The sequence below is a fragment of the Meles meles genome, chromosome 12 (genome assembly GCF_922984935.1).
Source record: "Meles meles chromosome 12, mMelMel3.1 paternal haplotype, whole genome shotgun sequence".
Lineage (NCBI taxonomy): Eukaryota > Metazoa > Chordata > Mammalia > Carnivora > Mustelidae > Meles > Meles meles.
Window position 1 is genome coordinate 92042512 of NC_060077.1, and position 140917 is coordinate 92183428.

Below are 140917 nucleotides of genomic sequence, written 5' to 3' on the forward strand. Positions count from 1 at the left end.
CGACTTCTCTCCAGTACATTGGAGTGAAGAGAAGATCAGGCCAGCATGCATGTCTTCTAGCCTCTGGATTTTTTCTCGACAATGCCTATGAAGAGCTATGCCACAAAAACAAGCAAGAAAGTATTGGCACACTGTAGTCTAAATCCATATTTGGAAAAGAAAATTACTCTAAAGAATCACAATCTGCAGAAATGAGACACTGACCACAATAATTACAACCTTTGCATTATTATGCAGAGTTTAGCCTCCCTGGAGCCAGAGCCATAGAGTTGCAAACATTTCTTTCCCAGAAGAGGGTCTCTACCCATAAGGAGTGGCTTCCCAGAAGAAACAGACATTCGGCTTTAAAGACCAGTTCAAACTCCTATCAAGATATTGCAGGAATTTTAGAATTTTAATTACAATTCTCTCTTCAATAAAGGTATATACATATAACCTGATAGCTGGTCTCCCCCAGGGGCATCACCTTTTATTACTGTTGTTCAGTGAGGAAGAGAGTCAGGTGTTGGGCTGGAACATGAGCTGGGAATTGTGGGTTCTGCTTCACCTCCCCTGAGGAGTTAGAACGTAAATTCATCCTCTGAATGCACGGGGGTGCCTATTGATGTCTAAGGCCAGCTCTTAACGCCTCTATCTTCTGCTCTTTTCTAACCACAATGGCCCCTGGAAAGTGCTTATTCAACTTAGTTCTCACATCACTGTAATTCTGCTGAGTTTTGAGACTCTGGTCTCCATAGAGAATTCATGGCCAAGATGGGTTCCTCTTTGATCACATCAAAATTGTCCTCAGGGAACACTGTACAGGTCCCTGCCTTGTGACCTAACAAAGGAGCAATTGATAGAACTAAGTGAAGAAATTATGGAGTTGGTAGTTTAAATTCCTGTAAGTCCTTAAAGACACCAATCCTAGGCAATGTAGTAGCGTTTAAAGGGAAGAAAAGGAGCTGTTTGGTTTTTGTTTTCCCGTCATCCAGAGTGCTGTCCTTGGAAAGCGGAAATGGGATAGAACAGGGGCCATAAAGTGGGTTAAGAAGTCATGTGGTAGCCTGCAGCAACTTTAATGGAGACCAGCTTGAGGGCACTTTTTATTCTCTGTTGAAGGTTATTTCTTCTTCGGGATCTTAAAATCCATGAAGTCTACCCACATTCCTTAACTGGAAATTTCTAGCCACATCCGTCCCACATCTGAGAAGATCACATGTGCTTCTGTGGACATCTTGAGACGCTCTGTTCAAACCCTCACATTTTATTTCACTTCTCCATCAGGCTCTGGTTTTGGATTCCAAAAGTCCTGACTCAACCACAGCCCTAATGAGAGAAGATGTCATACATTCTCAAGTATCCCTACGGAGTATTGGGAACCTCCATGTCCCATGAGGCTGCCAAGCCAGGGCAACAGCTCAGCTTCTCCATGAGTGACTGTCTGTCCTTAGGCCACTGGCCCTGCTCCTGTCACATTAAGACAGAGCAGTTGGCAACTGCCTATAGTTGTCAGGGCCCAGCCATTGTCACAGGGGGCTTCTACAATAAGGTCATGCTCTGAATGTCCCTGTCCACACATCACAGTGCAGACTTCTTCATTGTAGTCTGCGTTTGTAGCCCAGAGGCTTCTCCTGGCCTGTTGAGCAGCCCAGACCTGTTCCCTGGGTGGACCCGGCAGCTTGCATTGGCACAAGGTAAGACGTGGGCGCCAGCACAGTGTCTTCTAAGATGATTATACAGAAGAAATTCAGGAAAGAATGTGTTTTTAAGAAAGCAGTGGTGGAAAGTCCTGGAGAGGCATGTCCTGGAGGCTGTTCCCTCAGCCCCTGACAGCAGAGGCATCCACCGCAGATGCTGGTGGTGTTGAGGGGAGAGAGCCCAGCCGGGGGCTTCCTGACCGTCAGCTCCTGGGGCGACAGTGCTTCGAGAGTCAGGTTTCCTGTGCCCCAGCCCCAGGAGAACGCAGCCTCTTCCGCAGGGGTGTGCACTTGCGGAAAACAGCTTTACCTCACAGCACACATAGCAGAGCCCATGAGCAGGTGCGGACAGGGGTGCTCAAGGAGGGTAGGGGACGAGTGTCCCTTCTGGGCTGGTTGGGGAGGACCTGAGGCACAGGCTGAGGAAGGGTGTCGGAAGCTTACGGGTCTGTCTGGGCACACACAGCCCCTGGCGGACCCGAGTGGGGCTGGTGAGGAGACGCTGTGAGAGGGAAGGTGTGAAGGCAGGTTGGGGTCCAATGAGAGGCCCTAACGGGGCTCCAGACTTTACTCAAGGCTGACTCGTGGGCCCTTAGCAACTTTGTGAAGGAAAGGACAAGGGGAGAAGGAAGACACATACCTCAGTCCCTCCTCCCCCACAGGGAGCCTCTTGGAGCCACCCAAACCTTGCTCCCCACTCTCCCGTACTCATTCATTCAACAGAGAACTGATCGAGGGCCTTCTGTGTACAAGGTGCTCCCAACACGGGTTCCTCGGGGTCAAATCTCAGGTGCGAATGAAGCTGAGGTGCCATCCAGAGCCTCAGAGAGGAAATCATCAAAGAAATAATTCAAGAAAACTTCTGAAAGTACAAGACATGAGTTTCCTGACTAGAAGGACCCACTGAGCACCCAACAGGATGACTGAAATTTTGCAACATTTAAAGCACAAAATAAAACAAAAAATCCTACAAATGTCCAGAGAGAAAAAAATAGTGACATACACACCAACAGGAATAAAAAAGGTGTCACATCCCAGCCATGGAAACCAGAAGGTAATGAAATCAATTCACTAGTATTCTGAAGGAAAATTAAATTTCTGATTTAGGAGTCTACGTACAGCCAAACTGTCAACCACGTTTCAGAGAGATCAAGATATTTTAGACATGCAAGGTCTAAATTCCCATGCTGCTTTCTAGGAAAGCTACAAGGAAGTGTGCTTCCCCCAAACAAGAAAGTGGAAGATGGAGAACACGGGAAGTAAGGGACCCAGGACAGAATGGCAATGAGGAGAGCCTGGAGCATCCCAGCAAAGGGGGTCCCCAGGTGTGTTCTGATGGCCTGCCGGCACCCATCAACCCAGACAGAGCAGACAGGTCTCAGACCTGCTCAGAGAGTGAAATCAGTGCCTCCACGCGTCTTGAGAGGAGATTTGGACAGATGCAGAACATTCTGAGGCTGAATTCATAATAAAAACATGGAAACCAAGTAAGCAAAAAAAAAAAAAAGATGATTATTAAGCAAGGAAAAGAGAACTTTGCACAGCAAATTGCTCTTGGTTCATCGATGAATAAATATTCTTTAGTCAAAATACGTAAATATAACACACTGACCTACACAATGTCACGATAGTCTGGTATTGGGGAGGGAGGGGCCTGCTCACGTGCCCTGTTAAATCCCAGGGCGCCTTGTGCTCGCCTCTAGATCAACGTGGGGCTCCAGCCCCGACTGGCAGAAAATGAGGGGCAGATCCCAACGCCACGAGAACGCACAGGAAAAAAAAAATGCTTCAAGTCTCTAACACACACCATATTCTCTTGTTAGACTTAGAAAACATTTGCCCAGTTCCAGATCTCCGGGCTTATTCTCAAGAAACATCTCTGCTCACATCTATTATAAGAGTTCCCAGGGAGAGCGTGGTTGAGTACTTAGGATTCCAATTTACATATGATGGTCTCGTGTTTCCCAACTTGGAATACCACAGTTAATGTGTCAACATTCAAAACGCAGCACTCAAGGTATCTGCTAATGTTTAATTTAATCTTGCATTTCTCTGGCACCTGGAGAAATTAAGAACCTGGGAAAATAATGATTAGCAAGTGTTTGTGACTTAGATCACCCTGCAGTTGCAAAAAGCACTTTTAAGTGTTTTTAAGGTGTTTATTTCTCAACACCTCTCCGTGAGCAGGTGGCTCCTTTCCAGACAAGTTAAGCGAGTTTGGAGTATGTGACGGAGAGCGGAATTCTCGTGACCTTCCGTCCAGGTTCATCCCTGTGTGTAAAATCAGGGCGGGGGGGGCGCTTCCTCAGCACAAAACTGGGTTATAACCCGGCATCAAGTGGTTACATTCTGCGGCTGCCCACGCCACTAGCAACAGAAGAAGGACGCCCTTCACCCCGGTGGACTTGCACAGGCAGAATGCACAAATCTCTTGTGTTGTTTTCCTCCGACACGGTAAATCGCATCTTCCTCATACTTGGACATCTCATTCCAGAACATTCAGACAGTATTGTGTAGACGGTTGTATCCTTTCAAATGACACGGAGTGTCGTGCGCCGGAGCCGTGACCCTTTCTCCTCGGTTGTGCAGTCAGAGGAGCTGCTGCTCTGAGGGCTGCCCTGGCCGGTCCCCAGAAGAGCACAACGTAAGCGACGGTGTTTCTCAGTCTCTTCTATTTTAAAAAGGGGAGGTAATACTTAAAGTAAAAGGAATGCGTTGCTAATTGTGGGATCGGATGTATCCACATGGGTGGGGAGAGGCAGGAAGAAGGATCCTGCTCTTGAAACCCCCACATCAGCCCTGGGAGGTGGCCCTGAAGATGATACCAGCCCCTGCAGGCCAGACCCCATGGCTGTCCTGTGGGGACTTGTCTGCTGGGGTGGGGACCCCCAGATGCCACGGGACTGGGGCAGGACCAGGGCGCTGGCAGCCTCTGGGCCAGCCGTGCGTTTCTCAGGTAACCTCAGGCAGCTGTGGAGGCACCCAAGGCTGGCTTCTGTCCTCACTCGCTGCTGTCATCGGCTCCAGGTGCGAACCACGGGGTGCATGGCGTTCCCCACGCCCACCCCCGTATCCCTGTTCACCGTGTTTAAAGTGATTGAGCAGAATCATTTTGTGGGGGAGGGAAGGGGGGAACCTTTTAAAGTAAAAAAGAGGGACTAGAACCACTTTGGATTTTGTTTTTAAAGAAAATTCCCAAGCTTTAAAACTGTCACCTTTCAGACAGAATAGTGTCCACATACATCATTTTGAGAATCTCCAGCTCCCTAAGCAACATGTTCTTTTTTTTTTTTTTTGCTTCCTAATCTTAAAATTCCCATTTCCTAAACAACCAGTGGGCTTATCTTGTGTTTCCAGCCACAGAGTTATGTAAAGTTTATTATTTTTCAAGGGAATAGAGAGAACGATCAAGGAAACCAGCCTAAAAGAAGAAAAAGCCAGCAGACTGCAGCAATGATTTGAAGTTCGAGCACATTTCCATGCCTAAAATCACCCAGTTCCAGACTGCTCACCCTGCCCCGGAGCCTCCTCATTCCGTTCCCGCAGCTGTACTCGGGGAGCAGAGTCAGAAGAATCGGGCTCCTCGGGGACCAGCCCTTCTCGGCCCTTTTCTCTGTAAGCTCTGGAGCTCTCTCATGCAATCCACAAGCATAAAAATCAGGTGGAAGTTGATCATAGAGAAATCAAGATTAAAAAACAAGCCAGAGGGAGGGATGTGGGCTCCCGTTCTGTAAGGGGAAAGTCAATGGCTAGGAGAACTTTTTATCGGACTTAGTCAGTCAAGGCCTGACCAGTCATCTAGCCACTGGCTGTAATGCCTGTGTTGGATTTGGGGGTGGGAGGGGCAGAAGTTAGAAGAAGCAACACAGGGCTTGCCTCCAGGGTCTCCTTAGTGCACAGGGAGGGGTGAGAGTGTGATGGCCCCATGGTCCTAACTCCCAGAAACTATGGTATGTTTCCTTATATGGCATAGTCTGCAAACATGACTGAGTTAAGAATCTTGGGTGGGAACGTTATCTTGGAATAATCAGTGGGTCCCCAAGCAAGGTCCTTCTAGTGGGAAGAGGGAGGCGGGAGAGTGAGAGTGACGATGGGGCAAAGGGGAGGGAAATAGAGATTTGAAGATGGCACGTTTCTGGCTTAAGAAAGAGGAAGGAGCCATGAGCCAAGGAATTGAGTGGCCTCTAGAAGCTGAAGAAAGCAAGGAAATGGGTTCTCCCCCAGAGCCCCTGGGGGAACACATTCCTGCCGGCACCTTGATTGTAGCCCACTGGACCCATGTCAGTCTTCTCCACAACTGTAAGATAGTTAATCTGGGTCGTCTTAAGCGTGTAAGAGTGTGTGGTTATTTGCTGCAGCAGAAAGAGAAGGAATCAGAGAGACAATGTGAAACGGTCAGAGTCGCCCCCACCCAGGCTCCTACCGGGACACCAGCCCGAATCCCCCACAACCAGCCCCTGACCAGGACAGTCTGACACCCTCATCCCCAGCCCCCGACTGGGACACCAGCCCGAGTTCCCCACACCCTCACTCTTATCAGCGCCTGGGCACGATGATCTCTCCCGACCTGTAGCAGGCGTATCATGAACCTGGGCTCCCGTTTGCGATGTGAGCAGCCCTGCCTGAGGGTTTTCTCCACCCCGAGGTGTGCAGTGGCCCCTTCACTCCCGTTGTGGACCACACATCTTTAGGGACTCCGAAGGTCTTGAGCTAGTCTGAATAGATTGAATATTGTGGAAATCCTAGTACAGGTTCTCGGTCCCTGCCCCTCTGGGGACATGGGATGTGAGAAACAGCCCCTCCAGTGGAGAACTCACTTAGAATTGTTCCGGGGCGGGGGGTGGGGAGGGGCGCCTGGGTGGCTCAGTCAGTCAAGTGTTCAACTCTTGGTTTCGGCTCAGGTCACGATCCCGTGGGTGGCGAGGTCGGTCCCTGCACTGGGCCACTCACTCACCGAGAGGCTGCTTGAGATTCTCTTTTCCTCTGCCGCTGCCTCTCTCCCCGTGCTCTCTTTCTCTCTCTCTCAAATAAATAAATATTTTTTTAAAAAAGAATTGTCTGTCCAGCTAGGCAAATTGGGTGTGTAATTCACCTGCATGGAGGCGACCGACTCAGGACAGAAAGATTTACGTACAAGAGACACTTTCCAATAATACTATGAACAAGGCAGTGGACAAGCCCTATGTTAAGCATTTGGAACAGAAAAAGTTGATTTAAAGCCATTCACTGAATGAGCCAAAAATAATTGCCCAAGAGGCTTGGGATAAAGCCAATGAAAGCACAGAGCAAAGCCCACAAAAACACATGAAGCCTAGACATACATTAGCTTCAAAATTTGTAGCTTATAGGCCAATTGAAGTTGGTCCTTCTATCCTGCACCCCATTTAGAAAGACACCAGAAAGGAGATGATATACAGCCCCCCGAGTGCGGGTCAAGAGGAGTGAAGAACTTGCGGTGGCTGGGGGCATAACTGGTACAGCCCATTCTTTCCGTGACGAAGACACAGCAGACTTACTGACTGTGAAGGCTACAGTCGCGAGTGTGGCCCAAGAAAGGGGAGCAGGTGGACTGAGTAGAAGTCTGCCATCTGAAGGCTTTGCCAGGCAATGGGGATACACCGATGCCTGTGGGGTTCTGCACACTGATGGGCCCCACCCTGTGAGCGGGGAGGGGAGAGGAAGTGATGTGGCTACAAAGATAGAAGGAAGTAACTGTCATCTCAAATATGGGAGAATGACTCGAGGCCCGAGGAGACGTTCTTGGTGAGCAAGTGGTGTCTTGTCTTACCCAGCAGATGCCTAGGCTAGAGGGTGCAGGTTGAAACTTTGAGGGTGGGTTGGGGAAGAGAAGGGTTGGTTACAGTTAGGAGATTTGGAGGGAGTGCGGAAGAAGAGGGATGAAACTGCTGCTGTAGGGAAAGAATCTTGGAGAAAGAAGAAGTGTTTTAACGGGGATTTTAGGAATTTATGTGATTTGCAATATAACATCCTTCTCCGGCGGTCAGTGAAATGAACGTTATTTATCTGTGCTTCTGGAACTTGTGGGAGAATTTGGGTGCAAGGATATGCAAGTGTACCACTTAACATTCAATTGGGGCTGCTTATAACGGAAATATTCAAAATAATAGTGACTTAAATGACATGTGTATGTATTTCCCTCTCATGTGAAGGAAGTCCACAAGCAGCCCCAGGCTGGATCGTGGTGGTCCATGACAGGTCCCTGATGACAAGGTCCAGGGACCTTGAAGTTCTCTGCTTCATTATCCAAGCGGTGGCTTCCATACTCAAGAACACCTTATTACCCAAGATAGTTGCTGGAGCTCCAGTTGTCACATCAGCTTTGCAGGCAGCTAGAACCAGGATGGTGGGAAGGGCCAAAAAAGTGCACCAACTCTTTTAATAAAACTAGAATTTTGTTAGTAAGGAAGAAGAGAGTGGCCGCTGCAGACCAGCGGAGCAGTCTCTGATGTGCTTATTCAGAACCGAAGGCAGGAGTGGAGTGAAAGCAAGAATCGCTGTGAGTTACCAACCTAACAAAGCTGTAGGGAGGAGATACAGAAAGGTCTATGAGCCATAGGGGCAGGAGGGGCGGATTCTGGCCGGGCAAGTGCTGAGGGGGTTCGCAGGGTCTCCCATGGGAATTGAGTCTTAAGGCATAAACAAAAGTCTGCTGGTGAAAGGGGGGAAAACAGGACAACTACACTGTTCAGACTCACACCCCCCAGCCTGCGATTCCTCTCGGGCACATTACTAGAAGGGGAGACCCATTGCCACAGCGCACCAGCCCCCCAGCAGGGCTGCAGAAGTGACCAGCAGCCTCTCCACTCAGCTCTGCCGGGTCCGGAGCCCTCGCTGCCTGCACCCCATCCTCTCCCCACCTCCATCACTGCTGCTGCTCTTCTGAAAAGGGGTAACTTCCACTTTTCATTCCCAGCTGCATCTGGAAATTCTGCCCCTAAGGGGAACCAGCCTTCTCAGTGGAGGTGACGGACCCTGGCTACCAAAGGACTCTCGCTTCCAAAAATTAGGCTCTATGTGCAGGAAATAAATCTTTGTTTTTTCTTTTGTTTTTGAGACTTGGGGCTGTATTTTCTGTTTTGTTTGGCCTGAGGCACAGCAGCATTATCTCTGCCTCTGATTCAGATGTAGTGCAGTGTCCCAAGCCCAGCTGGAAGGCAAGCGTCCCCGGAGAAGTCCATCTAGGGAACTGAGAAGCCTGTCTACTCTAAATGGCGTGATGGAAAAATAGTGCATCTCTGCTTTCTGGTCTGCAATTCTTTTATTATAGTAAAACACACGACATAAAATTTACCTTTTGAACCAGAGTGTACAATTAGTTGGCAATATACTCAGAGCGTTGTACATCACCGCTACCTAGTTCCAAAACTTTTTCATCACCCCCAAATAAAAGCCCTGTCCGTTCAGCAGTCACTCTCCATCTCCCTCTCCCCCTGCTCCCGCCACTGATGGGCTTGCTGTCCCCCTGGATTGCCGGCTCTGGACACGTCCCATAAGAGGCATCTTTATGACACGCAGCCTTTGGTATCTGGCTTCTTTGTCGTCACACGTTCCAAAGATCATCCGCGTGGTAGCGTGTGCCCGTGCCCGTTCCCTCTGATGGCCGAGTGACGCCGCATGGTGTGGGAGCCATCCTGGTCTATCGTTCACCTGCTGATGGACCTTTTCGTTGTTTCTGCCTCATGGCAATTGTGAATCCCACTGCTATGAGTATCTGTGGGCAAGTACTGGAACACGTGTATAAGTTCTTTTCAGTGTGTACCCCGGAGCGGAGTTGCCGGGGCATCTGGTCACTCTGTCTAACACGTTGAGGAGCTGCCAAACCATTTTCCACAGCAGCTGCACGTCTGCATGCCCACCAGCGCCATGTGAGCCCGACCGGGGTTTCCAGATCCCCGCCAACACTTGCTGGTTTCCACTGTGTTCCATGACGGCCATCCAAGTGGCTGTAGAGTGGGGTCTCACCGCCTGGCTTTGTATTTTAAGGAGGCTTCATGCCCAACGTGGGGCTCAAACTCACGCCTCTGAGACTGAGTCACACACTCCGCGGGCCGAACCGGCCGGGCACCCCTCACTGTGGTTTTGACATGCGCGTCCTCAGGGTCAGGGATGTCTGGCCTCGCCTGAGCTTGTTGGCCATTTGTATCAGCAATTTTTAAACGTTGCTGTGTCCTCACATTCAAAAGTCAGCTGGAGAGGAATCGAATTTGTGCCTCTTTTTCTTTTCTCTATTTTTTTCCTAAAAGGTAGGAAGTTAAGTCCACTCATGTTGAGGACTTTTTCTCGCATCAAATACATATTTATTGTAACCATGAAGGGATGGTCAGAGAATGATCTCCACCGTGAAACAGTCAATTTTGCAACAACCCCGGACACGTTATTACACAGACAATTGACTGCCCGTTTCCCCACTTTCCAGAAAATGAGTGGAAAGGCTTGCTTCTACCCGCATGTTTTCCAGCCTCATTCTATGTAGGACCTTCCCCTCCCAGAGAGCAACCAGAAGACCCACAAACCTGTAGTTAGCAGGCATGGACGTTGTCAGTCTCATTCTCGAAATGCCACCATCGTTTACCCTGTAGGGGCTTCTAGCCATCCATGCGTGTTGTCTGTTTTCCAAGGCAGGCAATAAATCCACAGCTTTGTCTTAAATAATAGCGGAGCAAATCAAGAAGATAAATAGACCACTTGGGTTTAAAATGCACAGACGTCTACTCGTGGTGAAGGCCAAGAGTGAAAACCGAGACCAGGCAATGGAGAGAGGGCAGAGACAGCCCTGAGCCCCAGGGTACCGACCCCTCCTCATTGCTACGTGAGTGTTATAAACAGGACATTCTCTTTTGCTATCTAGGACTGCTTTGTTTTCCTTCGAACGGTATGGAAGGGATACCAGTAACAAGAGTGTTCTTGCACCATGAAGACCAAGAACTTTCTACGTTGGGATCAAATACCATCTGCACGCTCCTGCTCAGAACCTGGTACAGCCCCGAGAAGGCCAGGCCCCGAGCAGAACACGTGCAGCGGCTCAGACCATGCTCAGACTGGGCGCCAGACTGCAAGGGAAGGAGCCGGCTTGGAAGTGGGTCTTCCTGCCTCACAGGAGGGCAGTGCCTGCTGTGGCCTTTCCAGACCGTGATGCCCACAGTCTGTGAGCATAGAAAAATGTCTGGTTTTCATGCCACTGCGCTCAAGGAACTTTTTTACACAGCAGTAGCAACTTTCTCTCTCTCTCTCCCTCTCTCTCTCCTTGCACAGTAAGGTTCTCCATGAAATCTTCTGCAATTCATTCTTCACATTCGAAATTAAATTTAATTAAAATTCCCATTATTTTCAGGAACAAAACCACCCCCTCAGAATGTGTTCATTCCTCACTGCCTCCCATTTTCCACATTATTTTAATCCCGCCTTGTTTTTAAGTTTCCCCAAATTTGTGCTTTTTAACAAATTGTCCTATTGTCTTGCAGGAGTCCCATTCCCTTCTTGCTGGATACACCCTGTAGTAATTATTTCAGAAAGGGCTTAGCCTGGCAAATATCTCAGACTGAACGTGTTATTTCACTGTTGTTCCTGACCGATAAGGCAGCTGAGGACAGAACTCCAAGCTGACAATTATTTTCTCTCAACATTACTTACTGGCATTTATTATTACTGAAGAGAAATGTGTTTTTAGTCGAATTGTCATCCCTTTGTAAGGGATGTTACTTCTCTCTGAAGCTGGTCTTCATTTTTAATATCCCACTGTTTCATCATGGTGAGTCTAAAACCGGAGTTGTTTTTGTTTTTCCTGCGGGGACGTTGTGGGCTTCTTCACCCTGAACACTTTTCTTCCCTAACTCTAAAAACTCCCAGCCTTTGTTTCTTCAAATTCACCTTCCCCGTTCTGTGCACTCTCTCCTCCTGAAGGAGCCCCTCCACGCATCCTGTAGGCGCGCGCTGCAGGTCTTCATTACGTCTGTCATTCATTAGGTCTGTGTCTCTGTCCCGTCTTCCCTATCTGGCTGTGTGTGCTGGAAGGGGACTTCCCCAGCACGTTCTCCCATTCAGCAGCGCTCTCTTCAGTGGCATCTAACTTACCGTGCTGCCGTCTACTGAGCTCTCTTTAGACTAACCTCACTTCCTATCCCAGAAGTTTTACTCATTCCTTCCTGGGTCTTCCTGTGCTCATTCGTTGCCTCCTCGGTTTTGAGATTTCAGGCATATGTGCCTGGATGTCTCTTCCAGACCGTTCTTTCCCGGTGCTTCCGGGGAGGTGCTTTGTCCTCCCTGCTACAGCCATTTGCTCTCATGCAGCACCGTGTTTCTTTGCATGATGCGTGCTCCTTGGCAGTGAGGTCAACGTCAGCACGAACTGCTTCCACACGCAGTCCCTGCACCTGCCCTGGGCTGTGGGGACACCCTGCAGGGCTCCCTGGATTTCACCATTGCTGGACCAGGTTCACAGGTGAATGTCTCAGCTCAGGGTTGCCACAGCTCGCAGGTGGTGTGGTTCAGACCCTGCCCCCCAAGTGTCCCAGACCTCTGCTGACTGTTTCTACCTATGACCCAGAGGGAGAGGTATGCTTGTGAGCCATATCCCCAGGCAGACGGGCAGCATTATCTTACCCCCACTCATAGGTGAGATGGCCTTTCCTGGCTCCCCATGAATGTCAAATTCCAACTCTGTGTTGAGTGGGGGTGGGCAGGGGAGAGAGGGCGCCTGTGCCTCATCTTCCTTCCTGCCTGCAGGCGAGGCAGAGTTCTGAAAGCCTGTCTGGCCACTGAGTTTCCACTCTGGTTCTCAGCTGCAGCTTTGAGTTCCCTTCTCTTTGGCCCTGGAGAATTGTTAGCCTAGATCTGTGTTTCCTACTATGTTATTGTGTCCAGCATTTTTCTGTGTTTGGAGCAGCGTCATCCTGTGATTGGGGGGCGGGGGCTGGTCCTCCCACATCAGCTCCCCCCGCCGTGTCACCTGACCAGGAGTCTGAGGGCCCGGGGCAGAGCTGGAATTTTCAATTGACAAAATAACCAAGTCCGGCTGTCCAAGGGCCAGCAGTCTGCCCTTCAAGCCAGGAAGCTGCAGCGCTCTGCTGGCTGGGGGGGTGGGGGGGGCAGCCTCGGTGCCTCCCTTGGATCTCAGGCTCCAACTCCATGCCAGCACCCCCCCACCCCCCACCCCCGCCCACCGACGCTCCAGCACTAGGTGGCTGCTCCTTGCCTTGCCGCGCAGACATCTCTGCAATTCTCATGGCTTCTGGAAGGAGGGGTATCTCTAAGTCTCACTTAAAAATGCAGAGCCTTGTACCCAGTGACCTTAGGTCACTTGCCCAGGGTCACTCACTGGAAAATGGCAAAGCTGCGAATTCTGCCTGGGGTCCACCTGGGATCAACGTCCCTGTTTCAGGCCACCAGAGCGTTCTGGCCCCTCTAGAATGGCAGCTCAACGATGCAGTGAAAGTGGAAGGAGAATTATTCTGCATGGCCTCGGGGGTAAAATAAGATATACGGGTAGAAGCTAAAGAGAAACTGATTTGGATTCATCTGAGAAATTTCTGTACAACTTAGAACAGGCTACCAGGCCCCGTTGCCAGGACGGAGTTCCCAGGCACCTGAAAAGCCCAGGTGTTGAGAGAGCTGGAGGGCAGGGAACCCGCCCGAGGGAACTCCAGCAATTCGCTGATCTCAGCGGTTAGACTGAAGGCTTTAGGTCCTTTCCGACCCCTGCATTCTGGGACACTGGGGCTCCAGCGAAAGCTCCTTTCCCGTCTTTTCAGAGCCGGCCATTCACTGGACTACAATGGCTTGTTTGATCTCGTCAATGACCCAAATAGCTCTCAGCGGGTGGCCCGTCCCTGTGCTGGGTATCTGGTTCCAGAGCCGCTACACTGGGTGTGTCTTCTCTCCCCCACCCCGAGGACGAGGACGCTGCAGGCCCCCCAAGCAAGAACAAAAGAGCTCTCTGGCAGGGGGAGGAGGCGGTCCCCAGCCTGTCCCCTGTGACGGTCTCATGGCCTCACTGGAGAGCAGAGGGGAGCAGAACAGAGAAGGAAGGAGGAAGAGGAAGGAGGAGGAAGAAGAAGGGAGAGAGGGGTTGGGTAGACGGTGCGGGGTGGGGGGCAGAAGCAGGGAGAGACAAAGTCTTTCGAAATGTTTTCCAGCAATTGACTTTCGTTGTCTCCCGCCTTCCGCACTGCAGAAGGGAGCTCCGTATGCTCACGCTGACTCAGCGGCTCAGGCCACAGGATGGACGCCCACCCCTTCCCCAATCCAAGGAGACGGATGAGCTCCCTGCTCGGGGGTCCACAAGGCAGGTTGTGAGTCGCCAGGGTGACGGGGCAAAGCCGCGAATGTCCGTGCGGCTCCTTAGTGCGTAGGGATCCGGCAGCCCCTTGCAGCTTCAGCCATCCGCAGCTCTCTGCTCCATGGGTCTGTGTCACACGGGAGCCTACGGCTGAGCCCAGGGGACAGCCCCCCACCACTCCCGTCACCCTGTGCTGGCCGATGCCTCCACAGCTCTCCCTGTGGTGCCTTCGCCCAGACAGCCCTCCTTTCCAGGAAGCCCAGGGTCTGTCCCCACCCCACCCACGCAGGGGCCCCGACACTGCCCTCTCTAGAGCCCCCAGCTTTGTAGCCCAAGACATGGGCCCCGCCCCGTCCCGGGGTGGGGGGGGGGCAGCAAGTGAAGAACAAGTAAAAAGCTGTAGCAGCCACCAACAGGTAACAAAGAGCCCAAAAAGGCCTCTTTTGCTGGTTATCTGTAAAAGGAGAGAAAAAATGTGGAATGACTAATAAAGACCCATTGCTGCTGCTGTTGTCTGTCATCCCCTCCCCACCCCTGCCCGGGGCACAGCTGGAAAGCACCTGCCTGCATTCAGCCTACAAGCTTTCCGAGGAGCTGCTGGAGATCCTAGAGGCCGCCCAGCCTCCCAGCGCGCAGACCAGTGTCGGATCGGGAAGGGACACCTGCTGTGTGGGGACAGCGGTAAAAGAAGGAGCGGTTTCTGTTTCAGGAAGGAGACCCGCACGGGAGTGAAGCTGCGAGGATGAGCGTTTTCAAGAGGCTGTCACTGCTGCCTGAATGTTCGTGTCCCCTCCAAATTCATAACCTGAAGCCTAATCCCTAAGGCGATGGCATTAGGGGTTGGGGCTCCTGGTGAGAGCTCTGTGTCCTCTCACAGTGTCCCGGACAGCGTGGGGTGCCCCCACCTTCTCAGGGGACTTGGCTATGCGGATGGTCAGGACGTCACAGGTTTGTTCCCTCCACGCCCCTCAGACAGACACAGTCATGGGAACCGGTCACGACGTGCTCCAGACCAAGCCGTGTGTGTGCAGGGGTGACACGTGTTTGTCAGCCCAAGCCCCGCGGGCCACCTGACAGCTGGAACCGAGGGAGGTGATGCAGAGGGGCTCAGCTGTCCTCGCGTGTTTTCTCAGTCCCGTCACTGGCCCCGCAGCCTGGCTTCTCTTTGACCCCTCGGCCTGGCCTCTACTTTCCCGATTTCTGCCGTTGGACAATGACCGGACCCCAGAGCGTCTCTCCGCTGTTGCCATTGGTGTCCTGCCCCAGGGCCACTCTCTGAAATGTCCGCACAGGGAAGAATCCAGGCTGCAGTGGCTTGTCTGGCTTCTCCTCCCGCCCCCCGAGCGGCAGCTCCCTGGGCCAGCCCTGAACCTCCACCCAGAGCGGCCCAGCAGCAAGAGGAGGCGCCCCGGCCCAGCTCCCCAGTTTCAGAGCCGGCCACAGTCGGGGGCATATGTGGCATGGTGACAGGGTGCACGGACGGTCCTGGTGTGGCCGCGCTGCGTGGAGACCACCGCCGTCCGTGTCACCGGACACGAGCAGGAGGGGCCGCTGCTAACCAGCCAAGTCAGGTCCTGGTCGCCGGCAGCTTCCAGCCCCGTGGGGCCTCCCCTCGGCGCCATCTCTGTGCTGGTCTGGAAAACACGGTTCCGGGGAGACCCCCAGCATCACGGGAGCCACAACGTCCACGCCGGGCTCTGTGCAGGCCTGCGGTGCGGACGGCCTCGAGTCCTGGGGGCCCGGGCTGCGGAGCCAGCTCTGTGTTGAGCACCTCTGGGGTGGGGACAGCATCTGATCCCGGTGGGGAGGCTGAGGCTCGGCGGCAGGGGTGACGGGATCCGAAGCCACCTGGCTGGGTGCCTTCAGGCCCCAGCGCTGTCGGGGAGCATGAAGCTCTTTTACGTGGGTGGTTCAGGGTCGGCCACCGTGCCGTGAGCGGCCTCGTCCGTGCCGTGAGCGGCCTCGTCCGTGCCGTGAGCGGCCTCGTCCGTGCCGTGAGGGGCCTCGTCCGTGCCGTGAGCGGCCTCGTCCGTGCCGTGAGGGGCCTCACCTGCACCGTGCGCCTCTCACGTGGACCCCAGTGCATGGCCCAGACCCCAGGCCGGCGCGCGTGACGGTTCTCCGTGGAATGGGGGGCGAATCTCTCTGAGAGCAGCTGGAGGAGCCGGGATTGGGCCCACGAGGGCCGGGGGCTGTCCAGGGCCCAGCCACACGCTTTCCTTCCCAACACAGACTCGAGTGGCCCCTTGCGATCCCGCCCGCTCCCCAGAGGCCCCCGCCCGCCCTCACTAGGGCTCTCCCCTTGGCCTCGTGCCGGTCCCGCAGCCTGTCTTCCCTTTGGAAGCTCGCAGAGGAAGAACACGTTCCCACACACCCACGGAGGGGCTGCGGACGCCCTATTTTTAAGTCGGTTCCAAGCCTCAGCAGCTCAGAGAAGTCTTTCATCTAAAGTGACTTTATTTGGTGTCCAAGACAAAAATATTGTTCACTTATTGCTTTAACGGGAAAAAAAAGTCTCTTTTTTTTTTTTAAGTTAGTTAAGGTCAAAAACTTTCTGTTCATAATCTTGAGGTATTTTAAAAAAACTTTGCCTTCCTTTCAACCTCACCAACAGGGCCTGGTCGAAAGGCTCTCGGTGATTTGTAATCTGCCGGTCTCCCTCTCGAGCTCCCCCGTTCTCTGTGCGATCTCGCTTTGCAGAAGAAAGCGGCTTCCCAGAGCCGCGTGGCTTCAGCCGCAAAGGACAAAACACCGAGCGAAAATCCAGCCTTTCCAGGGCCGGCTTCCGGGGACAGGCAGGAAGGGACGTTCCTAGCAGACGCTGGCTGCGTGTCCCATGCACACCAGCCTCGTGGCCACACGGGGTGGGGCAGAGAAGGTCAGCACACTCGCCCTTCCCTCCGACAGCTCCGGGCACAAGCAGGCAACACCGGCCCCCGCGCTTTTGTGCCCTTCCCTTCCGCCTGCCCACGCTGGGCTTGGCGTCCTCAGACCCCGTGGCCTCTGCGTGCGCTCCCGGTCCTGTCGCGGGCTCTGCAGCTCACCTCCCGTCGCACAAAACGCTCACCGCTCGGGGCAGCTGACTTCGGTGACGCTCGGCAGGTGAGCGACCTTGTTGGATGCCTGCGTTGTTGGTCCGTTTAGACTGGCGGCGGGGGGCCGGCGGGTGACCCCCTCAGATGTCCACGTCCCGACTCCTGGAACCCGTGAGCACTTCCTGATGTGACAGAAGGGACTTCGCAGGTGGGAGAGACGGAGGACCCTGAGGTGGAGAGAGGACCCTGGCGGGCAGCAAAGGTGTCTTTCCTTAGGAGGGAGGCAGAGGGCGACGGGCCTGGGGACGAGGAGGAGGCGGGTGGCGAGGTGGGCAGAGGTGCGTGTGGGGAGGCCACGGCCGAGGCGCGCGGCCACCAGGAGCCGGAGGAGGTGAGGAAGGGCTTCTCGCCAGGAGCCTCAGGAGGCCCCAGCCCTGCCAACTCCTGGACGCCAGCCCAGTGAGGCTCTTGCCAGGCGCCTGGCCTCCAGAAAAGGAAGGAAATCAAGGCGTGTTGTAAGCCTCGGCTGGTGGTGCTTGGGGCCCAGGAGGCAGCGGACCAAGCAGGTGGGGCCGGGGATATGTCGGCTCCCTGAATGCGGGTGCTCGCACCCGGAATCTGCAGGTGGCGGGCCGCGAGAGAGCCCCTCACCCACGCCGGCAGACCTGCCTCAGTTTACCTCATGATGTCGGCTGCAGCCTCTGAAGAACATCAACGTCCCTTTAAACTGAAGGGTTTGTCTGTGTCTAAGGCGTCCTACTCGGTTGTTTTCTATACCGGCCCTGGCAAGCCACCCGACAGATCATCAGAACCACATGGGGAAGGCTTGTTTTTTTAAAAAGCAGATTGCGGAGGGACCCCGAGATCTGCCCCGGAAGGTGTGGGGCGGAGCTTGCCCACGTGCTGTCCTGGGGGGCTCGCGCTCAGCCAGCCCAGGTCTGCGCACCCCTCTGCGCCCCGCTGCCGTCGCGAGGCCCGCCTCTGCTTTGAAGGCGAACTGTGTGTCTGCTGCTTTCCGAGACTGGATAATGTAAGATAACATAAGTAAACTCGCTGTTTACTCCCAAACGCCCACATTTCTAAGACTCACGGCATCTGTGTTGAGTTGGGCTCAGCTAGGCGAGCTGATTCCTCTGGATAGAGGATCGCGCGATCAGCTCCCAAGGCAGAAGGTGATCACAGCCAGGGAAGCCGACTCAACTCAAATTCCCTCCTCTCTAGGTTGAGTCTGGCTCGTTCACCTGGCAGGTGTTTACTGAGCACCTGGGATGTGCCAGGCACTGGGAATACAGGAGAGAAGTACAGACACAAAGCCCTGATCGTCGAATCTACACTTGGGGGGTCATCCCGTCACCCACCAGTCTGAAAGGCTCCCTCGGGGTGGGGAACTCGAATCCACCCTCTCCTCTGGTCATTTCCAGCACATCCTGACTCTGACCCTCTTCTTTGCATTCCCTGCAAGCTGCCCTCTTCTGACAGGAACAGGGGCTCGGACGGTTTCTGGGGCAGAGAAACTGGTCTGTGGGTACTCATTATACACCTGTGCAAACCCGCAGAAGGGACCCTAACGCAAGTTACAGACCTTGACGATGGCGACGGGAGTGTCAGTCCCTCTGTTGTAAGAGAAGCACCGTCGGGGTTGGGGGTGGGTAGTGGGGCAGGCTGTGCCCTTGGGGGGCCGGGAGTCTACGGAAACTCTGGACTTTGTTCACAGTATTGCTGTGAACCTAAAACCGCTCCAAAGAATAGTCTTTGCTTTCTTCTTCTTTTTCTTTACTGGCTTGGCTTGGTGCAGAGCTGGGAGGATTCCCTTCAACCCACACGAGCTGTAGACGCTCACACTGACTTCTGCGACAACGGGGATTCTAAAGCAGGAAGATGGTGAGATCATGGGTGGGTGTCAGGAAGGTGGCTGCATGGGGCTTCCTGGAGCCAGCGTGGGTCTGTTTGGAAGCAGCCCCTCCTGCCTCACTGCTCCCGCGTCGTCTGCCGGAGCCCACAGGCGGGGCCCGCAGAGTTCCTTCGCAGACCTGCGGGAAGGACGGTCCGCCCTCTCTTACCAGTAAGCTTTGCCCTCACCGATTCCAGGCTGCCTCCTCCTGGGAGTGGAGGGAGCAGCTCACCAGCCCAGCAGCCCCTCCCATGAGGCGGGAATTTACAGAGAAGTCTTCGGGGTGAGCCCACCGCAGTGGCCGACCCGCCGCAGCAGCGTTCCAGCAGGCGTCCCGACGGGGCCTCCCAGCGCGGGGAGCCTCTCCGTGACGTGAGCTTGTCCTCAGACATCCATCTGCACGCTTGTCATTTACTCGTTTAGCTTTTGTTCCCAACCGGTTTCTTTGTTCAGCCCCCGATGAGCCTTCTTTATTGGTTCCGTGGATTTCTTGCAAGGACCCAGAAGGCTTGCTGTCAATTTCGGTTTCCAAAGCTGGTAGCAATTGAGAAAAGTGCTTTCTTCGGATCAATACTTCCTCCCGTCTTGACTTTGAGCTATTAATCATTCCTTGGTGTATGATTTCAGTGAGAGAAAAAACAGAAGCCAATGGAACTACCAGCCGGTTTTCTCTGACAGAGAAGCCACCGATGCTCCAAAGAAACAGAGAGACTCTAGCTCGTTGCGTTCCCATTGCCCCCTGAGCTTATGGCTTCCACAGAAGTCAGGTCCGTTCTCCGAGAATCCCTTCACTGGCTCATTCTGCCAGTGACACGTGAATAACTCGCTTTCCTCTCTGGGATTTCACGTGGGGGGGTTTTCTGGCCTTCAACAACTGACCCAGCATTATGTTATTTGTGACCATTAATTAACTGTTGGGGTCCCCTCCTAGTCGACAAAAGAATGGTTCCACTCTTTTTTTTCTTTTAAGATTTTATTTATGTATTTGAGGTGGGGAGGAGCAGAGGGAGAGGGAGAAAGAGTCTCAAGCAGACCCTGTGCCGGGCACGGAGCCCAACACGGGGCTCGATCTCATGACCCCAAGATCAAGACCTGAGCCAGAATCAAGAGTCAGATGCTCAACCGCCTGAGCCACCCAGGGCCCCAGGGTGGTTCCCTTCTTTGTGTGAAATTCAGTTCATCCGCCAGGGGCTGCCCTGCCCCCCCCCTCCAGCTGCTGCTCCGTTGGGCCCCCACCCCCGTCAGGATCCTCCCTCGAACTCCCGTCCCAGCCGAGGGGACAGCAGGCAGTCCTCTGCCGGGCCTGTTTCCCGCCTTTCTGCCCCGGCCCCGCACTTTCCACACCACCACCCCGTGAGAGTGGAGCAGAGTCCCCCAAGGTTTCAGAACAACCACGAAAGGGAGCTGCCAGGCAGCAAGTGAGGTTTGTCAACAGCGCGAGATAGCACAGCCACAGTGAGCCCGAGGGGAAGAGATGCCCCGGAACCGCGAGACGGTCCCTGCTCCCGTCACAAAGCTGCTGGGCAGCAGGATGGCTTCCCACCCCAGTGGTTGGTGCCCGTCCCCCTGCTGGAGTTTGCCTCCCAAATATGCCCTGAGGATGCTCGAGAGCAGACCAGGTGGAGGTGCCCCCCCCAGCGGCCCCATCGGCGCCCCCAGACATCAGGCCGGTACCGGCATCCACACGTTCGCACACACTCCTACGCCAGCCATGAAGGGGAGCCGTGGTCAGAGCCCATGGAGGGACACAAACTGTTCCCTAAGAACCGTGTACAAAGTCACGATGCCTAGAAGCTGTAAGCGCCTCACGGCCCCGTGGCACCAAGGACCTGCTCCGCCTCAACCGCCCCCAAAAGTCTCCAGGTTCTCCTCCTCCGGCCGCCGAGATCAAGAGTGGGACCTCTTCTGAGACATCTCCCTCCTGAGCACGGCCGCCTTGACCTCACAGGGAAAGCTTCAAAACGGTGCTCACAAAGGTCTAGGAGGCTGAGACGTCCTCCTCAGCAGGAGGGTGGGGTGGGGGAAGCGATGGGGGGAGCGACGGGTTGGGGGGAAGTGGGAGAATGTGATTTGCCCTTTCAATTCCGCACAAAAAATCTGCATTTTCAAAGGAAACTCCCCTGATGGGCAGAGGGGTCAGGGCGGTCTCCACGCCTGTTCCCCTGACTCTTGACCGTCTCATTCCCAGCAGCGGATGTTTTGGCTGATGGGCTCCACCGGTGCGGGGTGTGGCTATGCAGACCCGGCACCCCACTGTGACTGCTCCCCCCCAACTTCCTGGGCTAGACTGTGTCACTGATACTCACAATACCCCCACGGATGTCGTTTTCCGAAAATGGTACCATCTCAATATTGTCTTCTCAAACTGCGCAAGCCATTTCTTTTTAGGGAAATAGTATCATTCGCAGATAGATCGGGATAGGTGATGACTGCCTCCGTGGATGGATAAATGAATAGCAAAGACCACAGCTTCCTTCTCCAAACCAAACACATCCCAGCTGTTTCCATACAGCGAGCACCTACACCTCCTGGTTTGTGAGTTTGTTAGTTAGAAACGAGCCTCCTGTTTTAATCTCCAGACTCAGCTGTTCAATCAAGCTGCATTGACAACTCGGCCAGGGATCTCGGGCCTGGATGTTCCAAGGAAAACCGGCATTAGAATTTATTATGAGCCCACATGGACCCTGGGAGTCCGTAGCAGGAACAGCTGTCTTCGGACGCCCTTGCCGATGGACCTGAAAATTAGTTGCACCGTTGACCTCCAGTAGAAAATTCTTCACCCACCCTACCATGAACTTTCCAAGTGACCATATGGTGCTTCCTGTCCTCCCATGAGCTCCTCCCACTATGGTCCCCCCTGTGGGGAGGTTTCAGTCCCAGGAAGCTGGAGAACAGAGTCGTGAAGATGGATCCAAGAACAAAGGTACGGCCAAGACGCAGATGTGCGTATGTACATTTCCAGCAAAGTCCCGCACACCCGCCCATGCTGGACCAGAACATGTATGCTTAGTCATAACCTCTCCTCCGGCCAAAAAAGACTGAGCATCTATCACCACCGCCTTTGGTCAGGCGTGAGTTAATGCATTTCTCACGTATCCTCACGCAGAAAAATCAAACACCAAACCAAACCAAAGCAAAGTATCAAAGACCCCAAAGATACTTCTGCTGAATTACCATCATGAATTTTCCAAGCCCGCTTTCTTTCCTGCTTTTTTCTGTGCTGTTTTTTTTTTTCTAATTGTATCTTTTTGAAAGTCTTAAGAAAAGGCTTCACGACTTCAATGCCCTTGATCATGACATTCTAATGACAGCCAGAAACTTGCCCCATCTTTGTGGAGAGAGAGAGGGATTTACTTCTACTTATATTTAGATATATAACTTACTTATTTAAAAAAATAAAATAGGAGATTAAATACTTCGGAAAGCTAGAAAACATAAAAAAGAAGCCTTATCAAGAGTAAAGTCAAATTTCACCTAGTCAACATACTGGAATAAAGAGTGCCTTGAATTTTAAAGCATTTCAAGGATGAGCAGTGGGTTCACCCAGTTGACTCTGGAACAGTGCAGGGGTTAGGGATGCCAACATCCCGTACAGCTGAAAAATCTGTGTTTTACTTTTGTCCCCTCTGAGACTTCGCTACTAATAGCCTGCTGTTGACCAGAAGCCTCCCCAAGGACACGGCGTTGATGGACACGTATTTTGTACGTCATCTGAGTCACATACTGTATTCTTACAATACGCTAAAGAAAGCGTTATTAAAATAGCACAAGGAAAAGATAATACATTTACAGTACTGTCTGTATTTATAGAAAACATCCACATATAAGGAGACCCATGACGTCCAAACCTGCATTGCTCAAGGGTCCACTCTACGACAATTTTCTCTCCAGATGGCCAGCCTGTCACAGAAGCTGTGTCCATGCGGGGTCATGATTATAAGCACAGCAAGTTTCAGAAAACATGAACTGAAGCCCCTTCCTTGAAAACAAAGCAAGGCACCGCTGATGTCATCTGAAGATAGGTAGCACACATTTTGAACGTGAGAGCAGAATTGCTTTGCTTCCCAACTCACTGAACTGTACCAAGGACCTGAGCAAAAATAACCTTGATTTTTATAGACTTGTATTTTTTTCCCAAGGCCTTGGCCCATAATCTTATTAAATTTAACAGTTCAAAATAAGCTTCCCTGGGAAACTGGAAACTGACTGTTGGAAAACTTGGAAAACTCTACTTTTAAAATACATCGTCATTTGTTTTCAATGGCCGAAATGATCATTAGGAAAAACCAGAATCGTGCAATGTAGCAGAAGATAGCTTGTGAGCCTGGTGGTGGGTGTTGGGGACGGCCCGGATTGCTTTGCGCAGTGGGTGTGGTGCATAAACAATGAATTCTGGAACTCTGAAAGGAAATAAAATAAAATGAAAGAAAAAGATGGTCCGTGAAGTAGATATCCATCCCCCCCCCCACCCTTGCAGGGCTAGTCACCGTCAGGAGCTTTGTGTACGTGCTTTCAGTTTTAGATACATATCTTTGTGTATGTATGTGTACGTAACACACACACCAACAGATGTCGGGTTTTTTTCCCCCTTTAACAAAAATTGAATTGTATTCTAGGAGACTAGAACTTAACTGTGTCCACCAGGAAAAACAATTGGTAATTAAGTAACACAACAGGGGCATCAGCGAGGTTGGGATAGTAGCTGTATTGCAGTAGATGCGTGGAGATTATGGACATATGGTTATCTTCAACCGCACAATGTTACATGCCCATTATGCTTTAATGTTTAGAAATGAAAACAAATCAAATTGTAGTAGACCGTGTGTTCAGCAGCTTGCTGTTTTCACTGAAGGACTATCAAGGACCTCTCTCAAGGGTGGTGGAGCACAAGACCCTGAGGTGCAGGGGGTGAGCCCCTGGGACTCTGGCCACAGAGGGAACCGAGCAGTGGGGGTGGGGAGACCAGAGTCATCACTGCGGATGCAGATCTGAGGATGCCCTTAGCAGAGATGCTTCTGGAAGTGACTATGCCTTGAACGACGGAGAAAACCCCCCACCCCGGGTCGGAGCCCGGGATTGCAGGCTGCTCCTGATCCCAGGAGAACCAACCGAGCAAGGTGCAGACTCTTGGCTTTAGCAGACTGGATTGTAAATACTCCGAAATGACCAGATTACTCTGCTTTGTAAGCTGTGTGTCGTTACACTATCAAAGAAGATAACTTGAGGCGGGGCGCCTGGGTGGCTCAGTGGGTTAAAGCCTCTGCCTCCGGCTCAGGTCATGATCTCAGGGTCCTGGAATCGAGTCCCCAAATCAGGCTCTCTGCTTAGCAGGGAGCCTGCTTCCCCCTCTCTCTCTGCCTCTATGCCTACTTGTGATCTCAGTCTGTCAAATAAATAAATAAAATCTTTAAAAAACATAAAGAAGATAATTTGGCCGTTTTTCATCCATGAATCTGCATGAATTACTTTATTACGGAAAGCAGAACATTGTGATATTTGGATTTCCCAGCTACAAAACGTTTTTAGTGAAGAGGCTGCATTTGTAACCCGCTCCTGCTTCCCCAGTAAGCAACTGTGAGCAGTAAGAACTGTGAGCAGTTCTTACGACTCAGGTGAACCATGCCTCGGGTCTCTATAAATAGCTTTGCCTCTTTGCCCTTTCACTGCTCCCTATAGTAACTGAAGCCTCGTGTTCTAAATGAGTGTGGTGCCCCTCGCTAAAGAGTCGGAGGGTATCGATTTTTTCTTGTGAAGAAGGTCTCTCCTCCAGAATTAGACAGACCCTCATCTGCACTGGAGGTCCCCTTCTCCATTTCTGTGACACACTTCCAAACAGAGCCTGGGGGGGCGGGGGAGGCATCATTGCAGGAAGGGGGCCTCCAGCATGCTCCTCTGTTCCCCCCACAACTATTTCCCGGCCAAGTTCTCCTGTTCCAATCACTGGTCTAGGAACATCTCCAAAAACCAGCTTGGAAGGTCTCAGCAGGATGAACCAGCACCCCAAATGATGTCACCCCCTTCTCTCTGTGCACTCACAGCACTCGGGGCAGGTCCAAGCTTCCTCCCAGACCCTGAATCTGGGACCCCTGGCCCTGTGCTTTGTCCCACACTGTGAGCTTTGGGGCCACAGCTGCATCATACTGGCCCGATGCCCAGATCCTGAGGTGAAGGGGCGGCGTCCTGTCTCCGGTGCTCCGATCCTAGCCAAGGCGGGGGGGGGGGGGGGACGCTGAGGACTCAGGCAGTGAGATGGGCCATGGGCGGCGGGGGCCACCGCAGCAGGAGAGCTGGCGGCCTTCAGAGCAGGGGGAAGGCATCCAGGGCCCCGGCCACTGCAGGAGGGGACGTGAACGACGTCACTTGACACGGTCTCTGCAGTCGCCGCAGTGCCTGGTTTCTTCCGGCCAACATAGGCAGGAGAGCCCGTCTCACATGACAGGGTCCTCCGTCTCTGAGGGACGCTGGGCAGCGCCTCCCTGCCCCCGTGCTCGGGGCACATCCGGAGCCCATCCTCCCCTTGCTGGCTTGTGAGAAGCTGCCCCATCCACTCAGGCGCAGCCGCTGCTGGACACGGCCACGGGCTCCCAGCGCTGGCGGCCAGATGGCCCCTGGGGGGCAGCAGGGGGAGTCCGGGCGAGCTACCGGCCTCTCTCCGCCGCAGCACCCCCGCGGCTCTGGTCACGTGCGTGCGGGCAATCCCTCTGGACTCCAGTGGCTCAGTGGCGCAGTCCACGCCGTGTCCGCTGAACGCCTGACCCTGCTGCGCTCTGGCCGAGTCCACACTGCTCCACTCTGCTCTCCTCCCGTCCAGGAACCGCGCATCAACACCCAGTCCGATTCATGGCAGACAAAAAAGGCAAATTCCTTCCTTCCTCTTTCTCTATCTGTTTTCAGGGAGACATCCTGGTGCTGTGCACATGTGTGTGCGTGTGAGTGCGCGTGTGCCTGTGTGTGTGTGTGTGCACGCTTGCACACAGGTGCACAGAGCAGGTCCCTGAACTGCCCTCTGCCCTCTGTTTTTGACAGGCACTCATGGCTGGGATGTCAGAAGTCCTTCTAGAACTTTCTGAGATAGCTGACAGATGTCTAGTTGCTCACGATGGTGCTATGTTCTCATATAGCAGAAGCTTCTCTCCGGAAAGAGAACTGCCTTACCCACCTCGGGGAATACGCTCTGTCCTCCTCAATTCCTTGGGCTGTCTCTTCCAAGACGATAGAAAGATCACACTGAGCTCAGCCTTCCAGACTCTCCAGCCCTGCCACCAGCTGCTCCTCTCCTGCCCGCCCCATCATGAACCCCAGGACCCTCCCCAAACACTGACTGCCCCCCCCCCCCCCCGCACTGGCCAAGCTCACACACCCTGGGCCCACAGGGGAATCAGACTTCAGCTCCGACCTGTGATCCCAAACGCGATGCAGTGACTCGCAGTCACGCTGGAGACAAACAGTGGTGCGTCCACACAGGGGAGAACTCTGGTGCCGTAAAAATTCAGAGAATCCTGACACGCTCCAACATGGATGAACCTCGGGGCCAAGACGCTGAGTGAAATGCGCCGGACACACAAAGACAGGAGTGTGGGAGTCCGCTTGGGTGAGGTCTGCAGCGTGGGCAGATCCACGGAGACGGGAAGCCACACTGGTCGCCAGAGGCTGGGGGGGCGGTCGGTGGGTACACAGAGTCCATCTGGGATGATACCAAAGGTCTGGAGGTGGAGCATGCGATGCCCATACAACACGGCGAGTGGGCACCAGGCCACGGAACTGTCCACTTACAGCGGTAAATCTTGGGCGCATTGTACTGCGAGGGGAGAAACGTGGATCGCAGTGACTTTACTCTTCAAGTACAAGTTCCGTTTCTTCTGCTCTTCGCCGCCTCTTTTTTCTCAACCCTCACCGGAGAGATCAGCCGCACTGTAGGAACCGCGTGGGCGTGAGGCGTGGTCCACGGCACAGGGGCCTGCAAACCCAGGGCTGAGCAGCACAGCAAGTCAGAATTGCTTTTAAAAGCCTCATAGTTTGCCTTCGTCAAATGAAAGCCTACGCATGAGCGCAGTGAGACAAGATGCTCCCAGGAAAGGAGACCCTGGAACCATCGGAGTCTCAGAACCTTCAGCGGCTGCAGGTGGTGGCCTTGGCCTTCCGTGAGAAACACCCGGGCTTGAGGGATTCCCTGTCCCCCGAGGCGGCCGCACCCGCCCCAGCCCCCACACAGAGAGGGTCCCGGCTTGGCCCGGGCCCGGGAGAGACTGCAGCCGGGGGGAGGCCCCCATCACACGCAGCTTGGAGCAGGCGGGGCCCCGGGTGCCCCGGTGTCTCAGCCCGATGCTTCCAGAGAAAACAGCAACATTTAAAACGTGGCCAGAGAAGTTAAGCAAGGGTTTGTGTGGTGAGAAGCATCGGCCACAGCACTAACCCGGAGCCTTTTATCCTCACCAGCCAGGCAACGCCTCCAGAGCGCCCCAGGCTGCCCCATCAGAGGCTCAGACCCGAGGCCACTGAAAAGCCAGAGGGAAACACCGACATCCTGAGAAGCATGAGGGCTGAGGTGGGCTCAGGAGAGTAAGGGGAGGAGCAGAGGACACGCGGGCAACCCCCTCCAGCACGGAGAACGGTCCCCCAGTTTACTGTGTTCTCAACTGTGACCGCGGGAGTGTCCCAGGATGCTGCTTGTCCCAGACCGGAGATCTCTTTCAGGGTCCCTGCAGCTCTGGCACCGAAGGTGGAGTGCGAGACAGTCAACCTGGTGTTCCCCGGATCACACCAGCTTCGGCCATTCTCCTTGGACTCAGACCGAGGGAGCAAGAGCCGTCCGAGGGCCACTGTCCAAACACAGGGGGACAGCGCGGCGCCCTCTCTGCGAAGCCAGGCAGCTGGAGGCTCGGGCAGAAATGCCGCAGGGCCCCTTCAGGAATTTGGTAACCAGGGGCTGGGGACAGTTGACATGAAGTCACAGCAGGCATAGAAGCTGTCAGACCTCAAGTGGGGCCTCCATGTCTACCATGCAAATGTGACTGGTCGGCAAGCCATTATTTATTTAAAGATGAGCTTCTGTATAAGAACTAACCGAATGCCCTGCAGGTCAGGGGACTGTCCTTGAGGAACGACCGGTGGTCCCTGTCAAACTCCAGCCCGAGTCCCCTGGGCCACCTGATAACGGCCTCCACAGTTATAGTCAGAGAATGAAGGGCGTCACCAGATCTGGGGAGCAGCTGTCCTCAAACTTTCGGGGTGCGCCAGAAATCTTGGGGACGGGGGCAGCCTTGGACTCAGAGACCCTGATTGTAGACCTCAGAATGTGCATTTTGAAGGAGGCTCCAGAGGATTCTGAAGCAGGTGTCGTGGACAGCTCAGGGGAAAACACCGTTGCCAGGTTCTCGGGGTCAAGCGATCTTGTTCAGGCAGAGTCACCTGGACGCCAAGGTTGGAACGTCACATCCAACCCCTCTAGCCTTTGTTTCCAAGACCCTGCTTTGTGGGGACCTGAGCGTTCTTCCCTTAGGACTGGGTCTAGGGCCAACTCGCCACAGTAGTTACAGCCTAGGCTGCTTGTGTAGAAGTCATAATCATAATCATAATATTAATTGTGAACAGCACAAGGTTCAGGGTTTCAGTGCACGTTCTATGGGCCAGGCACACGGCTCTTGACACAAGAGACAAGGTTCCTTCAGCTTTTGGATGGAAAAGATGAGAGAAAATCTGCCTTTGGGGAGTTACAATAAGTCGAGGTGCCTTCGATGCCTGTCAGGGAATGCCTCCCTGCGCTCTGCGCTGGTCCGCCCCACCCAGGGCCGGGCCTCAGACCCTGCCAGCCCCCCCTCTGCTCTGTCCTCAGTTTTAGGGGGCTCCCTTGGGCAGCGTGGGCCACTACAGGGCTGATTCAAATGGCTAATGTGGATTAAAAATCATACATTTCAGAGGGAAACTTTTGATCTGTGCGTGAACCCTGCCAAGTTCCAGACTCTTCTAGCCTATTTATCTCATCCAGCTCCCTCGAGAACATTTATGTTCTGTTTTGCAAGACAGGAGACGGAGGCAGACAGTGATTGTCTCCTGAAGTTACACAACTTGCTAGCATGAGAAGCGGAGCCCTTACCCCGGGCTCTGGCTCCAGGCTCAGGAGCCTTCCTTAGGCACAGCTGACTTCAACTCAAAAGCCCGTCAGTCAGCTTGTCCCCACACCAGCAGTAAAAGGAGGCCGGGCTAGAGAGAAGATAGTTTAAGGGGGAAACGGTGAGAAAATTCACTGCTCGCAGAAACCTACGCAGGTGACAAGCTGCTTCAGAACAACGTAAAGGGGAACACTGGGATTCTGTTTCTCACGGTGCTTTTCTCCAGAAAATTCTCTAAATGTGTTTTGCTTCATTGTTACCCAGAGCTGTGCTGACCAAACACCTTGTCCTTGCCAAGGCAGTTGTAATTGCCAGTGCGCGTCAGTGTGCGTATTTCTTTCCACAAAACGACTCGGTAAATGCTACAATTGTGTACTTCTCATGGTGATCAGTTCTAAACACCGGAACTGCTCATTTGTCCCGAGTCTTGCTGGAGAGCGACAGCGCATGTTGGCCTCTCCCGTTTCTATTACAGGAAAAGAGGGGACCGAGAAATCAGGGTGAGCCTGAGCCCCAAATTCCCCAGTGGGCTTGTTAACCACAGCCAAGAGCTGCCGTCTCCCGGGTCCCTGCATGCAGCCCCGGCTGAAATGCACTTCAGGAAGGACTAACCCACTCAGGACGCTGAGAGCAAGGAGACCCGTGGGGGGAAGGAGCGTGAGGCCAGAGGGGAGCTTCCCACCAGGCGGGGGCCGGGGGCTGGCTGGCTGGCATGTGCTGTCTTCTTGGGGGACCAAGCAGGTGGGATGGAGCCTTTCCCTCATGCAAGCCCTCCTGTCGGGCTCGGTTGACTGCAAGCGGCTTGCGCTTTTCTTCCTGGCCAGTGATGGGGACCACAAATGAGTTGCTGCCCCCCTGCTCAGGAGGCACCCTGGGAGCCCGGGGTTCAGTGGGAGGCAGCGACCCCCCTCCCCCAGCATCCATGGCTCTGCCCAGCTCGTGGCCCGGAGGCCGGCCGGCCTGCAGCACCCAGAACAGCTTTCAGCAGGAGGAGCAAGAGCTGAAAGTCCCCTGGGTCCGCTCGGGCTGCGACGACAAAACGCCCCAGACTGGGTGTCTTATGAACCACACATGCTTCTGGGGGTCAGCGTCCAAAATCAAGGGGACAGCACATCCGGTTCCTGGTGGGAGCTCTGGTCGCGGTTCACAGACGGCTGCCTTCTCACTGTGTCGTCACTGTGCAGAGAGAGGTGCAGGGCAGACAGGACGAGGGCAGGGCGGGGCCAGAGCCAGGCCCTCTGCTATCTCTTCTGAGAAGGCCACTAGGCCCAGGACTGGAGCTCCACCCTCAGGACCTAATCGTCTCCCACAGGCCCCGCCTCCCAGCACCAGCACCCCGGGAATTCGGTGTCCGCATCAGCACTCCAGGGGGACTCCAGCAGGCCCCAGCGAAGCTCTCGACCAGCATCCGCACAGGTGATGTGCGTCAGCGTCCGCGCGCGCTGGAGGAAAGGACAGCTCGCTCCCTGGGCCCACTGAGGGTCTGGGTCCCCTGGATGTGAGGCGGGGCCGAGGTCCCCTTGAACCCTGGGTTAGGATCAACCCTGTGTGGCCAGGACCTAGGGACTGTCGTCCCAGACCATTAGACAAAAAGGGGGAGGAGCCTTTGCCCGAGGAAGGAGACAGGGAGAAGCTGGGTGTGAGAAGCAGGAGACCTTATGTCCCTCTGCCCACCCCCTCACCCCTGATGCCAGCCTTGGGGCCGCACGTGGCTGAAAATAACGAGGGGTTACAGAGCTCTGGAGGCGTGTCCACACACACCCCAGACAGGGACTCCCACTTCAATGCATTCACAGAGGGAAATTGAGGCAGAGGAAGGTGAACTACCTGCGCTGGCACCTGCAGGCGTGGAAAGGGGCGCAGGCCGGCCCAGAGCACCTGGAGAGGAAGCAGACGGAAGGGCAAGCATGATCCACAGCTCGGGGACGTCTCCTGAAACAGGAAGCAAAGCTCCCGGATCCCCCGATCATGTCAGGGGCTCCACTCAAAGTCCACTCAAAGTGGGGACCTCAGCAACAGCCTCTGCTCAGGGTTCACATCTTCTCGGGGATTTCTCCTGAAGCTTCGCCGCAGAACGAAGTACATCCCGCTGGCAAAACACCCGCGGAGGGTCGGGGCCCACGTCAGGATCAGACTTCTGCACACGTTCCAGAGTCCAAAAGCCGGGACAACTTATCCCTGTTACCGCCCAGAGTAGCCTTTGTCTGCCCATGGCGGGGTGCCCATGCGGTAAGAGGAACAACTCCTTTACATGGTCCTTGGTTTCTGAAAATTCCAGCCAAACTTCCCCCCAACCAGCTGTTCTAAGAACAGCTTACAAGTTTAAAAGTTAAAAAAAAAAAAAAAAAGCTGCTCTTCTGATAATTTAACATTCGGCATTCATCCGGGGCAGCTGGGCGGGCTGGTGTTGAGCATGGTGCGGAGGCAGGCCTGGAGGACTTCTCGGAGGTGGCACATCTGTAAACTGCTGGCTACTTCCTCCCTGTGAGGAGAGGAGAACTGGGATGGTTTAGAAATATGTGTGGCCGGGGTGCCTGAGCGGCTCAGTGGGTTAAAGCCTGTGCCTTCGGCTCAGGTCATGATCCCAGGGTCCTGGGATCGAGCCCCTCATCTGGCTTTCTGCTCAGCGGGGAGCCTGCTTCCTCCTCTCTCTCTCTCTGCCTACTTGTGATCTCTGCCTACTTGTGATCTCTGTCAAATAAATAAATAAAATCTTACCAAAAAAATAAAAAAAGAAATGTGTGTAGCCATGTGACATTAAGAGGCCATCCAACGCCTTCCTGACTGGTTTCTACCATGTAGTCAGGAGCCCCTACAACTTCTGGGCTGTTACAGTGTGTCTCAACGGTAACCCAGCAGGCATAGAGTCTGGAATCATTTCATCACAAGAAATTTGAAGCATGATTATTACCGAGACACGGGCTGAAAACGGACTTGTGATGTGTGACTGGAGGTCAATGAAGTACCCCGTGCACTAATTTGGGTAAAAACGAAGAGGTAAAAACACCCGCACCTGCTGGGCGTCCTCCTCTGAGGACACAGCTCGAGGCAGTCTTCTGCACTTGCTCGGTCAGGTCGCAGGAGACGATCCCACGTGCCACGGTAAACGTACTAAATACCGACATGGCAGTGTTTGTTGATTGTGTTATAGAAAAGTGTGATTTTGTAAGGGTGTGAAAGTGTTTAAAACACAGAAACCAAACCACCAGGTATTTTCGGAGTCTGCCGTTTCATGGAATTCTCCAGGTGGGCTGGGAAAGGGGCTCTCGTGTGCGTGCACATGTGCACATGCGTGTGTGTGTGTGTGTGAGAGAGAGAGAGAGAGAGAGAGAGAAGGGTGGTCAAACACAGGGAAAATGGATAAAACTGCTCCTTTTCAGCAATAAGAACACCACTGAGTGGGTAATTACATGTTGCATCATCTCCATGATAAACAAGAACATTTGTTTCCATTTTGGTCTAAATGAAAAGGAACATTTTCCCTCTCCGGAGCCAGCTTTGCTGCCCGGTCGGAAGGCTCAGAGCCAAGGCTACTGAAGGCTGCAATCCCAGGGTCAGCCCGCCAGAGACCTCTTTGCTGTCACGTTGCAAAAGCCAACTGTTTTGGGACACAGACTGCAGAGCCCCTGCCCCTCCCTCCGTCGCTCGCCCTTCATTTCACACCAGATTTCATGGAAACCTCGCTCCAGACAGAAGCTGACCAACAGGTTCGCAGGGCTCCAAGGAACTCTCCCTCTGCAGAAAAAGCCCTGGAGACACGGGAGTCCCCGCTCAGTGGACAGAAGCCGATTCTCTTCCTGTAGAATCTACTGGTCCAAGGGCAGAGCATCAGACTAGTTTTAATGTACCTTCTGCCACAATAGCGACTGCCCTGGATTTTTCTTCCCGCCAAAGACTACAGATGCAGAGCGAGTCATTCACACACAACTAGAGGGCCCTTGGGAAACTCTGCCCATGGTGACAGTGAGGGCAGGACGGCAGGTGACATGAGCCCTGAAACAGGAGTGCTAGGGAGTCACAGAACCCAGAGCTTTCCGGGCCGTCGACTTTCTCTCCCCGGAGACGTTCCCTGTGAGCCCAGGGAGGGCCCGGGGTGGGTTCTGGAGAAATGCGTCCAAATGAACACAGGCACGCAATTCCCCTTTGTCCACCCAGGGAAGGGACTGGGCGAGGAAAAGAGAAATCGTTTGGAATTTGTCAGTCTGTGATTTTTTCCAACTTCACATCACTTTGTCTTCTCCGAGTTGTAAGCCATCAACAATTTCCTTCTCATCTCCTCGCATCTTTCTTGATTTACCTTTGGGGGACCAGCTGGTGACCTGTGGTGCACCTGCTACCCTCCCCCCCAGGTGTGGAATAGGACTGAGCTCCCTCCCGGCAGAGCTTGGCTGGCTCGCCTGGCTTCACCCGCCTGCCCGGGCAAGGACCGCGAGGAGCTTCCCGGGGCCTCCACTGTCTGCATTTCAGGGACAGGAAGGAGCTAGCCTCTGACTCCGCCCGAAGCCAACGCCTGACCTTCCTGACCTTCGCACTCGCGCTGCTTCAGCTTCTCTGGGGACAGAGGGCCGATGCGCTGAGGTGAGCATTAAAGCGCTCCCTAAAACACAATCCATAAAATCAATGCGTCTCTCAAAACGAAAACCGCTATCTGCTGTCCTTACCCACCCTCTCGTGACAAATGACTCTTCCTCAAGATGCAACTTTTGGTTTTTATTCTATGTAATTCCAGATTCCAAATTCCAGCTCGGCCGGTTGTCCCAGAAGGCACGCCAGGAAACCCCCGTCCCCTACCCCAGAGCCTCGCACACTCCCCTGCTTGCACTCACACGGCAAGCACACAGGGACAACTCACACTCGCGTGCACGCTCACGCACACTCGTGCGAGTGCACCTGCACCAACACCTACACTTGCTCGTGGGCACACACACGTGCACGTTTTGGAAGGCGGTGACGCGGGCAGGGAGGTGAGCTGGAGCTCCCAATGTCACGGCCGAGCACCAGCACCTTCCGCACAGTAACGGCCAGTCGGGTCCGCGCTGCCCCCTGAGGACAGGCTCCAAACGGAACGCTCTGTGCCCGCCTCCCTCGTGTCATCTTCAAAGGGGTGACGGTCCGAGGCAGGGTGGTAGCCCCACAAGATGGAACAAGGCCAGGCTGGGAGGAAGAGGCGCCCTCACGGCGGCCGGCGGGGAGTCCGCGGACGAGCAGGGGTGCACCTGCCCGGCCGGCGCCGGCCTAGAGGAAGGTTCCTCCTTCCAACAACCTGCTGGAGGGAACCCGCCCGAAGCTACCGCCGCCGCTACTCCTCTGCGTCCTGCAGTTCCCTCTGCGTGGCTCGGAGGAGGTGCCGAAGCTTCCAGAACACGTCGGAGGCTGCTCTCGGGGGGCTGCGTGCAGTGCTCCGGGGGTCCGCGCATTCCTGCACCGCCTCCCGCAGCTGCCGCTGCAGTGGGAAGGACAGGGCCGAGCTGCCGGGGCTCGAGGAGAACCAGTGGCGGAAGATCTTGTCACAGATGACCTGAGGGACGGCAGACGGGGCGGTCAGGGCAGGGCCGCGAGCCCCACGCCCCCCACCGTGCCTGCAGGGAGGCCTCTCCCCGCGGGGGCAGGGGGTGTCTGGTCCCAAAGCTGCCGTCCCTTCCAGCAGCAGGACAGGAGTCCCGCGTCCAGGCCTGAGCACACGGGGAGGGCGCGGGTCACCGAATACACCTCCCGAGAGAGCAGAAAGTGCTGATGACCCGCTGCTGCTTGAGGAGCGGCCCCTCAGCTGAGTCACCACGACCCTGAGGACTTGCTCGGCCGTAGGTGGGCAGCGCAACCGGCAATGCCCACCGGACAGGGCTGTCCCGAGGGCCCAGGGACATGTCGTCGGCAACCAGGATTGCACGTTGAGACGCGTGGAGAAAAGACTGTCCTGGAAGGGACTTTGAGCCCTTTTTTTTCAGGAGCAGAAGTGAAGAAGTCAGCCACCATCTCACAGCCGAGAGTTGTAACAGGACCCGAACTGCCCCTGAATCCGCAGATCTCCTGAAATCCTTCCCATCAACACGCGGCGGGTTCCCACGGCTTTCCCAGGTCCCCCATGCCGGGCGGCCCCTCCCAGGGGCGCATAATTAATGGGCTTTATTTTTCTGTGTCACACTGTCTTGGACTCACTGAACAGAGGCCTCTGTGTTGTAAAGCTACTTTTCACAGAAGACAAGCAACTAACTTCTGCTTCCCACTCCCTGCAAGCGCAAAGATTCTTTTTAAAAACAAATTACTGTACAATATATCATTGGTTTTGATTTAGTGTTCCATGATTTGTGGTAGGGCGACTAAAGTAATACAATTTTAAAAAAAAGGAAAAAATACATAAATAAATAATAAAAACAAATTACCTTAGTTCTGTTTTAATTGCTAATCCATACGCAAAAATGTTCAGTGTCCCCGAGGACAGACCATATGTAGGTCCTAGGTCCCCATGCTGCTCCCAGCTCTGGGAGCCGGTCCCTTCCTTGAATACCCTTCTAGACAGAGTACGCGCACAGAAGCCTAAGCACGCCTCTCCCTTCCCTTCCACTTTGCACAAAAGCTGTCTACTACACAATTCCTCAGCTTCTGTTCCCATTTAATCGAACCCCAGGGAGAGGCATGGAAATGTCAGTTCTTACGGGGATTTCCTGTTCGCTTTCATGGCTGCACCTCAAACGTGTGGGAAGATCATAAATTATTTAACTAGTTCCCTACTGGTGGAAATTGAGGCTGTTTACTAACTTTTGCTATTATGAACAATGCTGCAAGAAATATCTTCCTTGTATGTGATTTTCACTTTGCCTATGCGGATAAATTTCTAGAAATAGAATGCCTGGGCCTAGGGGTATGTGCATTTTTTCTTTTAGTAGATATTGCCCAATCAACCCCGTGCAAGTTGTACTGAGATACGCTCTCAGAGTGACGTATGATGAGAAAAGTTGTCTTCCCCATGGCCCAGCCAACACATGTGTTATCTTTCATTTTTGCCAACTGATGGGTGAAAATGGTTTAATTTGCATCGTTCCTAGCCGTCGGGTGAAAGCTATTTGTGTTTCCTTTCCAGTGAATGGTCAAGTTGATGTCCTTCGCTCACATTTGCATCAGATTGTTGGCCGCCTTCATATTAATTTGCAGACACTCTTTATATTGTAAGGACATCCCCTCTGGCTGGCGTTGGCTGGCTTTCTGGAGAGTGGACTCTAAGAGGGAAGTTTGCAGGCAGGGATTTATTGAGGTGTGTTCCTGGGAACCATGCCTCTATGGACTTGGGGGAGAAGGAAATCTTCCGGTGTTCCTTACTGAGCAGGACACTGGGCTTTGCGTAGGCCCCTGCTCCCACCGACCAGTCCCTGAACGCTGCCGCTGGCACGTGGAGTAGCCACAGCAAAGAAGGTCCACTGGGGAAGGAAATCCTGGGGACACTCTCTGAGCCCCGACCGCAGCTGGTACATGAGGACCCCCCCAGTCCTCTTCTCTCCTGATCTGTACCAGCAATTGCAAACGTTTTACCCATTTTCTCATTTAACTTTTAAATTTTGCTTGTATTTGGAGGGATTTTGTTTTGTTTTGTTTCCGCTATATGGATTTTTTCAAGAGAGCGAAATCTGTCGGGAGTTCTTCCTGCAACCTCTGAGCTGTGTTCCGTACTCAGAAAGGCCTTCCTTACTCTCGGATGGTATTTTAAATTCCCCCAGTTCTTCTCTGGTTCCTTTAGGATCCTAGTTTTTGTGAGTTGATAACTGAACCCTCTGGAATTCGGTTCAGTCAGGGGTGAACTAGGAGCTACCCAGCTGACCTATGTCATTCCTGCATAACCCAGCCACCTTCTGCTGGCCCGACAGATACCTGTCCTTATGTCGAGCTCGGAAATTTTAGAAAATTCTATTCCTTTGCTCTGTCAGTCGGGGCAGGGATTTTTTTTTTTTTTTTCTTTTTGAGTAAAGTTTTAAGTTTGAAAAGGACTACGTTAGGAGGACATGGGGAGCCCAGCAAAGGAGTCTGCTGGCCGCTTCATCCAGGAGACCCCGATGGGGTCATTTGGCTGACAACACTGCCTCCTGCCGTCCCTGTTCTCACTGGGCATATCGAGCCCAGGTAGCATGGAAGGGGTGACCTGGGCCATGTGAGCGGGGTGGCCCGCACAGAGGGCAGCGGCCGCCCCCGAGAACAACGTCCCCCAGCCCCCGCGGGGGCGGCCGCCTACCTGCAGGTTGCTGTTGACTCTTTCCGCTCCACACTTGTTGACGCGCAAATCACACTTGGAAAAACAGTCGAAGAAATTGCAGTCTTCGTCTCCCGTGCAGTTCTGCTCGAGAATTTCCCGCATTTTAGGTTCAAAAAAGGCCATGTCCACGTCGATGGCCACCACCTGCAACCAACACAGCACATGGCCGTCAGGGGACACCGAGGCTCAGCACCGCAGGGGCCGGGGCACCCCCGCTCCCCATTGGCAGTGCAGATGCCTTTGGGCTGTGGGAGGGCAGAACGCTGCCTGCTGGAAAGGGGAGCCCGGGCCGTGCTGGGGGCGCCAGCTTTTGTCACACAACCATCTGGCATTGACCATATTGCAAAGCTTTGGCTGCAAAAAAGGACATTTGCGGTCCTGGTGAAACCCTAGGATTTGGAACTATAACTGGAAGAATCGTTTTTCAACCTCAAACACTTTTTCAGCTTTAAAAGTAGGATCTCGGAGGGGTGCCTGGATGGGATGGCTCAGTCAGTTGAGGGTGTGATGCTTGGTCAGGCCGTGATCTCGGGGTCCTGGGATCCAGCCCCGGATCTGGCTCAGCACTCACTGCAGAGTCTGCTTGAGGACTCTCTCTCCCCTCCCCCGTGCTAGCTCTCTCTCTCTCTCTCAAATGAATAAATAAAACTTTAAAAAAAAATAGAATCTCCGAAATGTCTTAAAAATAAATTTATCTGGGGCACCTGGGTGGCTCAGTGGGTTAAGCCGCTGCCTTCGGCTCAGGTCATGATCTCGGGGTCCTGGGATCGAGCCCCGCATCAGGCTCTCTGCTCAGCAGGGAGCCTGCTTCCCTCTCTCTCTCTCTCTGCCTGCCTCTCTGTCTACTTGTGATCTCTGTCTGTCAAATAAATAAATAAAATCTTTAAAAAAAATTTAAAAAAATAAATTAATCCCCTCCCCATTGCTGCATCACTTTGGTCTCTGACCTTCAAGGTTCGGCATCATAAAAGCTGTGAGACCCAGAGAATTTATCTTCATGAGTGTCAACAATGAAGAAACCGCCCTCCTGGGGCAGATCCTTGCGTGTGAAGGCAACAGTGGGTGGGCAGGACCTGTGCCGTCTACTTGTGGCCTATCTGTGACCTGAATCGACCGGCTTCCCACTGACTGCAGGGATGGAAACTTGGCTGCAAATGGCAGCATCAACCTTCTCGCATTAGGGCTGATGCACACGGACCCGGGTCCAACAGCATCAAATACGAAATGCCAAAATGCCACTGTCAGCAGGAGCCCACGATCAACCCCCTGGAATTCCAGATTTCTCTTCTTGGCTTCAAAGCAAATAGGCTTCCACACCAGAAAAAGAAGAATGTCTACATTATGCAGATTCGCCTCCACCACCTGAATGTAAAAAACAAAACAACAACAAAAAGATCTCAAACTTGATAAAACCTGGATTCTGCCCAAATCAAGCAGTTCATAGCTTCTAGGTATTAAAAGACCTTTCAGAAGACTTGATGAATTTGATGGCGTCTGTGGTGTCTCACAAGCCTTCGCAGGCCATCCTCCGAGCACCTTCCTTCTGCCTTTGGTAGCATCTCAGCAAGGCCTCACTGGCTGGGGTCCATTTGCTCCGCAACTCAGCTGCGTTAGAAGCTACATTCCCCAGTTTGGGTTTTTGTGGTTCACTCAGGAGCGATGCCAGAGGCAGTAAACTTCCTTGGGGGATGGGTCAGTAAAACCAAAGAGGAAAATAATTTCTTTCAAATTATATGGAGGATAATGAACATGAAGAACAGGAAACTTTTCCCTACTTAAGAGCTTTGCCTAATGACTAATTCAGGCACAGCAAACAGAAATTACACTTTTAATCAATTTTCCCTATCTCGTTATTTAGCCAAAAGAAATAGCTAATTTCACTATTTACCGTAGCTAATACACTAAAAATATATTGAGCTGTGCCCATGAATCTATTGTCCTTATAATTTATTATCAGGACCACAGGGCCTCCCTCCTTTCTGTACTTTCTGGCAACCTCCCCAGCCTCCCCCGGGCCCGTACACACACTTTCCTCTCCTTGCGACTTCTCGCTCCCATTCCTGATTGTTCCCTTCTCGTCTCCCAGGGAGAGCCAGATTTATTTTTTAATTTTTAGCGTACAGTGCAGAATGGATTACAGCTATTGTAAGCATAACTCCACACACCTAAAATAAGAACAGCAGCCAAGACAACAGAAAGAACTGCCTACGGCTTCTTTGATCATATCAGGAGAATCCTAACGTTCTCCCTGCACGAAATGACATAACTCGCACCTTCATCAAACTCATCCCACCTCAAACTAGAAAGGGGTGATGAGAATTGTTTCATTCCCCGCTGAACAGTGTAACTCTCACGTAGGACACGTACAGGATTGAAAGGAGCACGTGCTAGCCATGTTTTGGGGGCACGAAGCGGTGGTGTTTCCCAGTTTTCCTTTGCAACCACAGATGAATTCTCAGGACCTGTAAGTGGGGCCCAGAGATAGGGAGTGACTGCAAGTCACCACGTCCCACCCCCAGAGTGCCGGACTCAGCCGGTCTTGGGGGCAGGTAGAAAATCTGCATTTCTAACAAGTTCTCCGTTGATGCTGACCCTGCCGGATTTCACTTAATGTTGTGAAATCATTGGGCAAGTTAACTTCTTGAAATTCGTTGTCTGCAAGGAGGTCAATAATGCCGGGGTTAGCCAAGGGGGACCCTCTGTCCTCCCTCCCCATCTGCCCCTGAGAAGAGGAGATGAGCTCAGGCAGAGGCAAGGGCCTCTTTTTTATTTTTTTTATTAGAGGTACAGTCCACAGTACAGTGGACCTCTAGAGTATGCCCCAGTACAGTCCACAGGGCCCAGTCTGGGGCTAGGTCAAAAAGTGCAGCCATTATTTCATTGAACAAATATGTCGTGCCTATCTGCACAAGATGCTGGAAGGCACAACTCTAGTGCAGTGCACAAGCCAGCAACATGCCATGTTTCCCTTTCCCCCAGCTCCTACAGCTTTTCCTGGGAACCCAGCCCAGACAGCTTCACAATTCCCTCAAATGTTACTGCCCCTGTGGATTTCCACTCACTGACACTCCGTAATACTCACGGGGTGAAGAAACCGGTGTCAGATGAGCATGGGTCCCGGAACTGCTAGAGCCAGTGGTGTGAACAGACACGCCACACCCCCTTTCCCAGGGCCTTGGGGTCCCCGGGTTCCCAGGACTTCTCTGAGAAAAAGAACAGTGGTCCTTCATGTTCTTTACATAAACTTACTGCCCATGAATTAGGGAAGCTTGGCCAGGATTTTACCTCCAAAAAATATGCTGGCAGAGTCCTGGGGTATCCCTCCCCTTCACAGCTTGGACCATGTTTAGAGGTCTCGTGGAGCTCGGGATACTGCACATGGAGCTGTATCCGCCTCCAGAGTGCAGACCCTCCAGGAACCTCCCAGAACCTTCTGGAACGTCTCAGGTCTTCCCCATCCACACTTGGAGCCACCCCCGGCTTATCAATCCCTCTGGGGCTGCCAGGGACCAGGAAGGCATTAGGACAAGGCAGTTTGGGCCAGTTGCCACAATTCTCTTTACGGTGACAAAGGCTTGACTGGGGAAGGAGGTGACCCAGGGGGCAAATTTATTTTTCTAGATTTCAGGCTGTTTTAAGAAGGCATTCCTATGCCACCTGCTGTGAAAGTCCTTGGCTGGAAATAAGAGAGCCCTCTTTTTTTATCCCTTTCGGTTTTTAACCGGGATGAAGAGCACCATTCTTCCGGGACCCCGCACCCTCAGCGGCCAGCCCTCTGCTGTGGCTGAAGTCAGCTTGGCCTCACTTGCCAGCATCGCAGTTATGAGCTACCTTGTCGCAGTTGGGAGGGGAGGACCAGGACACAGCCTGCTCCCACTGCCCACCGCGCACCCACATCTACTTCTTCTCGAGCAGTCCTGGCATTTGTCACAGCACAGGGGAAGGACACCTGTGTTTGGGCCCCCGGGTCACCCCAACAACAACGCAACACTCGGGTTTAGCCTAGGCAGGGTGAAGCGGGAGGGGGTTATCGTGCAATGAAACACGGAAGTCCCTCTGGCTGCTTTCCCAGCACGTTTAATTCCTTGCACACCTGCGTTGCCCAGAGTGGGAGACTGACTTCACCGACCCTCCGTAGAGCAGCCCGTCCGAGCCACACACTTCCACAGGGCAGGTCCTTCCCCATGCAGAAGGCACCAGAACTCCAGCTGTCCCTCTAGAAGTCTCACCAGGGGAAGGGAAACTAGAACCTGTCCAGGAGGAGTGTATCAGGAAAAGCCTGCCACAATCCTAGAGCATCGACCAGCAAAGACCCCAGAGGCCACCTTTCTCTGTCCTCCTCTGGAGCTCCGCATCCCCTGAAGACTGCTTTCTGCCTCAGCAAGAGCTGGCTTTCAAATTAGGTCCTTGGAGAAACCAGGAGAGCCATGAGGGAGGACGAAGCTGCTGTGGGTGCCTTCGTTATCATTCCCAGTCCCAGGAGGGGCCGGGCGCCTGTGTTCCCCAAAGTCTCTCGCTCACACCCCAAACGAGGTGCCCTGGCAGGTCTGGTTTGTCCAGGCCGCAAGCTTGCCTAAGGTTGCAGGGGCCCCCCCAGGTTTCAGAAACCTGCTCCTAGACGCTCCGGCCCCCGCACGATACCCACGCCCTCCCCGTGCCACTCACCGTGTAGTCGCTCCTGATGGCGAAGTTTTCGGGCTTGACGTCGCACAGGTGGAGGCGGTGAGAAAAGTCGCCCTCGAAATGGCTCACCATGTCCAGGAAGCTGAGCGCCATGTCACTGACGGCCTTGGCCTGGCCCCGGCTGCCCCGGGGCCCCCCCGCCACCCCATCGAGGGGGAAGAGGGCCCGGTGGCGGGGGCTGCCGGCTGCCAGGTACTCCACGGCGTAGAAGTGGCCGCAGGAGCCCAGCACGGGCAGGGCGTGCCGGCTCAGGTCCTGCAGCAGGCTGAAGAGGACGAACTCCTCCTGCTGCAGCAGTGACCACAGGCTGGCCAGCTGGCCCCGCCACCGCGGACCGCGCCCGCCCGGCCACAGGGTCCCCAGGCTGCCGCCGGGCAGTTCCAGGCCCAGGGCGTTCTTGACCTCGCCGGCCACCAGCAGCAGCAGCTCAGCCTCCGGGAAGTCCCGGGCGCCCTCGTCGGCGGCGTCCTCCAGCAGGCCGAGCGGCGGGAAGCTGGAGAAGGCCTCCTCCTTGGACTTGAGGATGACGGGCCGGCCGCGCCAGTCGGCCTGCAGAACCTTCTTGCCCCTCTCGTAGTACAGACAGCGCCGGTACAGCAGCTTCCCCGCCACGCACAGGTCCTCGCAGAGGTCTCCCACCAGCGCCCCGCCCTCGTAGTCCCGGCACTGGAAGGAAGGGGACAGCGGGTCACAAGGCAGGAGCGGCCGGGCTGACGCCAGGCAGGGGAAGGGAGAGGGGCACAAGGGGCTCTAATCAGCAGTCGAGAGAAACCTCATGGATGTGACCCACACGGGCTGTTTGGGTCAGTGGGTAATTCACTGAAACTTGGGACTCCTCACGGCTCAGTCGGTGAAGCGTCTGGCTCAGGTCATGATCCTGGGGTCCTGGAATCGAGTCCCGCATCAGGCTCCCTGCTCGGCAGGGGCCTGCTTCTCCCTCTGCCTCTCCTGTTCTCCCTGTTATGCTCTCTCTCTCTCTCTCTCTGACAAATAAATAAATAAAGTCTTTTTAAAAAATTAAGTGGAAGTGTTAAAAAAGCGTCTCATATTTATTACATTATCAACCAGACCCAGGCTTCAGAATCAGGACACTGGAGGTGAGACACTGGTCTCCCCACCGTGCCCCCCTCTGGCCACAAGATGCTGGGAAAAGCCTTCCACCAGCTGGTGACAGTTCCCTCAGCTGTCAGAGACAGGGCTGGCCAGGCCAGTAGTCATCAACACCGGCCACATGGGCAGGTCACCCTGGGGAGATTTGAACACCCCCCCCCCCCATCTAAGAATGGCTAAGTCAGATCTGGGCAGTCCCCTGTGAGCCTCACCTGGGGTCAGACCAGCCACAGTAACCACCCTTCCTGCAAGCACGTTCCCGCAGCCCGCTGTCTCTGACACCCAGGGGTGTGGCCTGCAAGGCAGCAGGTCTGGAAGGAAGGCAGGGGTTCGGAGGAGCACCCTGTGCAGGAAATAGAAGAGGCTGCGTGGTGGGTCGTGTCAGAAGGACTGGAGAGAGGCGTCCCTGGCGCGGAAGCTATTCTGGAGCCATTCTGGAAGCACAGGGAGCCTTTGGTCCCTGGGGACGGTGAGGAGGGGTCAGGAGACCTCAGGTGGCGTTTCTCCTAAACTTTAGCGGCTCTCAGAATGGGTTCCACACGAGGGATCAGCGGCCTCCCCCAGCGCACCACAACCATCCTAGGAAGACAGACCAGCCAGGCCCTGGCTGGTGGTCCTGCTGGGTGGCGGCCGAAGACGGAGGACAGTATACAGCCTCTGTTTTTGGTTTTAACCTTTCGGGAAAGCTAACCCCCTAGGCCCATCCTTACTAGGAGCTACCTGCATCTGTCCCCCGACAGGTGCGTCTTCCTTCCACGTGAGCAGATACTGGCCTCCCTTCCTAGAAGTTCTGCTGCCCAGGAGATGGGGCAGGGGGTCCCCCTCGCTCCCATCACGTGACAGACAAGGGCCACCACGTTGTTTCCCTCGCTGTCGCACGCACTACAAAGTGCCCTGAGTGACCAGCCGCAGCTAGAGAGCGGCACCGCGCAGACAGCAGGGATGGGGCCCAGAGTCACAGGCTGGGAGCGTGGCCTGGCCGGACCGGGACCTCCTGAGCAGACTACGCCCGCCCCGGCTCTGAGGCTTGGATTCCATCCCTGCGTCACCCATCTGCCTCCCTGGCTTGGTTTTTGGACCAGCCGAGTGGAAAAAGCGTGTGGAAACCAGTAATTTATTCAAGTGTGAGGCTTCCCGAGATGGTGCTCCAGAATGGGCCGCTGAAATGCTCCTCAGAGACTCTGGTCGCGCCACGCTGGTCAGCTTTGCTCTACGAGCCGCTCAAACTCAGGCAACGTGTGTCCACGGCCCGGATGGAGGAACGATCCCAAAGACCCCGAAGATCTGAAATCTACAGCTTTTTTGTGACCCGCGGGGCCTCACGTGGCACCAAGCCCCACTGGAGAGTCCTGAGGCGAGTTACTCAGCTCCCGTGAACTCCATACGTGTGCCGCGGAACTGTCCGTCCCTTGGATTACTGGTTCTGTTCCGTATGCAACATGTGTGGTCTATGATCCGTATCATTTTTCTAATGCCCAATAAAAGGGGACTTCAAAACCATGCCTGGCTCCAGAGTGTTAGCTAAAACACTGTGGACCTTTGTAAAGACTCTAGGTCAATTGTTCAAAGCACACATTACCAGAATGCTTATTAAAAAGAAATATTCCTGGTTCTTAAAACAAGTATCTGGATTTTCGGGACCATTTCAGGCAATAGCAGTCCACACCATCTGACCCGATCCTGGAGAACAGCAGTCCACACCATTTGCCCGGATCCTGGGACTTTCTGCTGAATGACGCTCCCGGGAGCCATCTCTCCTCTGTGGGCTTCCACCTTCGTGTATCACCTTGGGTGGTGGGTGTGTCGCACTGGCCAAGCACGAGGACGCAAGTGACGGAGACCTGTGCGCAGTCATGAACGGACCCTGGCGCTTGGGAGGGCCAAGCTGGGCTGCCGTTTTTGTCTTTGGAAAACACGTGCCCCTGATGGCTCTGTGTTAACAAACACCCAGACATCTGTGTTAAATACACGTAAGGCTGTGTTCGTCTTGCCGTTTAACGGAACACACGCTGGTAAAAATGCCATCCTCTGAATTCCACGGCTTAGAGTCAGGAAATGAGTGTTGAAAGTCTTAGGACCCTTTGAGTCACTCACTCTCTGCTTAGAATCGCCTCCTTATCGCCCCTCATAAGAGAAGGCCGCTGACTCGGGCTCCCCGAGACCTCTCTGGATATTCTCAGAGGGGAGGCGGGGATGAAAGGGTGAAGTGTTCTCGCTATCTGGTGTTTGCAGAGTTCCACATTTCTTTAGTAAACCTAAAAATAATTTTTTTAATTTTTAAATTATTTAAAAATTACCTTGAAAATTATTCAAATTATTAAAAATTAGAAGTAATTTTTAAAAAATAAATTTTTATAAATTTCCTTATAAAGCCCCCAAATTCCTCTAAGTATGGTACCCCAAATTATTTGATTAATTCCATAAACATCTCTGGAGCGTCGTCACATTTAGAATCGAATCCAAAGTGCTTCTGAATGAAGAACAGAACCGTCTGGTGAGAAGGTGAGTCCTGAGCTGGGACCTTCAGAATCCTGGAAGAACCCGGAGAGAAGGGAGGGGACGGACAGAGTCCACTGTACCGTGAGCGGCGAGTGCGGAGGGTGTCAGCTACGATGTCCCAGAGCCTTTACTTTCCTCCCGAGCCGTGGCCAGAACTGCCACCGGCCGGGAGAGACCCTGCGGGCCAAGGAGACAGTTCTACTCCTCTGGGACCGGGAATGGCCACGGGCAAGGCCTTGCTGCTTCTCAGCCACCCATGGCCACCTTCAAATCCAGAATGCCACTCCCCCGACTTCACCCAGCTGTGTGAGCTCAGCCCCTATCCAACTACAGGTGCCAGGCTCAGGAACGCACATCACAGAGGCAGCGGCCTTCCAAGCTCACGAGAGCAGAGTATGGTCTGTACAGGATCTGTAAACAGCCTGGCCTGCCTCTGGGGCAGACTGGGTTTGCCTCCAGGCTCTGCCCCATACAAGTCGGTGGCTTGTTTCCAGGTCTGTAGCATGGGATGCCCATGGTGTCACAGGAGACCTGTGAAGGTCAACCAAAGTCACAGGTGCAGAGGACCTGGTGGTCTCCGTGAATGCTACTTGTCTCCCACCTCTCCAGCCCTGGTCATGACAGGGGGTGGGAGGGAGACTTCCTCTGGGACAGATGTACCCGAACTCAATTCTGAAAGTCTAACTGCAGTGTGCTTAGCAGATAAGGAGAGAGAGGGCAGTTCATTGCAGGGAATAAGCCATGCGAAGAGCCAGAGTTACAAAGCAGCGCAGTGTGTTCAGAGAACGGGATATGCTTCAGGGGAGTGGAAAGTGAGTGCAAGCACCTGTGTGTGACCTATCAGGCTGTCCTATGAAAAAATGACGTGTCTCTGCCAGAGAAAAATGCTTCTACCCTGCAAGGGCCAGATCAACCTTCCCCGGGTGGGAGGGGGAGGCAGCCCGGTGTCCCCTGGGAATCCTCATCTCCAACCTCTGCCCCCACCTCCCAGTCCACCAGACTCACGTGCCCCATCCTCTCTCCCACTGGCTCCCCACCACAGTGTTTTCTACACAACTCTCCTGCATTGATGAAATCGAGTTCAAATCGAATTAAAATCTATACAATTTTGCCCCTGCATGTTCGGACGGTTGTTCCAATCAGGAGTTGCAAGACATTTTTAACAGTGGCATAATCATCGAATTGGGCATAGAGCCTATCCGTTTTGGAGGGGCACGTTATTTGGGGCTGTTTTCCTGAAGCTTGGGGTAGGAGTGGCCTCCCGCAGAGCTGACAGCTTCTGGGCTGCAATGTCAAGCCTCCGGAAGGCCAGGAAGCAGACCGAGGTGCCTCCAGCTACCATAGGGGAGGTCCTGGGTTTATGATGTAACTGTGGTGCCCGAGTCACCCCGCTCATCATAGGAGGTAGCAGACACCAAGGCAGGGTGTGCACTGTGTGGTTGTTCCAGAGCGGCTGCTCGTCATCCTTTCGGGCGATGTGCGTCAGCCCTGCGGGTCCCGCTCTCTTACAGAAACCGCAGAATTCACGCGACCCGGCTCCGCCGGCTCCCAGCACCACGGTGAATCTACACGTTCCTTTGGCACGTCTATGCCTCCTAAAGCCCGAGAAGAATTAACTTAGCCTTCAAACACCAGTGAACTTAAAGGACAAACTACAGGTCTACAAGCTAATTAAAAACTGCCGTCGTGAGAGCAACGGTGAAATCGTGCAAACACGTCCTACTGAGGTGACTGCGCTTGAACCCGTGGAAGTGGTTTGTCCGCGTGAAGTCGGAGTTCAAGGTCCCTTTCCTCGGAACACGACACACGACGGGCGCTGCCAGCATGAGGACAGGCACGTCTCTGCCCCTGAATGCGCATGCATACAAACCCCACAGGTATCGCATTTTTAAATAAACTGAAAAATACAAAAGCAAGTTAACGAAGTCTCCTTATCGTTGACGGCCCTTTCCGGCGACGAAGACTCAGTGGATCTGCGTCTGCAGGCCGCCTGCATTCCTATGCCCTCTCAGGAGCTCCCAGTCCCGTGAGGAACGTCCTAGCGGCTGGTGCTTAGAATCCCTCCAGCTCGTATCATGGCTCTCAGGCAAAAACAAAACCCGTCCACTCCAGTTGGAGAAATTGCTGCAGGGGTCTCAGAGGTCATGCCCGAGGGCTGGTTTTCTCCTGTGCGTTCGTTCTTGTTTTTAAGGAGCGCGAAGTCTCTGTCCCGTTAGCAAGAGAGCCCGAGCTAGAACTGTGCTCCCGGGTGGTTAGCTGGGTGCTGCCGCGTCTCAGGGCAGTCTGCCTGTCGCTGGGCAACCCTCTTGACCTCTGGATGGCTCAGAAGGTACACACTGCAAAGGCGGCCGGAGCACCGGGGGAACAGAGACGTTCCCCGCTGTAAAATCTTCCTGGATGCTGCAGTCCCACTGGGGCCACGGGTTTCTACCACAGCAAAGAAAGCTAAGCCTGTCCTATGAAAAGCGATCTGGACTGGAGGCAGCTAAATTAAATCACATCAAGACCTACAGAGCCAAAAGGGAGTTCACCCTTCTGAACAACGGAGCTCGTGGGAATATTCTGGGGATGCCTTGAAAAGGACACGCTATGGAAGGATGAAGAATACCCAGTAGGTTCTTGGGGTTTTCAGTATTGAGGGAGCCACCTGTTGTCACAGAGTCTCTGCTGTCCCACTGCTCAGGGTCCCAGAGAGGTCCCAGGGACGGTCCCACTCTCTGCACGACGCACTAAGTGCATGAATCGGGAAAAGTTACTCTAAGTCTCTGGGGCTCAGTTTTGCCATCTGGGAAGTGAGGCGAGTCCAAGCACAGCCCTTGCACAGGGGATGAAATGAACTAATACACAGAAAGCCGCTTAGCCCGGGGCCTGCCCAGGGCAAGCCCAGCGGGAACCCGCAGCAACACCTCTCCGCTGCTGTGTGCAGTGCTCTGCCCAGGGAACGGGAGCCAGGCGCGGTGACACTCCCCAGCCTGGGACGGCCCCAGACACAGCTCACGAGGAAAGGAGGCTCTAGAAACCTCACAGGGGAGCTGAAGAGGGCTTACAGATGTCTTGATTATGAGATGTGCTGAAAAACCACAGCAGAGGAGCACAGCAGTCTGACTCAAAAACTCCAAAGCTAGAGGACCCAGGGCTCAACTCCTTGGAACAATTCCAGTTGGCTCTTCCAACTCTCCCCTCTCCCAGCGCCAAGAAGTGCACTGAGCTCCCTGGGCAGGAGGGGGGCCTCCTGGGGGTGCCAGCAGGCCGACTCCCAGCTCCTGGAGCTCTGCACCTTCGGCTTCAGACTCGCCCGCCGGCCAGCCAGGGCACCTGCCACACTGCGGGCCTGGGACACCAGGGGAGTCCTGCCCTGGCTCCAGCGGGAAGGGAGAGGGCTCCCTCTGGCTCAGCGGCAGTGCACCCCTTCTGTGCTTGGTATTCAGACGGAAAGCTAATGAGGGTCTGGAGAGCAGTCAGAAAAATAACGGCCAGTTTTCTTGTTAAGGACAAAAGCCAGGCAGAATGAATTGAAAGTGCCTAGACGCCCGGAGACAGAGGGCCGATTCAGCGTGAGTCCTGGGCGGCCACAATGCCAGGCTCTGCAGGCAGCCAGGGCCCAGCAGAGTCTGGTGGCAGAGACGGCGGCGCAGTTCAAACCCCGTTCTAGTTCAGAGTGTCCTGGGGCCCAGGGAGCCAGGGTGCTGCGGGGCTGACACCCACAAATCCCGAACGGAGAAGGTAGACGGGGACAAGGCAAGGAGAGAAGGAGAGAGAGCCAAGCCCTGAGCATGGGTGAGAAAAAAATGGCCTCAAACAGCGTGCCCGGGTGACGTTCCCTGAAAAATCAGTTTGCTGGGACGACGTCAGATGAACTTCAGGAAGACAGGTAGAGGAAGTATTTCCGATTGTTCCTTGGGCAGGAGGTGGGACCGGGAGCCTTCAGAAGCAGAGCCTGTATCTCCAGCGTCATGTCACACTAAATCAACCCCAGCTGGCTGCCATTAAGGATATATCGGTAGAGCCTCTACCCAGAATTGATTTTAATTTATGAGCTGAAATGCTGGGGAAGTTATGATAAGCAATTACCTAAATTATAATGGGCCACATAATTTCCATTAGTTTTTTTCCCACTAACCAAAGATAAATAAGTGAAAACAGCATTTTCATTTTAATGTAAAAGATTATTGTATTATTTTTGTAAAGAGGTGTTCCGCTCTGGGATGGGGGAATTCTTTATGTTCATTTAAGTAGTCAATCAGTCCCCCAAAAACAGAGGCGAAAAAAAGCCTTGTGAAAGGAATTTTTATATAGTTTACTGAGAAATTGGATGAGTTGTTGCAAGTTAAAGAAAACTTGCTAGAAGGTCAGTGTAACAGTCCATTATGGTGGATAATGATGACTGACAGATACCATGGAGGGAATGGTGATGAGGGTTTCACCTGCACCATGAGCAATAAATGATCAGTCTCAGAGAATATGATTTCTTTGAGTTTGTATATTTCACTCACTTCTTTAGTTTTTCCAATCTCTTAGGCTATGAAGTTTTGAAAACTTACAGTCTCAACCCCCTCCCCACCCATATGTAAGCAATTGGACTGTAAACTTCCATGCGTTTCTGGAAGATTTCTTAGAAAATAGATCATCTTTCATGAGAAATGCTTAGATAGATGGTCACCGTTTTAGGAAGTGAACAATAGCTTAAAAAACCAAAGGGGCGGCCTTTGCCCGCTGTCTTCACCTTTTCAGCCTAGCTTCGGGGACCTCTCCCTTTATCCAAGTCTTCCTAACACCCATAATCTTCCGGACCAAACGGAGACACTGAGGAGCAGCCAACGTTTGGAAGGGACGGATAAGCATCTGGGGCCCGGGGCGCACCACAGCAGCCTGCCCAGCCAGCTGGGACAGCTCAGCCCCGCGCTTGTTGGGACACCGCTGTCTGGACCCCACGACGGGGGTCTGCCGGGGTCTGCTCGCCTGAGCGCAGGGCGCCCGGGTCTCACAAACCGCTCCCGGGAGAACCGCGGCTTTGGGGCGCAGGGAGACAGCGACCCTACCAGCCCTCTGCGTTGCGCTCGGCGAGATGCACCCAGGTTGGAATCCCACGTCAGCTGCCGAGCGAGAGAACCCGAGAAGCAGAGGCGTGGTCCCCGCTGGCCCCGAGCCTCGCCACCGGCCCGCGCCCTCGCCAGCGCCTGGAGCCCGACCGCAGCACACGGGACGCGGGCACCGAGGGGCTGTCGGGAGACCCGAGCGGATCTGCAAACTTTCCGAGCGCGGGCTCAGGGGCGGCAGGAGAGTAGTTGGGCAGGAGCGCTATCTTGGGACAAAGGACCAATTTGGGCGAATGGGGAGAGACACATCCGCGCGCCCGCAGACTCTCGGGCAGAGACGGGTCGTACGCACCGGGCCTTCCACGCACCGTGTCCGGACACCCCCCGCCCACCCCCGAGGACCACGACCGCGCCCGACTGCCCCGCTCCCGGGTCCCGAAGAGGGTGTCCCGCCCCAGGCCCCCGGGGAGCGCGGCGCCGGATAGCGCGGCCGCGGGACCTACCAGCGCGGCCAGGATGCGCCGGCTCTTCTCATCGGTGCAGCGCTCGGGGAGGACGCCCGGGTGCGCGCGGAGCAGCAGTGCGGCCGCCAGCACCCAGCCCGCGGTCCACGCCGCGCAGGCCAGCAGCGCGCCCCGCCCGCGCCGCCCGCGCCGCCCGCACCGCCCGGCCCGGCTCCGCGCCATGACCCGCCGCCCGCGCCCCGCGCTCCCGGGGCGGCTCTGCGGCTCGGCCGGGCCCGGCGGGGGAGGGGGCGCGGGGGAGAGGCCGCGCGAGGGGAGGGGGAGGCCCGGCCGCCCGGCTGCCCGCGCCCTGCCGGTCCTGGGGTGGGGAGGGGTGTCCGCGGGCCACAGCCTGCGCGCCCGCTGGGGCGCGGGGGAAGGGGTGTCCGCTCGCCGCTCCGGGGGTCCGCGCGCTGCTCGCCCGCCTCCGCCCGCCGCACCCCGACACCTTTCCACTTCTTTTTTTTTTTTTTTTTTTTGCACCTTTTCCCCAAGAAGACCAGTTCCCCCTCTTAAACAGAATCCGCAGAACCCGCGTAGATTCAAACTCCCCCGGTTCCGACTCCTGGTTCCTCTGCCTCTGCTGACACATTTTAATGCAGACGAGATCTACCCCCCCCTGGGGCCGCGCGGTGCCGCACACTCTTCACAGAGCAGCCCCCACCGCCGCCCCGGGCCAAGCCCTGGCTGCTCTCCTCCGCAGCGGCACCCCCCGCGCTCCGCATTTACCCCTCTGCCGGAGTCCTCCCTCTCTCCCCTGCAAGTTGGGTTTCCTCCGGGCTCTTCCCGGGGGTGAGACACCCGAGCGGGCCTAGAGCCGAGGGCTGGGACGGTCCGGACATCTTAGCGATCCCGGCCCTGCTTTCCCAGGCAGCGTCCCACATCCCACCGCTGTGGTCCAGGTGACAGAAAACGCTGGGGCGTCCCTTCCAGGGATGGAGAGTGCCACACTCTTTAAACGTTTCCACTTACGCCTGGCTAGGAGAAAGCAAGTGTTCACTAAATGTGTCTAAATTGTATTTCTGTATATTTGTAACATCGTCTGGGAAGCATGCTTCCTGTTCCAGTCCCAGTCCTTATGTAAAACCGGCGGGCGCCTCCACCAACAGAGCCCTCTGCGTTCTTGCCAGCCCTCTCCACCCCACCCGGAGCTGCTCCTCCATTGCCTGAAAGCCTTTCTCCCCCAAGGAGAGAGTCCGGGGTGGGTGGTGTCCTAGGAGGTGAACTGTCACAGTGGCAGGCCTCTGAAAGCTGCCCCCCACCCCCAGAGGTGGCTCACGCATTCATTTTAAAAAACTTGTTCCAAGCCTATTCCATGCCAGCCCAAAGCCCATGGCCCTCCTGCCTGCTCTCTGTCTGAATTTCCATTCCTGAGTGCAGGAATCACAGGAACCACTCCGGCCTGATCAAGCACTCTGTGGTTATCCTCGGCAAACTGGCTTCTTACCCTTGCCTTTTCTGCAGCTCCCGCTTTAACCTTCATGGCTGGGTGGGAGAAGCCTCTAGGAATCGGGAAACATCAAATTAACAAACACTGAAGAAGCCTGCGGGGACAGGGCCAGTATTCCCTGACAGAGCAGACACTCGGACCGGGGTCCCTCTGTCCATGGCAGTGACGCTGCTGCGGCGCCTCCTGAGTGACCAGTTCTCCCACTTCCCAGGGCACCCCCAGCAGAAGCACTACGGGGAGCATTTCGGTAAGCTGGCCCTGTCAGAACTTGGTTGTCTCATTTCAAAATAGTTGTGGAGCCCAGAAAGCATCCACGGGTTTTGCTTGAAAGTCTTGATGGTGTCAAGTTGATCCCTACTCCCATGATTTTGGGGGTCTGGGGCAGGAATAGGAAGAAGAATGAGGTAAAGACACATCAACACTTACCCTGCACAACCTAGGAATAAAACTCACAGACCTTGAAGTCAGAGTTAACATTAGGATCTGCAAGTCAGCTTTTACTTTTCTAAGTTTAAAAAAAAATGCCAGTAATACTTCTTTTGGCATTTTATAAAGAAAAAAACAAGAGAACAAAATTATAAGCCCCCAATAAAGAGATCCTTTAAATATTCAGCATTGGTTGGATGCAGATGTCACAGTGCTCTCTAGACCAAAATAAAATCCCCAGAGGGCAGAACCTTGCAGGCTGCCGTCCTGCTGCGTGGTTTGCGCACTGCACAAAGCCAAGTGAAGAGGTGGATGGGGCTGAGGCCCACCAGAGCTCCGCTCGCCAAACCCTTTTACCCAGGGGGCCCCATGGAGGGGTGCCTTTTTGAATTCCCTGCCCCAAGGGGGCATTTTTGGGTATTCACATGAAGGTGACTTACAGACCAGCTATAACCTTGATACTAAAAATCGTCCCCTGGAGTTGCAAACAAACAAACAAACAAATGTGTAATTGCACGAGCAACAGAACATGAAGCTTTGGCTTCACGAACAAAGAAAAACAAGTTAGGGCTCATCTCCCAGAGACCTGCCGGCTGCACGTTGGTGGCTTCAGCAGGGCTCTGCGATGGTGCTGCATGATTCAGAATGACTGGCAGCCTTTGTGGGCCAGGAGGAAGGGAATGGGCAGAGCTGGGGAGTGACTTGGCCTGCTTCACATCAGGTTGATTTCAATAGGCTTTGACTCCCTAAAAAAAAAAAAAAAAAAAAAAAAAAAATTGTATGAGACCCAAGAACTACTTCCTCCTACTCCCTTACCCAAACTTTGGAAACGAGTCATAATATTAGAAGTGGCTGCGCCCAGGGATCCCTTCAGCCAAGCTGCATTCATGCAGAAATTCACAAGGGAGCTTTCCTCTGTCATGAAGGAGATGAAAATTTTGCTCTGCACCTACCCCCACCAAAGCAAAAGTCCTCAAGCAGAGGGGAGGCCCCCGTGTTCTAGAGTCCAGGACCCATGCCCCAGGTCCCGGCGTCAGGCACACAGAGCTGAGGAAATACACTATGTGATCAGGGTTTGCTTGTTTTAATTAAGCTCTTAGACTAGACTGGGCCATTCAGTTATTTCTTCTGTTAGACTACAGGCCACTTGAGGGGAAGCAGGGTCTTATTTTATGTGGTAATCGCAGCCCCTCATCGGGTACCTGATACAAAGGGTTATCTGCTGAAGAAGTGAGTGAAAGGTCAGAAAATGTTGAGCCCCCTTTGGAATTTTTCTTGAGAAAGAGCTTTTAACACATAAATATTTCTTTCTGATTTCCCCGAGGCTAAATTGAGCATACAGGGCTAGGAATATGTTTGAACATATCTTCTGGGTTCTGAACTCGTCTACTGGCAGTTGAATTTGTCACTGAGAAAAGAGCATGAACGTTTCACTCATAGGCCGTGACGGGGAAGAGAAAGGTAAAATGCTGTGTTTCCTGACTTTGATTATACAAGAGAAATAGGTTTCCTAGCATAGGATTCTGCTTCTTTTGCACATACATTGAGCTTGTAAAAATATTTTTCTTTCTCAAAGGGCTTGGATAATGACAAATATGCCTGTTTTTAATACACTACTTGACATATTCACATGCATTAGCTTGTACGATGCTCCAAGCAGCCTGGCAGGTGAATGGAGTGAAGATCACTATCTAATACTTCACAGGAAAGGGCATGAGCTCTTTCACAGTCTCTGTTAGTGCTGGTGGCACGTTAGAGGCTTCTAGACTTCTAATTCCTGTTTCGATATCGGAAGAGCCACTCTACAAGTGAGAGTGTAAAATTTCCCTGTGTATCATCATTACTTGTTGACATGTCATGCCTCCGGCCAGAAAGTTTCAAACGTTTTGTCACCTTCAACAGTCATTAGCAAAAGTTATCCCTGGGGGCGCCTGGGTGGCTCAGCGGGTTAAAGCCTCTGCCTTCAGCTCAGGTCATGATCCCAGGGTCCTGGGATCGAGCCCCGCATCGGGCTCTCTGCTTGGCGGGGAGCCTGCTTCCCCCCCCCCCCTCTCTCTCTCTCTCTCTGCCTGCCTCTCTGCCTGCTTGTGGTCTCTATCTGTCAAATAAATGAATCTTTAAAAAAGAAAAAAAAAAAAGTTATCCCTGGAACAAGATTTCCTACGATCTGTTTCCCATCCCAGCAGTGGCTGCCATGTTGGCCCGATGGCGAACTACAGAAAAGACGACGCCACCTTGCAGAAGGTGGCGTGTTCCCGTCCCTTGTGAACCTGTTGTGGGATGAGGGAGGGTCAGCCTGGGAAAAGAGCGGATAGTCGAACTTCCCACCCCACTCAAGGAGGATCTCTTCCAACACGTTGGCACTTCCGACAGCTTAACTACACCATCATTTGGACTTGACCGTATCCGTGTTCTTATCCTGCTCTTGTCTGAAGTGCTTGGCCCTACTTCACAAGTGTGAGCTGGGTTTGGGGAGGAAGGAGAAGCAATCCCGTGTCTGGGCCAGCCTGGGGCGGGGATCAGGGTTTAAGTCTCTCTGGGAGTCCTCTGCAGCCAGAGGTCAGCGTCCCAGGACGTGGGGGATGGAAGTTAGGGCGGTAAAAAGGAAGGCATGGCTTCGTGTGCAGTCTTATCTCGCGTCCTCAGATCATCTGGTTTATGAAGCTCAGCACCCGTTTACCCTGACTTGAGAGAATCCAACATTCTGGAAGGAGCTGGGCAAAGCAGAGGCTTCAGGATGTCCCTTACAACACACGTGAGAACAGCAACCAGTTGGACGTAACCCACTGTGTATAGTAGGGATTGTTTACGTACACCTCCATCTCCCCGAAGTGGACGATGTGTGCCGCCATCGGAAACCGGGATGTGAAGTCGGTTTGATCGGAGAGCGGTCACAGGAGAATTTATCATTTTCCCTCCCTTGTCATCACTCGCTCCACATTTCCTCAGGGAATCACACCCTCTCCCACTCAGTCCCTGGGCTTGATCTCCACTGACAGTGGGGAGAGGGGGAGTGGGCTTGAGACAGAGCCTGCTGATGAGGGCAGCACCTTCCCCAGCCAGCCGACGGGAGCCCCAACGGGCCACTGAGAGCCAAGGGGATGCAGTCCTTGTTGGAACTGGTGGGAGAGAGGGGGATCCTTTCCCCAGAGATGCAGGCACCAGGGACCATGGCAGAAAGAATCTGTGGGAGAAGAAGGCCAGCGTCCAGGAAGGATGGTGGAGGGCTGCCTTTGAGCACCTGCCTTTCATTTTCCCAGTCCATAAATTTCCCAGTCCATAAAATCCACAGGGTGGGTTGGTTTTCTGTCATTTACAATGGAAAGAGCCTGAACCAGTACAGACACTCAAAATACATCTAAGCGAAGAAGCAAGTTTCAGAACATTACGTCCCGTCTGAGGCTTTCTTTTTTTAAATGCATATCATATATTTTTGCATGTCCACCAAAACTCATGGAAAGAGACATCAAATCATTTACAGTGTTATCTCCAGATGGAGGAAGGACAGGGGATTGCATTTTATTTTTTACATCAAATTTCTAACTTGATTTTAGACAACACACATTATTTGAAGAGGCAGTAAAAAAGCATTGTTATTTAAAGAGACGAATTACTGGAGGAGAGGCAAGCCCCAGAGCTCTGGTGTCCGTAGCTTCTGGTCTCATCAGCAGCTATGGCGCTAGACATCTGAGAGGTGCAGCCCTGGGCTACCCTGAGCCACTCTCTGAGTGCTAGTTCTTCTTCTGGGCTCTTGCAGCCTTGCCTATGTTTCTGTGATAACACTTAACGTGGTAGGAGCACTTTCATTCATCCTTCGGGGGAACAATTATGCTACAACACAAAATTCTCTGCAGGGCGATGTGCTGCGTCTCCGCCCTTCCCTGTGCCCCTCAGACCACCCAGGCCCCCCGAGGGACCCCCTGCCAGAAGACGGGTCTGCAGTTCTTGGTGCCAAACCTATGCTGATTCTAGGAGCACCTGCTAGGTGTTGCACTCCAAGTGTACCAAGGGACCCTGTAAGGACTTGATTGGGCACCACGGCGATGGAGGGGCAGCTGGCCAAGCCATGGGATTATATCACATTTTCTCTCTTTCATTTTTGTCATCTTCCAGGGGCCAGAGAAAATCTCTCGTCATCTGCCCAGAAACTCGGGACGATGGCTCCTGTCCGTGGGAAGAGGGCACACACTCTCCTCCATTCTCAGAACAGGCAGCTCCTAGACCAGACCTCCTGCACCTCACGTGCTCTCTGATCACTGGGTTCCAGTCCGCACCATTCGTTTTTACAGATCTATGGAAGCATAACTGACGTGCCATAAAATTTCCCGAGTTTTAGGTAGATAATTCAATGACTTCTAGCAAATTTACAGTCATGCAAGCATCACCACAGCGAGTCTGGAACATGTCTATCACCCAGGAAAGAACTCTCTTGCCCATAGAACTCTCTATGTTCGCTGCCTGTTCCCATCCCCAGCCCCAGGTGACCACAAATCTCCACAAATCTGCCTCCACTGATGTGTATCTTTCCAAACATTTCATATAAATAGAACTGCATCACCCGGGTCTTTCCCACCTCGCTTCTTTTCACGTAATTCAGTGTTTCTGAGGCTCATCTATGTTGTGAACGTATCGGTACTTCATTCCCTTTGTATTCGTGGACCGTTTCCCGTTCTGCAGGTCTTCATCAGTCGACGGACATCTGCGTTGTTTCTGCTTTTTGGCTACTGTGAACGACGCGGTTGTGAACATTTATGTGTATGTCCTCTTGCGGACCTGTGTTTTCATTTGAACGCCTAGGCATGGCTTCGGTGGGTCTTATGGTAAACTTATGCTTAGCTTAAGAAACTACCAAATTGTTGTTTAGAACAGGCGCCTCGTTTTATATTCCCATCAGCGATGCGCAAGGGTTCCGGTCTCTCCCCGTCCTGGCCAACGGTCCCTGCACTGGTGCAGCCGTCTCCGTGGGTGTAACGGGGCACTTCACTGTGACTTTAAAGTGCATTCCCTTAATCGAGACTCTTCATTTTCCTTTTCAAGGACCAGAAGGGGCCTACAGTGGTGGTGACTGTGACTTCACTGTCCCGCAAGTAGTCCTCTGATGATAGAATCACATTTTGGAACCGGAGTCCAGGTCCTCTTCTGGGAGGCACTGCCTGGCTTGCGGTTGTGGAAAGAGCCCACCTGGGAAGGGAAACCAGAGCTTGTCCTGGGTTTGTCAGTGGCTGCGAAGAGAAAGTGGAGCACCGCCTCTTTGCAGGTGCCGCACAAATTCAGCTCTGGGGGACGCAGGCGCGCAGCGTGTACTTTGGTCTTAGAACACCAGCGATGTTGGTCAAGGTCAGTGAACTGAAAACGGACAGACACTCAGCATTATTCCCTGTGCTGTCTTGAGTGTAGCATATCCGTGAGTGTAGCTCTTGAGTGAGCATAACCACTCACTGCTGTCTTCTGCCGACGCCTTTGTTGTCTGCTAAGGTTGGCCGGAAACCTCCGCATGAGATGAGTCACTGTGCTCCTCGCAGGGCTCGCCTTGGTTCACAAGCCTCTGGGGTTCCCCAATGACCTACAGTTGCGCCACATTGTTTGGGACAAACTTCAGGAAATTTTTTTGGCCTCTCCTCTCACGTTTTCACTTTGACTCAGGACACAGCTGCTTGGTTAGGCTCTCCCCCCGTGGAAGGGATGGGAAGGGAGTCACCACGTGGAGCCGGTCCTTCCTGACCCTGCCCCACACCCTTGCCCCAGTGACACCCGACACAGCGCTGTCCTCAAGAGAGCACGTGTGAGAGATCCCTGTCGAGCCCACCGCATTCATGTGGAAGCACCTTCCGGGGAAGAAATGTCTCACGCTATTTGGCAGGGAGATGCTCACACGAGGGTCCTTAGCAAAGGGGGACGTTCCAGAATTTGTTATTTCCCTGCGCAGCTCTGCAGAGAGCCGTGCTCCGCCACGAAGCCAGCCTGGAGAGTCCGCAGCTCTGAGTGCAGCCCAAGTACGTGGGTGTCTGTCACCCCAGATGAAAGGAGAAGGCTCTCGGAGCTCCTGATGGGTCCAAGCTGTTAAAGTCAGAGAAGCCGAAATGCCGTGGCTGTGGCTGCTTTGCTAAAGAAGTGTCCTGAACATACTGGTAATCGTGGAGTTGGGCTCTGCTGCCAAGGGTCACTTCATGTCAGCAGAGGAAAAGCCCGGGTGTCACATCACCCCCATGAATCCTGGCTCTCCAGGCACTGCTGACGCCTAGCAGGGGCTTTCGCATTATTGCATAGACAGGGTGGTGCCTTCTGAGCCCCGCTCCCCAGAGGGCATGGGACAGCCTCTGTGCGCCTCCAGTAACTTCCACCTTCTCTCTTCCGGATGCTCTTCTGGGCGCCTCAAAGCCGATGATGTCACAGCCCATCCCGAAACCTCCTAGGCCAGGAACCCAAGGTGACTTGTAGTCCTGCCCCTCTCTCACACCCAACACTGGATTTTTTTTTTTTAAACCAGACTGTTTTGTAGAACAGCTTTAGGTGCCCAGCAAGGGTTTCCTGCCCCTGCACAATCTCACTCTTTGCCCCTGCGCCGAGCAGCACGTTGGTTACAGTGGACGGACCTCCGTGGGGCACTTCAGACACCCAAAGCCCGTGTCTACATGAGGGCTCACTCTCAGTGCTGTGTGTTCCACAGGTCTGGACGAATGGACAGATGATGACAGGTATCCACCGCTACGGTCTCAAACAGGGTATTTACACTGTCCTAAAAGTCCTGCATGCGACATTTCTTCATCCCTTCCTCTCCCCAGCCTTGGCAGCCCCTGATCATTTCACTGTCAACTCGTGTTGTCTTTTCCAGAATGCCATAGAGCGGGAATCATACTGTTTGTAGCCTTTTCTTAGTGATTTCTTTCCTTATGCCGCGTTTAAAATTCCACCATGTCTATCCATGGCTTGGTTGCTCTTTTTTTTTTTTCTTAACACTGATTAATATTCCATTGTCTTGGGGCGCCTCGGTGGCTCAGTGGGTTAAAGCCTCTGCCTTAGGCTCAGGTTATGATCCCAGGGTCCTGGGATCAAGCCCCACATCGGGCTCTCTGCTCAGCAGGGAGCCTGCTTCCCTTCCTCACTCTGCCTGCCTCTCTGCCTACTTGTGATCTCGGTCTTACAAATAAAATCTTAAAAAAAAAATTCCATTGTCTGGACGGACCCCAGTTTCTTTATCCATTTGCCTATGGGTCCTCCTCCCCGTCCCCACCCTGCCACTGGCTACACACCTTTCCATGGCACCTGTGTGGGTGCATGTGTAATTTACAAATCTGGGTCTTCCACAAATGTAGGGATTTCTTGAGGGAAAAGCAGTGCTGTGTGTCCTGCATTCCTCGGCTGCCAGACCACGGCCCCGAGCAGGGCCTCAGCTGTCAGAGGGGAGAGCTTCCCAGCAGCTCCTCTCGATGACCCCAACCTTGAGATTCAGAATCAGGTGAATTTTTATAAACTTGTGGAAGACAAGCTCCCAAAGATGCTAAAGGGAAATGAAGCAGTTTCAGAAGTTGGCTAAAGAATTACAGCATTTTTTCTACACTGTTCCTGTGGGTACTTTTTGCACAAACACAACACAGAAACAAGAAACTTTCTTATTGTTTAAGATCTCCTCTTCATATCCCACTACCAGCTACAATTTTTACAGAACTAAAAAGAGCTTCTGAAGGGCCAGTAAAGGGATCCATGAGATGCCTCCTTAAACCTGCAGGCACTTCCATAAGCCTTCAGGATAATTCTGGCACCGAATCAATGACAAACGGACGAGATACTTCAGGATAAACTCCGAAAACGGCTCATACATACATGGATGGCATTATGCATTTTTCTTTGGTGATACTAATTTTTAATAATAAGACAAGTGTCTGAAAGATATAGAATTCCCCTTTAGAAAATATGATTTTTTTATTATGGTTAAATATAGAACATAAAATTTGCCATCTTAACCCTGTTTGGGCACGCAGTTCAGCGGCACGAGGTGCATTCACGCTGGTCTGCAACCTTCCCCACCGCCAAGCCTCCAGAACTTGCGTCTTCCCAAACTAAAACTCTGTCCCTGTTAGACACTAACACCCCCACCCCCACCCCCACCCCCAGCTCCTGGCAACCACTAGCCTGCATTCTGTCACTGTTAAGGTTGACTAATTGATGTACCCCATAAATAGAATCATTCAATTTTTGTCCTTTCGTGTCTGTCTTATTTCACTTCTGTCCTCAGGATTTAGCCATCTGGTAGCACATTCAGAATTTCCTTCCTTATTAAGGCTCAATAACCTTTTGCTGCGCGGAACAGACCACACCTGGCTTACCCATTCATCCGTCTATTGACACCTGGGTAGAGTCCACCTTGTGGGTCTCGGGAATGATGCTGCTGTGAACAAGCGTGTACGTAGATCTGCTTGAGTCTCGTCTGGAATACAGGATTGCTAGAAGAAAAATCCTCAGCAATCATGAAAGACAGCCTTCTTGTAAAGCATGATTGCCTCTGCGAAGTCAGAAAATGGACTCCGTAAAGCAAGGAGTATGGCTGTTCTGAGTGCAAGTAACATAGAACAGTGGTGTTTTCTTAAAAAGTTACAAAAACTATATTTTACACTTGCCAAGGTACAGGATTACTCAAGATGAAAATCTCCTACGACGAATGCCAGTCAATGCAAGTAATCAAGTAATTCTAGCCCAAATAAAAGTAGCCTTTCATCCCCGCGGGCCAATTACCTCCACATGGCCTTCACCTGACCCCCTCGAGGCCAGCCTTCCTCAGGCGCTCCCATCTCCCTTTCCAAGCCCGCTGCCAAGCTCTTCTCCTTCTATCATGTAAGTCTTCCCTTATTCACTCACTCCTTCTGCCAAACGCACTTACCCTTCTTCCTTTGCAGATTGCAGTCCTAACGGGAAAGGTCTGCTGAGCTGTCTATAAGCCTTCCGTGCCCTTTGACAACGCTGTTGTAGATCGGAAATTCCAAGAGAGATGGGAAGCTGGTTTTACCTGCTCTGAGCTGGGAACTGCCCCTCTTGTCCTGCTCCTCTGCAAGCAGGGATGGAGGGGGACATCTCTGAGTGGGGTCCTGGACCCCCATGAGCCAGTGTCCCTGTCCTCTCACCAGGGGGTCACATCACAGATTTCCAGGTGCTATCTTTCGGTGTTTTTTCCCAACATGCAGGATTCTCAGTTACTCCCTGCTCCTGACGTTTTTGGCAACTCTCACAGCTTAGTCACTTTCAGTGCTAAACAATAGCATCCTTTCTAGGTGGTAAAGAGTTCCATCCTGCTTAACATTAGAGCTCCAGAGTTCATTCAAGAAGCCTCCCCTTTCTTGGCTCAGGGTGGCCTCGGGCCAGAACATCTGCGCTGAGGAGGGGCTGTGAGCTCTCATCTCCGAATTTCTTAGAATCCCTCCTCTCCCGCTTGCAGATCAGGGTGGTTTGATTTTCTCCTTTTGCAATCCTTAAATCTTTCTTTATTTTTCTCCGAAACTCCCGTCACACTTGTTTAGGAGAGTTCGCGATAGGCATCCATGTCTCGTTCCGCATTATTTCCTGTGACCTAATCAAACATTGTATTTGTGTAACTGAAGAAACTGTACAACTATTCCTGGGAGCTGTAAGAAATTCTGCTCTAATGAGGGACTTGTGGGTACTTGAGGTTTAAACAGCACAGGTTTAAACCATGCAATGGTATTGTAACGACTTAGCATGGTGACAGATGGTAACGAGACTCATTGTGGCCACCATTTTCTAATGTATATAAATTTTGAATCATCATGTGACACACACATATTCATGTCCGTCATTCTTCAATCCAAAGAAGAATTTAAGACAGCGCGTGGTAATAATCATCTGTACAGGTCCTAACTGATACTAGCTCCCGTGTCACTGTTAAGGGAACAGACAGCAGAGTCGTCTCTTGTGTGTGCCTTCCATGCTCGGAATTTTAGCGCATGTACAGATTCATGCCGCCATAGGTACAGAACAGTCGTGTCATCCAAATCCTCCTCACACCTCCCCGCTACGTTCACCTCCCCCTCCACCCCACCCCTGGGGGTCACAAAGTGTTCTCTCGAGAATCACTAAATCTCACAATACAGATTCATCCCCAGAGATCTGACTTTCTGACACTGTCACAGAAATGGAACCATACATTTTTTGAGACTGGCCTCCTTCGTGCAACATTTTTTGAGATTCATGCAAGTCTTTGCAGGTGTCAACAATTTATTCTTTTTTATCATCCCTGAGTCACATTCCGTTGTATAAATGTGCCACGGTTTCTTTTCTTTCTTTTTTTAAAAGATTTTATTTATTTATTTGACAGGCGAAGATCACAAGTAGGCAGAGAGGCAGGCAGAGAGAGAGGGGGAAGCAGGCTCCCTGTGAGCAGAGAGCCCGATGCGGAGCTCAATCCCAGGACCCTGAGATCATGACCTGAGCTGAAGGCAGAGGCTTTAACCCACTGAGCCACCCAGGCGCCCCTGTGCCACGGTTTCTTTATCTGTTCACCTGTTGACGAATATTTGAGTTGTTTCCAATTTGGGGTGATGGGAAACTGAGCTGTTGTGAATATTCATGTCCAGGTTTTTGTGTGAAGGTACATTTTTTTTAAAGATTTTATTTATTTATTTGACAGATCACAAGTAGGCAGAGAGGCAGGCAGAGAGAGAGAGGAGGAAGCAGGCTCCCTGCCGAGCAGAGAACCCGATACGGGACTCGATCTCAGGACCCTGAGATCATGACCTGAGCTGAAGGCAGAGGCTTAACCCACTGAGCCACCCAGGCACCCCTAGGTACATTTTTATTTCTCCAGGAATCTCACACCTAGCAGTGGGATCACTGAAATTTATCAGGAACTGCCAAAGCAGCTGCACCATTTTACAACCCCACCAGCAGTGCTGAGAGTCCCAGGGGCTCTGTATCCTCGTGAGGCACTGGTGTTGTAAGGATTCTTTTATTCTAGCCATTCCGACTAAGAGAAAGTTCCCTGCCTTCTTAAAATTTCCGATCTAAGACAACAGTGGTACGAAGAGGCACATAAGGCTTATGGTGAACACACTGTGGCTTTAGTTTGCATTTTCCTAACATCTAATGATGTTGGACATATTTTCATGTGCTTATTTGTCACCATATATCTTCGTGTCTGTTCAAATCTTTTGCCGTTTTTTAATTTGATTTTCCTATGAGCATTGCTTTACTGCTGTCCAGAGCTGCATCCGTGTCTCTACCTGCGACAACCTCACTGTTCATCCAGCCTCTACCTTGCCCTCCTGTAGGTCATTCTCAAGAAAAGACAGTTACTTCTCTGCTCAGGCCCTCAGTGGCTTTCCGTCTTGCTTACATTAAAAACTAAAGCCTCACCCTAGTCTACATGATCTGCTCTTAATTACTTCTCTGACCTCATCTCTTGATTCTCTTTCCCTTATTCTCTTCATGTAGCCCCTCTGACTCTCACTGTTCTTTGGATATACGGGGCACACTTCTATCTCAGGACCTTTGCACCTGCTGCTCCCACTCCTGAGCGTGTGAGGTTTTTCCAGATGAGTACTTGGAGCAGATGAGTACTTGGAGCACGGGGAACACTTGGTAAATATTTGTTGAGTGAATGAATGGAAGCACTGACTCTTTGCTAAGCGTGGGCTTGGTCCCGCCCTGATTTTACTCCTACAGACACCTACATCGTTGGTCTTGGAAACTGGTGATCCCAGGGCAATGACTTGGGCAAGAGCAGAGCGCTTACATCACTTTTCCCTTCACTCATTCCCCCAGCACGCGCAGCCAAGCTCCCCTCTGTTTCAGCTGAAGCCACATTCCCCCTGCTCTGCTCCCACACCAGCCATCAGTCTCCCAGGGGACTTGCATTTGCTTATTCATTGTTGTTTTGTTTCCATGTTTCTCTCTATAACCTAAGGTTTGTTTATGGGAAGAGAGCCAGAAGTCCACGCTCATTCCCCAGATTAGCAGGAACTGGGAACCCCTCCTCCACATGCCAGCTGGTGTTTCAGGACCTTACGGTTGTGCAGCAGATGTGAGACCCAGTGCTGCAGGCTGTGCCCTACAAGACTCCACAGGCGACTTGCACATGCGTATGGCAGCCACGGGAGGGAAAGGTCTTCCTTCAAGATATTTGTGATTTGAGTTTGGGGTCCTCAAGATAGGGCATATTTCAAATGCTGATTTCTTTCATCAGGAGATGCTTTTATGAGCTTTTCAGAGATAATATTCCCAGAGCCTGATGTCTTTTACCCACAACTGACTCCGTTGGCTGATGCTTCTTCTGGCTGTTGGCACTTTATCCTCTGCCTTCGCTCTGGGCTCCCCTTCTCCAGGTGGTTCTCCTGGGTAGATTCTCACTCGAGATGACCAGTCTGGTCCCCTCTGCAGGATCCACATCTGGCCCGCAGGAAGCTCTGGAGAGAGACCCTTCCCCTCCCCGGCACTTCCTCTAGTCAGAAGGACAGCCCGTGTCTAGTGAGTCACCGGAAGCTTTTCCAACACAAACCAGACGCTCACGTCAGAAGACTCCTGACAAGCTTTTCAAGTGGTTTATGGCGCGTTAAGCACCTTCTCTTCTCCCCAGCAGGGAACAGAGAGCAGATACCCAGCCCCGAACCACTTACTCCAGAGAGCTCCTCCTTGACTCCCTTTTCAGTCTCTCTGAACAGTCTTGGCTTTGCCTGTGGAGGGGAGAGGGGGGTGGGACTAATCTTGGAGCCAATCTTGGCAGGACCCCTTGGGACACCCCCTGAGCCAGTCCTACTAGGCTGGTGTGGTGCCCACACCAGGGCCGTCAGTATATGGGCACGTGTTATGTCGCGCTCGTCTTAGCGGTTTCTGCTGCAACGACAGAGACTGTCGGCAGAGTCCCAGTTAATGGTCGCACATAAACAAGATAATTATCAAAAAGGAGGGCAGACAAGGAAGGCCAAGCGTTTCTACTGATGTGAGCAAACTGCAGAGGAAGCCCGTGGCTAAGCCGAAACTCACGGTGCAGGAGCACAGCCCCCCCAAGTGTGCGCCTGAGACACGGCAGAGTTGGACTTTCCAGATGGTCCTTGGATCCAGGTTTGTTCATTTCCCAGGAGACTCCTCCGCTGGTACCTGGCACCTGCGGGAAGCTGAGTGATGACCACAGAAGAGGCGTCCACACCCTCGTCTCTGAGACCCGTGGCATGTCTCCCTGCTCAGCCAAGGGGACGCTGCAGGTGTGATTAAGGGAAGGATCTTGAAGAAGGAAGAAGGGGCCGTGAGCCAAGGAGCCCGGGGAGCCTCCAAAAGCTAGGAGAGGCGAAGGTGTGGATGTTCCCCAGAAGCTCGCAGAAGATCCCGTCCTGCAGACACCCTTACTGCCGACCTCCAGCCCGACGCCTGCGGGACCACCAACGGCCGTGGGGAGCCACTGCGCTTTGGTTAGCCAGTTCCCCCGCCGCGGGGAGCTGGGACGCCCGAAGACAGGACACTGCGGACATCCCAGGCAGCCCGAGAATAGACCGTGCGGCTGTGACGCTCCTCGCTGTGGGTGCCGAACGCGAGTGGGTGCTCAGCCGCATCCCAGAGATTTCAAGCTGGCTGGGGAGACACGAGCGCTTGAGTGCTGAGCACAGCCGCCACCTCGGGCCTCTTAGGGTGAGCTCCTCTCGACCCCAAACCAGGCTCCACGTCCTTTTCGTCTCTTTTGAGAGCACAGTGAGTACTGACCCTGGAATGGCGAGCGCCAACCACTGCTGACAGTTTGAAGACCCGCAGCCTAACCCAGGACCAGACCGCATCTTTGACCTCGATGCTTCTTTATCTTGCCTGCGTGCACCCAACAGACCAGTGTTTTAAAAGGGAACGAACTCGGTTCAGTGTTCCCAGTAGCATGTAACAACTGAACCCCATCGGTTCAATAAAAGCTTTAATGGGAAGCTTGTTGTCTTGAGTCGTATTGAGGGAATTCTTGTTTCCACCAGACTGAAAGAAGTCACATGAATGCCTCCCCGTGCCTCGGGTCTCAGCCGCCCACCGGGCTGGCCCTTGTTCCACTCCCTGCAGGTGCTCAGAACGCACGCTCGGGCCCCGTGCTGCAGGCTTGCTGGATCCTGAAGGAAACGCGCGGCAGGGACAAGGACCCCTGCTGCCCATCTTCCCGCTGTGCCCCTGGCCTGTTACCCACCCCCCAAAAGTACACAGAAGCCCCCTCACACCTTCCTCCAACGCTCTTCCCAATGAGACAGGCGCACTAGGCAGGCAGACTTGGATCCCGCCCGCGGCCCTCCATCCAGGGCCTCTGGGAGCCTCAGGAACGCTGAGGCTCAGACCGCATCCCGGAACCGGTTACACCAGAACCGCTAGAAGACTACGGGGCGATGATGGGGTTTTTAAAGCTGCCCAGGGGATTTCTCATGAGCGGAGGGACTTCTTGAAGATAATTGAACCTGAGCCAAAAGTAATTATGAGATCGCTCATACTGACTGCTTCATCCATTCTATTTCCTGTAAAATTAATATAGTGAAAAGCAACGTGGATTCTCAAAATTAGGCCGCACACTGTAGATGACAGGGGGACAGCAGAAGCCTCGGGAGTGAAACCCGCATGTCTTCTGAAATGATCCAAGGCAGCAGCTGGGACCCAGGGCGGGCTGGGCCTTGGACGTTCTGCCTGGTGGCTCTGGGCAGCTCTAACCATCCTTCATGCGTCCAGGCTGGCCCCAGTTTGCGGGGTCTGAAGGATCTGGAGTTCAAAAGTTCTCCTGAAGAAAACGGACATAAAATGAATAAAAAAGGTGGACAAGTGGATACTGGCTTACAAACGTGGCAGAGGAGCCCTGGACCGTATAGTTCATTAATTTCACGGTAAAGAATTTCTCCGATTGGGCCCAAAGTTTCCATCACATGCAGGCTCTGCAGGCTTGGCTCAACCAGGCACCGGCTGAGTATCTGGCCATCCTGGCATCCTCGTTTGTGGATAGTGGGTGTGGTGGACTTAAACCCTCAAGGAGGGACTAGAGTGCCCCAAGGTCACTGGGTTCTAGTAAGATTCCCCTGCACTCACGGCTCTTCCCAGGGGGCCCTGAGCTTGTTGCCCATGCCCAGTGAGGGGCAGGAACCGTGGGCTATGTGGCCCACTGCACAAGCACCCTGTGATCCCATCTGAGTGAAGCCACTGGAAAGCCTGATCTCTGGCACTGTTCCACCTGCACTTTCATGCTTCGGAGACAAGCACAGAGACGGCGTGTGGATGGGCAAGTTGTGCCATTTCTCGCTCTCGGGCCAGCAGGTGCTTTGCCTCCGTGAGCCAGCTTGACCGCCAGGGTCTTGCTTTGTCCTCTCCTTCCTCGGTGTCTCATCTCTGTTCATGGTCCCTTTCCACACTTTTTTCTTCTATTTTTTCCTCCTTTTTCTTCCTCTTTTTCTTCTTCCTTCCAGAAGTACTAGTAGACCCCAGAAACTGCTCTGGATGCTGATAACCAGGGTGTCTGGTTGGCTGAGTCCGTGCACTGATCTGCCAGAGTGATGGGACCCACTGGGCATGAAGTCCGTGGCAGCTTCCTTAAGAAGGAGACCTGGAGATGGCTTTGGTACTGTGCACACAGAAGGTGACTGCAAAACGCGTGTTTACCGGGTGGCCTAGTGTCCCCCAAATTCACATCCACCTGGAATCTTGGGGAGGAGACTTATTTGGAGATCAGAATTTTGTAGCCAATTCACTAGGAGGAGTTCTTGCTGAATGGATGGGGAATGTCCTCACCAGAGAGGTGAGGACACTCGGGTGTGCACCTGGAGACACAGGCACGAATTCGAGCCAGGCAGCTGCAAGCCAAGGAATGCTGAGGAACGCCGGGAGCCACTGGACCCTGGAGGAGGCAGGAAGGCTCCTACCCTGGAGCCTTCAGAGGGGTCATCCCACTGCTGATGCCTTGACCTCAGACTTCTGGCCTCCAGACCGGCGGGGAGGAGCACACTCTTCGTGTTTGGGAGCCCCATGGAAAGTGGGGCTTTGTTCTGGAAGTCCCAGGAAACTAATACACATGTAACTAAATTATCAGAAAACAGGTCGCCATTGTGGCGAGCCTACATGTGTGTATGAGACTGAGAGAGGACAAACCCCGCACTTGAGCGCTGATGGCCCCGCACTTTCCAACATGGCCTTTGTCCCACAGTCAAGACCCAAAAGCAAACGGCAGGGGCAGTAATACGTCATGTCCCTTAGACTGCCTCCAGAGGATGCTCCCGGCAGGCCACTGTTTTGGAACCTTACCTGGGACACTGGAGGTGACAGATATCTGAGGACAGCAGAAAGGGCCACCACCGAGCTGTGCACTTCTCTGTGTATTTGGTTACTTTGCTACGTCCAGAGGAGAAACAGATTTTCCCAGCACGTGCACAGCTTTTGTCCAGCAACTATGCAGCTCCCCTCCTCCTCCAGCCCGTGGACAGATTGCTATCACCTAAAGCACACAGAACTCCTGATATATGCTGGAACGTTCAGCGGTTTCAACTTTCCTTTGCTTTGCCAAGGGTTTTAATGCTGTTTATATTCTGAAACAGGATCGGTTCCCTCCCACCCCAACCCCTCACATGAAAAACCAGCCAGGGGAAAATAGCTCCAAACTGCCAGTGAAATGTCAACAAATGATGAATTTTTAAAGTTCCCCAATAGATGTGTTCTTTCTCCAATAAGACAAGGAAAGGTAACAGGCGAGTCTGTTGATCACAAAAAGGAAAACTGAAACTCTTATGTCCTAGCCATCCTGACATCATCAGAATAAACTGTCCTGGCGTAGAAACAGGTGGAAATGGAAAGATCATGGACCACTGAATGCAACCGTGAGAGCTGTGTTGGCAGAAAAGCACTGGGAGTTATCAGTAAGTGGGTATAATTTTTGGTGAGCACACATGTTTCTGTTATGTTTTATACCCTTTATTTTAAATCTGAGGTAAGCTACGGTGTCTTGTGCTTTTAATGAAATGATCCTTCCCAAATAAGCAGTACAAGATGAGGAGTGGGAGCACAGGCTGAAACATTAAAAATCCTTTCTTCATTAGTTAGTGAATATAATCCTTCAATATTTGGATATTTTTAAGTATCAGTGAGAAAAGGACAGTGGTATTCTCACAGCCAAGAGAGGACATAATCCCAGAAGACTCATCGCCAACTCAGAGGGAGTCCTGACTTCCAGTCACCTTAAAAAGGATGACAAATGTATTTTGTCATCCTTTTTAAGGATGACAATTAGTATTATTATTTTAAGGATGAAATTAGTATTATTGGTTGCAAAGTTCCAAAATCAGTTTGAAATTCTTACAGCACTTGGAAATTCACACAGATAACAAGATTAAAATGAAAAAAATCAGTCGTTTTTATTCTTGTCAGTGTTGTAATAAAGATATACGTGTAAGCAGAAACCCAGCGAGTGTGCTTGATAACCAGTCCTCTTCGTCCCTTATTCCAGAACTTTCTACTGTGGCATCATGTGACCGAGAGCCACAAAGTTCCCAAACCTCTCTCCTGTGCTGCTGTGGGCGTGGGCTTGCCCGGCCTCCGTGCATCTTGCAAGACTCTAAACCTTCTGTGATTTCCCTTCATTCGGTGGGTTGTCATGTGACCTTGGCCCTCTCTCCTCTTGTCCAGACACACTCACAAAGGCAATGCTGCAGCGTCTGTTTCTTGGACAAGTTACTGTTTTTCCCTGAAGTACAGAGAGTGAAGGACTTTGTGAAGCCTGTAGTTAAAAATGCCACATGTGATTGAAATCCATTTTGGATTGTTTCCACACCCTCGCTATTGTGAACAATGCTCTATTGGACAGAGGAGCACAGATATCATGTCAAGATCCTGATTTCAATTCTTTTGGATAAGTACCCAGAAGTGGGATTGCATAAATTTCCCACGGTAGTTCCAGGTTAAGTTTTTTGAAGCAACCTAAATGTCCACTGATGGCCGAATGAATAAAGAGACTGTGACATACACAAGCAATGGGATATCACTCAGCATCAGAAAAGGGAATCCTGGGACGCCTGCGTGGCTCAGTTGGCCCAAGAGTCAAGTCGACTCTTGATTTCAGCTCAGGTCACGATCTCAAGGTTGTGAGATCGAGCCCCGTGTGCGGGGCTCTGGGCTCAGCGTGGAGTCTGCCTCTCCCACTCGTGTGTGCTCTCTCTCTCTCAAATAAATAAATAAATAAACCTTAAAAAGAAAAGAAAAGAAAATCCTGCCATTTGTGACCACATGGCTGAACCTGGAGGGCATGATGTTGACTGAAAGAAGCCAGACACAGAGGACGAGTGCTGCACAATTCCACTCACGTGAGGAGTGGAAAGTCGTCAGACACACAGAAACAGAGGGTAGATCGGTGGATACCAGGGGTCGGGGGAGAGGAAATGGAGGCTGCAGTTGGGTGGGTAGAAAGTTTCAGTCAGGCCAGGGGAATCGGCTCTAGATCTCTGTGCGCCCCTGGTTGACGACGCTGCAGAGAACACGTAAGAACCTGTTCAGAGAGTGGATCTTGCGTTAAGCGTTCTTACCACAATAAAAAAGAAAATGGAGATTCTGTGAAAGGTAACTTTTTTGTATACTAAGACATATCGTGGTTTTTTTAAAGGCAAAATTCATGGATTCCATTGTCTTTCAGGGGGTTTTGGTCAGAAACAGGGTGATGCTGTCACGACCGTTAGAAGACATTGGTCTTCTTTGTCATCCCCACGCCACCCTCAAAGCATATGATACACGTTGAGGAAAGGGAATAGGAGGGTAGCAGGACACAGAGGGAGAAAACACGGTCTCACTGTTTGCTCTGAGGATGGAGGGGGCGAGGAATGGAAACGTGCTCTGTGAATCAGCAAATGTTGCAAGTTTTGGAAACAGTCCTTTCTGAAGGGGGTTCAGCATTTTCCTATATTTAATTAATGTGAGAAATCAAAGGGGACGTTACTGCAATTTAGTTTCAGACCAAACCTAAAGATCTAATTCAGGGATACCTGGAACCACAAAACCATTTGGAAGCTATTTAAACTCTGTCACGTACCCAGCTGGCGACTGGCCATAGGATTTCAAAAGCTGTTTAGAAACTGAAGGGGCGCTTGGGTGGCTCAGTCATTAGGCGTCTGCCTTTGGCTCCAATAGTGATCCCAGAGTCCTGGGATCGAGCCCCACATCAGGGTCCCTGCTCAGTTGGAAGCCTGCTTCTCCCTCTCCCTCTGCCCCTGCTTGTGTTCCTTCTCTCTCTCTCTCTCTCTCTCTCTCTGTGTGTCAAATAAATAAGTAGAATAAAAAAAAAGTTTAAAAAAAGGAATTGAAGAGGGGACTTCCCCCTTCTGTCCAATGACCGTGTGTATGGCAGACATATTGGTTTGTGTTGAAATCTCGCAGGAGTTGGAAGGATCCCCGACTTTTTTTTTTTTTTTTTTTGTCTTGGATGGAATTGCCATGCATTAGATTGCTACAGCCATTTAAAACTTGCACACGTAGAATTTTATGCATTCACTCTGAGGTCTGACCTCAGATGATGAGTAAGCAACTGTGAGATTGAGTCTCAAGCCTTCCCAATCAATATATAATTTTGCTTGACAATTCAGGACACCTAGGGGGAAGCGAGAGTGTTCTAGCTTTCCTTCCAAATCACCACAGCTACAAAGTGCAACTGTCTGAGAGCAATCCAAGACAGGAGAGGAACAAATAGGGGAAAAAATAGCTTTATCCACCCGTTCATTTGTCCGTTCACTCTTCAAGCTCTTAATGAGTGCTTACTGTATGCCGGATGCTGGACTTGTCAGTGCCAGAGATTCAGGTTCAACATGTTTAGTTAGAGCTTTGCGCTCGTATGACACTGCCGTGACTTCCAGAACATTCTAAAAGCATTAGGTTGCAAAGATCTACGTGTGGCTCTAACACATTAACAAAAATTTACCTCTGAGACACCAAATGTTAAAAAAGAGTATCTACCATTGAACTGACAGCAAGGCTCCTGTTCAGACACATGGCTGTCTAACCCCGTCTTTAGTAAAAAAACACAAGGCTAAGAATGCCTGTGGGAAAACAGAACGTACTGTTCATATTGCCCAGACATGACAACATGAGCCAACAAGCCAGAACTACAGACTCTAACCCTTAACACTAGGCAGGGGTTACTTAGAGCCCCAGTCCCTACAGACCTTCTGCTCCCCTGGGATCAGAGACACCGAGAGACAGAAATTAAAGGATGACAGAAACTGAAAACTTCCCTCTCAGCCTCCCCCCCCGCCCCCCGCCGGCTCCCTGGGTCCTGTTCCAAATGGTGGGCTACAGCAGGTGACAGGCATACTAATCCTGAACGCCAAGTCGGTCAAAGGAAATGCAAACATTTGGGGCTGGAGAAACGGATTGGCTGATGCCAAGGGAGTGAAAGCAAGGCGGGAGAACAGGCCAGTTTTGGGGGAGACTAACTTTACCAGCTGAGGTAATGGGGAGCCATGCGGGTCCTTTGTAGCTGCTCCCTCCCGCCTCCCAGGATTCTGCTTCTTGCCAGCAGCCCTCCGTGGCAGGTGCCCTCTTCATGTAGTTACCTCGCACATCTCTGCTTTTGCGGCCCCAGAAAATCATTACGTTCCCCAAAGCGGCCTCTTTGCCCAGGAAAATTCTGTTTTTCAGGGTGATGGGTGCTCTCATGGCTGTGTGTTTAGTTAAGCTTGGTTACACAGAACTAACTGAGATTCTGGATAATACGATTTGACTCGTGCTGGGAACTGGAAATTACCGTAACTGAAGTAAGATCTACTGCTTTTATGAGTGGGTCCGTAATCAGCAGTAACTTGCATAATGCTTATATTCCTTAAATTCTCAGAGTAAGTCACATCAGTTTTTCTGATGTAGCCAACCACTGGTCAGCCGTCCACATACCTCTTTCCTTGGGTTCTTTTATGGTGTCCCTGCTCCTAAAAAGTCCCGCAGAAAAGAGAAAACTATTTACTTAGCTCCTTAAGCTCAGATCAGACTACTTGTTGTAACAGGATGGGAAAAGTAGCCTTTACCCAAAAACAACTGGATTGCGGGGCCACCTGCTGGGGATTCCGAGCTGTGCACACTTAGGTTGAAGCGTCAGCTCGTGTACTGAATAGCCATGGATTGCTGTGGTCTTCAGGCTGGGATACTTGGGGTCACACGAGGACTTTTAAGGGAGGTCTCAGGGTTTTAAGGGCACCAATTTCCAGCTGTTCAAAGTCCACATGTCCTCTCTCCTAGAGTGGACCGGACTGATGACTGCTGTCCTACTTCCTGCCTTCCTGCTCTCCTTTCAAAATGATGGTATAGACTGAACGTGCCCCCCAACCCAAGTTCATGTGTTGAGACCTAATCCCCAAGGCGATTTGGAGGGTGGGGACTTTGGGAGGTGACTAGGTATGGAATGGGATTTGTGTCATTGTGAAGATGGCCCCACAGGGCTGCCATGTGAGGACACAGAGAGAAGACGGCTGTCTATAGAGAACCAGGAAGCCAGGCTCTCACCAGACACCAACTCGGACAGCACCGTGGTCTTGGACGTCCAGCCTCCACAGCTGTGAGAAGTAAATTCCCGTCATGTATAAGCCTGAACAGACCAAGACAGTGCCAGGCATCATTCTAAGTGCTGTACGTTTAGCTCAAAAAGCCTCACATAGGGGGCACCTGGCTGGCTCCGTAGGAAGAGGGTGCCACCCTTGATCTTGGGGTGAGCCCTTTGTTGGATGTAGAGATTACTTAGAAATAAAACTTTTAAAAAAGCCTCAGATGTTCCAAACAAAGGAGCAACTTGAAATACCACAGTATACTATTATTAGAGAAAGCCTCCTTAATCAAGGATGTCTGTTAGCTGCATATTATGCATTATTTCAAGAGGAAGGAGATAGAAAGTCCAGCTTCTGGCAATTAACATTATATTTCCAAGTAAAAGAGTCCCATCCCAAGAGTAAATTCTGTATTTTCTTAATAAATCTTAATTCAGATCTGTAAGAGAAATGTTTCCATCAACTTTTGCCAGAAGATTATTAGGTACAGAGATAATACTCACTTTTACTTGGACCGAAGGCTCTTCCTTGCTCTAATTTACCAACAGCTTCTTTGCTCTCATTACTGCTGCATAGCTATAAAATTTTGGTAAGTTTAGTGGTAATGTGTTATGGATTCTACTCTAAATATCTTCTTTTTGCTGTATTTTTCACTGAACCTTGTATCATGCCAGCAATAATCTCACTTATAGACATCTAAACCAATTTTTAAAAGCCCAATAGATATGATTAAAGGGTACATTTCCAATAAATTACTTTCAATATCTAAAATTCTTTGTCAAATGTATACAGTTGACCTTTAAACAGCATGGCTTTGAACTACATGGGTCCACTCACACGTGGATTTTTTCAAATGATACAGTACAGTTCTGTAAATATATTTTCTCATCCTTATAATTTTAACATTTTTTTCTCTAGCTTACTTTATAGAATATATGTACTTTATATATACTTTACAGAATATAGAATATAATACATATATAAAATATGTGGTAGTCAACTGTTTATGTTATCAGTAAGGCTTCTGGTCAGTAGAAGTCTGTAGTCATTGAGGATCTGGGGAGTCAAATCTTATGAATATGTTTTCGACTGCCAGGGGGATTGGCACCCCTAATGCCTGTGTTGTTCAAGGGTTAACTGTAATATCTTTAGGTGTTTTGTTTTAAATATTTTATTTATTTGACAGAGAAAGAGAGGTCACAAGTAGGCAGAGAGGCAGGCAGAGAGAGGGGAGGAAGCAGGCTCCCTGCTGAGCAGAGAGCCTGTATGGGGGGCTCCATCCCAGGACCCTGGGATCATGACCTGAGCCAAAGGCAGAGGCTTAACCCACTGAGCCACCCAGGCACCCTGTTTTAGGTGTTTTTTATCAGTCACATAGAATAATGATTATGATGAGAATTTAATCCAGAAAAAATCTTTAGCAATTAGAGATTTTAGCTATAGAAAAGTAAATATTCATTTAAATTTCCATACATAGTCTCCTGCAGAGAAGTATGACAGAATCATTGATAAAAGACTATGAAGTATTAACATGTTACAATTTGATGGTTAATTTGAAAAACCCAAGAAATAACAAGCACTGGTGAGAATGTGGAGAAAAGGGAAAGTGTATGCACTATTGGTGGGAGTGCAAAGGGGTGCAACATTGGTTAAAAAAAAAGTGGTTAAAAAATTGGTGACATTGGTAAATTGGTGCAACTTAGAAAACAGTATAGAGGTTCCTCAAAATATGAAAAATAGAAACGCCATACAATCCAGGAATTGCCCTTCTCGGTATTTACCAGAAGAAAATGAAAACACTAACTCAAAGATATCTATGCACCCCTTCATTTACTGCAGCATTATTTACAGTAACTATGATACGGGAGTAACCCGTGTCTGTCGACAGATGAATGGATAAAGAAGATGTGAGATATACACACACGGGCTATTACCCAGCTATTAAAAAAAAAAAAAAAAGAATAACATCTCTCACAATAAACTGCATGGATCTAGAGGGTCTTACGCTGAGGCAAAAACCTTATAATTTCAACTTTAGGTAGCATGCAAAAAACAACAAAAGAGAAACAGGCTCACAAACGTAGAGGACAAAATAGCAGTTGCCAGAGGGAAAGTTGAGGGAGCTTGAGCAAATTAGGTGATGGGGATTAAGAGCTACAAACTTCCAGGAATACTGTAGTAACTTTGGTGACAGATGGTAATTGCACTCACTGTGGTGGGCACTTCCTAATGACTATGATTGTTAAATCACGGTGGTGTCCCTGAAACTAATACATTATATGTCAACTCCAATTCAAATAAAAAAAAAAAAACCACAAAGACAAGAAAAAAGTTAAAAATGAACCATAGATTATTTAATATAGATAAATTTCCCGCCTTAAAGCTGTTCGTACAGTTCGACTTGACCGAGGGGGGTGGGGGGTAGAATTGGTATATGACAGTATACGAGATCATTGTGATATGTATGAGAATAATATTCCCTCATTTTTCGAACTTAATCAAAAAAAAGTTACAATTTGACACCAACCTGAGAGGGATACAGATGGAAAACTTAAGGGAGGGTCGTTTTATTTTAAAGTATTTACAGCAACTGTTAAGCTTGCCATTAAGGAAAAAGGGCGGCACGTGGGAGAGGTACAGGTTTTGCACACTCCAAGGAGGTGTCCACCACCCCCGGGTCCCGCGGAGGAAACACAAACAAAAATAAGCGCTGGGTCTTCTTCCGTCATCACCTCCCGGGACCGCAGGGTTTAAATCCTGCTCCCTCGGAAAGGGGGCTGGTGCGGCCCAGCGACCCACGTCGGGCCGCGGCAGGTGGCACCTCCCCGGACCAGCCTGAGAGGCCCGAGGGTGGGGCGTGGACCTGCTCCCGGGACCTCAGGACCTCATGGTCCACGGACCAGAACCCCGCCTGGCAGAACCCGGCGAGAAGGGAGAAGCGGGCTCGGGGGTGGGGGGCTGGGGTTCTGGCCTGGGAAACCTGCCCCCGCCGGACCCGGGAGCCGGAGGACAGGGCGGGCGGGGAGTCGCCGGCTCTCCAACAAGCCCGGTGATTGGTGAGCGGGGCGGGGCGGGGCGACGTGGGGCGGGGCGAGGCCCATTCTGCAGACGAGGCCTGGGATTGGTGGGCAGGGAGGGACGCCCCTCCAGCCCTCCGAACGAGGCCGGGGATTGGTGGGCGGGGCGGCGGGAGGCGGGCCCGCGCTAGGGGCGTGACCAGGCACGTGGTGCGGAACCGGCGCGGCGGCCGCTGCGGTGAGGGGCTTACGCGGGCGGAGTCGAGCGGGACCGGGCGAGCTCGGGTAGGGCCGGGGCGGGCGGGCCCCGGGGGACGGCGGGAGTCGCGCCTCGGCTTGTGGGAGGGGGACGCCGCCTGGCCCGCCGCCCGTTCCGCGTGGCCGGCAGGGACGGGGAGGGCGGGCGTCCCCGTTGGAAGAAGGCCTTCCCGAGGGTCCGGGGCGCTGCGGGCTGCCAGCGGCGGGAAGGGCGCGCAGGGGCGTCAGCTGCTCGCCCCTGACGCCCCGCAGGCACAGAGCCCTTCCCGGCGGGGGCCGGGGTCGGGGTCGCTGGGTCCCGCCGGCGTTTGAGGCCGGGAGGCTGCGGCGTTCGGGCGGGGGCGGCTCGCTCGGTCCTGTCCTCAGCGGCTTCCTGGTCTGGAAGATGGAGCTGGTCCTGCCCCCGGGCGGGGTCCCCGCCGCACCCCCGGGTGGGGACGGTCTTCCTCGTGCTGACGCGGTGTCGCCAGCTGCCCCTCCCGTGTGCACGGACGAGTGGCGAAGGAGGGTTTGTACACCTGTTTGGGATCAAGCCCCGGAGTGCGCGCGTTGGAGGTTCCTGCCCCGGTTTCCCTGGCTTCTGTGGGTTTAAAGCCAGGATCCGTGCGTCTCTTTACTCCGCGATGTGCCCTGAATTCCGGAGGGACGAGGACCGGGTCGCTCAGACCTAAGTCAGTCGTAGGCATCGCTTGAGGGGCCCAGGTGCTGCCGGTCTCATTTGGCCTTGCCTCTCCCTGGCCTCATCATTTACGTAATGTCACCCCCGCCCCCAGGACATTTTAGAGCTCCTGGCATTTATTTTGGCCACTCCCCCGAATCGCTTTTACCTTCATCCGTGGGATTCACGGGGGGGGGGGGGGGGGGGGGGCAGCGGGCTGGGGACTGGATGGGGAGGAGTGACAGGTTGGGACAGGAATAACCCAGACTTGAGTGGGAGGGTGAAATTGGCCCTGGCTTGACCTCCCTGGACTAGGTTACTAATTCCGAGAAGGAGTTACTTTTTAGCCAGCAGCCCTGGGGACTTGGCATGGAGAGCTGAGCAGGCCGGTCTCTGTTGAGTCCTTGGGAAAAGTGCAACTTGGGTAGTTGCATATTGGGATGAACCAATGGAAGGCCATTGGTTAATTTTTCTTTTCTTTTCTTTTTTTTTTAAGATTGTGTTTGTCAGAGAGAGAGCACAAGCAGGGGAAGTGGCAGGCAGAGAGAGAAGCAGGCTCCCCACTGAGCAAGGAGCCCAGTGTGGGACTCTCTCCCAGCATCCTGGGATCCTGACCTGAGCGGAAGCAGACGCCTCATGGACTGAGGCACCCAGGTGTCCTGCCATTCGTTAATTTGGCTGCACTAATGAGAGTGTGCACAGTGAGCTTGGGATTTGTGCTGTATCATGACCAGGGACCTGAAGGAAAAGTGCCCAGGGTAGTGAATTGTCATAGATAGCTTCCTTGTTTGCATTATTGGTGACAGATGAAAATTTGATTTACTAGTGCTCATGAAATGCCTCTCCAGCATTGGCCTGTCTTGTCTTTCAGATAAAAGCCTCAGCTGAAGCAGGCTAGGCTGGCTAGGAGGTTTGTAAATATTTTAAGCCCAGTGGTGGTTGTTTGGAGAGGAGGAAGGAGGCTCTGAGAACTGGGTGGTTTGCCCTGCCCTTACCGAAGTCCTGCTGCACACGGATTGAGGGTAACTTCCTTAATCCGCTCCACAGCTGCCAGGCCTGATGTCACTATACAGTCACTCCTCTGTTGAGCAATCACTTTGGAATCCCATACCCAGAAAAAAGTACTCTCTGTCTACAGTGTGTTCGTCCACAGGCCTTGGAACTACCTAGATATTGTAGGATCTTGGGACTACAGCTGCATTTCTGACATCCTTGGTATCACTGTGGTCTGGCGGACCTCCTCCCATGGCTGCTTCGGGCCAGTCTTGCCACTTGATGGAATTTGAAATGTCAGTTGGAGGGTGGAGACAATTTCGGAAGTCCCCAAACCAGGATCCTTTTTGTTTCCGATACATTCCCATTTTAAAGATGACCAGTGAGATGATTTCCTTTCCCCTGCATTTGCAAGGTGGAGCAGAGTGTATTGGGCCCCACACAGGATAGCAGATGCACTCTGGGGGGAGGCTGTGGTTTCCACCGAGGTTCCTTTAGCTTAATCAGGCCTTTGTGGGGGTGTCACGTGTTGCCTTTGACTGTTGGGCTCAGATTATCAACTTTTAAAACAATCTATCTATCTCTCCTTGGGTTTTGTTTGCTGTGTTGTGGGTTTGTGACCGTAGCAGGATGTGACAAACTTTTGCTGGCATCCTTGGAGTGACTAATTCCTCTGTGGTAATAGTAAATGGGAAGTTTTCTGTGTGCTTTCCAAAAAATTTGAGTGCTGGTAAGTCAGTGTTACAAGGAACTACCTGCTTCTAATTTTCATCACATGGTCTTCAGCTCAGACCCTTTCTTCGGTTATGTGCATTTTGACACATAATTTTGTGCACATTTTCCTTCTAAGAAAAGAGAAGGAGATCACTGTGAGACCCTAACTGCTTCCACAAGCTTCTCTGCTCACTTCCTGGAGTCCTCGTGATGGCCTCGAGGGCGGAGCAGCCCTTTATCAGTTTAAATAGGAGGCATCCGGACTGCCGCTCAGTCAGGCCGTCCACTGGCAGTACTGACCGGTGCTTTTTCCTTCCAGGAGCCTTCAAGGTGTGCGATCTGGTTGAAAGATGTCCGCCCTCACTACCCTGTTTAAGTATGTCGATCAAAATCAGGATCGCTACGTTAAGGTAAGGGAACGTTTATTGTAGTAAACGTTAAAATTAGGTTTAATCCAGCAGGTCTCAGAGGAACTTTCAAAAACAAGTAGGAGCTGTGCCATTTAAATTAAATTAATTAAAAAATACTGTCTAGACAGAGTGAGACAAATACTGCATGATTTCACTTATATGTGGACTCTTGAAAAGTTGAAGGTTCAGAAGCAGGAATTGGAATGGTGGCTCCTGGGGCCTGGCGGCAAGGGGGAGAGGTCAGTCAAAGGGTCCGGGCTTCAGTTATGAGTAAATTCTAGGGATTGACTGTAACAGCCTGGTGACGGTGGTTAATAGTACAATGTTACACGTAGAGTTCGCTGAGACAGGGCGCTGAGACAGCTCTCTCACCACACGAAAGAAATGGTAACCAGAAAGTGTATGTGGATTAGCTAGAGGTCTTCTCCTCTGCCTCATCGTAATAGTATGCAAGGTATACTTTTAGCTTTTGACAAAAAATATATATTTTTCCAGAAATAGTAGAGCTAATGAGAGATTTTTATTTCATCTTCATGTACAATTTCTTGTGGTACATAGAGACTAAAGAAATTGAACTTTCTTTTTGCATTTCATCTGTTTTAAATGATTTGGTAATTTTGTAAATTAAATCTGTTTCTTGACATTAAAGAACTGTGCTTTAAAGTTATTCTCAGAAGACATTTCAGATGAAATCTTGACTCTCAGTCTAACAATTATACTGCAAAGAACTTGGCCATAGTGAGCATGAATAACAAACTAACTTAGACTGTGAAAATGTTGGATATTTTCTCTATGTTGTAGTTGTAATTTTGTTAGATTCAGTTATAAACTTATTTATGGAACTTTGTACATTTCACATTCATCTCATGCTTAATGGTTAAAAACACACAATCTGACATTTTTCTGTTATACTGTAGTTCTTGATACAGCCAGGTTTTTCTAAATGTTAAACAAAAAACAAATGTGATCGCTCTTTTCTTCGACATCTAGCCATCATGTTAAAAATGGACTGGTTGCAGGCAGCAAATTTGTGAATACCTTTCTTCCTTAAAGGAGCACCTTTCCAGAATCCCTTTTTGCTTATTTTCCACAAACAGAAACTCGCAGAATGGGTCGCCATCCAGAGTGTATCTGCGTGGCCCGAGAAGAGAGGCGAGATCAGGAAGATGATGGAAGTTGCCGCTGCAGAGATCAAGCAGTTGGGTGGCTCGGTGGAATTGGTAGATATTGGAAAACAGAAGGTACGGCGCTGGTGCTCTGGGAATGACAGAACCACAGTTAACAGACCTGCCTAAGGACCCAGCATGCTCTTTTTTTTTTTTTTCTAAGATTTATCTATTTGAGAGAGAGAGGGCACGTATGAGCTGGGGAAGGGGCAGAGGGAGAGGGAGAGACAATCTCAAGCAGACTCCCTGTTGAATGTGGAGCCCAACATGGGGCTCGATCTCATGACCCTGAGATCATGACCGGAGCTGAAATTAAGAGTTGGACGCTCAGTCAGCTGGGCCACCAGGCATGTAGGACTCAGCATGTTCTTAAACCATCTTTTGCTTCAGATAATCTGCTTGTCTTTAAAACAAATAAAAAAGTCCTGATTGTGGTACTAAACTGTATAATTTTCTCAGCTGGATGGGGGCAAAGCTTTTGTAATACTCAGCATTTTTCTTCAAGTGTTGCGGTTACTCAGAAGTAAGTTAATGTCGGGGCACCTGGGTCGCTCAGTGGGTTAAGCGTCTGACTTTTGATCCCAGCTCAGGTCTTGATCACCGGGTTGTGAGTTCAAGCCCTGGGTTGGGTTCCATGCTGGGTGTGGAGCCTACTTTAAAAAAAAAAAAGAAGAAGTAATGCCATGGCCACTCTTTGAAAAGCACTGAGATTGCCCCCTAGAAAGCCGTGTGCATTCGAACTAGGTAGTTGTACACTGTCTGTGTAGGTGTAAAAGGGATAAAGACCCCCACTCACTGTGCTGTGCCCCCTGCATCCCAGCTGGTAGGAACAGCACTTTTATATGAGTTTGTTCCCGAAAAAGAGCTGCTGAGCCTGGGGGCCCAGCTGCATTTTACTGTAGGATTCTGACCCGTGACATTGATTCATTTTCTTCCTGCCGTGAATGAACCATCTCACTGATGGTATATTATTTCAGTTTTTTAGTTCCAGAGGATTTTAAGTCCCGTACTAATGGCATGCGTCATGTCATGTATTTTCCAAGTTTGTAATATTCTTTTATATTACCGGGGTGACAGGGTTTGGCTTATCTCGGTTCTCTTGCCTGGTGACGGAAGTGTCCGCTGGTATTACAGTCTTGGGGTTTTATTTGTGGACATTCAGTGGCATCTGGTCTTTTCATAAAGAGAAGAACCCAGAGGCCCAGGTGGGCTGTGTCTGCTCTGGGCACCCACAATCAGTTGATGGTGAAGGAGATTGAAACATGGGTCTCCTGATTCCCACTCAGTATTGTACGTATGAGATTTCATTTGACCAGAAATGTAATAATTGACCTGAGATACACTGTATCTTCCTGGCACTTTCCCCACTTGATATTTTCTTGAGAAGCATAATTGATTTGCTCCCCTTCCCTTTTTTCCTAATATAGTAAAAAACAACCAAACAAAAATCTAGGTGTCAAACAACGTACAAGAGTTGTTTCGTTGCAATAGATTTATTCTAGTTAACACTCACCCGGTAGTGCCTGTCTTCAGAAAGAGCCTTCCGCAGCAGACAAATGACTGCGGCCCTCCCGAATTACGTAAAGCCTATTCTTATCAAGGAACTGACTGATTTCGTCACAGTTAGAAAAGTTCTGCAAAGATCCTTGTAGTGTGAGGTGATAGTCTTTGGAGCTTCTCCTGCCGTCACTTCATGTCACAGCAGTGATCCATGTTTTAGGAAGACGTGATGACTTGGGACAGGTGTGGAGATGGAGTTGGGTGTCATCACAGGTACGTGCAGAAGCTGGGGCATCCTCAGGCTTCTGGGGGAACAGTGACATTTGGAGCTAAGGTCTTAGTGACAGACCTCAGAGCCTGGGCCCCTGGTGGGCAAGGCTTGCAGGTGGGCATGGACGGTGGGGAAAGCTGCAGGCGGGCATGGATGGTGGGGAAGGCTGCTGGCGGGCTCTTTGGTATCGGGCCCACTGCCTAGGCTGCTGCAGGTAACGTCAAGTCGGGCCTGTCTGCTGCCGAGCTGCTGCCCAGGCAGGAGGATGGAAAGGGTGCGTGGCCAGGACATGTGGGGGACCTGGTCACTGGGGGCCTGACCTCCAGACAGAAGTGCTGAGGAAATGGGACAGTCATGGCTTGTGAGCAAGCAGTGAGGTGAGGGACGAAGTGGACCAAGTGTAGAGGATGGACTCAGGCCCGTCGGGCACCGGGGCCGTGAGCGTAGGGCTGGGAACTGGAGCAGGGAGGTGGCCGCGGGGATGGGGCAGGAGCAGGGAGCCGTGTGGCATCCTTGTCGAAGACATTTGCCCAGACAGGTCCTCCAGGAGAGCGGTACCCGTACGTGGTAGCCCCGTAAGCACGTGACTGTGTTTCTAGCCAGACATCCTTCTTCCCTGTGGCAAGCAGTTAGGGATGCCAGGGCAGAGATTTGCAGTTTGTAGTCTGAATTTCAGCACAAATTTATCTGTGGGCCTAATTGGCATCTCAGAAAAACAGTAAAGTATTTCGGTATTTTAGCTATATTGAGTAGAAATTTACTTGGAGAAAATCAGTCATTGAAAAATCATGGTTCTCCTGAGGCCAGTGGTGGGCCATAGTGCCACAGGTCATGTGTGACCAAGGCTGTGAGTCTAAGGAACTATTCTTTGCCCCTCGTGGCTGGGGCTGTCCTCTGGGAAGCAGTGCGCGAACCCAGCCCTGGGAGTGCTTCACGTTGTGGGGGGCACCTTGAGTCAGTCCCAGGGCTGCACCGCGGTGCTGGGGCTTACCCAGAGTTACTGAGGTGAGTGTTTCCGAGTGCAGTTCGCTGGAAAGACAGATCCTGCAAGAATCCTGGCGGCCTGCACGCTACCTAGAGCACCTGTCCACTCAGTGCTCTGACTGGTACCCTGATACCCCGCCCCCTGCACTCCTGATTTTAGGGGCTTGTGGGGGACTGGTTCTGCATGAGGAGGGAGCTCCTGCCTCTCACTGCTGGTGTTAGTGCGGCTGCTGCAAAGTCTGTTCCCTTCTGTCCCCGTCTGCCTCCTTTTCGGTGCACAGTTGTGACCCACGTGCAAAATTTCAAAGAATCTCCTGCTTTAAGAAGATGGTGGTAGTTTTCATCCATTATTTAAAAATAATGAGCAAAGTTGTGCCCCAAACTTAGTCTTCATAATATGCTTTCTTAAAGTAAAAGTTAAAAAAAAAATCAGCTTTTAAAAATTCACCAAACCGCCTACAGTTGGTGAACGTTATGCAGTCTAAGTGCTCTGGATTATGGGGAAGGAATGTCTTGTCCAATACTGATGCAGCGGAACACTGTGTTCTTGAACTCTACGATATAGGCTGATTGATAAGAACACATAAAATGGTCCAGGTACTTTAATAATATCTACCATAAGCACCCAGTTTTTTTAAACAAAGGCTGTCCTCGATTGCTTCCTTCTTGACTCAGCTCCCTGATGGCTCTGAGATTCCGCTCCCTCCCATTTTACTCGGCAAGCTGGGCTCCAACCCGCAGAAGAAAACCGTGTGTATTTACGGACACCTGGACGTGCAGCCGGCAGCCCTGGAGGATGGCTGGGACAGCGAGCCCTTCACCTTGGTGGAGCGCGACGGTAAGGGACACTTTCCTCCAGAGAAGCCTTCCTGCTCTTCTACCTGAGGGGATGCGCTGGCTGGGGACGTAATGATCACTTGGGAATGGTCCTCGAGCCCCGCCCGGGCCATGCACCCACGGGCACTTGAGACTGTCTGCCTAGGACCCACTCCAGGCTGCCCTCCCTTCTTCCTGACCCCTCTGGTATGGGGCCTCTTCCTGCCTTCATTCCTGAGTCTCCACGTCTCCGTACCTGACGGTCTTTGGCCAGATGAGGAAGCCCCTTCACTTGTGTGTCGCCCCCTTGGGCTAAGTCTGGACTCTCTGTAATCACAGTCCTTATAACTGGATGCGCTGGGTTTCTGTCCAGACCTTTCCCTGGCTCGGGGTCAGCTTGTCTGTTACTGTGCACGCTCGAGGAAACTTGTCACTTGCAGCAACGTCACTGAGGGAATTCGGTTCCGCACCACGGTCGCATCACAGCGCGGGTGGTCGCTGACTTCCCGCTAGGCCCCCGCTGAGCGTTAGCCCCGCACGGCCACGGCTGTTCCCCTTGCCACTGTCTGGAACGGAATTCTGTGTCTCTGCTCTCCGACCTGCCCTTCCTCCTTGCTCCCCCCGCAGTGCCCGCGGGGCTCCTCTTCAGCCAACACACGCCCCTTACCGAGAGCTCGCCTGTTGCTTGTTGAAGTCGTGAGTCCTCCTCCCCTCTTTTCCCTGCTCCGTGAGGGCCTCAGTGCCATGTGTCTCTCCCTGACACCTCTCGGGAGACTCAGCAGGGTTCCTCTGTCCCTCCCACGCGTCTCTCCTCAGCACTGCTCTGGCCGCTGTGCCAGGTGACCCCGGCTTCTGCCCCAGCACTGCTCACCCACTGTCCTTCCGGGAGGCCTCCCACTCCCTCTTTCCCCCATCTGACGGACAGACAAGCACCCGCGGTAGGGTCTCGGGCGTGGATGAAGCTGGGGTAACACCTCGTCCCACAGATAAGCTTCTTTGGTCAGCTGGTGGCACCCTGTCCTTGTCAGGGGGCCCTGGGAGGGAGGGAGCACAACGCCTTGGGCACCTCTGTCCCGCACAGTGTCGGAATGTCGGAGTGAGTGATTCAGTCAGTGCTTATCACAGGAGCAAGGATGCGTTTTAGGAGAATTCTATAGCTTTTTGTGAGAAGTGAGTTTAGTTTATAGAAAGAAATTCCCAAAGTGGCGGTGGCTGGAAGCATCCTGCTGCTTCAGAGCGGTCTTGCTGAAACCGCCAAATACTAAAAACCCGTTGGAAATGAGCAAGTCCGAGGCCTGGCCGTGACAGACCTGGCCAGAGAGGGACTGAGCCCTGAGCACGCCTTGGCCTGAGTGCTGTCCTTCCTCCGGCCTGGTCCCCCTCTGATGAGCTTCTGCATCATATGACAGGGCAGGGAGCAGGGTCTGGACTCAACGGCCCAGTGACCTTTGTGGTGGCCAGTGCCCACCAGCCTTTGTTAGGGGTCGCAGGAGTGGGTGTGCAGGGGGTGATCCTGAGACTAACGACATGGAGGAGAAGCAGTAGCGAACGTGTCCTTTGGTTTTCAAAGGGGTAACGTGGAGAAGTAAATCATGAATCTATTCTTCTTCTTACCAAATTAGGTGTCACAGTTGGGGTTATGTGAGATTTCTAGTTCTCTCTTGATGATGGTGCACTGTGGGTCCTACATATGACCAGGTTGCCTACCTTATCTGCTACCAGCTGGTGGAGGCGTAGATTGGAAGGAGTGAGTCGGCGGGCAGTGCCCCTTGGAGCAGGCTCAGCAGTCTCCGGCCGGGGTCAGCAGGGACAGGCGCGCTGGCCAACGGTGTGTCTGCTGGCAGGAGGGGAGCGGAGCTGGGAGCAGCCACGGGCTCGCTCTGAGTGATCATGGACAGTTCTCTGGCAGGGTCTCACAGTACCTGAGGAGTGGGATTCGGGACTCTGACAGAATGAAAACGGGGCTTCCGCTTGGAAGAGGGGGTCTCGGGCCAGCTGCCCGTGGGGCACTGACATGCTGTCAGCTGAGCACCAGCGACACGCTTTCTTGTCTGTGCCCTTGGCATTGTAACTGGGTTTGCTGATTGCTGTTCCAGGCAGATTGTATGGGAGAGGCGCAACCGACGATAAGGGGCCAGTGGCCGGCTGGCTGAATGCCCTGGAAGCCTTCCAGAAGACTAATCAGGTACTTGAATAACATCTAACTGCGTTGCTCCAGCAGAGCGGTACAAAGCAGGGCTGTGTGTTCCCAGAACAGCCAGTAAAGATCAAAGATCCCTGGGATATGAGAAGGCAAGGTCCCCCAAAACTGTATCAGCACAGTGGGATCAGAGGTAAGATTGTAGGTTTGTTCTCCAGCTTTAGGAATTATAATTGTTTTATAGTTGCCCGGAGGTCATAGTACTGATGACTCAGCGGGACCCCAGCCAGCCCCTGAAATTCGAGTTTTAGCCGCAGGCTCTGCCACCGAGATGCCTCACCCAGAGGCTAAGTCGTGGGTGGTGTGGGAGTGGGCGGCCCCTAGCTTTCTCAGGGTGGTTTTTATCCTCCTGAAAAATTCTTATTTTTTGAGATACATTTCCTTAACTGAAATACCTGCCCCTGTCTAAAGTTTGTAAAATAGGAAAGTAGGGAGGAACAGGGCGCCCAGACTTCTAGCTGTCAGAGGCTTTGTATTTTGTTACTTACTGATCTTTTCAGCTGTCTTTAACCTGCTCCTCACCGCTGTGTCGACTGTTTCTGCATCGTGCTTGATCTTGTACCGCGATAAAATAAGAAAAACGAGACAAGCATTTTTGTCAGAGGGCGGGCGAGTGGTGGGTCTGGAGAGGGCCTGGGACTCTGTCATTTTGCCCGGGAGGGAGCATAGGCTCAGAACCTCCACCTGACTCGACTCAGAGACTGGGAAGGCTCCCGCTTCTCCAGGGCCCCCTGGGATCTGGGGGTGACCGAGAGGAGGGCGGCTTCACTTGTGTCCTCCACATGCCAGGTCCCAGGAAAGGTTGTGCTCAGGAGGCAGAAGCAGGGGGCGACCGAGGGGGTGCAGAGGGCTGTCTGGGGGCAGTTCTGAACAAGGACCCCAGGGATTTGTGTCCACACGGGGACTCTGCCATTTTGTAGCTTGTGTGACCTTCGGCAAGTCACCTCGCTTGGGTGCCTCTCCGTGCACTCTTCTGTGGAAGGGCCGCCTCCCTGCACGGCGCCAGGGAGCCTGGGAGACAGCGCAGGAGCCAAGCGGGGCGGCACCTTGCGCTTACCGAGGGCTCTGCGGGAGAAGGGCCTTCAGCACGTGGAAGGTGGGGGGTCGCGGTGCGGAGCGCCCAGGCATGGGAGCAGGCGCCCTCTTGCTCTCGTGTGCGGGGGTGGTGGCCAGTCCCTGCCACACTGTGTTGTGGCCTGTGGTGTGGAGAGAGTCACTCGGGCTTCCCTGGAGACTCCTGATCGGTGCTGGGGTGCGCAGGGGTCCCTGCGGGTAGGAAGTGTGGTCACACCGTGGCATCCTTGGCAGGAGTCCGCAGTGCGGGTGGGGCTGCGGCCGGCTCCATGCGTGTCCCCTGACTGCCCAGCACGTGAGGACTGAGGGTCACCACAGGGCGCACACAGCCCACACGATGGGTCTGGAGGAAGTTGAGTGTTTGAGATTTGTGATTGCAAAGCATCTGGTGACTTCCTGTGTGCAGTGCCTCAGAAAGAAGAGCACATGAGAACTGAAGGCCTCTCGACTCTCATTTCCCTCCCGCAGGAAATCCCGGTCAATGTCCGGTTCTGTCTGGAAGGCATGGAGGAGTCGGGCTCCGAAGGCTTGGACGACCTGATTTTTTCCCGGAAAGACACGTTCTTCAAAGACGTGGACTACGTCTGCATCTCTGACAACTACTGGCTGGGGAAGAAGAAGCCCTGCATCACCTACGGGCTCAGGGGCATTTGCTACTTTTTCATTGAGGTAGCGTGTCGAGTTCTCCGTGTTCTGTGGCGTCTCTTCCCCGCCCGTAGTCTCCCTTGTCCTTCCGTAGCAGGAGGGGGCCCGCATGTGATGGAGAGTCCCGGAGCCTTCTCCGTGGGCCGGGTCTTCGTGTGACTCCCCTTCCAGATTGTGCAGCCAGAGTCCGTTCCGTGCCACCTTGAGCTGCTGGCTGTTTGGAGAGTTGCCTTGGAGCAGATGAGGAAAGACGAGCTGCTGTAGCCATTTAAGAGCGGACTTGAGCAAACCCTGCAGGAAACGTACTGTTAAAGACTGGGATGTTCGTCTTTCAGCCCTTAGTTCTGCCTAGACCAGAGATCGCGAGGGGACCGGGTGGCTGTGCTCGACGCAGACGCCGGGCGCAGGGGCAGCGCGGGAGGGCCGGGCTCAGCGGAGCCCGCGTCCCTTCCACAGACGAGGCTGGGTCCAGCACACTGGGTGGACTGGTTCCTGTCAGGGAGTCTGTGGAGGCTGGAAATGCCAGCGTCATCGTCACTGCTGCCCTGAGCCCTTCGGCTCTCCAGACGACAGCAGTCTGACAAGAGCCCCGGGGCTGTGGTCAGTCACTCCCACTTTGCCATTTCACAGGTGTGGAGACTCGGGCCTGGCGAGGCCCCACACCCGACGCTGGTCCCAGGCTAGCGAGGGGGAGCAGGGGCAGGTGGTGGCTGCAGGTCCTCAGGCTCAAGGTCCTCACAGGCCTTTCACGGGGGGCGTCCGTGGTGCGCGTCCTCTTTCGGCAGAACGCTGGGTCTCTGAAGCCGTGTGTGCACCGGTGGGCAGCACCCCCGCTTCCCCCGGTCAGCCTTCCCAAAAGAGCATTTCTTTGGTTGCTGCCAAAGTTTTGTAATTTCGGAAATGCCTTGCTTTGTTCCTCGAGGGAACAGATTGTGATTTTGAGGATTGTCAGATCTCGTGAATGTTCTTCGTTCACTGTGCTGTCACGTGGCCAGGCCGGGTTCCCGCCGAGCGGCTGACGGAGGGCTCTCTGTGTCCGCCAGGTGGAGTGCAGTGACAAAGACCTGCATTCAGGCGTGTACGGGGGCTCGGTGCACGAGGCCATGGCAGATCTCATCACGTTGATGGGTAAGCACGGGTTCCACTCACTGCCCGGTGACTTGGCAGAGAAGCCGGAGTGGCCTTGTTTCAGGCTGTCCTCAGCATTTGGTGCTGTCGCCGTCCTTTGTGGACTGCTTTTGTCTCTTTCCCTGTTGCTGCTTCTTTCCGTTCGCCGTTTCCTTTGGAAGGTGAAGATGCTTCATTTCTGCCTCTGTCGCCCTGGACCCCTCTGTGTGTCACTAAACCTTGCCTTACCCCAGGGACCCAACCCGGGCAGTCCCTGGCTCCGTCATCCCTGTCTGAGCGGGCCCTAGGATCCCAGGACACAGTTGTATTTTCCGTCCCTTGGAGGGCACCTGCCCCGGTCTGTTTGGCGCCCCAGCGAGGGCCCCCTCTGCTCCGCCCTATGGGAGGGAGGCCCAGCCCCGTCCTCCCGGCATCCTGCTGGTCTAAGGCTGACGAAACTTTGCCTCACCCCGGATTAGCCTAAGCTCTGTCCCCTTCCCTCTTGGAGGACAGCCACCGTACGTGCAGCCTGTTGTTTCCGGCACGGGAGCCTGTTCTGCTCTGTTCATCTCAGACTCCTTCCCTTGGGAGCCGCTAGTTCCTAACGCAACCTGGATTAAAAAAGAACTCTTGATCAGTGTAGTGGCTTTTACAGGAAGCCTGCCAGAGGCAGTCTGCTTGGTCTGTCTCCTGGTCTGTGACGGGGACAGGTCACCCCCCTTCTGCGTCTCCGTGTTACAGTGGGGAGACGCTACTGCTCCCCTCGCTGGGTCGTTTAGACGTTTAACTGATTGTTCCTAGGCAGGGCTTGAGTGCTCTGCCAGGAACCGTAACTGCTGGGGCGGGGGCCCCCCGTCCCCCGTGGGAGCGCTGCTGCGTTTCTGCCGCCTGCCCGGTGAGCACCCCTCCTCTGTGCCCTCCCAGGCTGTCTGGTGGACAAGAAAGGAAAGATCCTTATCCCCGGCGTCAACGAGGCAGTGGCCCCTGTGACGGAGGAGGAGCTGGAGCTCTACGACCAGATCGACTTTGACCTGGAGGAGTACGCCAGGGACGTGGGGGCGGAGACTCTGCTGCACAGCTGCAAGGTGGGCGCCCCCACCCGGCCTGTCCGCCCGCACAGCCTTCCAGCGCGCCTGTGCGGGGGACTCCCACGGGCAGGAGCCTGGGATGCCGGCAGAGATCGGGCGTCTGTGTGTGTCCCCGAGCCCTCAGGAGGTCCTGATGCTGGAAAGCAGCACGTTACCAGGCTTGGAATTGGAAGGAGGAGGTTTTTAAAAATGTCACGTGTTGACTTTTGACAACTCAGGAGCTGGCGAACATACGCAGAGAACACGCAGTAGCAGGCAGCTTCTGCCTGATTTGCGTTTGCAAAATGATGTTTTACCCCTGGGCACAGAGATGATTGAAGGTGTCCCCAACAGCCGGGGAGCAAAGTGGAGAGCATTGGCTCAAAGTAGTTACTTAACTCTGAAGAAAAAATGGTGGTGGCATTTTTCTCTTAATTCGTCTAGTTCTTGGCTTGTGTGGCACGAGCGTGCGTTTGCATCGATGTAGCCGTTAGGAGAACTGCAGCCACAGGCAAGAGGGATCTGGCCAGGCCCAGCCCGTGAGCTTCCTCTGGCCAGGAGACAGATGGGCAGGGAAGCGTGACAGAGCGTGGAGGCCACTCCAGGGCCAGAGGAGGCTGGTAGGGGTCAGCAGGGGCGAGCGCCAGGGCAGGGCGCAGGGAGCCCGGCTGACGGTGGGGCGGACTCGGACTGAAAAGGCCCGGTGTGCAGGCCCGTGGTGTCCCAAGGAGCGCGTGTGCTTTCCTGGGAGATGGCAGACGTGACGGGTTTGAGCCGAGGGAGGAGCTGATGAGCCCTCCGTGGCGGGCAAGTGGCGGCAGAGGCGATGGGGGTCGGAGCGGGGGCAGCGAGGCGGGAGAGCGGCCGGGCGGCTGCAGGGGAGAGGCTGGAGCTGGGGGTGTGGCACGGGGCGGCCCGGGAGCGTCTGGAAGCCACACGGGGAGGGCTGATGAGCCCCAGTGGAGCAGGAGTTTGCAGGTGGCGCTGGGGGCTGCTGGCAGGAGGGGCCCGAGGCCAGGAGAGATTAGTCCAGGGCGAGGGTGTGTCTGGGAAGGCTGGTTTCTGAACAGACTCCTGTTGCCCCTGCCTTGTCGCCTAGCAGTCAGCGTCTGTGTGTGAGCCGTTTGCCTTTCGGGCCACGTGTCTCCCTTCCCGTCTCACTGGCCTATTTGGTTCACAGAGGGGAAGTCCACACATGAGGTGGCTGAGTCCCTGAGGAGCCTGGAGCCACGTCACCTTTCTCCTTGCCAGCCTCTCGTTCGCGTGGCCACGTGGCCTCTTCGGACTTGTCTTGCGCCACTGCTGGGGCACAGTGGGCGTGAGAGGCAGTGGTCTCAGGCGCATGTGTGGAGATGATGGCCGCTCTGGGCCCTCTTGGCAGAGGGTGGCGATGCTTGTCGTGGTCCCTGGGCCCAGGGCTCCGTGGTCCTGGCTCTGTCCCCGTAGGAGCTACCCCTGCACTCCGTTCCCCTGGGAGGCGGGAAGCTCACAGGTGGCCTGCGCCGCGCTGCCCTCTCTCTCCTGGTTCCTGGTGCCTCTGGCCCCGCAGGAGCTCTGACATAGGTGGGCTCATGACTTGCCTTGAATTCCGCGGGGCTGGTGGGCACCCCATGGCTCTCCTGGCCACCAGCAGTGAGGCTGGGAGACGCCACGCTTGAGGCTTCGGAGTGTGACAGGGCCCCCGCAATGTGCTGTGTCAAAGCAGGTTCCTGAGCACATTCGGGGCAGGCTTGTGTCTCAGCCCTCCGGGGTCGGTACTTGATGCCCATGATGGTGTGGACCCCAGGCCGCGGGCCGCTTGGTGGAACTTCTCAGATGCCATTGTCGTCTCCTTCGTAAGCAGACAGTTGTCCCTGACCCCTTTTCTTGTTTTCTGCAGAAAGACATCCTGATGCACCGATGGCGGTACCCGTCCCTCTCCCTTCATGGGATCGAAGGCGCCTTTTCTGGGTCAGGGGCTAAGACCGTGATTCCTAGGAAAGTGGTTGGCAAGTTCTCCATCAGGCTCGTGCCCAACATGACTCCGGAAGTCGTCAGTGAGCAGGCACGTGAGGGAGCTGGGACGTGGCTGGGGGCGGCTTCTCCATGGCGGACTCAGAGCACGAAGACTTTCAGGAGGACACTGAACCCCAGACCCACACTTCCCTATTTCTTGACTCCTGGCAACCCCGTACTTGCCGGAATAAGCAGTTCAGAAACTGATCAGAGATAAAGGCCATATAAAAAGCATCACGTGTGACCTTTGTCACTGCTGAGACATGCTAAAACCTGACCCTTGACCTCATCGTAAGGCTTTCGGGGAGATGCCAGCTTTGGGCCAAGTATGTTACAGGGAGAACCCATAGGAGTTGCGTCTGGGCCAATGTGAGGAGTGGAAGGGCATGATTCCAGAGGGGGCAGTCACCCTGCCCTCATCTGAGATTTCCTGGAGAGATGGCACCAAGGACTTCCTTACTGCAGGGAAACTGAGGCCTGAGTTCGTCATCAGATGAGCCCCAGTCGGCGCCGGGCTCCAGTGTTGGTCTGCATATGATGACTGACGTACAGCACATCAAGGGATTTTTTGTTTGTTTTGTTTTGTTTTTTAAAGATTTTATATATTTATTTGACAGACAGAGGTCACAAGTAGGCAGAGAAACAGGCAGAGAGAGAGGAGGAAGCAGGCTCCCCACGGAGCAGAGAGCCCGATGCGGGGCTCGATCCCAGAATCCTGGGATCATGACCCGAGCCGAAGGCAGAGGCTTTAACTCACTGAGCCAGCCAGGCGCCCCAAGGGATGTTTTTTAAAGACTTGATTTAAACATCATCCTGTGGGAACATCTGTAAAGGGTGGGTTGCTTGAATGAAAGTGTTACCTTTTAGCTTCAAATTGTTGGATTTGTTTCTTGATGAAATCCCTTACTTTGTTACCACAGTCGTGCTCAGTATTCGCAGCAGGAAGCGAGAGACGAGACCCGTCGTAGACTCTGTAAACTGGTGTAGACGGGTGTAGGCTTACTGTAGACTCGTTGCGGGCCCCCCTCAACCCCCCTCTAGACCCCCCTGCAGAGGGACCTCGGCACCGGCTCAGAGGCCAGGCTACAGTGCGGTGTGTCTCGTTTGTGACGCAGGTCACGAGCTACCTGACGAAGAAGTTTGCCGACCTGCATAGCCCCAACAAGTTCAAGGTGTACATGGGCCATGGTGGGAAGCCCTGGGTGTCTGACTTCAACCACCCTCATTACATGGCAGGGAGAAGAGCCTTGAAAACGGGTGAGACTTCTCCTGGGGAAGCAGGCAAGGGCCCTGGGGAGAGCCCCAGGGTGGGGCCGTGCCAGCCGCCCACCTGGAGAGCGGGGCTGCCGTCCCCGAGCCACACCTGGGGTTCGGACCCCTGTCGCTGGGTAGTAGGCGCCGCGGGTCCCCAGCCTCACCTCCTGAAAGCTCACCGTGGCCTTTGCTCTTCTCCCCCAGTGTTTGGTGTCGAGCCCGACCTGACCAGGGAAGGTGGCAGCATTCCTGTGACTCTGACCTTTCAGGAGGCTACAGGGAAGAACGTCATGCTGCTGCCGGTGGGCTCAGCGGACGACGGTGCCCACTCCCAGAACGAGAAGCTCAACAGGTGAGGCTCTGGGTCCTGTGTCCTGCCCCTGCGTTCATTTCCTCATGGCTGCCCATGAGAAACTCGTGAGAGCCTGGGTGTGCCCTCCCTCCTCCTCCCTCCCCATCTCCTTCCTCCCCACCTGTTTGGCTGCTTTGAGAGGAGAGCAGGAGGGGGCAGGGAGGGCCCCCAAGGGCAGTGGTCTGCTTGCTGCCGTCTTGTCTTTGGGGTAGCGAGCACCTCCAGTGGGAGGCAGGGACAGGCCCTGGGGCGGGGGCGGGGCGGGGTCTTCACAGCAGGGTTCAGCCAGTGCCCGTGTTTGTCTCAGGACATCATCACGGACCCCTAAAGAAACTCCGTGCTTTGCGTGTTTGGAAAGTCAGTGTCCTTGCTGGTCCCAAGCCCCCTCTGTATGTTTCTGGCTGATGCAGACATGAGGCGGGCTCTTCAGCCAACAGGGGTAGAAGGTGGTCCCTGAGTTAGCGCTGTGAGGAGGAGGGTCCAGGCAGGCAGGGAGGACCCATGGCTGATACGAAGAGCCAAGAAGGACAGCGAACAGGAGCCGTCCAGGGGTCATGGGGGTGGGCTAGTCACCGGCTAAGACAGAGGCCAAGGGGAGGGACAGAGACCTGGGTATCCAGGCACAGGGGAGGCCTCTTATCCAAACAAAGGGAGGGGCTGGGAGCAAAGTGAGGCTTTTCTTCTTAAGTCCTGGGTGCTGGGTTGGACCCATGTCCTCGGTTAGACCATGACCAGGACAGGTCCCTAATGGGGCAGGTGGACTGAACTCACACTTGAGAACCAGGTGGCCAAATTCTCAAGGCCAGCGAACTAAAGGCCAGCAAGCCAGGACAGTGGGACTCCTGGAAAGGAAGCCGGGCGCATGCCTGGACCACTGGACAGTAGCCGACACGCCGGCCTGTTCTTCTCCATCAGGCTGAACTACATAGAAGGAACCAAAATGCTGGCTGCCTACCTGCACGAGGTGTCCCAGCTGTAGGAGCAAGGAGCACTGCCCCTGTCCCCTGCCCGTCCCTGCCACTCAGGACCATGCAGCTCAGCGCTCTCCTCACCCTCTCGTCCGGCACACGCGGAGTGACCACTGCGTTCCCGGAGGTGGGCAGCGTGAGCCTGAGAACAGGCAGGATCCAGCACACGACTGTGGGGTGTGGCTGCCGGCCAGCTGGGCTGCACGGAGCCCTCAGTGCGGGCTGGCCCGTCCCTGCCTCCTGACTCGGGTGCGTGCGGTGGGGAGATTTAGTCGGGGGCACCCGGGGCCGCCTCTTCTGATCCTTTGCCCTCATGTGGGTTCCGTCCTGCTCATACTACCTGAAGCCAGTACCGGTGTCTCTGTCTTCTCTTTATTATGATTCCTCAAAACCTAAACTTTGTTCTCAGTACGTGCTGCCAAATAAAAAAGTAGAAATGAAGCCTCTGGGAGAGTTCCTGCCCGTCGGACTCACTGGGGGGTACGCTGTCCTTTGTGGGGGGCATTGGGGGGCGGGGGGCAGCGGGGAGGGCCTGGCACCTGCCTTCTCTCCCCAGCGCACACAAGGAAAGGCGGGTGGTGGTGCTCGTCCCTGGGTCCGCCCACCCAACACTGAATGGGGCGGGATGGTGACACGGGCAGCGGTTCTGAGAGCCCTGGGTCCTCTGCAGTGTGCTCGGAAGCCCCTGTCCCCTGCAGCCTCTTTAGCTTCCTCCCGGCGTCCCCGTCCCTCCCCCATCCGACACCACTCGCTCACCGGGGACACTCGTGTGGCTCAGTCCTCTGAGCCACCACGCTTGGGGACTTTGTGCCTCCGCTCTGGTTCCTAGTCGGGGCGTAGAGTCGTGTGGCGCGGACGAGACTGCGCTTCTTGTCATGAAGCGTTGCCGAAGCTGCTTTGTGCTGGGGGTGGCCTCGGACGTGCAGAATCCAGAGCTCGCCCTGTGCTGCTGCTCCCCTGCGGGCAGCTGGCCCCGACCGAAGTGCAGCCGCCCGGTCTCCTGTAGAGGAAGGCAGAACTCGGCGGCCACGTCCTCCGCCCAGAAGACAACGAGCTCAGAGGAACCTTTCCAGCCCGAAGGAACTTGAGTGTCTCCACGTGCCGGCGGGAAATGCAAGTTCGCTCCACCCTTGTCGCTTTCAGGAACGGCGCCAGGAGAAGATGACAGACACGTCAGAATCCTTAACTATGTGCGTTAGTGAGGACATAGGCCAGTCCACTGGGACCGGAGCCTTTGCCGCTGTGGCCGTTAACGCGTTTCTCCTCGTCAAGCCCGCGCAGGTAGGCCGGGCTGGCGCGGCAGCTCCTCTGTCCCTGGGGCCCGGTCCCCTCCGTGTCATCTCCTGCTCCTCGGTGGCTGCTCCAGTTCCTGTGGCCCGAGCCCCATCTCAGCCTGTGCTTTGGGCGCAGTGCAGACCGGCCCGGTCCCCTCCTCGGCCTCGTACTCTCCGGAGGTCACGTGGCCGCCCCTTCCTGCGTGGCGGGGGGCGGGGGGGATGCATGCAGGAAATGGGTCTGGCTCCTGTTGCCGTCGCTCCGTGGGCCAGGAAGACATGCTGGGAATTGCGCCGTGACTCCGCCATGACGTTCATCCCAAGGCCGTCAGAGAGAAACACTGCGTAGCCTCAGATAGGGAAGGGCTCATGGAGGACGCTTCGTGAACCCACTCAGAGAAAATCGTAATGGTGTCATCCTCTGCAGCTTCCGGGAGCCGGCTGCTTGGGGATCAGGAAACAAGCCTGATCGAAGGCTGTTCACACCTTCCTTTCTTTGCCTTTGCACTGTTTCCCATCAACATGCTGACAGTGGGCCAGTTGGGGCTCTCAAGAGAGCCCAGTACAGTCCAAGTTCCTTTCAAGTTCACGGCCAGGTTCATAAATCACCTGTGTTTAGGAGAACCTGTTACTCTGTGGCCTAAGACAATGGCCCCTGTAGGAATGCTGCATAAAAAGATGGTTTGCAGAATTCCACTGGCCTGTGTTCTTTGAAATGGCCTTTGTGGAGAGGCGGCTTCTGTGCACACCTTGAACAGTCATTTAGGAAGAAGAAAAGTTCTTGGAATAACGGGGTCATGGCCAAAGCCTACTCAAGAGGGAACGGTGTGGACTTTGACCCAGGTGTTGGTGGACACGGTCCTGTGGCCCCACCTGTGCATGTGGGAGAGATCAGAGATCAACCCTGCCCACGATAACCCTTGGAGATCCGGATTCACGGTCTGGTGTGTTTGGAAAGATCTCTCTAGGTGACTTGGAGACAGCCCATTAGCGATGGAACTGTGTCTCCCCCCAGCCCCCAAGTGTATCACTCCCAGTATCTCAGAATGTGATCTTACGAGGATATTGGGTCCTTGCAGATGCAATTAATTATGACAAGGCCACACTGGAGTGGGCCGGCCCTAATCCCACGTGACTGATGTCCTCGCGGAAAGGGGACAATTGGACACAGATGCACACATGGGGGGAAGGGCATGTGAGGACGAAAGTGGAGATCGGGTGGTGTGTTCACAGGATTAGGAACACCAACCTCCCAGCAGCTGGAAGAGGCCAGGAAGAGGTTCTCCCTCAGCCCGTAGAAGGCACCAATCCTCCCAACACCCTGATTTGGGGCTTCCAGGCTTTGGAACTGGGGGACAATAGATTTCTGTGGTTTAAGCCTCCCCCAGTCTGCGTCATGTCCTTGCAGCAGCCCGGGCGGGCTAACACGCGGCCTGTAATGCTGATCGAGCTCACGTGTAGCTTTTGTCACAAGGGCCCCCGAAGACAGAGCAGAGGCTCTACACCTGCCCCAGGTCATACGCTGTGTTCCTGTTGCTTCTGTCTCATCTCTGCTGGCCTTGGGCACACACACTTGCTTCCCCTCAAGGGCCACCCCTCCACATGCGCTCCAAGAAGCACCTGTTGACGCAGCCCGAGCTGCCCTGCTGGTCGTCAGTGACATCAGATGACTTCCAGGCCACTGCCTCATCCCATTATCTGTGCGTATGAGATGCATTGTCTCTTCCTGGGCCTTCAAACTGAATGAGTGTCTCTGGAGCATCTTTGTTTTCCAAATGTGAATGGTCCACTGTAGCAGCCTTGTTTGCTTGTCTGTCCCAGGGCAGGGGCAGGGGCGGGGGCGCAGACAAGCCCTGTGCCCAGAAGTAGTGAATACAGCCGCCGGGGACCTGAATGAGAGCCTCTTCCCCTTTCCTTTGAGGTCCAGGGAAATTGCTAGAGGCTACAGACGCCAGCCTAATGAATCCCAAACTCAGAAGAATGGTGAGTAGACCCTCCGATGACCAGAGTCGCGGGTCCGGAGCGCTAGACCTCTTCTGCCTTAGCAGCGTGTGCGCGCGGCTAGTGTGGCAGGCGGGTCAGGCGGATGCCCACGGGGCCCTCGCGATGCAGCCCCGGAAACGTTCCTAGGTGCTCCCAGTCTCCCCGTGGGGAGGGGGTGTGTGGAAGCTTCTCCAGGGCTTCTGCAGCGCCTGGCATGCGCTTGTGCAGGGAGCAGTGGAGGCCGCCGTGGGTGTGGATGTGGCCCAGCAGCTGCTCCAGGCGGGGCGAGCTGGGGCACGGGCAGGGCGAGCTGGGGCACCGGCGGGCGCTTTTCCGTGCTCCTTTTTCCTTCCACCGAAAGCATGTTCCTACTGAGTGTTCCTAGCCATTGAAGGCAGAAGGTGAGGTGCCTCCTGTAGGGGAAGACGGCGCATGTGGAGAGCCCTGCATGTGCCTTTCCCGCAAGCCCCGAACTCTCCCCGCCGCCCTCACCGTCTGCGGGCCTAGTTTGGGGTGGAGGCCCAGGAATCTGCATTTTAAGGGTGTCATTCAGTGATTTTTCGTGTATCCACGGATACGTGCGACCATCACCACAGTTGATTTTAGGATGTTTTCACGAGCTCGTTAAAGAAGTCCCGTACCCTGAACAATGACTTCCTATTCCCTGGTCCCTGCCTCCAGCCCCGGGCAGCCCCACAGCTGCTTGGATCTCTTTTAGGGCTCCTTAGGGCAGGCAGGCAGGCAGCTATTTAATAGGAAGCACTTCTAAGGAAACAAAATTAAAATGTATGATTCCAACAAACTCCAAATTCCACTTTTTAGCGCAGAGGGCGATCAGGTGAGATTTTCTGGGATGCTGGCTTTGGAGCATTGTTAGCTGGCAGTGGGTGTGATTCTGATGGATTCCTGCTTTGCAGTTGGGGTGACTCTGGTGACGGCCCTGGGCGTTCTGGTCAACTTCCTTCGCGGCCCGCACAGCCGCAGGCGGGAAAAGGTGTCCGTGCACACGCCACTGCCTTGGACTCTCGGAAGTTTGCATCAGGTGGTCCGGCTTTGGTTTGCAGGGCTTTGGGAGAAAGGGAAGTTTGAGTTCGTAGTGATTCCAAGTCAGAGGGTGGGCGAAAATTGGAAACGTTAGTTTGGAGAGTTGTAGCTAGTTATTGGAGGGAACAGTTATTGGGGACCCAGCCTGGTTTGTAGTGGGCAACCGTGGGCGGGGCGAGGCTGGGTCCTCCACCGTTCTTCGCTGAAACACGGTGTCCTCTCCGCCATCACCTGCATTTCTAGCAGACGTCGCAGTAGCATTAATTCGTTCGTAAAGTAAGTCCAGTCGCATTACACTTGGCCTGCTTATTTATGGAAGTGCAGCAAGAACAGCGATTGGTCACAGGCTCTTTCTAAGTCTGCTCCACTAGAACTTTTAGTAAAGAGTCTCAGAATAGACTTTTAAAATCTCCCTAGACCAGAAAGTCAAGTCAAGGACTTGCCATCATTCTTCATTTCCAAGTACCTATAGATCTGGGAGAATCCCTCCCTTCCTGAGGCTCCCCATATCTATTTTTAAATAATAATTCTTTTATTGGATATAAATAACATGCAGTGTTATTTTCGAGTGTACAATGTAATGATTCAGCAGCCCTAGGTACTGCTCAGTGCTCCCTGTGATAAGCATAATCACCAGGGTTATTACCGTGATATTGACTATTTCGTAGTTTATGCTGTACTTTTCATCTGTCAGTTATTTATTTTGTAACTGGAAGTTTGTACCTCTTAATTCCTTCTATAAATTTCATCCATCCCCTACCTCCCCTCTGGCAACCACCAGTTGGTTCTCTGGATTTAAAGTCTGTTTTTTTTCTTTGTTTGTTTTGGTTTTCAGATTCCACATATAAATGAAACCATACGGTATTCATATTTGAAGTCTCCTGGGTCTGCCAGAAAGTGTCCATCCTTACTCGCCTGTCAGATTAGAAACCCTGTAAGCAAGGGACCAGGCTGGCTTGGGGGTGCTCTACTGGTTTGGAAAAGTCAGTTTTAGTTCTTTCAAACTGGGCATATCTGGCTCTAGGCGCAGTGTTCTCAAATCTGGCCGTCCAGTCAAGGTCTTGGTGATCAGTGTTTTAAACTATATTCTCTTACGAGGAGGACAGATTCCTATGTAATACACGCATTTGCCTATATGTAAAATATATAGGCACAGATACGTGAATTATCGTGCGGTGAAAATAAGAGCACTCAGTAAGAGTTTACAAACTGTGGAGGGATCAGGCAGGGAGAAAAGCATAAATGTTTCAATTCTGTTTACACAGGTAATTTACCAGATTACTGTAAGTTAAAGATACCTTAAGAAAAGAGAAAAAAGGGTTTCCTTAAATCTTAAAGGAATCAGCTTTATTTCAACCGAAAAGTTGAAAAAAGGCGGTCATTCTCATCAGTTCCTCCAGTTTCCTGTAGTCAAGTTTTGCTTTGCTTGATTCTGGATAAGAAGTTTCGTGATCTCATCAGCCCTTCCTTACCCTGGAAATCCACGCTCAGCCGCGTGGCAGGGTCACGGACTGGTGAAGTCCCGGCGCAGAGTCCTTGCTGCTGCTGCTGACGGATACTCTGGGAGAAGAACCAGAGCGAGGCCATCCCCGCCAGTGAGGAAGACTGAGAAAGGGTCGTGGCTAACCATGCTCGAAAGCTCGTTTCAGACTGACTGAAGCAAAAAGGAAATTTGGTTATTTCTGAGGAACATGGCATTTCAGATTAAACGTTGGGAATGTGATGGATTCTATGTACAGTAAAAACATGGACAGATTTCTAGAACATTTATGCAATATTTGAAATACTTATACTAGTAACCATACAAAGACAACCTGAAGAAAGTTAAACATCACTTTTGTTTGACAATGCTTCTCATGTAATTTAACTTATCATAGACCTAATTATAATTTAGTTAATTATAGTTAATATCACTCCCAATCTTTAGAGATTGTCCAGGGACCCTCTGGAAAAATCCCCAAATTGGGTCTAAGTCAAAGTCTTCATTTAGAATTTGACTTGGAAGTTGTCAAAAATATCCAGAGGTTTAAAACCTGATTAAATATGATCAGCGTTCATGTGAAATAATATTTGGTTTTCTATTCAACCAGAGTAACAATTTAAACATTTCAAGGGCAAATCAGGAAGTCACATAGTTTGGGGGGAAGGAGGAGGAAGAAGAAGGAAAAACGCTTTAGTTCTTTCAATATTGAAAAGACCCAGCTTTCTTAAGGGATCAAAGACCTGATAAAGGCAACGTGCAGCACAGGAGACCATTTTGATAAGACACGTAATCTTTATTTTCTGGGCAGATTGCTCAACACGTAAAGAGCAATCTTTCATAATAATCCAAGAAAATCTTGTTCCTTGAATTGAGAAAGAATATTCAGTTGTAGTTTTACATAGTCACACTGTTGATAATAAAACTTAAAAAAACTTATAATAAATTCATTTACTTTTATCCAGTTTCACCACACAAAATAGGGTGTTCTTTCTTTTTTCCCAACTTTTGATACTTGTTTTTTTTTAATTTTTTATTTTCCTGTTTTTTAAATTTTGAAACAAAAAACTTTAGATAACCCGAAACTAGGGCAGAATTTTTCTTTTAGTAAGAACACATCTTCACACCTTATATTCCTTTTTTTTTTTAACCAGGAACATATCTTACTTTTGTTGTGTTCTTTGTGTATAAGGTTTCTTTCTTAACCCTAATTGCTCTCAGCAGTTTCACTTACATATGTAGATTAGAATTCTTAACCCTTGAAACTTTGATATCTAGTGAACACCAGTAAGAGTTGTGAGCTGGTTCTTACACACGGACTCTGTAGTTCAGCAACTTTGTGAATCCATCATTTCACAGTTCTTACAGGCCTGTGTTTCCTGATAGTACAGCTGACTTTCAGTGTGGCAAAAGAATATATCTACCAACAGACTCATCTCTCTTTTGTCTCTCTGTGATAAGAAGCCAAGAATAGATAAACTTATGTTTAAAACTTATGGTTTTTTGTTGTTGTTGTTGTTGCTTATTTGTTTATTTACAGCATAATACTGTTCATTGTTTTGGCATCACACCCAGTGCTCCATGCAGTACGTGCCCTCCCTATTACCCACCACCTGGTTCCTCAACCTCCCACCCCCCGCCCCTTCAAAACCCTCTGGTTGTTTTTCAGAGTCCATAGTCTCTCATGGTTCATCTCCCCTTCCAGTTTCCCTCAACTCCCTCTCCTCTCCATCTCCCCATGTCCTCCATGTTATTTGTTATGCTCCACAAATAAGTGAGACCATATGATACTTGACTCTCTCTGCTTGATGTATTTCGCTCAGCATCATCTCTTCCAGTCCCGTCCATGTTGCTACAAAAGTTGGGTATTCATCCTTTCTGATGGAGGCATAATACTCCATCGTGTATATGGACCACATCTTCCTTATCCATTCGTCTGTTGAAGGGCATCTTGGTTCTTTCCACAGTTTGGCGACCGTAGCCATTGCTGCAATAAACATTGGGGAACAGATGGCCCTTCTTTTCACTACATCTGTATCTTTGGGGTAAATACCCAGCAGTGCAATTGCAGGGTCATAGGGAAGTTCTATTCTTAATTTCTTCAGGAATCTCCACGCCGTTCTCCAGAGTGGCTGCACTAACTTGCATTCCCACCAACAGTGTAAGAGGGTTCCCCTTTCTCCACATCCTCTCCAACACACGTTGTTTCCTGTCTTGCTAATTTTGGCCATTCTAACTGGTGTCAGGTGGTATCTCACTGTGGTTTAAATTTGAATCTCCCTAATGGCTAGTGATGATGAACATTTTTTCATGTGTCTGATAGCCATTTGTATGTCTTCGTTGGAGAAGTGTCTGTTCATATCTTCTGCCCATTTTTTGATATGATTATCTGTTTTGTGTGTGTTGAGTTTGAGAAGTTCTTTATAGATCCTGGATATCAACCTTTTGTCTGTACTGTCATTTGCAAATATCTTCTCCCATTCCGTGGGTTACCTTTTTGTTTTGTTGACTGTTTCCTTTGCTGTGCAGAAGCTTTTGATCTTGATGAAGTCCCAAAAGTTCATTTTGGCTTTTGTTTCCATTGCCTTTGGAGACATATCTTGAAAGAAGTTGCTGTGGCTGATATCGAAGAGGTTACTGCCTATGTTCTCCTCTAGGATTCTGATAGATTCCTGTCTCACGTTGAGGTCTTTTATCCATTTCGAGTTTATCTTTGTGTACGGTGTAAGAGAATGGTCGAGTTTCATTCTTCTACATATAGCTGTCCAGTTTTCCCAGCACCATTTATTGAAGAGACTGTCTTTTTTCCATTGAATATTTTTTCCTGTTTTGTCAAAGATTATTTCACCATAGAGTTGAGGGTCCATATCTGGGCTCTCCACTCTATTCCACTGGTCTATGTGTCTATTTTTATGCCAGTACCACACTGTCTTGGTGATCACAGCTTTGTAGTAAAGCTTGAAATCGGGTAACGTGATGCCGCCAGTTTTGTTTTTCAACATTTCCTTAGCAATTCGGGGTCTCTTCTGATTCCATACAAATTTTAGGATTATTTGCTCCAGCTCTTTGAAAAATATCGGTGGAATTTTGATCGGAATGGCATTAAAAGTATAGATTGCTCTAGGCAGTATAGACATTTTAACAATGTTTATTCTTCCAATCCAAGAGCATGGAACAGTCTTCCATCTTTTTGTGTCTTCTTCAATTTCTTTCATGAGTGTTCTGTAGTTCCTCGAGCACAGGTCCTTTACCTCTTTGGTTAGGTTTATTCCCAGGTATCTTATCGTTCTTGGTGCTATAGTAAATGGAATCGATTCTCTAATTTCCCTTTCTGTATTTTCATTGTTAGTGTATAAGAAGGCCACTGATTTCTGTACATTGACTTTGTATCCTGCCACGTTACTGAATTGCTGTATGAGTTCTAGTAGTTTGGGGTGGAGTCTTTGAGGTTTTCCATATAAAGAATCATGTCATCTGCGAAGAGAGAGAGTTTGACTTCTTCCTTGCCAATTTGGATACCTTTTATTTCTCTTTGTTGTCTGATTGCTGTTGCTAGAACTTCTAATACTATGTTGAACAAGAGTGGTGAGAGTGGGCATCCTTGTCGTGTTCCTGATCTCAACGGGAAGGCTGCAAGCTTTTTCCCATTGAGGATGATATTTGCTGTGGGTCTTTCATAGATAGATTTTATGAAGTTCAGGAATGTTCCCTCTATCCCTATACTTTGAAGCGTTGTCATCAGGAACGGATGCTGGATTTTGTCAAATGCTTTTTCTGCATCAATTGAGAGGACCATGTGGTTCTTCTCTCTTCTCTTATTGATTTGTTCTATCACACTGATTGATTTGCGAATGTTGAACCAACCTTGCAACCCAGGGATGAATCCCACCTGGTCATGGTGGATAATCTTTTTAATGTGCTGCTGGATCCTGTTTGCTAGGATCTTGTTGAGAATCTTTGCATCCATATTCATCAGTGATATTGGTCTGAAATTCTCATTTTTGGTAGGGTCTTTGCCTGGTTTGGGGATCAGAGTAATGCTGGCTTCATAAAAAGAGTCTGAAAGTTTTCCTTCTGCTTCAATTTTTTGGAACAGCTTCAGGAGAATTGGTGTTATTTCTTCTTTGAAAGTTTGGTAGAATTCCCCAGGGAATCCGTCAGGTCCTGGGCTCTTGTTTTTTGGGAGGTTTTTGATCACTGCTTCAATCTCGTTACTAGATATCGGTCTATTCAGGTTGTCAATTTCTTCCTGGTTCAATTTTGGGAGTTTGTAGTTTTCCAGGAATGTATCCATTTCATCTAGGTTGCTTAGCTTATTGGCATATAACTGTTGGTAATAATTTCTGATGATTGTTTCTATTTCCTTGGTGTTAGTTGTGATCTCTCCCTTTTCATTCATAATTTTATTAATTTGGGCTTTCTCTCTTTTCTTTTGGATTAGTGTGGCCAATGGTTTATCGATCTTATTGATTTTTTCAAAAAACCAGCTTCTAGTTTCATTGATATGTTCTACTGTATCTCTCATTTCTACCTCATTAATCTCTGCTCTAATCTTGATTATTTCCCTTCTTGCATGTGGAGTTGGTTTGATTTGTTGTTGATTCTCCAGTTCTTTAAGGTGTAGAGACAGCTGGTGTATTCTGGATTTTTCAATTTTTTTGAGGGAGGCTTGGATGGCTATGAATTTCCCCCTTAGAACTGCCTTTGCTGTATCCCATAGGTTTTGGACTGAGGTGTCTTCATTCTCATTGGTTTCCATGAATTGTTTAAGTTCATCTTTGATCTCCTGGTTGATCCAAGCATTCTTAAGCAAGGTGGTCTTTAGCTTCCAGGTGTTTGAGTTCCTTCTGAACTTTTCTTTGTGATTGAGTTCCAGTTTCAAAGCATTGTGATCTGAGAATATGCAGGGAATAATGTCAGTCTTTTGGTATCAGTTGAGTCCTGCTTTGTGACCCAGTATGTGGTCTATTCTGGAGAAGGTTCCATGTGCACTTGAGAAGAATGAGTATTCTGTTGTTTTAGGGTGGAATGTTCTGTATATGTCGATGAGGTCCATCTGGTCCAATGTTTCATTCAATGTTCTTATTTCTTTATTAATTTTCTGCTTCGATGATCTGTCTATTTCTGAGAGAGGCGTATTAAGATCTCCTACTATTATTGTATTCATATCAATATGACTCTTTATCTTGATTAATAGTTTTCTTATGTAATTGGGTGCTCCCATATTGGGGGCATAGATATTCACAATTGTTAGATCATCTTGGCGGAGAGTCCCTTTAAGAATTATGTAGTGTCCTTCTGTATCTCTGACTACAGTCTTTAGTTTAAAATCTAATTTATCTGATATGAGAATCGCTACCCCGGCCTTCTTTGGAGGCCCATTGGCATGAAAGATGCTTCTCCATCCCTTCACTTTCAGTCTGGGTGTATCCTTAGGTTCAAAATGGGTCTCTTGTAGACAACATATGGATGGGTCCTGTCGTTTTATCCAATCTGCAACCCTGTGTCGGTTTATGGGCGCATTTAGGCCATTCACATTGAGAGTGATTATTGAGAGATAGGTTTTTATTGACATCGTGTTGCCTTTGAAGTCTTTCTGTCTGTAGATTGTTTCTATATTTCTGTTCAATGATATTCTTAGGATTTTTTCTCTTTTATAGGACCCCCCTTAATATTTCCTGCAGTGTCGGCTTGGTGGTTGCATAGTCTTTTAAGCCTTGCCGGTCTTGGAAACTCTTTATCTCTCCATCCATTTTAAATGTCAGTCTTGCTGGATAGAGTATTCTTGGTTGCATGTTCTTCTCATTTAGTACTCTGAATATATTTTGCCAGCCCTTCCTGGCTTGCCAGGTCTCTGTGGAAAGGTCTGACGTTATTCTAATGGGCTTTCCTCTGTACGTAAGGAGCTTTTTTGTCCTAGCTGCTTTTAAGAGGGTCTCTCTTGAGACATAATTCCTCATTCTAACTATAAGGTGTCATGAGGACTTTCGAGAATCTAAAATCTTGGGAGGAAATCTCTCTGCCTCTAGTACATGAAGGTTGTTTCCATTCGTGAGATTGGGAAAATTTTCATAGACAGCTTCTTCCACTATATCTTCTAGACTTCTTTCTTTTTTCCCCCCTTCAGGGATTCCAATAATTCTGACGTTGGAACGTTTCATGGCATCATTTATTTCCCTGATTCTGTTTTCGTGGCTTCTGAGCTGTTTGTTCCAGGCTTCCTCCTGATCCTTTCTCTCTATCTGTTTGTCCTCCAGATCACTAATTCTATCTGTCTCAGTTACCCTAGCTTTTAGAGAATTTAGATTAGATTGGAACTCATTGAGAGCATTTTGAACATCATCCCTGGTGGCTTTCAGTTCTGCCCTAATCAATTCTGTTTGGTCATCCATGGCTTTCTCCAACCTAGCTATTGCCTGGATAATTGTTAGTCTGAATTCCTTTTCTGACATATTGTCTATGTCGATAGCCATTAGCTCTGTTGCAGAAGGCCCATCCTCTGTATTTTTCTTCTGTTGGGTATTTCTCCTCCTAGTCATTTTGGAAAGAGATGACTGAACAGATGCAGCTGGACTTATCAATTGTGGTGCAGTCAATGTGCACCCTGGAACACTTCTGTGCAATCAGGGTTCCCCACCCAAATGAGAGAAAAAAGAAAAGAAAAAGAAATAGAGAAGAAGAATGAAAAAAAGGGGGAAAGAAAAAAGGGAAAAAAAAGAGAGAGAGAGAGAGATAGGAAAAAAAGGGAAGATAAAAGAGAAGGCTCAGTCCAAATGGGCCACAAGGTAAGATTTATGAAGTATACAAACAAAAGCAGACAAACAAAAGACTGATAAAAGTATATGACAAGAGAAAAAATATATATATATATAAGCAAAAAAAAGGGAAGAACCTCATCAGAAAGAACCCCAAGTATAAGATTTATATATTATCAGGACAAACACAAATTCACAGAAACACTGGCAGAAGGAAAAATTGGGAGAGTGGTTATAAATTCTCAGTGTGGGTGAGGAAGGTTATTTTGATTCTTCCTGAAGGTATCTTGATGTTTTTGTTAAGGGACTCAACTTTCCTAAGTTACAGGGGGATTAGAAACTGGTTTGCCTATAGGGGTAGCATTGATTGGGGAAAGGGGATTACCTTGAAGTTTAATTCTATATGTATAGTAGAAAATAAAAATTAAAAAAGAATAAACTAGACTAAGCTAAGTTAAAATTAAAAAAGAATTAAAAAAATAGAAAAGCAAAAGAAAAACACGGGTGTATGTATCAAAAAGTTCAGGTTAGAAGGCTATTAAAGAATTTGATGTACTGGACATCTCAGTGTGGTGGTAAATAGGTTAAAAAATTATCTGTATGTATAAAAAAAAAAAGAACCAGAATATTGGTAAAGAGTTAAAAATAAAAGTTGTATTTATGAAGTAGTGGTGGTTGTTCTCTTGTAGTCTTTTTTTTTTTTTTCTTCCTTCCTGGTTGGTTTTCTGGGGGAGGGGCCTGCCACGTGGGTTTTCAGACAATGATGTTCCCTGAGTTAGGTCCTCCCGCTCCCCTCAAGGGGGTGAGCTCTGAGGAAACTGTTTTTTTCAGCCTTTTGTTCTCTGGGGGTTTTTATGTTCTTTCATCTGCTCTCTCTCGCCTTGACAGCTTTTGATGGTTTTTGGAGGTTTAGAGGAGAGCAAACAGCACCCTGACCTCCCTCTCAGAGAGAAGCCTCAGAATGTTTTGCAAAAGCAGCTGGCAGAGTGGGTTCTGAGTCACTGTCCCTGGGGATGCAGGAGCTCCTCGTTGTACCCCAAACCAGGGCAGCGGTGGCTGTCCAGGCAGCTCCAGACCGCCAGAGAGGTTCCGAGCAGAGATCGCACACTGAGATTTTCCCGCTGTCTCGGGCTTGGAATGTCTGGTTTTTCCGGATGCCAGAGCTCCAGGCTAGCGCCTATGAGCACCTATCCCAAGGGAGGGTGTGGGACGCGCCCATTTCAGGATTGCAGTCTGGCCAGGCTCCCAGCCCCTCACGGGAGCCAGACCCCACTCCTTCTCGGGGGTGCTGGCGTTCAGGGAAACTGGAGGCTCAGGGACGGAGACCTGATTTCTCTGCCGCACTCTCTCTGGCTCAGCGCCAGGGGAGGCTGTCCTGGGTCCGGGGACTTAGGTCCCTGACCCTAACCGCCCAAGTTCCCACTATTACCCCCCGAGATCCTTTGCTCTTTGTTTTTTGAGTGCTTTCAACCAGACTCCAAGTTAATGCTGGTCCCCAGACGCAGAACACTCTCGTGTTGGGGTGTTACTTTCCGATCGGTCACCTCTGGTGGCTCCCTCCCCCTTTTGTTTATCTTCCGATATCAGTCCGACGCTCCCAGTCGGCTTTACCTGCCACTGGCTTCTTCTGCTCCAGTAGAGATCCAGACGTGTATAATTCTGATCTCAGGCTGATTTCATGGGTGGTCGGAGTTCTTTGGTAGGTAATCAGCTCACTTTAGGGTACAGGTTGAAATGGTGCCTCCTCCTACTTCCCCACCATCTTCTCTCCTAAAACTTATGTTTATAAATTGTTTCAGTATTTTATCTAGAAATGGTCTGGATATTTAATGAGTATCATTTAGCTTAGTATAATTTTAAGGTTTCAAGTTACCAAAAAGATTCTGGAACCTTTGTCAGCAGACATTTTATAAACCTGAGCACTGTTGGGGTTGCATCTGGTCGCAGAGGTAGGTAGGGGTAGCGAGGTAGAGAGGAGGTAAGGGCTGCCCGTCCTGACACTGTCCCACTGTCAGGGCATCCCACAGAGTTCCTGCCTCAGGGGCCATACGGGGGTGGGGAGGATTGCTTATGAGATAGAGCCCAGACAAGCTGTTTTAAGTTCAGTCTCACTAATCTGGGACAGAAAAGTGCAGCGGGAGGAAGTGAACCAAAAGGCTAGCCCCGCCCCACCCCCTCCCAGCCCCGTGCACAGGAGAGTATGTCCTTCCAGCACACCCGGGTGTAAGGGTCTCTTGTCCCCAAAGCACCTCTCCCCGCTGCCCCCATAACTCCTCAAGTGTCCTGTGTCTCAATTGCTCTTTCACGTGATTACTCTCCTCCCCATCAGAAGCTCCTGGGCTGAAACAGAGGTGACTTTTCGGACCATGCACGGTCCTGAAAAGGACCGCAGTCAACTTCAGCAGCCACAGGCACATAAAATTGGGGGCATGGATCCCTGTCTACCCCTGAAGGAATGAGGTGCAGCGCACCCTGAGGGCGTGGGTAACTTGTGAAGGGAGAGAAGCAAGGGGGAGAGTGCACGGGTGGGACCTCCCACAGTGTAGAATGAGGAACACCGCCGGTGCCCTGGGCTCCCCAAGCCTGCTGTACAAAGAGATCTCAGCTTTCCAGTTTGCTTGGGCACCTTGTTACCTAACTACACACCTTGTACTGCTCACAGCCCAGTGTCTCTGCAGGAGCACTGGTCTGGGGCGACGACACCAAGCCCCAAGCCCTTACTGACGCATACCTCGGTTTAGATCCTGAACTCATGGTGCTGGGCCTGCAGTCATTAATATACCCCATGTCCTCGTCTTGGAAGCGGAAGGTATCCGGGACATGGATGTGTATGCTTTTTAAGGCACCGTAATTGGAGCACACAGCTTTTCAGGGATTGTCTTCCTGCGAATCCTGTTCCCCCTGGATTTGGGGAAGCACGTGGTGAGGTGTGTTCCACATGAGCCTGTGTCCGGACCCTGCGTGTGTGTGGGCCCTGTGCATGGAGGTTGGGGGCCTGTGCCGTCGAGGAAGGGAAATCACTGCCGGGACTTCTGAGCAGCTTTCCCATCCACCTCAGATAGCCCCACTACATGTGCTTTAAGTTCTTCTTTTTTTTTAATATTTTATTTATTTATTTATTTGACAGACAGATCACAAGTAGGCAGAGAGAGAGGAGGAAGCAGGCTCCCTGCCAAGCAGAGAGCCCGATGTGGGACCCTCTGATCCCTGAGGACCCTGAGATCATGACCTGAGCCGAAGGCAGAGGCTTTAACCCACTGAGCCACCCAGGCACCCCTGTGCTTTAAGTTATGAATTGAGAAGACAGAGACTCAGAAACACAATAAACATCCCTACTGAGCAGAACAAAACAGAACTCACAGTGGGAAGCAGGGGCTGATGCTGCTGCTTTGCTGGACTCTGGGTCGGCAACGCCATGGCGCTGAGTGAGACTCCTGCGGGGTGATGGGGGCCCGGAGCGTCCAGGCTCGGAGGGCAGCTGGAGCCAGCACCGCTGCGGAGGCCCCTGCTGGGGACACATCCCAGCCCCACTGCCTGCTGTTTGGGAACGCCGAGCCACCAGCTTAAGACCAGATCCTGGACCAGGCATCCCGAAGCAGCCGCTGGAGGCAGCCACAATACTCCTAGGCAGGAAGGACTCCGGAGAAGGAGAAGAGAAGAGCGGTCGTTCAAGCGGGCCTGCTGGTGAAAATCCTGAACACGGAAGACTCACCGCAAGGAAGTCCACATCGACTGCGACGCGAGTGTATGTCCTCTGAAATGCAAACAGTAGAACACGTTTAAAACGGACGCAAAGATGTGTGTTTGAATTCAAGACATCAGTCATCGCGTGCGGAAGGTATTTATGAGTCAAAAACAGACAGATACGAAACACAAGTTAGAAGTCCTGACAATGGAAATTACTCATTGGAAAAACTCGGGAGTTCAGGTAAATGCATAACTGGTCCCCAAGAGAGACCTAATCACCTGCAAAACACGGAGTCCAGGAGCAGAGCGGAGAGCAAAGAAAGAAAGAAGGGAAGCCGCAAGGGCTGGAGGACACAGACAGACCGGACGCCCACCACGGTCGTAGCTGGAGAAAGAGTCAAGGGAGAGGCAGAGAAACAGGGCTGGGACAGAGGAGAATTTTCCAGAATAAAAGAAGACGCCGTGTGCTAAGGGCTGCTGAGGATAGAGCAAGATGTATCAGGAGGGGTGCAGCAGCCGGTGCGTGCTGTGTGGTGCACAACTTGGAGTGGGGGCAAGGCTGCGATCGTGGTCAGACACCAGGGAGCCTCCCGCAGAACGAGGAGCAAATCCAGGTGTGGGTTTGCGGGAGACCCTGCAGACTCTGGAGCTTGCTGGGAGGGAACAGAATCAGCCCAAATTTATGTTTCCATTTCCCTTCTCCATGTTACAGCTGAAACAGATTTATGAGCGACCAATCTTGCTTTTTCTACACAGCGTTGACCTCGCAGTTGTGACGTCAGTGCCGATCAGGAGGACTAGGGGTGTAATTGTTCGCTGAGAGCTGGCTGGGGTCTGGTTCTGCAACAGGCACTTCGGGATACGGAGAAAAGGGAGGCAAAAGCCCCAGCCCTCAAGCAAGTCGGGTATTAAGTGACCACGCAGCAGAGTATGAGGCAGAGAAAATAAAGCGCGGGGTGGGCTGAGTCAAAATTCATGTCCACCCGGACCCTCAGGTTGTGAACTTATTTGCAAGTAGGGTCTTTGCAGATATAATCAGTTAAAATGAGGTCATACTGGAGTGCGGTGGACCCTAGTACCCCTGCCAATGTCCTTCTGAGAAGAGAGAGGACACAGAGACACCCAGGCAGGGTCGGGTGAAGCCTGAGGCACAGATCGGAGCTGTGCACCTGCGAGTGGGCCCCCGGGACGGCCGGCCACCCCGGCACTGTTGAGAAGAGGCAAGGAAGGACTCCCCTGGAGCCTCCAGAGTGACTTCCAACTTCCGACCTGCAGAACCGTGAGAGGATCCGTTCCTGGGGTTCTAAGCTACTGGTCTGTGGGACGTTCCACCAGCCCTAGGGAACTAATATAGTGGGATGGAGAAATTCCTGCTCTTTCCTCAGCCTGCCCTTGTTCCCAAACTTTCATCTGTGGAACTATTTGTTCACAACCAAAAAGCCGCCTGTGGGACTACTCTTCCAGGAGGCAGCCCGGCCTAGCCTTCCCTTTGCACGTGGACTTGATGCCCAGTCCTGAAGGAAAGGAAAACCCATGCTCTGAAGTCAAACCGAGTGTTTTGTGGGTTTAGGACTTTACGACACTTGAGAGTGTGGAGGCGATTACAGGTTACTAGATGAAGAAAGTCCCTCCCAAACTGCCTGACTCCCTGAGCACCTCCATGCTCCCCGGTCCGCATCTGGGCGGCTCCTGGGCCACCTGGGTCTCCTGGGCTCCCTGGTGCCCACCGCTCTCTTCCCCTGCTCCCTCCTCCTCCTGCTGGAGCTCCCAGATGCTTCTCTCTTCTGCTGCCGCCAGAACCCCGATTTCGCCTGCTGCGCCCCGAGATCGGGCAGTCCCTCCCACAGGTGGATTAGGTCTTAACACTCAGACGAAAAGTCCATCAAATGAGATTGAAGGGAAGAGGGAGAGGACAGTGGCTCCTGTCTCAGCGCAGCCTGGAGATCTTAAGACAGGACGCTGGCCTGGCCAGGCACAGCACCACGGATGACTAGGGGTTCACGCCCTTCACCCCAGTGTTGAGGGCTGCGCCCGGGTCTGGGTTCTTGCCTCTGAGGAGGCTCTCAGCTCCACGCGGGGACACTGCCGTCAGGGTGCAGCGCCTTCCAGGGTGTGACTTCCGCGACACGGTGCACCCGCAAGGCCTCTGGCTCTCTCCAGCCCTTTTTCCGGCCCTTTGCGGTGGTGCTGTGAATGGTCCGGTTCCTGAGGACAGCAGGCTTTTCAGGAGTGGCGCACGGCAGGGCGGCCTCTCTGGCTGATGTCTGGACAGGCCCAGATCCCTGGCCGGACTGGAGGGACTGAAGAGGTCACAAGAGGCCTCCCCGAGGTGACATCGCGGCAGAAGATGCCTGCTTTCCCCTTCCCTGCAGCCTGCGTGGGGCGAAGCCCAGAAGGAGGGAGAAAACACGCACCCCTGCAGTCGGGAGCTCGTTGTGTCACCAAGAATGGAGCACTGGCCAGGAGCCTGGGGCCCCAGGAGGGCCGGGTGCCTCATCCAGGACCCCTGGCCTCCGTAGGGCCATGGGGCAGGCTTCCTGCCCGTGCCACCTGTGCCCCATGACCGCACCCGGCTCCTCCTCTACCCCCTGGCTTCTGGCTGGCTCTGGTGGAGAAACTGGCCGTTTGGGGACTTTGGGGGGAGTTCTGCTCCTGGAAACTGCTCCTTCATCCCAGACGGCCTCCAGGCTCCCTCTGAAAGCCACGCCCCAGAGCTTGCTCAGGCTTCTGGGGACGGAGTTAGTTAATCTCCGCAGGAGCACTGGGTTCAGTGCAGCGCCTGCCGGGGAGTTTACCTGGTCAGGTCAGGAAAGCCTGGTTTGGGGTTGGGGATTTTATTTTTAATCCTGTCATGGTGAGATAAAGTAGGCGAATAAAGCATTTTTTCTGGGTGATAGCAATTTTATCAAAGCAGGCACAGGACAGAACAGCCTCTGTAAGACAGTCACGCGGACTCCGGAAGACTCGGTGAGTGGAATTCTCGGTGGGCAAGTCGGTGCTGGCACTGAGGTTTCTTACAGGCGGAAAAGGGTTTGGCCGCTGGCCGTTGTGTGCATGGGGGAGGAAGCCAGCTTGGCCGGGGCTGTCTGGGGCGGGAGGCAACAGCGTTTTCATTTTCTATTGTTTATTCTAGTCGACATCGAAATCCACCAGCAATAGCAAATGGGAGGGAGTGGGTTTCATCAGCAGTTTACCCCATTCCTAGCCCCCTTTTAGGGCACCTGCTATTTTGGGGGTGGGGGATGGGTGGGAGTGACCTTGCGAAGGCAGCTCGTGGTGGTTTCAAGGCTGCCATCCGCTAAGCACACAGAGCACCTGACTTTGTCCAGTCGTGGTCAGAGCTGGGGGAGAGCACAGCGAAGACAGGCCCAGGATGCAGGCAGCAGCCTGGGGGAGGGAGAGCGAGCCTCCAAGGAGGAGGAGCCAGCCTGGGGCCCAGGGCTGGTTACACCGCAGACCTGGGCATGACTTGAAGAGGGTTGAAAAGGCAAAAGTGTTTAAAACTGAGATTCAGCACAGGGTGCTTGTTCCAAGTCAAAGAACAACCAGCTGGAATTAGCAGAAGCCTGGGGAGCAAGCGAGGTTTCCTCTTGGGCGGCCCCTGCTGCCCAGGGCTGGGCTGCCTGCTCGTCCCCCGAGCACAGGGAAGCCCGGGCCTTCCTGGTTCCACTCCCGTTCTCCAGCAGCTTTCCACATCTCCAGAATTCTGTTGCGTGAAAGGACAGCAGAGCTCAGTCTGCCCTGCAGGGAGGGAGGGAGTGAAGAGGGAAGTGTGCGGGTCTTTCTGGAAGACCAGTCCTTGGCCAGCAGCTCCCGCTGGGAAGGGAGGCGGTTCCCACAGAAACTGGAAAGATTCTCGGTCCTCTCCTCACCGTTTTCCTTCTTTGCCCGTGGCTCCATTTTCTTCCTCAAATTCCCCTTTCTATTTTTTATGAGAGAGGAGCATCGAATAATTTTTAATGGAAATTGAACGCAGGAGTAAGAAGAGTTCAAATATTGATTTAGGTGTATCAGCTGCAAAAAATCAGCCTATTCCATATCAGAGGCTTTTCCTGGGTGCCCACAGCTCCATCTTCCTGCCGCGGTGGGTCTGAGGACTCTTTTCCTCCGGATTTGTTTGAAACCTTTGGTGTTTTGGCTCTGCTGCCGCCAAGCTTGGCTGAATCCAGCCTCATTCCTCTCGGGAGAGAAGCAAGGGGAGCTCTTCAGCGGCCCGCTGGCCCCATCTACTGGACCAAGTTCTTAATCTGTTCGTGAATGAGCCTGGCTCCCTCCCCCCCCACCTTTTTTTTTGTTTTTTGTTTTTTTTTTAAGATTTTGTGTACTTGAGAGAGTGACAGAGAGCAGGAGCAGGGGGAGAGGCAGAGGGAGAAGCAGACTACCTGCCCCTGCCCGGCAGGGAGCGCAACACCTCCAGGGCTCGATCCGGACCCTGGGAACAGGACCCGAACTGAAGGCAGATGCTTAACCGACTGAGCCACCCAGGTGCCCCTTTTACCTTATTTTCACCCACTCCTTTGCGTCCTTTATGAACGTTTCCCTGACTCAGTAATATATTATTGAATGAGTGCTTCTACTGATGATTGCTCTTTTTATAACGGCCGTATCGCAGCCTAATTCCCAGGCCCTACACCTCACCCAGGTGCGCACTCTGGCGGCTGTGAGCCTATCCGGCTGTGCAGCCGTCACAATTTCAGAACATTCCAGCCACCCAGAAGGAACCCCCTGTCCGTCAGCGCTCGCTCCCCATTTCCCCTAATCCTCCCAGCCCTCGGCAGTCAGCAAGGTCCCCTGTCTCGTGATTTGCCTGTTCTGGACATTTCACAGACACCGGCTGGGAGCCTCTGTAGTATCTCGTGTCTGGTGTCCGTCCCTTCGCACTGTGTGCTAAAGGCTCGTGGCTGCCGTGCCGTGGGTCAGCCCTCCGTCTGTTTCCGTGGCTGAGCGACATCCCCTTGTGTGTGGCCGTGGCCACGTCTTTGTGTATCTGCTCGTCCACAGATGGTCCTTTGGATCAGCTCTACCCCTTGGCTGCCACGAGGAAGGCGATGACTGGGCCACCATCCCCGGGCCTGGCCAGGAAGGGGCCTTCTCACATCCCCACCTGTAGTCTGGTGACTTTAACCTGCTCCCTGGGTGAGAAGTGATTTTCAGCTCCTGGTGACTTTAACCCGCTCCCTGGGTGAGAAGTGATTTTCAGCTCCTGGTGACTTTAACCCGCTCCCTGGGTGAGAAGTGATTTTCAGCTCCTGGTGACTTTAACCCGCTCCCTGGGTGAGAAGTGATTTTCAGCTCCTGGTGGTTAATGAGGTTGAGCACCTTTTCATGTGCTTTTCGGCCACTGGTGCATTTTCTCTGGAGAAACGTCTCTTCAAATCCTTTGCCCACTTTTAAACTGGGTCACTTTGGATCTTATTGCTGAGTCTCGGTCTCGTGTATTGTAGACAGCAGTCCTTGCCTTGGTCGGTCCTGCCTGCCCCTGGAACCGGACGGAGGGAGGGAGGGAGCAGCCTACATCTAAAATAGTTCTATGTAAAAAGTGCAAAAATCCAGAAGGAAGAGCTGGGGGAAGGCGAGCACTAACTGGTTTAGCTCCGAGCCTGGTCAGCCTCCTCTCCTCTGGACCTGGTTTTTCCGCTCGAGCCCAGCCCGGAGCCCACCGTGGGGATGGGGGGATGGCTGCGGAGCAGCAGGGAAGGGGGGCCCCTCAGGGATGGAAGCAGAGAGGGAAGAGGAGAGCAGGGCTGGGCCTCCCAGGGAGAGTGTGGCTGACAGTGTCCACATGGTCTCCAGGCCTCCCGTGTTGTGTGTCGCAGCATGGCTCATGAGTTTCTTTGGCAGGTCCTGTACCTTCAGGAGCAGGTAGGAGAGACCCACAAGACCGCACCAGATTTTAGAGAGTCCTTACAAAATATATGCATTTTTTCCAATAAGCTGGTTGATCGCACAGAAAAGGGCTTCGCACTGCTCTCTCCTACAAATATTGCCCCAGGTGGCCAGGGCTGGAGCGCGCTGGCTTGCCTTCTCAGGACGAGAGCCCATGGGAAGGATGGCAGGACAGGAAAACCCCAAGTGCGGCATTGAAAGACAAGCTTGTTTTCTTGGTTTCTGTCTTCTTGAAATGCTTAAACGGTGAAAATGAAGCGTTTCGGGGAAGACAAAGCAAGAAATGCATTTCCTGTTCCACCACTTTACTATTTGAGCCCCAATGACCGGAAGCAGCTGTGTTGGATAACAGAAGCATTCTTGAATGATTTGGAAGGTTGAACGTCCAAAATTTGGTATTTATTTTTGCTGTCCCTCCCCTATGGCCCACTCCAGGCATCCTCTCTCCTTGCCTCCCTGCTGCTGCTGGACAGAAGCATGTTCTCTCCATCCTCGCCGCCCCCCGGGCTGTTGGAGAAGGCCTTCCAGTACATCGATCTCCATCAGAACGACTTTGTAGAGGTAGGAGACATGATACACACCAGGTACTTGTGGGGCATACCCTTTGGGTAGCTGGGTGAATGCTTATTTGCTGGGAGGTGCGGTTTGGGGGTTTTTTTGTTTGTTTTGTTTTGTTTTTTGCCTGAAAACTTAATTCCATGTAAAATGCCTATGGCTCCTCACTCAGTTAAACTAATAAATACTGGTTACGTTTAGGGAAGAGATTCCTCCTCGGCCTTTCCTTCTAGAGACGGCATTCCTAGCGTGTTGATCTGGGCTGTCTGTGTAGCCATGATGCCCGCTGAGCTCATCAGAGCGCCTGCTCCCTGCTTTGGAGGAGGGGTCCCCTCCTCCTGCAAAGCCTGCCTGAGACTCATCCCCCCCACCATGCGCCGCTGACACCACCCCAGAGTACCATCTGGCTACAGCAAGCTTCAGGGCCAGAGTTCTGCCGAGTTCAAGGTCAACTCTCTTCTGTAGTCCTTGTGCACTGTGCACTTTATCTCCTCCTTACAATCCTCTGCTCCGTTCCGAACTCCTGCCGCGGCAAACTGTCCGTGGTGAGGGTGTACATCTCGGGGGAGAGGAGATGGGGGGGAGGCGAGGAGGGAGGGAGGCTGGGCAGCAGAAAGGTGGGGGCAGGGAAGGGGCATAGCCACCATCAGCCTGCAAGTCCCCTTGTCCTCCGCTGACCCGCTTGTCCACTGGCACATGGGTGAGTCCACCACAGCCTGGGGACTCGGCGACATGTCACAGGACCTTGTCCCCTGAACCCCCATGCCGTGTGAACACCGTTTGTGTTCAGTACATGTACACTGGAGCTCCCCGCCAATGTGAGCAACAGTCAAGAGTTTGTGTCTCCTGCTGCCACACAGTGCTGAATGGCCTCTGCTCCTGGACCTGACCTTCATGACACCCTGCCACGTGCTCATTGGCATATTGACTTGACATGGTGCCTACTGGGTTTTTGAAGCCTGAGTGGGGACTCAGACAGGGGGAGAGGGACAGCATGCAGTGGAGATATGGTCATTTGGGTCTTTGAGCCAAAACTCTCCTTTCGCAGCGCCCTCACGTGGTCCCATCCGTTACCTTTATGGATTACGTGCCAGCGTCTGCTCTATAAATTCCAGTCTCAGGTGTGAAACACAACATTCCTCAGGTTTGGTTAATTTCTTTGTAATACAAATGAAAGTGCTACAACCAGACACAGATCTAACAGGAATAAGTTGGGGAATCCAAGATCAGTCACCCGAAGTACGCTTGGTTTTTAATAAAAATGGTGGCAAGCTCAGTATAAGCAAGTCGAGCCCCAGTAATGGGAAATGCTTGATTGTTCGATGATTCGGTATTTGTTGGTGTTTATGGAGTACCTGCTAGGGACCAGGCACCGAACTGAGTCTTATGCGCGACATCTTTTCTAATCCTCACAGAAAGGAATGCTTGTTTTCTTTGACGGCTCCCCTCACCTCCGTGGACAGATGTGTGCATTTTCCACACATCAGGCAACTGGCTAGTTCTCTGGACACCAAAGGGGCATCCCACAGTCCGACCCCCTTCTGACACCGCCTGGCTGGTGTGAGCGTCACCCTCTTGCCGCCCCCCACCAGCTGTGCATGCCAGGCGCACGTGGTAGGGAGGCCCCAGTGACTTACATGTTCCAAGCAGCTGCAAATCGGGGCTCCCGTGAGCCCTGCTCTGCTCCTATCTCTTGCTAGAACAGCTCTAGAACTCAGGAAGACACTTAATTACATGTGCCCTTTGTTAGTAATAAAGGACACGATAAAGGGTAAATATGAGCAGCCGGGTGAGGAGGCACATTGGGCAGGGGCTGGAGGCACCTTCTGTCCTGCTGGAGTTGGGGTTCGCCGCCCTCCCAGGCTGCCGTCACCAACCTGGAAGATCTCTGAACCCCAAACTTTCTGGGAAGCTTATGGAGGCTTCATCATGTGGGCATGAAGGAGCATTAACCCATCTCTAGCCCTCTTCCCTCCCCGGGGGAGGGGATGGGAAGCCCCAAGTTTCTAATCATGGCTTGGTCTTTCCAGCGTCCAGCCCCCATCCAGAACCCACTAGAACAAAATAGGCTCCCGTCTCCCAGGAAATCCCAAGGGAATTAGGAGCTCTGCGTTAGGAACTCCTGTCGGAGAGCGAGTCTCTGAACAAAAGATGCTCCCAGCACCTCTATGGCACAGGAGTTTACAAAGATTGTAGGTGCTCTGGCCAAGAGCCCGGGATAAAGACCAAGAGTTATCTCTTGCTGTGTGCCCCATCACGCTCGCGGTAGCCTGCTGGTAGAGAGCACTGCCCTCATGTGAAGCGGGAGCCGAGGCTGCGAACTTGAGGAACATATGCAAATCATTCAACTCAAAGGGGTGGAACTCGGGCCAAGAGCCAAGGCTGTCTGCCTACACGGCCCTGGGGTACACCGCCTACCGGATTCTGCAGGTGTGGGCAGGAGGATGACCACAAACCCAACATGCGGGGGGTGGTCAGGAGGTGTTCTGCGGCCCAGCCGAGGCCAATGTGTGGTTACTCAGAGTGAGCGGCACGTTCCAGAGGCCTCCAGGGGCATTTGTGGGAGGCCCAGGGTCCCGGAGGAGGGGTGCCAGCCAGCTGCTCCTGGTTCCCGAGAAACCAGACGTGGTGGGTCCCAGGAGGCACAGGCCCAGTGTGCCGGAAGGCAGCCTTCTCCCTGGCCGGTCCTGCCCCGTTCTTCATGCAGCAGACGTCTCTGCCCGTCTGCGGTCACCCCTGAATATCGCCTTGGCCAGCTCCGTCTCGGGTGCAGGTGGTGAGCCCTGGGGGTTTGGTGCCTCCTGCCCTCAGGTCATGTCACCTAGAGTGGACGTGGTCGATGTGGTTGACCCCGCCTTAGACGAATCACCTGTCACCTTCCCTTACAGACACTTAAGGAGTGGGTGGCCGTGGAGAGTGACTCCGTGCAGCCCCTGCCCCGCCTCAGGCAAGAGCTCTTCAGAATGACGGCGCTGGCGGCAGACGCGCTGCGGCGCCTGGGGGCCAGCGTGGACTCCGTGGACTTGGGTGATCAGCAGGTGCTGGGCAGCCCCTCCCCTCTACGCGCCGCCGCTCCCGCGGGCATTGGCCAGGCCTTCCCCTGGGTGTCGGAAGACTGCGACTGCCTCAGATCTGATCCTCCTCAAAAATGCTCCCGTAATCTCGATCCCCAATAAGGACAAAAAATGACATCGGGTCCCAGACGAGTCGGTATTACTGATTTCTCATCGTGTCAGGACTGGGGGGCAGGGGAGAGCGAGTGGACCGGGTGAGCAAAGGCCGACTTATTTTGGGAGCCACTCCCCACCTCTCTGCACTCCTCATATCCCTCTCGTGCGGCTGCATTTCTCCCAAACTGTCCTTTCCCTTCCGTTCACGTGCACCTTTCTCAAAGGCTCCAGTCTTTCCTCAGAGTCACTGCTCATGACTATGTCCCAGGGGCGAATGGCGATCCCTAATCCGCATGCCCCAGCACGGGTGTGTCTCCAAACGGTGTGTGTTTTCCAGAACCCCGTCCACCTAATTGACTCTGAGGTCTTATTGGAGAGCTTATTCGATTAAGTTTACTGTTTGCCCCTGTGCATCCAAGGAAGCACTTAACTTTTAATTATCTTGTATGTTTTAACTAAGCGCCCCATGGTACCCATTTTAGAGGCAGATAAAGTGAGGAGTAGAGAAACTCTGTGGGCTCTACTAAAACCCAGGGGTAGAAACAGGACTCCTAATGTGACGTCTGGATTTTCTGGGCCGAACTAAACATTTTTTTTTTTTTAATGTGATCTGTGTGTGTGTGTGTGTGTGTGTGTGTGTGTGTGTGTGTGTGTGTGTTTCTAGCTGCCTAATGGTCAGACTCTCCCGATACCTCCCATCATCCTGGCCGAACTGGGGAATGATCCAAAGAAACCCACTGTGTGCTTCTATGGCCACTTGGACGTGCAGCCTGCTAGAAAGGAAGACGGGTGGCTCACAGACCCTTACACGCTGACGGAAGTGGACGGTCAGTGACACATTGGTACTGGGTTCTTTGTGGCTTAGGAATCATAGATGTGCCTCCTGTCCCCAGCTCCAGGCCTTCCCTGTTCTTGTTACAAATGGGAAAAATGCTACCAGTCTCATGGTCCACTAGCTGTCCAACGAGGCTGCCTTTTCCTCATTTGGGGAAGAAACTATGAGCTATGTACCCATGACGTGTGCCCCTGGGCAATTTGACTCCCAAGATGGGAGTTCTTGGGAGGAAAAGGTCGTCTAGGTCACACATTTTCCTTTTTAAAATACTAAATGTAATTATGTTTTTTAAAGAAAAGAAGAAGAAAGGTTAATGGAGAGACTATGTTACATGACATTCTGCAACAAATCCTCAGGTCCTTTTCAGTGAACCTGGATGACATAGCCAATTCCTACTGAGGCCGAAGGGACCTGTATATTTCAAATTAGTTTATATCATCTGGTGAGCTCATGACCATACTGTTTGTACATCAGAAATCAGACTTTGTGGCCTCGAAGCAAGATCTGTGCCGGGGAAAATGGAAAGCACTGTTGAAACGACTACCCATAAAACTACCTTTGTTTTTAACTCACTCAACTCGGCAGAGGCGTCTATGCTTTTCTAAACACTCGCCCCTCATTTTTAAAGGAAAACTTTACGGACGAGGAGCAACCGACAACAAAGGGCCTGTCTTAGCGTGGATTAACGCCGTGAGCACCTTCAGATCCCTGGAGGAAGTAGGTGACCGGGTGTTTGGGAAGGGATGATGTCGACCACTGTGACGGTGAGGATGATGATGTTGATGATGACGATGATGTTGATGATGACGATGATGTTGCTGGTGAATGTGATGATGATGACAGCGATGATGATGAAGGTGACGACGAGGACGAGGACGACTACAATGAAGACAGTGACAACAGTGTGGCTAGGACGATGACGATGATATCATATGGGTATCGAGGATGACATGAAGGTGATGGCAACGGCAGTGATGACAACAACCATGAGGACAGTGAGGACAAGGACAGTGAGTAGAGTCACAGCAGTGAGGATGAGGATGGTTACAATGACAGGGATGATGAGGACAATGATAACAATGATGACTAGGATGATGACAATGATGACGGTGACAAGGTGATGGCGGTGACGATGACGACAGCCACGAAGATGATGACAACTTCCCGCCTCCTTCGTTCCTTCCTTCCTTCCTTCCCTCCTTCTGCCATCCCCTCCTTCCTCCCTCCCTCCTTTCTCCCAAGGGAGAAAGCAATATTTATAAGAAACTTCCTGTATAAAGGCCAGAATCTACTTCGCTTTTTAACTGTCACCTCTGAAGCTTGCATAATCACAACCAAAACGTAAGAAATGTTCCCTGCCCTTGGACGAGTCAGCTGACCTCTCTGAGCCTCATTGAGGCTCTGTGAACTAAGGCTCTGTGAACTACTCTGTGAACTAGGAACAGTTATTTCTGCTTCAGGAGTCTGGAGTGGAGTGAATGAGATCACACACAGAGGAACCCTAGTGCCTGTGAGTGTGAGGTCCTTTATGAGGGCAGGTTTCTTCTTTTCTCGTTGCCCCCTCCCCCCCGATTCTTCCACCCTCCATCCTCTCTTTCTGGTTGCTCACTGAACACTTGAAGGCACCTCTCATCACTGGATTGTGTTACTAAAGTCAGACAACGATTATTACCCACATTGCACAGGTAAGGATTTGAGTGGCCAAGAGGTGAGATGGCTTGTCCCAGGGCCCTTGTGTGTCAGTGACAGAGCAGGAAACGAAACCCAGGCCTGGCAGCTGGCCTGACCCCCTCCCCCAACACACTGTGGTTTCTGGCTTGTATATTATTTTGCCAGAAAATTCTTAAGCTATCCAACTACTTCTCAGCAATTGTTTTCTAGTTAAATGTTAATATAGAGCTTTCAAACATTAATATATCAGAACTTTAGTTTAACTTCTTAAGACACATAGAAATAAATCTATGCAAGGGATACATTTGAACAAATCATTATCCCAAAATGCCCTTAACCAACTGAATGATCGAAGGTCACTTACTTTCTAATACATAATCCTCCACTCATCCTGCCTTTGTTAATCTTTGGTGAGTCAATCCCACTCACTAATTAGTATGTTTGTGCCATCGTTTATCTGCATAGAATTACTTCTAGAGTTCTCCTGTGTGTGTTTTATTCTCCAGGAAAAGACTTTGACCTCTCTTCTTCATGTGGCTCTCAAAGATATGAAGTTATAAATTATAAAGATACAAAAAGATCAAAACCAAATGGGGGAAAGGCACATTGTAAAAATTTTAAAGGAGCTATTCTGTGCCCTAATATTAACTAGAGAAAAACTCAAGTTCCATTTTGCTGCAAGATCAAAGCCTTTGAATAAGCTAAAAGGCAGATTGAACTCAGAACTGAAATATAACAGATACTTGAAATAAAAATTATCCTGAGGCTTAAACATTAGACAGTCTTTCAAAGGAAAGAGTTCTCATTTATCATGCTCAGAATTATGAGGATGGAAAAGAGCTTTGTAATCTAGTAACCTTTCTTGAAAGGTTCCTTTTGGGTAGAAGGAGGAAAGCGTGTCTCTGTGGGGGACTAGCAGAGCTCCACAGTGAGGGTGTTGCTTCTCCTGCAGGAATTCCTTCCCCGAATCATCCTTTAGGGTTCGTGCTGAACCCATCAGGGTCATGCTTGAGGCCATATACATTGGTCTTCCATTATATTCTCCTTCACTGTCTTGGTTACAACTCCTTTGTTGTGCACGGAGCTGATGCGAGTGTGGACAACCCATACACTGAATGTATGTAATAATTCTGAGTTTATGTCACATGCAAACAAATTCTGGATCTGAAAAGATGAATGGGCAAGTCTTGCGATTTTTTGGCCTGAATGGTTTATTCTGTTGTTAATTTGATTCAGGATCTCCCTGTGAATATCAAATTCGTCATTGAAGGGATGGAGGAAGCAGGCTCTGTGGGCCTGGAGGAGCTGGTCAGAGAGGAGAAGGACCGGTTCTTTTCCAGTGTAGACTACATCGTCATTTCAGACAACCTGTGGCTCAGCCAGAAGAAGCCAGCCCTCACTTACGGCACGCGAGGGAACAGCTACTTCAGGGTAGAGGTATTTGCAGTGGTGTGGAGGGAGGAGTCTGTTCTGGGATCTTGGGGAGAAGAGAGAAAGCTCTGGGGAGAGCAGAGTTCTGAGCTGGAGGCATGGCCTGGGGGTCCCACCAGTCTGAACTGGGGGATTCAGGAAGCCTCCCAACTGGAGTGACCATGCTGTGTGCATTTTTCTGGAGGGAGAGGTTTCAGGGGTTTGTGACTCTGACTGCCTGATCAGGGTCTGTCGTGAGCGGGTCCGTGCAGGAGCCCCATGTGCATGTGTGGTCAGGGGAGAAGGCCAGACACCGGCATGGCTGGGCTGCATGGGAGTCTAGCTCCCCTGGCGCAAGCCTCGTGCGGACACCTTGACCTCACCACCTCAGTTTCTTTACCTGTAAGTGGGTCCTGGGTGGTTGTGATCCCCAAGTATGATGTCCAGTTCAGCTTCCCTTAGCTTTTCTATTCATACTGACAACAATTTAGACCGAGAAAGTCTTTCCATGGTAAACCATTCATTTTTTTATGAACCACAGACTGAGCTCCAGAATGGGAAGCAGGGAGAAAGTCACCGATGGAGACACGAATAGAACTGCAAGAAAAGAATAAACAGAAGATGGTTTCTGGAAGGAGGGGTGAGAGATAGATGGGCAGAATACATAGAGTTCAGCCACACGGAGAAGGGCTGCTGGCCCCAGACGGAGCTGTGTGAGACAAACAACTGAGGACAGAAATCCGTTTTGGGGATTCAGAAAAGAATGAGAAATGAAGATAAGGGAGGGGTAGGTGCTCTAAGTGATGTGACTGGCAGGTAGCCACCTGAGTCCTGAGGGATATCGTGTGGGGGTCTTCTCTGCCACGTGAAAGCTATGCCCAGAGCCACCACAGAGGTGAGCACCTGTCTTCTCTTTCACCTGTCTTCCAGGTGAAGTGCAGAGATCAAGATTTTCATTCAGGAACTTTTGGGGGTGTCCTCAACGAACCAATGGCTGATTTGGTTGCTCTTCTTGGTAATGTCTTATCTCATTTCATTTTTTAAAAAAGATTTATTTATTTATTTGAGAGAGAGTGGGTGGGGTGGAGGCAGAGGGAGAGGGAGAAGCAGACCCCACCGAGTGTGGAGCCCGATGCAGGTCTCAATCTCATGACCCTGAGATCATGACCTTAGCTGAAACAACAAGCCAGACGCTCAACTGATGGAGCCACCCAGGCGCCCCTTCATTTCATCAAGGATAAGCATCAAGGAATCTACTAGAATATGGTTCTGTTTGACTCAGTGCCTCTCTCCTTCCTTGGCCTCCAAACCAGTTCTGAGCAAGGGTGGAGTAGAAGAAAAACCATTTTCTTAGCTTCCCCCACTTTGGCTAAATGTTCCTTGGGCTTATTAAGTCCACATTACTGTTGTTCGTGGATGGAAGCTCTTCCTCAGCTCACCCCTTCTTTTTTTTTTTTTTTTTAAAGATTTTATTTATTTATTTGACAGAGAGAGATCACAAGTAGGCAGAGAGGCAGGCAGAGAGAGAGGCAGAGAGAGAGAGGAGGAAGCAGGCTCCCTGCGGAGCAGAGAGCCCGATGTGGGACTCGATCCCAGGACCCTGAGATCATGACCCGAGCCGAAGGCAGCGGCTTAATCCACTGAGCCACCCAGGCGCCCCAGCTCACCCCTTCTTTTACTGGGTGTTGTGACACATCTGGCCACACCGGGGGGCCCTGAGAGGACCCTCTGGAGATCCAGAGATGATGCCAAAGACAGCGGCACCACCTGGCTCCTTGCTTCCAGTTCTGTGGCCTCCAGTGGCCCAGAGTCCCCCATTGGTTTGCTCATTGCTGTCCGCTCCTGCCCTCCCGTAGAGCACCTGGAGCTCAGCGGCAGAAGCTGTGTGTACGTGTGTGCTCTGATAGAGGGCAACTGTGTCCTCTCTGACCGCCTTGATTCATCTTGTCGCCCTTGCTTGCATGTGGGCTGGATCCTGGTGGTGAAGGAAGCTTCATCCTCAGGAGCCTCACTCAGAGGAGCCCCTTTCTGCAATCCTGGCAAGGATGCGGCCCTTTTATGTTCACAACTTGGTGTTCTTCAGACTCCGCAATACTTGATCTGTCTCCTTGGCCTGCGGGGTACCTTTATGAAAATATTACCGCATGACCCTTTTGGGCAGACAAACTGCCAAAATCACGTCCTCTGTGGGGATTGATCAGCAAAAGTCTCTTTTCTTTCTTTGACACAGCTTTACCTCTGCTCCACTCACTCGCACTCCCTTGGCCTTGGCAGTCTCGGACTGGGCACCATCAGCCCACCTGGGCCACCTGCTGAGTGGTCTTCAGGACCATCTCTATGATTGTTGAGCTTGTGCTCCGTCATTCCCCGAAGAAGACAATGAAAGCTCCGTGTCTCCCTCTCACGTGTTGTCTGGTTCTGGTGTTGGCCCTCTGCCATCCACCTGTCCTTCTTCTCCATTTGCCTCTCATCTGTCTGTTCTTTATGGCCGTCTAGCTTTCCGAAAATGGGAATCTTGACAATATTTCCCATGCTGGGAACAACAATCCATTTTCCTTTAAAGTGTTCAAAATGTTGCTAGGAGAATTCAGATAGCATGCAACTCAATATTTGGTAGTGAGGGGTGAAAGAATTAATTTTCTGTTTTACCAGAACTGATTTTTTTCTTCCCTAGGAATGACATCATCAGATTTTTTAAAAAAGATTTATTTATTTGACAGAGAGAGATCACAAGTAGGCAGAGAGGCAGGCAGAGAGAGAGGGGGAAGCAGGCTCCCCGCTGAGCAGAGAGCCCGATGTGGGGCTTGATGTGGGGCTCAATCCCAGGACCCTGAGATCATGACGTGAGCCAATGGCAGAGGCTTAAACCACTGAGCCCCCCAGGTGCCCCGACATCATCAGATCTTTACAGTGCATTTCAGTCTCCCCCAATCATGATCATGGCATGACATTCTCTGAGACTGTATGATTTCACCCAGGCATAGAATTCCATTCAGTCCTATAAAAGTATATGGCTCTGCAAGGAAAAATCAGATCAGGAACATGAGCAGAATGAAAAGCATATGGTTTCACTTTCTTTAAGTTTTGGAGACAAATCAAATAATCAGTCCATAATGAAACGATTCTGGATTGGATCATCTATATGGTTTTCATATGTGTTGTACGAAGACCGAAGGACTTTGGGATAGAACTTCAGACTGATGACAAGCATTATTGTTTGCTGACCCCAATAGCGTCTTGGCTCCCATGCCTTCCTGTGGGGTCACTGCTGGTTAGGGACGATGACCCAGGAGAGCTGGTTCCATCAGGTCCTCCCCCTGTAGCTGGATAGATGCCCTGCACACCAGTGAGGAAACTCCCTGCTGTTGTGTGACCTTGTGCAAGTTCCTAATCTCTCTGTCTTCTGAGTTCCTCAGCTCTATGACCCTGGTAACTGTGATTGCTAATAGATTATAAAGCTTTATTGAGTGCTAGCTGTGTGAAAGGCACAGGAGTCTTCACCGGGGGACACAGGGAAACTGGCCCACCCCCTCTTCAAAGAGACTTAGACTGCGGTGTGTTTGGAGGGTGGGGGATGGCCGGGGCGCAGATGCCCAGTTTGCACAGAGCCCTCAGCTCCAACACTTTCCTGTGGTGGATAATACCATTCCCTGCACTCTCCTAAAAGCCTCAAGGCAGGGAAGGTCACGGCAGGGGAGTGGGGGTAGGGCCCTCTTATAAGCACCAACTACCCCATAGTATTAACATGTTAAAATCCAAGAGGACTCCTGGGGATCAAGGATTACATTTGCTTCCCTGGTGCAGTTTTCAAAGGCACAACCCTCTCTGCCTCCCAAGCATTTCCTGGCTGGGCTCTTGGCCGAGGAGGCCCTAGTGGCTGCAGAAGTTATTTCAAATTCAGAGGATCTTGATTTCAAGGGGGATAGGGGGTGGGGCTGGGAGATGAACTCTCTCAGCAACATCCTGTTTTCATGGGAATGCAGCCAGTGCTGGAGAACTGGGGCGAGGCGGGGGTCGCAGAAGCAGGGACAGCCATGTGTGGCATTTTCCCTCTGCCTGGTCCTGCGGTGGCAGTGCCTGGAGGACACCTTGTGCTGAGCTGAGCGGGGTGGGAGGGGCAGGGAGAGGAGGACGTGCTACTCCTCGGCTCTCGGGGTCTGTGTCCGGGGTCTGTGTCCGCTGCGCAGACCACAGCTGGGAAGGCTGCCCCGCATCCTGAGGAAAGAGCATCCGTGATTCAAAACCATCGCCAGGACCGGGCCGGGCCAGGTGTGCTGGAGAAGTGCTGTGAGCATGTAGAAAGGCCATGCTGCTCAAACCCCAGCCTAGTTTGACCCCCTCCATGCTGCCCATGACAATATCTGGCAAGACCAGCTGGAAAAATAGAAGAATGTCAGAGTTCAGTGTCGGGAGATGGAGGCCAAGCATCCTGGCCGCTAGAGCATCGCAGGTCGTAAGTGTTGTGAGCCTTGGGGTTTCCAGCACTCCTGGCTTCTCACCACCGAGGCTGGGCCGGGCGTGTCCCACACCATCTCCTGGGCCCAACGGTGATGCCGCCTTGGCTTTCCCCGCGTGTCCCCCCCCTTGCAGGCTCCCGGCCTGCTCTGCGCACCTGCGGTTTGCACCCCTTTGCGGCTGTTTGTTTGTGGATCCACAGGGTCTCTTCACCCTGCTGCTTTCCAGGCAGATTGTGAGCAGGGTCTGTTTCTCACTCTTTGCAGCTCTGTCCTTGCCTATGAGAATGTCAGCAGAAGTTTAGGGACAGGCACTAAGGGAAGACTTAGTGATTGTATTACTGATGGTGCTTTTATGTTTGATTTTGACTTTGGTGTGGGTACAGAGGTTGGCCTGCAAGTCAATGACAGGCAGTTCCAATCACTGGCACCAACATTTGTTTGACTTGAATTTTACTAACGGGCTGGTACCATTTTTTACTATGGTATACGCTTTGTTGGGCGCAATGCAGGGAATTCCGTAAGCCAGTGCTGCCAGGAGGCTGCTTCTTGCACAGCGGGCTGCAGACCGCACCCCAAGTGCGGCTGTAGAATTTTGGGTAAAGTGTGTGGGGGACCGGGAGCGGGCACTAAGGAGGACATAGTTGAAAACCAAGCAGCAAAGGCTTCCCTTCTTATTTTGCTGCCTTGACATCTCCGAGCTTGGCGTTTGCCTTCTAGGATCATCTCCAAGTGCTGGGACACCCAATATGTCCCACACTACAGCCATCCCTGTGGGTTCTGGTAGGGTGTTTACCCTGGATTCTGTTGTGTCTACACGGAGAGCCAAACCACCTGCCGTTGGGTTTAGTGAGGGTCACACTTGTCATTTAGCCTGTGTGGTGAGTGGAGACGCTGTCGCTGATGACAGGGGTCTTCACACATCCTCTTGTCCCTGGCGTTCATCCCGTGCCTTGAACATAGCAGGCCTCCGGTCACGAGGGGAATCCCGCCCGAGCCTTCCGGCCTCTGCTGTGTAATTGTCGGCCTCGACAAGAAGATTTGGAAATACAGTGCTAAACAGTAGTTTGCCAATGTCAGGTTAAAGTCACATTAAGAATGTGGAGCGCATTTTTTTCTGAAGTGTCTTTACTTGAATGGAAGGCCCCAGGGGGCCTGAGGGTGAATTTAGATGCCCCGGATACATTTGTCACCGTTTCTGATAGTCTGCTCGCTGCTTTGGTCAGCACGTGCTCGAGGTGGTGAGCAGTGTTTACTGAACTTCCGCCTCGACTTCCTCTGTGGACAGTCACTGATGACCCCTCCCCCCATTCCTATTAATCCCCAAACTCTTTCATAAATAACAGACGAGTGCGTCTGCGTGTTCACTCGGGAGGTGTTTGTGGTTGATGCAGGCCTCATAGGCTAGACCTCAAGGGTATTGTGCTTTTGATTAAAGATGAGCGTTTATTATATGATGGTGTGTGCAGGGGGAGAGAAGCCAAGAAGCAAAGAGGATTGTCAGTTCCTCAGGAATGTTTGTGTAAACACACACATACGCATTGAAGATTTTTTCTAATGAACATATAGTACTTTTTAACTCAGGATCAACTGAAATTTCGAAAGGGACCTTATTTATAACACAGGAGGGATCATTGAGAACTTCTGTAAGGCAAGTCACAGCTGATTACCATGTACTTCCATCGCGCCATTGACGAGGTGGACATTGGAATGAGTCTGACTCAACCTGAGTCTGCCTGGAGAGCAGCTCCTTCCTCCAGCCACCCCCTTGGAGGTGGGGATGGTGCCAGCGGCTCTGCCAGGGGACCAGGGCCCGTCACAACGCCCACTGCAGCTCCAGGAGAGTCACTCATGGTCCCACTCAGCGCCCAGTCACTTCTTGCTGGCTTTGTTTCCCATGTGTACCTTGCAGGTAGTCTTGTAGACGCATCGGGTCACATTCTGATCCCCGGGATCTATGACCGGGTGGCGCCTCTTACTGAAGAGGAGAGAAAATTGTACAAAGCCATCCATCTGGACCTCGAAGAATACCGGAGAAGCAGCCGGGTTAAGAGATTTCTGTTTGACACCAAGGTATGGTCACAACTGGTGGCTAGTCTGAAGGCATGCCAGTAACAAAGCCTGTTTTTCCCGTTCCACACTTACCGTGGGCTGCGAGTCTGCGCATCTCAGAACTGAGTGTGGGCAGTCATTTGGAGGCAGAATTTCGCTTTCATGGCCACTTACCTCCCTCAGTCTAGAGCAGCCAGAACTTACTCTGGGGTCCGACTGGCACTGGCCTCAGGTGGCCATCACTCAGTTCCAAGGGATTTTCCAAGTAGTTTCTTGGACTCGATCCCATGCCAGCCTTGTGCTGCCCATGCTTCCTACCTGCTTAAAGCTGAGAACGCTCTGAGATTTTTCCAGCTCCAAGCCCCCTAAGTGTTCATTTCAGCGGACAGAATTAAGAGCCTTTGGGGCTCGTCTGTACGTTGCTATGTGACTGCCTTAGGGCAGTAAAAAAACCAGAGCCTAAAGCATTCATTTCTGGAAATTTTGCATGTTTTCTTTCCCCTTCTTCTTTTTAAATCCTGTGCCTGCTATGGTGTGTGGTGGCTAAGGCTCCTCTGGGGGGCTGCCAGGAGGGGGAGAACCATGCCCAACAGAAGTGATAGATCTCTTCCCTGCAACCAGCTCTGCCTTGGCCATAGCAGGCAAGAAAAGTAGCTCAAACATACGCAGAGTTCTTTGAAGCCTTCTGGAAAAGAAAATGCCTTTCCTAGGCAACTGATCGTCATGGGGATTGGGGATAGAAGTTCCTAATCAAGTCCCAAATTCTGAAAGCCCCTTTGCCATCTATTAACTTCAGAGCTGAGGCGACGAGGGGCCTGCGTCTGTGGAGCAGCTCGGGTCAGGCGGGGGCGGCGGAGGGACTCGGGCCGGAGGGGAGGACCTGTGCTGCAGTCCAGGCATGTCTACGGGAGGTGATGATTAACTTGTCATGAGCAGTGTCAGAGATGTACAGAGATGGGTGACACAGGCGGGACAAGTCCACGGAGTTCTAACGGAACCTTCTCTTATATAGTAAAATAATCTGGTTTTCCCTCAGGAGGAGATTCTAATGCACCTCTGGAGGTACCCGTCGCTTTCAATCCATGGGATTGAGGGCGCATTTGATGAGCCTGGCGCTAAAACGGTCATCCCTGGCCAAGTTATAGGGAAATTTTCAATCCGTCTGGTCCCCCACATGGATACGTCTGTGGTGGAAAACCAGGTAACAGATGTGCGTTGTTCTCCCGCAGCCCCATTGCCGAGTGTCGCCTCCCAGTGCAGCGAGCTGTTCGGCTGGTAGCACTGACGTCACTGAAGTTCCATTTCTTTCCCCGATAGAAAAGGGACTGGACAAATGTCAAGAAACTAATATAATTTTCATTCGGTAAAAATCTCTGTAATTATATGCGATTATAGTAGTCAGAGAAATAATCGTTTGGGGTTGGAGTGATGGGAAGTATTTCTACACTGAACAGTTGACATCAAGGCAAGACTGGCTACACGCAGCTGGAGAAGCCCACTGCCTGTGGCCTGGTGCGGCTGCAGACGCTCAGACCTGTAGCTGGTTTGCCCTTGGTGTCTGGAATCAACAGTCTGAAGGCAGCCGTTTTAATGAAAATGTTATCTGGAAGGAGTTTTCTGTCTAAATTATCAAACTATCATCAGTTTACCTCAAGTTCAACAGAAAGTACACTCTGAATAAATGAGCTCCGCAAATATGTTCCCAAATCTCTATATCCCGGTGACCTCTTTTATTGTCTTCTTAGCGTTAATTACATCCTAAAATAACCTCTTTTATTGTCTTCTTAGCGTTAATTACATCCTTCCCTGTGTCTGTCCCTGTTTCCTGCGCTTCCTCCCTCCTGTTTTGGATGTGTTGTTTCTCTTTCTTACAATGTATGGATTTCACCAGGGACCCCCTGCCACCCTGGTTTTGCTCACAGCTGTGTTCCCGGCACCTAGTACCATTCCTATCAGCGTGACAGGCATTCAACAAATGTTTGTTGAAGGGATGAACGGGAGGGATATTTCAGAGTGTGGAGTTTTTCTTGGGAGGATTTCCACAGTGGCCACTGGAATGGAGCCCAGGGGACAGAGAAGGAGGCTGACAAAAGGCTCCTTTATAGCCTGGTTTGGAATCACCCCCCACTTTTCAAGAATTAACAAATGCCTAATATTCCCAAAATTGTCATTAAGGTACTGACAAGTCTGAGAAGAGGGATGTTCAAATGGAGAAGTCATACTGTGTTTCATAATTACCAAACATTAGCGATCTGTCACTGTGGTCAGGATGGGGAGGGCGCGGGGCTGAGAATTGGATGGAAGGGGATTGGAGATAGAAAGGCAGGGAGACCAGTTTCTCTCACCGCTAAAGCTTTCAGTCCCAGGGGCTCTGCTTGCTCACTGAGCCCTCTGTGAAAATGAGGGTAAAATCACGACGCTCGAATTTGTTGGGCTGGGATTTCAGTTTCTTGATCAAAGACTGCTGTTTACTCACTGCACGGGAAAATAACTTGAAATTTTCTCTTACAACTGAAAATGTTCCTTTTCAGGTGAAACAGCATCTTGAAAATATATTCTCCAAAAGAAATAGTTCCAACCAGATGGCTGTTTCTATGACGCTCGGGCTGCAGCCATGGATGGCAAATATTAAAGATAATCAGTATCTTGCAGCAAAAAGAGCCATCAAAACAGGTTAGACGCGCGGTACCTCGAGCTGCCAGTTTTCAGTGGGACCAGGGTGTGGTGCCTGGCGGGGCCGTGGACAAAGCAGGCTCATTCAGAATTTCCGTTCGGCTCTCCTTTTCAGACAGGCTCCGTACTGAGTGTCAGCAACTCCGCCCAGGGTTCTTCCTACGCACCGTCCCCCGACCCCTCCCCACAGCCTTCCCCAGTTTACTAAGTGAGCCTGGAAGAGATTTAGGAATTTGTTCACTGAAGGGCACCAGCTGGAAGTGGCAAAGCTGGGTTCACATCTGGAAGCCTGAATTTGGGACAAAATGACGGACTTGTGAGCGTCTGATACTTATGGAAAGGATGGCCAACATATAAAAATGTCCTTTAAAAGGCATAGCTGCGTTTGCATGGAAGAATAGGAAATCGGGGCTTTAAAATGAAGGAGCTAGGCACGCCTGGGTGACTCTTGGTTTCAGCTCAGGTCATGATCTCAGGGTTGTGGGCTCGAGCCCCGTGTCGGTTCTGGGCTGGGTTCACCGCAGAGTCGCTTGAGATCTCTCCCTCTGCCTCACCCCTCTGGCACTTACGCGTGTGCACGCCGACTCTCCCTCTCTAAAACCAAACCAAACCAGAAAGAAACCAAATGAAAACAAAAACAAAACAAAACTCTTATTTAAAAAACAGAAAAGGAGCTCAAATTTAATGGGATAACAAAGCTGACATTGGGCCGCCCTGTGGGGATTTGTTCTTCTTGGTCACAGAGAGGTTTGGGATTTCAGGGTAGCGGGCCAGCAGGAGGTAGGGAACAGGAAGTGAGACCCACTGTATGAAGGCAGGCCGTTCCCCAAGAGTCAGGGTCACCCTGGAAGGGGCTAACCACGGACCCAGCGCACAGGGTTTGGGTCTTTAATGCACTCTCCATGGGGCCCAGTTCTGATACGAACAGCCCCACGGCAGGCCACCTGGGATTTCCACAGAGAGGCTTCCTGCGGATGCTCATTTTATAAAATTACCAAACACAGGGACTCAATTCGGGCCTCTCTGACTCTAGAACCAGTGGTCTTTTCAGGGCCGCTCTGCTTCCCTGGAAGTAGGGAAGGGAGCAGAGCCTTCTTTGGAATTTCTCAGATGGTGCCTGTTTTGTCTGCATATGCTTCCAAGTCCCGGGCAGAATCCTGTGGTTGGGGCACAGGACACACATCTGGATCCGGGCTGCCTGGGCAGGGAGAAGGGATATCCAGTCTCCGGCTTCTGCAGCAGGAGGGTGACTCTGCCAATGCCTGCAACACAGTGGACCCTCTGAAAGGCAGTGGGGCTTTCAGGGTGTCCCCAAAAGCCAGGTGGGGAAACCCTGACACGTGTTTCTAGGGACGACAGGCACTATATCGCAGCTGAGGCCTTAGGCACATCCCTAAGAGAGCAGAGTTGGAATTGGAGGTCCAGACCACCTGGGAGCAGTAACACTTTATCGGTGTTATCTGTACAAAGGACAGAGACATTAAAAATTGGAGGACAGGCTTAAGACTTAGAGCCCCACTTTTCTACATAATCATTCCTACTGCTCCCAGCTGGAGGAGTATTTTACCAGTAAAGTTTGGAAGTTAAGAGAAGAGGAAGAAAAGATATTAGGAAGAAGGTAAATGTAACCCCAGCTGAAGAGGGAGGTGTGATTGAAATGTCAATGTCAGCAGTGAAGACCAGAAATACTCTTGCAGGAAAGGTTTTGGTTTATTGTGTGCAAAACCAGTTCTTCCAACAAATTACATCGTCTTTACTCACACTCACACCTTAGTCTGTGGATACAGAAGACATGGCATCATGGCATGTTACCTTTTGTGACTTCATTTTATTTTGCGTCTCCACTCCCATCACTGACAACTCATCTTCTGGTCTGGACGGTTTGAAGCCATTGCTTCTTAGGCCCTCGGGTGTCCATTAACACTGTTTCATGGGCTACCTTGACAGTGGGGCACAAACACCGCAACACTCAGGTGATAGTTGAATAAAGCTGTTTATTTGTCTACTGGTTACAAAACCAAAGAAGTCCCACTTTCCAAATATTTAATTCACGAAGCAACCATAAAAGTAGGTACATTGTATTTTAATGCTCTTGCTAGAAATGCAAGACCTCTTCCCATCATGAGAAAATATCAAACAAACCCAAATGAAGGGACACTACAAAACAACTGATCAGTACTCTTCAAGTGGGTCAAGGTCATGGAAGACAAGGAGAGATTAAAAACTGTCATAGACCAGAGGAGAGTAAGAAGCAGTGACAAAATGCAATGTGGATTCTGGATTGGATCCTGGAATGGATAAAGGGAAGGACTGGTGAAATTAAATAAGGTCTGAATGGAGTTAATAATATTATTCCAATGTTAACTTTGTGTTCTTTATAATTGTACAATTGCTACATAAGATGTTAACATCACAGAAAGTAAAGTAAGGAACATATGGGGACGCTCTCCGTGTGATTTTTGCAACTTTTCTGTAAAATCTACAGTTCGAAATAAAAGTTTTACTTAAAAGAATTTTTTTTGAAGTAGGTAATTGTAAAGAATACATCCATGGCTTTCTTCTTGACTCTATTGACTATTTTAGAAGAAAAACTGCATGGTATCAAGAAGCTTACTTACCCCAGGCACCAAATTTAATGGTTAAATAAATAAGAAAAAGGGAAAGATAAAACAAACACTACATTTGAGAAGATGACTAGGGTAGTCTTGTCATTATTTCATTCAACTGCCTTCTGTCCCTGTGCTTCAGTGTTTGGAACAGAGCCAGACATGATCCGGGATGGTTCAACCATACCAATTGCCAGAATATTCCAGGACACCATCCAAAAGAGTGTGATGATGCTCCCGCTGGGTGCTGTTGATGATGGGGAGCATGCTCAGAATGAGAAAATCAACAGGTCAGTGGGTTCCTGTGGGGGGCCCGTCCTTCACTGCACAAACCCCGGGTCTCCACATCGTCACCTTCCCATGTGCTCCGTACTTTAGATTGAATTCGTCACCAAATCTTCCTATTTACATTGTAGACTACCTTCCCCCATCATCTGAATGGAAGTAACAGTGTTTCTCTTTATTTCTTCTTTGCTAGGTGGAACTACATAGAGGGATCCAAATTATTCGCTGCCTTTTTCCTAGAGCTGGCTAAGCTGCATTGATAATGAGGGGAACCTACCGGCTTAGATCTGACCTACTGACAGATACGCTCTCCCACACACCTGGCAAGGAATAGAATCTAAATATCCAGAGAACTTCAGGTCCAGGAAATAATGTTTCCTTCCCATTTAAAATGTCTTAGGACATTTGGACCAGTCACAAAATATTTGAAAGGCACAGCCATTGAAAATGGCATACTGTCCCCATGGGACACCTTTCTGAAGTCACCCCTACCTGCAACATCTCCCCAAGTCCGGCTGCAGGAGCCCCGGGATTGGACTCACTCTTTCCCTGGAGCACAAGAACAATTCTTCCGTTAGACCCTCCCTGGCAGTTTGATGGGTCTGATCCCCGTGGTGGGCTTTTAGCTTCCAAGGTGCTCACATTACATCATCATTCCTCACAGGGTGTAGATTACCCTTGCTCTTACCACACGTTCCTTTTATTAGTAAAACTCTTGGTCCCACCACTGGCTACCATGATTTCCCTGTGGGTTCGTTTGTAGAGGAGTAACTAAAGCATGATGCCATATTAACCTCTTGCTTCCCCTTCATTTATTTTGCCTGCTTCTTGGACGTTCTGAAACAGAAACGAGCAATAGTCATATCCTTACGCCATTTGGGATTCCCTGTGTGAAGATGAGTACTTTTTCTATTCCAAGGCTCTTTACCTTTCTTGGATTGATGCCAACCGACCATCCCTCCTGCACCCTTTTCTTTCTTTCTACCCCATCACGGAACCCCCCCCCAACATCTGTGCACATATAAAGTCACCACTGCAAAATCAATTCTGATAGAATTTCTCTCACCCTGTTGGGATTTTACTCAGTGACTACATCTAAATTGCTTAAAGCTTTTAATAGCATCAGTTTTAGATAGAGAACAAATCTAATCAGCCCTGACATCAGTAACAGGTTCTAAATTTAAAGCCATCAGCTAATGCTGCATTCAGTAATCATTTTAGTTAACCATCTTGTTTGGCTTGATTGCATTTGATGGTGTAAACAAACAAACAAACAGAATGTAATTTTTCTACAGTTGAGTGTATGTAAACAAATCAATTCAATCTTTATAAATTCATTATTTAAATCACATTAATGGAGAACTTAAGAGTCTATGAAAAATGTTTCTCTTATGATTACAAATAAAATCAAAGCCTAACACATTGAATCTCTTTGTGGATTCTTGGAATGTCAGCTTTAACATTTGCAACACCACATCCAAAAGGGCTGCACTCTAGGGCCTGTGATTCTGCTTGCCCCGAGTCTCGTCTCAGAAATGGGACTCAAGGGGAGCCCGGGTCACTCAGTCAGTTAAGCAGTTGCCGTCAGCTCAGGTCATGATCCTGGAGTTCTAGGATCGAGCCCCGCATTGGGCTCCCTGCTCAGTGGGGAGCCTGCTTCTCCCTCTGCTCCTCACCCCGCTCTCGTCCTCTCTCTAATAAGTAAGTAAAATCTTAAAAAAGAGATGGGACTCAAACGGGGTATGAGTCTTATGGGGCTATCCGTCGATGATCGACTTTTCCTCTGCTGCACGGGAAGATTGATTCCTGTTTGTTGAGTATTGACGGGTATTGGATATTCTGTTACTAAGCTTGGTTCATGCTCGCCAGAGTAGGCGGTATCATGTGACATTCTGGATTTCGTGGGACCTACCTGATGTATTTGGCAGAGTTCCCAAGAATTAATTGCAAGAGGTTTATGATGCCAATTTATATTCTTAAAAGGGTGTTCATATTAGTGAGTTAACAAAAGCTGTTTGTAAAATATATTGTAAGCAGTTCTGAGCAATATAACTTTACCCAGTGTGTTGGCCCGGAAACACGTGTGTGTGCAGTGTGAGGGTCTCGCTGGTGACACACGTTCTCTGCACTTGCAGCTGGAGGAGGACAGTGGGCCATTGACACACAGAGGACTTGGGGTTGGCCTCTTCTTCCTCCCCCTGCTCACTGCACATCCGTTTCTCAGCTCAGATGCCTGGGACTCCCGGGCCACCCCACCCAGCCCCCTTACTAAGGGCTGGACCCCGGTCCTCCTGCATATTTCCTGTCGGAAACTTGACTCATGTAGAATGGAAACCGGTCTTTCGTCCACCCTCCCACACCCGTTTCACCTGCAGTGTCCCTGATTTGGTACATGGACCATTGGAATCTTGACTATTCTTTGACACTTCTCTCTTTGAAATCCAGTTGAGTCTCAAAATCAGCTGATTCCATTTCAGGAGCCACCACTTCCACGTGCGCCGTCACTTCCCATGGCCTGAAGGCCAAATCCTGCCTAACTTCTGCAGGGTTACTGGGAAAGCCCCTGCCATTCTCTACATAAATGGCAGCCCTTTCCCACGCACGTATCGCCCCGAAGCACGCCTGTCCCAGCAGATGCTCAGTATTGTTTGCTGAAATCTTCCTTTTGTCTGCAGCGCGTTTTCTGAGTGTCCTCTGGTAGGCCTGCTGTCCCCTGCATGCGCTTGTGTCTGCATGCTCTTCCTCTCATGTTTTCTGGCTGAAACTGTCTTGGGAGCAGCCAGTGCTGCTCAGTAAAACAAGTCACGTAGGGTGCCTGGGTGGCTCAGTTAAGCAACTGCCTTCAGCTCAGGTCATGATCCTGGACTCCCCGGATGAGTCCCGCATCCAGCTCCCAGCTCCACGGGGAGTCTGCCTCTCCCTCTGACCTTCTTCCCTCTCATGCTCTCTCTCAAATAAATAAATAAAATCTTCAAAAAAAAAAAAAAAAACCCAAACAAAACCAAACCAAATCAAGCAGAGGTGCCGTTGACTGAGAATGGCTTGTGTGTGTCCTGCTGGGCAGCACTCGTGTCTTCATAAGGGTTCTGCCTCAATCCAGGGGCCACGGGAGAGCAGCCTGTGAGCTCAAGGCACCATTCACCATGTTGCACGTGGCCTTCACAATGTCCTAAGTACTTATGAATTGGATGCC

General features: G+C 51.8%; 3 protein-coding genes across 5 annotated transcripts; 2 read left to right on the top strand and 1 right to left on the bottom strand.

Moving 5' to 3' along the window:
- Nucleotides 1-33704: 33704 nt before the first annotated feature.
- On the bottom strand, nt 33705-51262 carry DIPK1C (divergent protein kinase domain 1C). Its single transcript, XM_046024373.1, has 4 exons — nt 51080-51262; nt 41914-42597; nt 37228-37392; nt 33705-34527 (listed from the first exon to the last, which is right to left on the bottom strand). Exons 1-4 carry the CDS (start codon nt 51260-51262, stop codon nt 34309-34311), a joined length of 1251 nt encoding a protein of 416 aa, XP_045880329.1. The 3' UTR covers nt 33705-34308.
- A 26417-nt stretch (nt 51263-77679) lies between these two features.
- CNDP2 (carnosine dipeptidase 2) lies at nt 77680-96345 on the top strand. Of its 3 annotated transcripts, none has more exons than XM_046024676.1 (12): nt 77680-77710; nt 80415-80505; nt 81603-81746; nt 85102-85264; nt 87339-87427; nt 88985-89185; nt 90205-90289; nt 91193-91353; nt 93215-93379; nt 94446-94587; nt 94789-94936; nt 95852-96345. In XM_046024676.1, exons 2-12 carry the CDS (start codon nt 80446-80448, stop codon nt 95913-95915), a joined length of 1422 nt encoding a protein of 473 aa, XP_045880632.1. In that variant the 5' UTR covers nt 77680-77710; nt 80415-80445; the 3' UTR covers nt 95916-96345. The 3 variants fall into 3 exon arrangements, with proteins under 3 accessions (XP_045880632.1, XP_045880631.1, XP_045880634.1); XM_046024675.1 differs by having other exon boundaries at nt 77695-77757; XM_046024678.1 differs by lacking the exon at nt 77680-77710 and adding an exon at nt 78383-78401.
- Nucleotides 96346-114859: 18514 nt separating this feature from the next.
- On the top strand, nt 114860-139151 carry CNDP1 (carnosine dipeptidase 1). The gene is made up of 12 exons (XM_046024770.1): nt 114860-115094; nt 118449-118574; nt 121457-121606; nt 122403-122565; nt 123202-123290; nt 125481-125681; nt 126585-126669; nt 132021-132181; nt 133197-133361; nt 134692-134833; nt 137582-137729; nt 137918-139151. The coding sequence occupies exons 2-12, from the start codon at nt 118491-118493 to the stop codon at nt 137982-137984; spliced, it is 1455 nt and encodes a 484-aa protein (XP_045880726.1). The 5' UTR covers nt 114860-115094; nt 118449-118490; the 3' UTR covers nt 137985-139151.
- The last annotated feature ends 1766 nt before the right edge of the window (nt 139152-140917 follow it).

Coding starts and splice junctions, on each gene's coding strand:
- DIPK1C (XM_046024373.1), bottom strand. CDS start 51,262: ATGGCGCGGAGCCGGGCCGGGCGGTGCGGGCGGCGCGGGCGGCGCGGG. Junction 37,393..41,913: donor CCATCAGGAGCGACTACACG/GTGAGTGGCACG, acceptor TGTTGGTTGCAG/GTGGTGGCCATCGACGTGGA. Junction 34,528..37,227: donor GAGTCAACAGCAACCTGCAG/GTAGGCGGCCGC, acceptor GCCGTCCCTCAG/GTCATCTGTGACAAGATCTT.
- CNDP2 (XM_046024676.1), top strand. CDS start 80,446: ATGTCCGCCCTCACTACCCTGTTTAAGTATGTCGATCAAAATCAGGAT. Junction 87,428..88,984: donor CCTTCCAGAAGACTAATCAG/GTACTTGAATAA, acceptor TCCCTCCCGCAG/GAAATCCCGGTCAATGTCCG. Junction 91,354..93,214: donor CTCTGCTGCACAGCTGCAAG/GTGGGCGCCCCC, acceptor TGTTTTCTGCAG/AAAGACATCCTGATGCACCG.
- CNDP1 (XM_046024770.1), top strand. CDS start 118,491: ATGTTCTCTCCATCCTCGCCGCCCCCCGGGCTGTTGGAGAAGGCCTTC. Junction 123,291..125,480: donor CCTTCAGATCCCTGGAGGAA/GTAGGTGACCGG, acceptor AATTTGATTCAG/GATCTCCCTGTGAATATCAA. Junction 132,182..133,196: donor GATTTCTGTTTGACACCAAG/GTATGGTCACAA, acceptor GTTTTCCCTCAG/GAGGAGATTCTAATGCACCT.